This window comes from Chlorocebus sabaeus, chromosome 16 (genome assembly GCF_047675955.1).
Source record: "Chlorocebus sabaeus isolate Y175 chromosome 16, mChlSab1.0.hap1, whole genome shotgun sequence".
Taxonomy (NCBI): Eukaryota; Metazoa; Chordata; class Mammalia; order Primates; family Cercopithecidae; genus Chlorocebus; species Chlorocebus sabaeus.
In genome coordinates, this window is record NC_132919.1 from 27,421,398 (window position 1) to 27,548,890 (window position 127,493).

The following is a 127,493-nucleotide window of genomic DNA, read 5'->3' on the forward strand; positions in this document are numbered from 1 at the left end:
GGAAGTCACAAAATACTGAGTGACTAATTGTTAAGTGAAATTGCCTTGGAGGCTCTGAGGAAAAAAGATCAGAGAAGTGGTCGAGGAACGTTGCACAGAAAAAGGTAGTATCTGAGCAATAATAGTAGAATGTAGGTGATTATCATGGCATCTACTACTCGATGAACATTGTGTGCCTTGCAATTTACTTAGATTATCTTGTTTAATCCTCACAATGACCCTGTGAAGAAAGTATAATTAGTCTCTTTTGACACAGCAGGCGACTGATCGCCAGAGGACCAAGTAGCCTGCGCAAGCTCACACAACCACCGAGTGGCAGGGCAGGATTTGAACTCAGTCCTGAAGCCTCCCAAGTCAGAGGTCCCCGGGAGAGAACACAAGCAAAGGGTGAGAGGTAGGGGAGGGAGCCTGTGAAGGCCCCAGGCACAGCTTCTGGTATGGTTAGAATGGAGGGCTTCTTTGGAAAAAGTAGGTGATCAGGCGAGAAAAGGAGGTCCGGGCTAGCGCATGGAAGATGCTGGTTTCCAGGCACAGGAGCTTTAAGTAATTAATTCAAGGAGATTCCACAGCGAGGCAGGTGTACTTTGGAATGGAGGGAAGGGCAGTGCAGGCAGAGAGGTGCTAGGCAGGTTCAGCAACAGCAGTGCAGGGGGGCGAGAATACAAACTTGAACAAGGAAGATGACTTGGAGACCCAACGGAGGGGACAGGTGTAGGAGAGACTTGCAAGGAAGAATGTGTGTGGACTTGGCTTCCAACAGCCATAAGAGCAACTGAGGGAGGAATGGACGATTGTGGGTGGCCCAGGAAGCTAGGCAAGGCAAAAGCAATGCTGTAGGCAGCTGAGGTTAATACAATGGCTAATGTTTGTTACCAGCTATTATCTGTAAGCACTTCACATGTATAAACTCATTTCACCCTCACAGCATTCCTATGAGGTAGGATCTATTATGATTTCCATTTTTCAGGTAGAGAAGCTGGGGTAGAGAGAAGTTAAGCAACTTGTCCAAGGTTACACAGCTGGTAAATGGCAGAGCTGGGATTTGAATCTGGGTTCCAGAGGCCTCACTCTTCACCACTTCACTAAACTGTGTTTGTTGAGGAATGTCTTTAGGGAGAAGCAGGGTTTCCCTCTCCCACTCCACATTCCCCACCCTCAAAGACCAAGTAGGATGGCAGGATTTTTTTGCTGGGTGGCATTGTTGCAGGGGAGTGTCAGGTCTCTGCTGCTACCCTAAGCCAGCTGCTTCTCACCACCAGGCAGTGAGCCTGGGACGTGCGGTGCTGGGGCCTGCACTGCCCGGGCACTCACCAACAGGAGGGCACCTGGAGCACAATCCTTCCTCATCACAGTGGAGCAGAAGTAGCACTAGCTGGTGCAGGCCACAGAGTGTGCCTGGCAAGGGAAGACCCAGCCCAGGTAGCACAACTCCACCAGGTTTGGGAGGAAGCAGCCCAACCCCACCTGCACAGAAAGTTCAGGAAGATTTTCTTCCTCATGGCCCTGGACACAAAGCAGTCAGGACTGGAGGGACAGGGGAGGAGTAGCAGTGAAGCAACTATGGCACATCATACCCAGAGAGTAGACCCCACCAGGAAGGCCAGCTCCATGCAGGCCCGCAGCATCACGTGGGCAGTGAAGACGGCCAGGACCCTGTATGACTACAGGCTGCGGTACCGGGCGGCAGCCCCAAGGCATTTGGGGAAAAACCTCCTCTCCTACTAAGAGCTGCCCCTCTAGGAAGTAAGAAGTCCCAAGGGGCCCCAACCTGGGTCCAGGGAGAGCCCCTCCAGCTGCCAGCTCTTGCACGGTTTCCAGCAGGTACCCCCTCTCCACACCCACTGTCTCCCCCTCACCATCTAGTGCAGCACACAGACAACCAAGAAGATGGAGGGTACGGCCACCAGCGCAATCTGGAAAGCCCCAGCGGAAGTGGGAGAAGCGGTCATTGGTGCAACCAGGCTGCAGGGTATTGCAGGATGAACTTGCAGTGCTCATCCTACGACAGCATTTGTCGCCAGCAGGACGACAGGCAGGATGTGCAAGACCAGGACAGTGAGCCATACCTTGCCAACCACAGTGGAATCGTTCTGCACTCGGGTCAGGAGCCAGCCCAGGAATGACCAGTCACTCATCTGTGGACACAGAAATCACAAGAAATTGAAGTGAGGGGACAGGGAGGGAAGGGGACGAAAACATAATGCCCCCACAGCCAGATATTTGCAAAGCTATTTCTGGCCCACAGCAAGAGCTCCAGCTCCATCTGTGCCTGACGCCCAGGCTTGCCACTCGCTGCCTGACAAGGATGGGAAGAACAAGCTGGCAGAGAAAAGGACACTGCTGAAGAAAAGATGGAAGCAGTGACTCCCAGAAGGAGCCCAACGCAGCCCAACATTCACCAAGACAGGCTGCATACTTCTATTACAGTTAGGCTTCCATTGAACTCTTCCCAACTCAACAGGCTTTCGGGCCTCCCAACTGTCCTCGCATTTTCTTCAGCTCGACATAGTACCAGGCATATTTCTCCCAAGATGCCACGGTGGAAATTCATGACCTAGATGGTGTTTCTCTCCCAGTCCAGGGTAACATGTTTTTTGACTACTGTGTCAGGGTTTGAAAGAGACAGGCCTTATATCCTCCTGCCTCTGTTCACTGGATTCTCCTTAAGGCCTCATATTGCAACAATCTCATTTTACTTTACATTTCTGCAGCTTCTGACCCTGAGAATTACTGAAAAAATTCCCAAGTGTATAGTTTGTGGGGCATTTACACCTATTATTTCTGTCAACGCTCTCCCTTCTGCCTCTCAGATAAACATGTAGTTAATTTACTTACTGTATTTGTTTAGCAACAAGGTCCTACTCTGTCACCCAGGCTGGATGCAGTAACATGAACATAGTTCATGTAACCTCAAACTCCTGGGCTCAAGTGATCCTCCCGCCTCAGCCTCCTGAGTAGCTAGGAGTATAGGTGTGTCCCACATGCCCAGGTAATTAAAAAAAATTTTTTTTTGCTGGGCACTGTGGCTCATGCCTATAACCCCAGCACTTTGGGAGGCTGAGGCATGCAGATAGCTTGGAATTCGAGACCAGCCTGGCAAACATAGCAAAACCCCAACTCCCGATTCTACTAAAAATACAAAAATTAGCCAGGTGTGGTGGCACGTGCCTGTAATCCCAGCTACTTGGGAGGCTGAGGCAGGAGAATCACTTGAACCCAGTAAGCAGAGGCTGCAGTGAGCCAAGATCATCATGCCACTGTACTCCAGCCTGAGCGACAGAGTGAGACTCCATCTCAAAAAATATGTACGTGTGTGTGTATATACATATATTTTTTGTAGAGGCATGGGGGAGTCTTCTCATCTCACCCAGGCTGGTCTCGAACTCCTGGCCTCAAGCAATCCTCCCACCTCAGCCTCCCAAAGTCCTGGGATTACGGTTGTGAGCCGCTGCACCCAGCTGACACAGTATGTAGCCTGCTTACTACACAGCAGTACGTAGCATGCTTACTATACAACCTTAGGGTAAAGACCAGACCCCAGCTTTCCCTGTAACTGATTGCCTTCCCTAACTCCCTCCTAAACAGAATCCTGCAGATCCTACTGAGACCCCTCCCTCTTCCTCCTTAACTTTCAGGGAGCCAAGTTCTCTTGACTCTTATCTCCCTGGCTGCTCCGTTTGAGTCAATGTGCTGTTCTTCTCTCCACTCTGTAGACATTAATGTTCCTCAAGATACTTCAAGCCTCTTACTGGTCCTGGAGGATGCAGTCTGCTAGGATGGCCACAGGCATCTCCAACTCACATTAAACGTACTCTCCTGGGCCGGGTGCAGTGGCTCACGCCTGTAATTCCAGCACTTTGGGAGGCTGAGGCAGGCAGATCGTCTGAGGTCAGGAGTTTTTGAGACCAGTCTGGCCAACATGGTGAAACCCCAGCTCTACTAAAAATACAAAAACTAGCTGGGTGTGGTGGCAGGTGCCTGTAATCCCAGCCACTCAGGAGGCTGGGGCAGGAGAATCGCTTGAACCCGGGAGGCAGAGGTTGCAGTGAGCCAAGATCGTGCCACTTCACTCCAGCCTGGGCGACAGAGTGAGACTCTGTCTCAAAACAAACAAACAAAGAAAACCTCACTCTCCTGGAAAGGAATGTTATAGTGGCTATGAACTTGGACTTGGACACCCAGAGCTGCGTATCCTTGAGCAAGTTGCTTAACCTGTCTATGCTTCTGTTTCTTCTTCTGTGTAATGGAGATTTTAAGGGGATTTACCTCATAGAGTTGTATGGGTTACTTGAGTTAATATACACGTAAAGGACTTAGAAAAATGCTTGGCCCATGGTAAGATAATACTAAGTATTATTATCTCTCCTCCAAACCTACTCCTCTTGCTGTCTTGGTGAATAGCACCGTCATCCAAGTTGCCCAAATCCCGATCACTATCCGTCATTTCTCCCTTTCGCTTCTCCTCATCTAATTGGTAACCAAGTCCCCACAGTACTACTTCCTTAATATCTCTTGCACCCACTGGCTTCTCATCAGTCCATGGCATAGACTTAGTCCAGACCTTCCCCTTTCTCTTGCTGGCATTATTACGCTGACCTCCTAGTAACTTGCTCTGCCTCCAGTTTTGTCCCTTTGATCTACCCTCAATGGTTGCATTCCTATAGTTTTCTTTCTTTCTATCTTTCTTTTTTTTTTTTTGAGATGGAGTCTTGCTCTGTTGCCCAGGCTGGAGAGCAGTGGCGTGATCTCAGCTCACTGTAACCTCCACCTCCCAGGTTCAAGTGATTCTCCTGCCTCAGCCTCCTGAGTAGCTGGGACTACAGGCATGTGCCACCACACCTAGCTAAATGGCTGCATTCCTAAAATGCGTATCTGGTTATCTGGTCATTTCGTCTCCCTCCTTAAAACTGTCAGCTGTGTGCAGAGGCTCACGCCTGTAATTCCAACTCTTTGGAAGGCCAAGGTGGGTGTATCACTTGATCTCAGAGGTTGAGACCAGTCTGGGCAACACAGTGAAGCCCCGTCTCAACAAAAAATACAAAAAATAGCTGGGTGTGGTGGTGCCTGCCTGTAATCCCAGCTACTTGGAAGGCTGAGGTGGGAGGATCACTTGAGCCTAGGAGGTGGAGGTTGCAGTGAGCCAAGATAGTGCCACTGCACTCCAGCCTTGGTGACAGAATGAGACCCTGTCTCAGAAAAAATAAGTAAATAAATAAATAACTCTGCAATGGCTTCCATTGTCCTCAGGATAAAGCCTAACTCCCCAAGATGGCATGTAAGACCCTCTGTAATCTAGCCTCTGCCTACACCTCCAGCCCCATCTGTGCCCTCCTTACCCTCCAGCTCTCAGAATTCCTGGAAGCCCTACACACCTGCAGGCAACTTTATGCTCCTGAGCAGTCACTCACACTCTTCCTCTGCCTGTCCAGCCCCACTGTCCTTCCAGCCAATTCTTACTTACCTCCCAACATTCAGTTCAAGCAGTACTTTCTCCAAGGAAGATTCCTGATCCTATCCCAGAAAGGACTGACCATTCCTGTGGTGGTCTCCTGCTTAGTGCATTGTCTGCTGAACATAATGTCTGTAATTTCCATTTATACACAAATTTCATTTAAAACATAAGAATTATCTCCATTACTTGACTGTGAATCATTCAATGACAGAAACTGTATCATATTTGTCACTACTGTTATTATTATTATTTTTTTTGAGATAGGTCTCACTCTGTTACTTAGGCTAGAATGCAGTGGCACAATCTGGACTCACCACAACCTCTGCCTCACAGGCTCAAGTGATCCTCCCACCTCAGCCTCCCAAGTAGCTGGAACTACAGGCGTGCATCACAATGCCCGCCTAATTTTTGTATTTTTTGTAGAGATGAGGTTTCATCATGTTGCCCAGACTGGTCTCAAACTCCTGGGCTCAAGCGATCCACCCGCCTCAACCTCCCAAAGTGCAGATTATAGGTGTGAGCCACCGCACCCGGCCATCACCACTCTAAATATGAAATAGGTGTTTAATGTATGTTTATTAAACGAATGAGTGAAAGAATGAATGGGTAGATGATAGAATTCCTCCATCATTGGGGTTCCCAGAGCTCCAGAGAGAGGTGTACTCTTCAAGACTTCTGAATTATTCCCACCTCCAAGAACCCTCTTTGCTTTTTCTTTCATCCCAACCCTACCCACCCCTTGAGACCTACTTCCTGTAGGAATTCTCCTCTGACTATTCCAACCCACACCAAATGCCTGCATCCCTGAATTCCTTATGCTCACTGCTACGCAGGATCCCTGTGCACATTCTGGCTGGCCTCGTTCCCTGTTATCAGGCCTTATCTTGTTGTTGTGCCCTACAGAGCAGCCAGCACAAGGGAGCTGCTCAGATAGACTCACACACTGGTCAACTTGTCCAGGAACAGAAAGGCCTGAGAGGAGGGAGGTTCCGGAGGAAGCTCTGCCAGATTTTACTCAGAGCGCAGAGTTCAAATTTCCCCCACTGCCGGCTCCTCCTTACCATAGCTAGGAAGGATGTTAGATAAAAATGGGGAAACAGAGGCACCAGGCAGGAAAGAAACCCACCTGTTCTCATTCAAAGCTTCAGGCCTGAATTAGGTAAGTCAGAGAGAGAGAGAGAGAGAGGCACACCTGGTCAGTGTTCCTGAGCGAGCTGTCAGCGGAAGGCAAAGAAAGAAAACGCAAGCCTCCTCCATTCCTCACCCGTACCTCGCTTTAGGCAGCTCCTCCATTCTCCCTCCTTGCCCCTTCTTTCTCTGGCCTTTGGAGCCAGACAGACCTGGGTTCAAATCCTGGTTCTGCTACTTGCTAGTTGTGTGACTGTGGGGCCAATTACTCAACTCCTCTGGGCCTGTTTTCCCATCTGTGAAGTAGAGATTTTTAACATAGAATGACAAAGACATATTGACAATGAGAGATAATGTATTACTAAAAACTCTGCCCCAAATTCATAGAGGCAGGAAGTAGAACAGAGGTTCCTAGGGGCTAGGAGAGGGGGAATGGGGAGTTATTATTTAATGGGTGCAGAGTTTGTTTGGGATGATGAGAAAGTGCTGGGTGTGGAGAGTGATAACAGCTGTGCCACACTGTGGAGCTACTTAATGCTGATGAAGTATACAGCAAAAAATGGCTAGAATGGTAAATTTTTATTTTACTTTAACTATTTATTTATTTATTTATTTATTTATTTATTTATTTATTTATCGAGATGGAGTCTCACTTTGTTGCCCAGGCTGGAGTGCAGTGGTGTGATCTCAGCTTACTGCAACCTCTGTCTCCTGAATTCAAGTGATTCTCCTGCCTCAACCTCCTGAGTAGCTGGAATTACAGGCGCGTACCACCATGCCTGGCTAATTTTTGTATTTTTAGTAGAGATGGGGTTTCCCCATGTTGGCCAGGCTGGTCTCAAACTCCTGATCTCAGGTGATCCGCCCATCTTGGCCTCCCAAAGTGTTGGGATTACAGGCATAAGCCACCGCACATGGCCAGAATGGTAAATTTTATATGTATATTTTACTACAAAAAATGTATATAATCGGCCGGGCACAGTGGCTCATGACTGTAATCCCAGCACTTTGGGAGGCCGAGGTGGGCAGATCACTTGAGGTCAGGAGTTCCAGACCAGCCTGGCCAATATGGTGAAATGCTTTCTCTACTAAAAATGCAAAAATTAGCCGGGCATGGTGGCGCACGACTGTAGTCCCAGCTACCCAGGAGGCTGAGGCACAAGAATCGCTTGAATCTGGGAGTTGGAGGTTGCTGTGAGCCAAGATCACGCCATTGAGCTCCAGCCTGGGCGACAGAGCGACTCTCTTGCGAAAAAACCAAAATCGCTTGGCGTGGTGTCTCATGTCTGTAATCCCAGCACTTTGGGAGGCCGAGGTGGGTGGATCACTTGAGGTTAGGAGTTCAAGACCAGCCTGGCCAACATGGTGAACCCTCATCTCTACTAAAAATATAAAAATTAGCTGGGCAGGTGGTGCGTGTCTGTAATCCCAGCTACTTGGGATGCTGAAGCATGAGAATCACTTGAACCCAGGAGGCGGAGCTTGCAGTGAGCCATGATCACACCACTGCACTCCAGCCTGGGCAACAGAGCGAGACTCTGTCTCAAAAAAAAAAACAAAAAAAAACTAAAAAACACACCAAAAAACTTACGTAACCAAATGGTAGGGGGTGGGCAGGACCTTCCTCAGTACGGGACACCTGGTAGGGGTGCTTGGTCATAAATAGAAGCTATTATTATTGCTCTTAGTAGCTCCTCTCCTGCTACCCCAAACCCCTTCTCTTCACTCTTCAGGAAGAAAATACTAGAAACCCCCAGTCTGAGTGTTTAAACTGCTCACCACCACCATTAAGGAAGCAGAAGTTCCTGCAGGACTGGAAGTTTATGTATGCCTCCTTGGTCAGGCAGTAGGCACTTGGGAGATGGAGGTCTCTGGGCATTTTCTTTCCTCCCCCGCCCACTTTTTTTTTTTTTTTTTTTTTTGAGATAGGATCTCACTCTGTTGCCCAGGCTGGAGTGCAGTAGTGCGATCACAGCTCACTGCAGCCTCAACCTCCCTGGACTCAGGTGGTCCACCCACCTCAACCTCCCAAGTAACTGGGACCACAGGTGTGTGCCACCACACCCAGCTAATTTTTGTGTTTTTTGTGTGTGTGTGTGTGTGTGTGTGTGTGTTTTATGAAGAAGGGGTTTCACCAGGTTGCCCAGGCCGGTCTGGAGCTCCTGGGATCAAGCAATCCGTTTGCCACAGCCTCCCAAAGTGCTGGGATTACAGTCATGAACCACCACACCTGGCCTCCTTTTCTGGTCAAGTAAAGACATCCAGGAGTGGGTGGCAAAAGGAAACTACCTGCCTCCCATGGTTCAAATATTTATTAATCATCTGGTGAGCTCCCTGCTCATCCTTGTCAGCTCCTGTCACCCTGGCCTGCCTCTCCACAGAGCAGAGGCTGGGGCTCCTTCTCAAACCCAAAAGCCAGAGCTGAGCCCCTGCTTCTCTTGATTTGAGCCCTGATGGGAGAAGAGTGGAAAAGAAAGAAATCAACAAGGTATAGAATAGCAAGGGGGAAATGCCAGTTAGCCCAAGAAGACAGTGGGGATTGAGGAACTTATTTTCTATTGCCCTTGAAATTAGAAGAGAAAAAAGTTATAAAATAACAATAGGAGTGAATGAGTTAGAAGTTTCTGGTTGCCAGAGCTTTAAGGCAATGGAAGAGAATATAGTCTCCCAGGAGAACTTTGAAAATGGGGTAGGGATCTATCTTTACAGGCCAGGGTTTCCTAACTTCAGCTTTAACCTCAGCATGTTGACATTTTGAACTAGATAATTCTACAGTGTAGGGAACTGCCCTGGGCAGGGTAGGATGGTTAGCAGCATTCCTGGCCTCTACTCAGTAGATGCTATTAGCACCCCTGCTCCCAGCCACAACAACCAAAAATGCCTTTATTGTCAAATGTCTTCTGATGGACAAAATTCACCCCACCCTTACTTGAGTACCACTGATCGATGCTAAGCAAAGTGTTTTTCTGCTTGGAAACCGGGGAGTAAAGAATTGACCTTTATATTCTAGAATATAAAATGTAAAACTCGGCCAGGCACGGTGGCTCATGCCTGTAATCCCAGCACTTTGGGAAGCCAAGGCCGGGGGATCACTTGAGGCCAGGAGTTCGAGACCAACCTGGCCAATATGGTGAAACTCCATCTCTACTAAAAGTACAAAAATTAGCCGGGCGTGGTGGTGCACACCTGTAATCCCAGCTATTTGGGAAGCTGAGGCAGGAGAATCACTTGAACCTGGGAGATGGCAGTTGCAGTGAGCCGAGATGGCGCCATTGCACTACAGCCTGGGTGACAGAGCAAGACTCCATCTCAAAAAAAAAAAAAAAAGGAATGAGTTCATGTCCTTGGCAAGGACAGGGATGAAGCTGGAAGCCATCATTCTCAGCAAACTAACTCAGGAACAGAAAACCAAAGACTGCATGTTTTCACTCATAAGAAGGAGCTGAACAATGAGAACACATGAACACAGGGAGGGGGAACATCACACACCGGGGCCTGTCGCAGGGTGGGGGGCAAGGGGAGGGAGAGCATTAGGACAAATACCTAATGCATGCGGGGCTTAAAACCTAGTTGATGGCCGGACGCGGTGGTTCACGCCTGTAAATCTAGCACTTTGGGAGGCCGAGGCGGGTGGATCATGAGGTCAGGAGATTGAGACGATCCTGGCTTACATAGTGAAACCCCGTCTCTACTAAAAATAAAAAAAAATTGCTGGGCGTGGTGGCGGGCACCTGTATTCCAGCTACTCAGGAGACTGAGGCAGGAGAATGGTGTGAACCTGGGAGGCGGAGCTTGCAGTGAGCCGAGATGGCGCCACTGCACTCCAGCCTGGGTGACAGAGCGAGACTCTCTCTCAAAAAAACAAAAATAAAAAAAAAAACCTAGATGACAGGCTGGTAGGAGCAGTAAACCACCATGGCACGTGTACACCTATGTAACAAACCTGCATGTTCTGCACATGTATTCCAGAACTTAAAGTAAAATTAAAAAAAAAAAAAAGAAAAGAAAAAAGAAAAAGAAAAAAAAATGCAAAGTCAGACTCCACAAGGGGTAAACAAGATGTTGTGACTGGCTGGAAGTCAGGGAGAATAACATAGGCCCCACATCCTAGGAAATTGTGAAGCTCCAGTCAGCTGCGCAAAGTCACACAGCAAGGACCTTGCAGTGTGGACCTGGGGAGTGGTGACTGCATGTTTTCACTCAGCAATGACAAACCCTGTCATGCAAATCAGCTCCACTGTGGATGGATTCCGCTCCTCCTCTAAACTCAGATCTGGGGTTGGGGTGGTTGCTGAGCAAGCATTCTCTGGGCCTTCCTAGGAGCCACATGGAAAACAGAAGCCTTCAAGAAGAGCCAAGGCCTGGAAGGAAGTTTCCCAGCTTCAAATCTTAAATATCCCTGCCCTCCCCAAAGCCCTAGAACACTGGGCCGGAGAATGGCACTGATGGTGCCATTAAGCTCCATTAACAAGTGCACATTAAGCTCCCCAGTCCCAAATCAGTATTATGGATTTTTCCTTTTGCCTCAGGCTCCAGTGTGCCCTGGCATGATACTGCTACCGATTATCTTTATTGAAAATATTGTTTTGTTCAATATGGATTTTTCTGCATTAATTTGATTGCTAAAAAATATGGCATTGGCCAGGCACAGTGGGTGCACCCATAGTGTCAGCTACTCGGGAGGCTGAGGTGGGAGGATTGTATGAGCCTAGAAATTCGAATCCAGCCGGGGCAACACAGCAAGACCCCACCCCTAAAAATTTTTTTAATATGGCATTAAAATGTTATTTATTTTGATTACTGAGTTTTTTGAATCCCATTAAGTACTATGACTGAGGTGAGTGCCTCACTCCCCTCACTCTAGTCCTGGCCCTGCTCACTGGGCCCTAATAGGAGAGCTCATGAGGCATATGTGAAGGCAGAGGGGGACCCACAGGCTACATTCTGCACACAAATAGGTTTTGTTTGGCTTGCACTACCTTTGCAAAAATGTCTTCACTTGTTGCCAATTTTCTTAAATCAAGAGAATCACATAAAAACCCAGATTTCTGGGAAAGAAAATTGGATAATCTGACAACCCTACACATGATGGGCAATAGCTTTTGGGACCAGGTTAGTGGCTTCGCATTTAGGAAAAGGGGGTGCTGCCCAATTTCCCTTAGCCACACCCAGCCAACTTCTCCCATCTACAAGAGCCACTTTATCTCCTGAGCACTGGCGAGCTGCAGCCAGCTTGCGCCATTTCACAAGAGCTGACTGTCAAATTTTCAGAGTCGGTTAAGTACGGTCATTATAAGAAAATAAATTATATAAACTTACAATTAAATACTTTATCTTCAAAAAAAACCTCACAACTTCCTAATTATTTTACTACATTTTCCTGTTATCTATGTTCTTGAGATTATTAATGTCTATTACATCTGTATGGTGGAAGTGCAATACTGTGGTGCGCTGCTGTAAATCTCCTCCCAACTCGTGCTCAGTGATGTCACAGTGGTAGCATGAACTTGGCCATGCTAAGAGGATGGAAATCAGCAAAACTGCAAAACAGGGCTTGATCTATTGTTTCGTTGATTGTTGAGACTTAAAATATTGATGGAGGCCGGGCGCGGTGGCTCACGTCTGTCATCTCAGCACTTTGGGAGGCCGAGGTGGGCAGATCACCTGAGGTTGGGAGCTCAAGATCAGCCTGACCAACACGGAGAAACCCCGTCTCTACTAAAAATACAAAATTAGCTGAACGTGGTGGCGCATGCCTGTAATCCCAGCTACTCGGGAGGCTGTGGAAGGAGAATCGCTTGAACCCAGGAGACAGAGGTTGTGGTGAGCTGAGATGGCACCATCGCACTCCAGCCTGGGCAACAAGAGCGAAACTCCATCTCAAAAAACAAAACAAAACAAAACAAACAGACAAAAAAACTGATCGAGAAATTGTTAATTATGTAGATTAAACTTAATAGTGTGGCTTGTCTGTAGTCATTGCATTATGAATAGCACAAGAATTCAAGGAAATATTCTTCCAGTGTTTGTAAACTACTATCTGATTCACCAAAGAGGTTGTTCCTGTCATTGAATAAGGAATGAAGTTCAGGACAAAAATCTTCATTGTTTCACTTTCATCTTACTCATTAACTTAAATGAGAGTATCAACCAACATTCATGTCAAAACTACAGTTGTTTATCATTCATAACCTTAGGCTGGTTACTGGTACAAGTATTCCTCAAAAATCAATGAAAGCATTTTGAATGAATGGCTATATGGAATTGATAATAAGGATATATATAGTTATTCTCTATATATAATTATATATAGTTTTTCCCATTTACGGAGGAGAAAACTGAATGTCAGAGCTGGATTTCAATCTAGGTCTGCTGTCTCCAGCCTCCTTTGTACTCTGCAGCCTCCAAAGGAGAGATGGTAGGGCATGAAAGGCCTGTATATTTCATGATCCCAGAAGACAAAAAAAAAGAGAAAAAATTGAACCAAACCCATAGACAAAACCTGCTCCAGAGCCTCATTCTCCTGCCCATCAGCAAGATGCTCCTTCAGTCTATCCTAAATCCCTCTGAATATGGTTCTGCCTTCTGGAAACCCCCAGAGCAAGGCCCACCATTCTCTTACCTGAGAGGGAATCGTTGTCTCTGAGAGCTGGAGGTCCAAATAAATCTGCTGCCTGCTTAGGGGTACCAAAGACCAGCGAATGTGCAGAATGTGGGCTGTTTATCCCCAGGCCTTGGGGGCCCTGCAGGAGGAAAACTCAGAAAACGCTGGGACAAAAGCTGGGAGATACAATGGGCATCCCTCGTGCTGAAAATCCTGCCCACTCGGCACAACAGAAGCCACGAGAATCCCCCCACTGCCAGCACTCAGGACCTAGCTGTGCCCATGGCATGCCAGATTTGTTAAATTTGCTCCACAGGTGTGAATGCCCTGAGGGTCCTGTGTGGTCACCCATGTGGAAGAACAGATGAGGCATGGCTTGGAAACCACCTGGCCCCCAAGAGATCTTGGTCTACACTGGCAGGAGTGAATCAGGAGCTGTGGCTTATCCCTCCCCAAAGCAGCTCTTCCTCATGAAGTACTTTTCTCCTATTTTGGTGGAAGGGGCAGGGAAGCTTGGAAGTGACGTTTAGGGGCACCTTCCCAAGAGAGGGTCCCCTTCTCCAGAAAGCCTGCCCAGCTTCTCTGGTCTTCCTGACCTCTCTCAGCATCCAACCCTGAAACCAAGGGCCTAGGGTTCTATGGCTTCCTGTGTGACTTTAGGCAACTTACTCTACATCTCCAGTCTTCATCTGTGTAAGAGAACCAACAAATATTGAGTGGCTTTCCAGTGCTAAACACATAAAAAGTTTACATCCCTTTCCTTATTCGAATCCTACTTCCAACTCTATGAGATTGATATTAGGATCCCCACATTGTAGCAGAGGAAACTGAGGAACAGAGAGGTTAGGTAACTTACCTTGCATCACACAGCTGAAATTCAAACTCAGATCTGGTTGATTCAAACTCCATGGCTTCACATCATAAATTATACAGTACTTGACACAAGTGTAGCAGGAACGACTCCACCCTCAACAGCAGGGTATAGGAAATAGGTATTAACTTTTGTATAACTCAGTTTAATCCCAGTCAGTTTTACTTTCCCCCTCCTTCTGCATCAGAAGCCATAATTTTTCAAAGTGTCCCAAGGCAGGGGTGGAAGCACTCTGCCTTTGTGTCATCTGCCGCTCATTAGTATCATTGTGTCATCCACTGTTCAGCTAGTCATTGGCTCACACATGAGCGTTTTTCTGTTTTTCGTTTTAGAGACAGTGTCTCGCTCTGTCACCCAGGCTGGAGTGCAGTACCATGATTGCAGCTCACTGTAGCCTTGAACTCCTGGGCTAAAGTCATCCTCCCGTCTCAGTCTCCTGAGTAGTTGGGACTACAGATCTGTGCCACCACGCCTGCCTTCTGGTGGCTTTTTTTACTACATTCATGCCAGCCTTGATGTTCCAGGATTCCAGGAGGCCAAGTTCCCATTTGCCCAGCCTCACTATGGGGCCATTCTCTTTCTGCTTGCCTAGGCTGTGGCCCCAAATACACAGTAGTGTTCTTCTTGCTGGAACTCAAGGCCACCTACATAGTCATCCCTTTTCCTCTGCCACCAGCCTGGAGGAAGCTTCTTTAGTTTCTAAAGGGAAGCCCACTCCCCTTAAACCTACCCCACCCAGCTTTCACTTAAGGTATTTCCTTCAAATACGCGGCCTATGTTCAGAAACCTCTCCATTCATTCCCCTAAGGCTAGGAACTAGGCCAGGAAGCAACTTTAGTTCGGCAGCATCATCTTCTGAGGCAATGAGCACAGGACAGTCCAGCTCCTAGAAAAGGGGCCAGTGGTGGCCATGAAGTGTTAAAATGCCAGTAAGGAAAAAATGGGTAAAGTCTGCAAAATATCACATCAAGTTCGGGCACAGCGGCTCACTCCTGTAATCCTAGCATTTTGTGGGGCCAAGGTGGAAGGATCACATGAGCTCAGGAATTCAAGGCCAACAAAATGAGACTTCGTCTCCACAAAAAGTAAAAAAAAAGTAGCTAGACATGGTGATGTGCTCCTGCGGTCCCAGCTACTCGGGAGACTGAGGCGGGAGAATCACTTGAGCCCAGAAGGTTGAGGCTACAGTGAGCCAAGATTACTCTACTGCACTCCAGCCTCACTCCAGAGTGAGACTCTGTCTCTAATAATAATAATAATCATCAAAAACTATATCTGAACTTATTTTTATTATTATTTCTTCCAATTTCCTTTTTCTTAGAGCCAGAGATATTGTAGCCTGGCAGGACTTAATAGCGGTAATAATAATAATAATGGCTAAGCCGGGCACGGTGGCTCAAGCCTGTAATCCCAGCACTTTGGGAGGTCGAGACGGGCGGATCACGAGGTCAGGAGATCGAGACCATCCTGGCTAACACAGTGAAACCCCGTCTCTACTAAAAATACAAAAAACTAGCCGGGCGAGGTGGCGGCGCCTGTAGTCCCAGCTACTCCGGAGGCTGAGGCAGGAGAATGGCGTAAACCCGGGAGGCGGAGCTTGCAGTGAGCTGAGATCGCGCCACTGCACTCCAGCCTGGGGCACAGAGCAAGACTCCATCTCAAAAAAAAAAAAAAAATAATAATAATAATAATGGCTAATATGTGTTAGGTGCTTGTTATGGCCAGGCACTGTGATAAGCGCTTTACCTTATCATTTATTTATTTATTTATTTATTATTTATTTTTATTTTTATTTTTTAGACAGAGTCTTGCTCTGTCTCTCAGGCTGGAGTCCAGTGGCACAATCTCGGCTCACAGGTGATCTGCCCACCTTGGCCTCCTCCCAAAGTGCCAGAATTACAGGCATGAGCCACCACGCCCAGCCAATATTATTTCATTTAATGGTCATGAAAATCCTACAAGGCACTTATGATCCTCATTTTAAGAGGAAGCTGATCCTCAGAGGGCAAAATCATCTTGCATGAGGTCATCCAATCACCAAGCCACACCGTTCAGTTGCACCACAAAGACTCACCAGTGTCCCTCAGGCTGCCCAGTCACCAGCATCGGGAACTGCTGTCCATGAGCAAGTCAGATGGGACAGGTGCCTCCCTGGATGAGGATGTGATGAAATGTTGGCGTGAACTGGTTTCGCCATGCAGAAGCAGGAAGATGACTAGGTAAGACCTAAGTCTTGCCTAGGCTGTGGCCCAAATACACAGTAGTGTTCTTCTTGCTGGAACTCATGGCCACCTACATAGTCATCCCTTAGGTAAGACTGATGTCTTACCTAGCCATCTTCCTTCCAAGGATCAAAAGATCCAACTGTAGGTCCTTCAACCAGGTTGGCCCACTTGTCAATGGCTTCCCAGGCCACACTCAGAAGTGTTGCCCAGGGTTCTAGGCTGGAGCCATCTCCTGCCTGTCTTCCCTCTTTTCTGGAAGATGCCAGGAAAGTACTGCCCTAATCCAGAGTCCCCTCATCCACCCAGAAGTGAGTGTGGGTATAAGGAAGTGGGTGCCAGGTGGAACAGGTGCCAGCAGTATAGTCCTGGGAGGTGACGGGGCAGGCCTGGGACCAGAAGCTGCAAATTCCTAGTCTGTCTACTGCCTGGCTGCTTCTGAGCTGCTATTAGAGGCCCAGGGCACTATCACTTCCTGTGTGACTTTGGGTAGCTCACTCTACCTCTCTGGTCCTCATTTGTGTAACAGAACCAACAAATATTGAATGACTTTCCAGTGCTAAACACATAGAAGTTTTACATTACACACACACACACACACACGCTGTGACAGAACTAACCTTCCTCTAATATGAGATTCCTCTTCTTCTATAGTAATTGGACTTTTATTTATAGCTGAGCAATGTCCACCCAGAATAAAGACTTTATTTTTTCCAGGCTTCTTTTCAGCTAGGTGTGGCCATGTTTATCCTTGTTGACTCCCTGGTCAACAAGGATAAACATTGTGTTGGTAAGTGCATCTTCCAGGCAAGGCTCGGGTGGATAACTTTTTTACTCCTTGTGCCATTGACTGAGGTCACTCGGTGGAGTTCAGCTGGTACACGGGTTGGCTTGGAGGGTCCATGACGGCCTCACTCACGTCTGGCATGCTGTCAGGGGCAGCCGGAAGACTCAGCCAGAACTGCGAATTGGAACATCCACATGTGGCCTCTCCAGCTCGCAGGAGAGTTGGACTTTCTTACATGGCAGCCCAGGCTCCAGGAGCAAGTTTTTCAGTGATCAAAGTAGATGCTCTATGGCCTGTTACAACTGAACCTCAGAAGGTACTTGCCATCACTTCTGCCTACGCTAATAGGCCTACTGTTTGGGTCAAAGCAGTCACAAGTCCACCAACATTCAAGGAGAAGGGACAGAGAACACCTAGAAACTTTACACACACACACACACACACACACGCTGTGACAGAGACTACTAACCTTCCCCTAACTATGAGGTTTTCTTCTATAGTAATTGAACCTTTTATTTATAGCTCAATGAGGCTGAGTCTCTCACTGACCAACTGCTCAATGAGAGAAGTGTCAAAGAATTTGCAACCTGCTGGGTGCAGTGGCTCATGCTTGTAGTCCTAGCACTTTGGGAGGCCGAGGCAGGCAGATCACGAGGTCAGGAGATGGAGACTATCCTGGCTAACACAATGAAACCCCGTCTCTACTAAAAATACAAAAAATTAGCCAGGTGTGGTGGCGGGCGCCTGTAGTCCCAGCTACTTGGGAGGCTGAGGCAGGAGAATGGCGTGAACCCGCGAGGCGGAGCTTGCAGTGAGCCAAGATTGCGCCACTGCACTCCAGCCTGGGTGACAGAGTGAGACTCCATCTCAAAAAAAAAAAAAAGAAAGAAACACACACACACACAAAAAGACACCCCAGAAATCCTGGACCACTTGGGTCAGAGAAAAATAAACTTCCATTTTGTTGAAGGCACCACTCTTGGTTGTCTGTCACTCACAGCCAAATGCAATCCCAATAGAAGCACACACATGCACAGACATGCACATGTATACACACATACTCTCAATGACAGCGCACGCAGCCCACAAGACACAGGGAGAGAAGCAAATGTTAAAATCTCATGGGGTTCAGAGTATTCATCTACTCACATGAACTCATTCCACACACCAGCTTCAGGAGCTGTCCTTCCCCGAGGTTCGCATCTCACTGCGCTCTTCCCCTGCCACAACCCTCACTGTGGTGTATTATAATTAGAATATACTTGTCCATATCACCCTTGCCCTGGTCAAACCTTGGACCCCATCTGTCTTGTTCATCATCATTCATTTAGCACCAAGCACAGGACTTCAATCAACATTTGACCAGGTTTGTATTTTACAAATAGCCTGCAGGTAACACTTTGGGCTGCTGGGGACTGGAGTCTGAGTGTAGTGAGACTGATAAGGAGCCTGCCTGGACGTGACGAAATCCTGAACTGGAGCCTCAGTACTGGAGACGGGGGTGAAATGGAGAGAGCAGGAGGTGGGATTGACAGGCATTGGTAGTGACTGGGGAGCGAGGGAGAAGTAGGAGTCAAGGAGCGCACCCAGATTTCTAATCTGGATGATGCAGTAACAAATGGTGGCACCCTTTGCTGAAAGCAGAAACAAGAGGGAAGCAGAAGACTCAGGAGAAGGTAACACGCTTAGTTTTGCCTATGTGTATTTCAAATACCCTGGTGGCCATCCAGGTGGACTCATGTAGGAGGCAGCTAGACGGTTGGACAGAACCAAAGACTAGTGAAGACATGACCACATCTTCCAAAACATTCCCATGTAAGTCATTCATTATTCAGCCAAAGTATTGGAGGAAGCGGGGTGCAGGGCAGGGCCCTAGGTTGGAAGTTGACAGACCCACATTCCCTTCGCCACTACTACCTGATGCATCATCTTGATGGGCAAGGGACACCGCCTTCTGGCTTGTAGTTTTCTACTTAGTTGTAAAAATGAGAAGCCCGCCTCAAACCTCTGTGTTTCCTTCTAGCTCTCAGATGCTATGACTCTTGGCTAAATATTTGAAATATTTGCAGGCCTACCCTCTGCAGGCTACTGGGCTGGGCCCTGACCCCATTTCTGCTTCTCTCAAAAAAAAAAAAAAAAAAAAAAAACCAAAAAGCAGGTCAACTGCAGGAGGAACCTGGGAGGTGAAACACACTGAAAGCTTCTCTGTTCCAAACTGCTCTTCCATTTCCCCATTCCCTGCACCAAGGTCTCTGTCCACCCAATACTCCAGAATGCCCTCCTTAGGTCTCCAGGCCCATCCAGCTACTCCCAACAACTATTTCCCAAAAGACCAACTAGTAATAAAAACTATCCCCATTCCTTCCCTTTGTGTCACACTTTATATTTCCACTTTCTCCAGTATAAATGATATTCACTGCATAGGAACCATATGGTAGGCACCATGCCAGGCTCTGAGGTGCTGGGATGAAGATGACACAGACCCTCCCCTCAAAAAAGCGGGAAGAGAGTTAGCAATTGTAATTTGAGGTGAATGAACCACACAGGGGCTGTAGGAACATAGATGAAGGGAAGTGGGGTGTGTGTGTGTGTGTGTGTGTGTGTGTGTGTGTGTTCAGGAGGATCCTCAAATCCTGTGAAGTTTGGGGTTTTTGTTTGTTTGCTTGTTCGTTTAAGATAGAGTCTTGCTTTGTTGGCCAGCCTGGAGTGCAGTGGCACGATCTCAGCTCACTGCAACCTCCACCTCCCAGGTTCAAGCAATTCTCATGCCTCAGCCTCCTGAGTAGCCAGGATTACAGGTACACGCTACCACGCCTAGCTAATTTTTGTATTTTTAGTGGAGACAGGGTTTTGCCTTGTTGGCCAGGCTGGTCATGAACTCCTGACCTCAAGTGAGCCACTCGCCTCAGCCTCCCAAAGTGCTGGGATTATAGGCATGAGCCACCACGCTCAGCCATTTGTTTGTTTTTTTTGATACAGGGTCTTGCTCTGTTGCCCAGGTGGGAGTGCAGTGGTGCAATCACGGCTCACTGCAACCTTGACTTCCCGAGTTCAAGTGATCCTCCCACCTTAGCCTCCCTGGTAGCTGGAACCACAGATGTCTGCCACCATGCCCAGCTAATTTTTTAAAATTTTTTGTAAGAACAGGATCTTGCTGTGTTGTCCAGGTTGGTCTCAAACTCCTGAGTTCAAGCAATCCTCCCAATTCTGCCTCCTACAAGTGCTGGGGATTACAGGTGTAAGCCACTGCACTTGGCCCCTGTAAAGCTTTTATTAAACATTAGCACTGGAAAGGATCTCACAGACCAATTAGTCCCACTCCTTCATTTTATATGTGTAGAAACTGAGGCCCAGACTGGCCAGGCATGGTGGCTTACACCTGTAATTCCAACACTTTGGGAGGCTGAGGCAGGAGGATCACTTGAGCCCAGCAGTTCAAGACCAGCCTGGACAGCATAACAAGAACCATCTCTACAAAAGAAATGTAAAATTAGCTGGGTGTGGCAGGGTGTAATGGCTCATGCCTTTGGGAGGCCAAGGTGGGTGGCTTACTTGAGGGAAGGAGTTCAAGACCAGCCTGGCCAACATGGCAACACACCCTCTGTACTAAAAATACAAAAAATTAGCCAGGCGTTGTGGCGGGCACCTGTAATCCCAGCTACTCGGGAGACTGAGGCAGGAGAATCGCTTGAACCCAGGAGGCAGAGGTTGCAGTGAGCCAAGATCACGCCACTGCGCTCCAGCCTGGATGATAGTGCAAGACCTTGTCTCAAAGAAAAATAAAGTAACTTAGCTGGTGTGGTGGCAGGTAGCTGTGGTCCCAGATATTCAGGAGGCTGAGGTGGGAGGATCACTTGAGCCCAGAGGTTCATTCAAGCCTGCAGTGAGCTATAATTGTGCCACTGCACTCCAGCCTGGGCAACAGAGTGTGACCCTGTCCTCCTCCCCAAAAAGGAAAAAAAGAAAGAAACTGAGGCCCAGGGAAGTTAACTGACTTGCCCAAGATCATAGTTGATAAAAGTAGCATAGCCCAGACTGGAACTACATATCTCAGACTTTCAGTTCTCATCCACCAAGCTCTTGTCCCTTAGCAGGCTCCCTCCTCTGCTTATTCAATAATAATCGTATCTTAAGAGGTATAAGAGCTAAGATGCTTCCAGGCATCATTCTAAGCTCTCTAGATGGATTGATTCATTTACTACTCACAACATACCTAAGAGTTAGGTTTTTATGTTCCCCTAATATGACAATATTGAGTCTTAGGTTAATTGACTTGCCTGAGGTCACACAGTTAACACAATATTGAATACAGGTAGTCCAAATAAAGAGCCATGTGCAGGGGGGGAAATTGCCTGGAGGCTTTAAAATGTAATTAATTCCTATGCCCTACCCTCAGAAAGTCTGATTATCTCGGCCTGAAGTAAACAAGCTGGAGTTTGCATTTTAGCCATGCACCCTAGGTGATTATGATTTGATGGCTATCGGACCACTCTCTGAAAAAACCCAATTCGAATGTATCTTTTTTCTCAATTCAGAGTTTTCCGGCAGAATCCCTCCCTTCCTTGGGACTCCCTGTCCTCGAAGGACCCGGCTTTCCGGAGTCTGCTGGGAATAAGGGTACTCTGGGAACGGACGTATGCCCCCTGGTGGTCAGAAATTAGAGACTAGGCGCTGCAGCCAGCAGGGTCCCGTCAACCGCACAAACGTGAACTTTTCTAGAATTTCGTTCAGCCAATATTACTGAGGTGCCACTATGGATCAGCACAGAGCCATTATAATACACAGCACACTGGAGAGAAACACGATTTCTGGTGAATTCTTCAAGGTGACTGCTCACCTATTTTCATCCGTGGATACAAAGGCATCAATTTTAAGCTGCAATTGGACAAATTTCACCTGGTCTAAGTATTCGTATCTGGCAACATATAGCCCTGATTTTAAGTCTTTAGGAGGCTGAAAAAGAGTTTTTTGAAAAAGGCTGAGTCCACACTCGGGAAGGAAACACAGAAGCAAATATATTTGCAGTGCGGTGAGAAGAGCCCAAGGCTTTGGAGTCAGGCTGTTCCAGCTCTGTTACTTCAGGCTCTGGGACCCGGGGGCAGTTATTTCATCTTTCTAAGCTGCAGCTGCTTCACCTGAACCATGTGAATAATAATAACACCTGTCTCAAAGGTTTGTGTGATAAGATGGTCTCTTAGAACAGTGCCTGGCACAAGATAAACATTCAAAAAACTTGTAGGTATTTTGAAATATAATATTTTGTAGTTATATACTATAAAGTATAAACTGTATATACCAGGGTTCTAACATCAGCCTTAATTCATTCATCTTAAAAAGGAACACAATTCTTGAGTGAGCTCAAGAATTCTTTTTTTTTTTTTTTTTTTTTTGAGACGGAGTCTCGCTCTGTCGCCGGGGCTGGAGTGCAGTGGCCGGATCTCAGCTCACTGCAAGCTCCGCCTCCCAGGTTCACGCCATTCTCCTGCCTCAGCCTCCCGAGTAGCTGGGACTACAGGCGCCCACCTCCTCGCCCGGCTATTTTTTTGTATTTTTTAGTAGAGACGGGGTTTCACCGTGTTAGCCAGGATGGACTCGATCTCCTGACCTCGTGATCCGCCCGTCTCAGCCTCCCAAAGTGCTGGGATTACAGGCTTGAGCCACCGCGCCCGGCGAGCTCAAGAATTCTTAAGTAGCTCACTCGTGTAATCCCAGCACTTTGGGAAGCCAACGTGGGAGAATCACTTGAGGCCAGGAGTTGGAGACCAGCCTGGACAACATAGTGAGACCCCTGTCTCTACAAAAAAAAAAAAAATAGCCAGACATGGTGTCATGAACCGGTAGTCCCAGCTATACAGGAAGCTGTGGTAGAAGATCTCTTGAGCCCAGTAGTTGGAGGCAGCAGTGAGCCATGATTGCACCAGAGCACTCCAGCCTGGATGACAGACAAAGACCCCATCTAAAAAAAAGAAAAAATTCTTGATCTAGTGTAGCTGAGACAAGATTTCCTCCAGTTTTGAATCCTCTAATATGTGACGCATAGACATCAAAACTATTCCACACTGTTGGTGGGACTGCAAGTTAGTACAACTTTGAAAAATTGTTTGATAGTATCTGCTAAAACTGAGCATATTTATAGCCCAGCAATTTCATTCTTAGGTATAGTCCCAAAAGGAATGCTTACATATGTTACCCAGAAAACATATACAAGCATGTTTATAGCAATACTATTTATAATAGCCTCCAAGTGGTGAAATACCTAAGTGTTTATCAACACTACAATAGGTCTTTGTGTGTGTTTGTTGGTTTGTTTGTTTGTTTGAGATGAAGTTTCGCTCTTGTTTTCCAGGCTGGAGTACAAAGGCGAAATCTCAGCTCACTGCAACCTCCGCCTCCCAGGTTCAAGCAATTGTCCTGCCTCAGCCTCCTGAGTAGCTGGGATTACAGGTGCCCACCACTACACCTGGCTAATTTTTGTATTTTAGTAGAGACAGGATTTCACCATGTTGGCCAGGCTGGTCTTGAACTCCTGACCTCAAGTAATCCGTCCGCCTCGGCCTCCCAAAGTGCCGCGATTACAGGCATGAGATATGGTGCCTGGCCTAGATGTTTATTTTTTATTTTATTTTATTTGAGACAGAGTTTACTCTTGTCATCCAGGCTGCAGTGCAATGGCACAATCTCGGCTCACTGCAACCTCCACTTCCTGGGTTCATGCAATTCTCCTGACTCAGCCTCCTGAGTAGGTGGGATTACAGGCGCATGCCACCGTGCCCAGCTAAATTTTGTGTTTTAGTAGAAATGGGGTTTCACCATGCTGGCCAAGCTGGTCTTGAACTCCTGAATTCCAGTGATCCGTCTGCCTCGGCCTCTCAAAGTGCTGGGATTACAGGCGTGAGCCACCATGCCTGACCCCAGCTAGATTTTTAAATTGTGGTATTTTCATAGACTAGAACACTACACACAGTATGATGAGTAAATTTCACAAATACAATGACAAGCCAGACACTGAAGAGTACATACCATATGATTTCATTTATATAAAGTACCAAATGGTTCAAATGAACTGCCATTAGAAAATGTAATACTAATTGCCTTTAGGTGCAGAGTGGTGATTAGAAGGGGTCTAAAGGGGTTTCAGGGAGTGGATTGCAAATAATGTTCTATATCATGATCTGTGTGGCAGTTATACAAAGTGTTTGGACTTTATAAAAACTAATCAGACTGATTGCTCATAACTTGTGTACTTTTCTATGGTATGAATTCATAGATTTCAATAAAAAGTTTACCTAAAAAATTCTTTGTGAGTCCCTCATGACCAATCACAGAACACAGATAAGCCCAGAGTCCCCCCAGGGTATCAGAATCAAAAATTTAATGCCCTCTGGGGATTGGAGATGTGGCCTCAGGCCCATGAGCTGCAACCAGGTTTCTTGCTAAAAGTCAAGAACAAAAGGGTTGTCTTGTAGATAAAGCAGGTTCCAGAAAAACTGCACCAGGGTGAAGAGCTAGGTGTCTGCCCGGAGCCTATGGGTGAAAAAAATCACACCTCCAACACTGTGCCAATCAGAAGGGTGGCACCTGAGTACACGCCAGACTTGCTGTTTGAGAACCCCAGGGCAAGAAATTAGTAAAAACCGCCCAGAGGCAGTGAAACTGCATAAAATACTTGCATAGAGAAATAAAATATCCTCACAGGAGTTCGTCCAAAACCTAGAGAAAGACCTGCTCCCTTAGGAAACGAACAAAGAAGCAAATGCCATCATAAACAGGTGACAGATGCAAGGAATCAGAAAATGTATGCACCAGAAATCACAGATAAAAGGACAGTTTGAAACAAATGTTTCAATTCATGAAACACAAATGCTAATTTAAAAGAAATGTGTTTCAGACTGGGTGCAGTGGCTCACACCTGTAATCCCAATATTGTGGAAGGCTGAGGTAGCAGGATCGCGTGAGGACAGGAGTTTGAGACCAGCCTGGGCAACACAGTGAGAGCCTATCTCTATTTTAAAAAGAAAAAAAACCTTTTTTTTTTTTTTTTTTTGAGATGGAATCTTGCTCTGTCGCCAGGCCAGAGTGCAGCGGTGCGATCTCGGCTCGCTACAACCTCCACCTCCCAGGCTCAAGCGATTCTCCTGCCTCAGCCTCCCAAGTAGCTGGGATTACAGGCACCCACCACCAAGCCTGGCTAACTTTTATATTTTTAGTAGATATGGGGTTTCACCATGTTGGCCAGGATGGTCTTGATCTCTTGACCTTGTGATCCACCCACCTCGGCCTCCCAAAGTGCTGGGATTACAGGCATGAGCCACCTCACTGGGCCCTTTTTTTTGATATGGCATCTCACTCTGTCATCCAGGCTGGAGTGCAGTGGCACCATCTTGACTCACTGCAACCTCCACCTCCTGGGTTTGAGCAATTCTCCTGCCTCAGCCTCCCAAGTAGCAGGGATTACAGGCGTGCACCACCACACCTGGCTAATTTTTGTGTTTTTAGTAGATACAGGGTTTCACCGTGTTGGTGAACAGGCCGATCTCGAACTCCTGACCTCAAGTGATCTGCCCACCTTGGCCTCCCAAAGTGCTAGGATTACAGGTGTGAGCCACCACACCAGGCCAAAAAGAAAAAAAAAACAAAAACCTGGGCTGGGCGTGGCGGCTCACGCCTGTAATCCTAGCACTTTGGGAGGCCCAGGTGGGCAGATCACCTGAGGTCAGGAGTTTGAGATCAGCCTGACTAACATGGTAAAACCTTGTCTCTACTAAAAATAGAAAAATTAGCCAAGCGTGGTGGCACATGCCTGTAATCCCAGCTGCCTGAGAGGCTCAGCCAAGATTGCATCACTGCACTCTAGCTTGGGTGACAGAGTGAGACTCTGTCTCAAAAAAACAAAACAAAAGGAAAAAACCTAAATGTCTATACGTTTTTCATTTCTAAAATTTCTTTTTAGTTCGTTTTCTTTTTTTTTGAGACGGAGTCTCGCTGTGTCGCCAAGGTTGGAGTGCAGTGGCCGGATCTCAGCTCACTGCAAGCTCCGCCTCCCGGGTTCACACCATTCTCCTGCCTCAGCCTCCCGAGTAGCTGGGACTACAGGCGCCCGCCACCACGCCCAGCTAATTTTTTGTATTTTTTAGTAGAGACGGGGTTTCACCGGGTTAGCCAGGATGGTCTCGATCTCCTGACCTCGTGATCCGCCCGTCTCGGCCTCCCAAAGTGCTGGGATTACAGGCTTGAGCCACCACGCCCGGCCTTAGTTCTTTTTCAAACCCACCTTTCCTCCCATAATATCTTACTCTCATCGTATTTTCAAACCCACCTTTTCCCCCATAATATCTCACTCTCATCATATACATTCTACTTCTTCCTTTAAATATTTGAACATTTTAAACATCTTTTATATTTTATTTTATTTTAAGAGACGGGGTTGCCAGGCATAGTGGATCACGCCTGTAATCCTGGCACTTTGGGAGACCGAGGGGGTGCAAATTGTTTGAGTCCAGGAGTTCAAGACCAGCTTGGGCAACATGGCGAAACCCCATCTCTGCAAAACACACAAAAAATGAGCTTGGCATGGTGGCGCACACCTGTGGTGCCAGCTACTTGGGAGGCTGAGGTGGGAGGATCTCTTGAGCTTGGGAGGTCGAGGTTGCAGTAAGCAGAAATCGTGCCACTGCACTGTAGTCCCAGTAACAGAGCAAGACCCTGTCTCAAAGAAAAAAAAAAGAAAGAAAAAAGAGAGGGTCTCGCTCTGTTACCCAGGTTGGAGTGCAGTGGTGTGATCATGGCTCACTGCACCCTTGTACTACCAAGCTTAAGTTATCCTCCCACTTCAGCCTCCTAAGTAGCTGAGATTACATGTGTGCATTACTACATCCAGCTAAACAAAACTTAATAAACAGTTAACTAGATCCTGCTATACAGTGAATTAATGAATTAGAATATGAGGAAATACATTTAAAATGAAAGTATAATTTTACAAATACTAGACATAGAATGTATACCTTTCAAATTATTGGAGGGGAAAAAAGAGAATAAAAAGAAACACCAGCAAAAGGCAGGAATAGAGGGCAAGAAGCACAAAAAGTCATGAAAAAGGTCAGGTGCAGCGGCTCACGCCTGTAACCCCAGCACTTTGAGAGGCCAAGCTGGGAGGATTGCTTGAGCCCAGGAGTTTGAGATCAGCCTGAGCAACATAACTATAACCTGTCTCTTAAAAAAGAAGAAAAGAGATTGGGCGCGGTGGCTCATGTCTGTAATCCCACCACTTTGGGAGGCCAAAGTGGAAGGACCACCCTAGGTCAGGAGTTCAGTTCGAGACCAGCCTGGTCAACATGGTGAAACCACATCTCTACTAAAAATACAAAAAAAAAATAGCAGGGCGTGGTGGTGAGTGCCTGGGATTCCAACTACTCAGGAGGCTGAGGCAGGAGAATCCCTTGAACCCGGGAGGCAGTGAGCTGAGATTGCGCCATTGCACTCCAGCCTGGGCAACAGAGCTAGACTCTGTCTCAAAAACAAAAACAAAAACAAAAGAAGAAGAAGAAAATAAAAGAAAAGAAAGAGAGGTTGGGGTGGGGGTGGAGGCGGGGGAGGGAGGGAGAAAAAGAAAGAAAGAAGAAAATAATGAAAAACAGGAGATAGAAAGTAAGATTACAAATTGTAGCATATTCATGCTGTGGAGTACTACACAGCTCATAAAATGAGTCAACATAATCTACACGTATCCACGTGGACAAATTTCAAAAATATAATTTTGAAGGGAGAAAATGATTTGCAGATTTTTTTTTTTTTAAGACAGAGTCTCACTCTGTTGCCCAGGCTGGAGTGCAGTGGCATAATCTCGGCTCACTGCAAGCTCCATCTCCCGGGTTCACGCCATTCTCCTGCCTCAGCCTCCCAAGTACCTGGGACTACAGGCATGCGCCACCACACCCAGTTAATTTTTGTATTTTTTAGTAGAGATGAAGTTTCGCTCTGTTGGCCAGGCTGGTCTTGAACTCCTGACCTCAGGTGATCCACCTGCCTCCACCTCCCAAAGTGCTGGGATTACAGGCGTGAGCCACCGCGCCTGGCCTACATGTACATTTTTTAATGTTTTTTTGTTTGTTTTGCTTTTTTGTTTTTGGTTTTGTTTTGTTTTGTTTTTTTAAACGGAGTCTCACTCTGTCGCCAGGCTAGAGTGCAGTGGCGCGATCTCAGCTCACTGCAACCTCCGCCTCCCGGGTTCAAGCAATTTCTCCTGCCTCAGTCTCCTGAGTACCTGGGATTACAGCCACGTGCCACCACGCCCAGCTAATTTTTGTATTTTTAGTAGAGACGGGGTTTCACCATGTTGGCCAGACTGGTCTCAAACTCCAGAACTGAAGTGATCCACCTGCCTCAGCCTCCCAAAGTGCTGGGATTACAGGCGTGAGCCACCATACCCGGCCCTTCCTTGCTCTTTCAAAACACACGGGAGCTGGGAGCCGTGGCTCAGTCCTATAATTCCAATGCTTTGGGAGGCTGAGGTGGGCGGATCACTTGAGACCAGGAGTTCATGACCAACCTGGGCAACACAGTGAAACCTGGTCTCTACAAAAATATAAAACATTAGCTAGGCATGGCAGCACACTCCTGTGGTCTCAGCTGCTTGGGAAGCTGAGGTAGGAGGATCTGCTTGAGTCCAGGAGGTCGAAGCTACAGTGAGCTGTGATCACACCACTGCACTCCAGCTTGGGTGGCATGGCCAGACCTTGTCCAAGGGAAAAAAAAATAGAAAGCCTCAGGAAACTTCCCCTCTGCTCCCCCACCATGGATGTGAACAATGAAGAATACAGCCCCAATTGCTACTGGAAAACACCCAACAATGATGAAAGCAATCAGCCTTAGGATGAAGTCAACAATGAAGTCAGTAGAACGGAGATGGAAAAAACCCAAGTCATGGAAACAGCACTGGATCAACAAGCCTGAGGCTTACCTTACTGTGTATTTTCTGTTAACTAAATACTTTTCTTTTTTTTTCTTTTTTTTTTTTTTTGAGACGGAGTCTCGCTCTGTCGCCCAGGCTGGAGTGCGGTGGCGCGATCTGGGCTCACTGCAAGCTCTGCCTCCCGGGTTCACGCCATTCTCCTGCCTCAGCCTCCCGAGTAGCTGGGACTACAGGCGCCCGCCACCTCGCCCGGCTGGTTTTTTGTATTTTTTTAGTAGAGACGGGGTTTCACCGTGTTCGCCAGGATGGTCTCGATCTCCTGACGTCGTGATCCGCCCGTCTCGGCCTCCCAAAGTGCTGGGATTATAGGCTTGTGTTTTGTTTTAAGATAAAAGAGATTTAAGCATGTTTACAGGCTGAAGAAAAGGATCAGTAGAGGAAAGTTTTAAATTACAGGAATAGAACGTGGAGACCAAAAAACAGAAATTCAAACTAGTAGATATAACTTCTTAGATCTTTAAGACAAAAAGCAAATGAGAGTCTTTAAAGAGGGGCTGTAACTCACCATTCCCTAAGTGGAGACTGCATGGTGACTTTCTTCCAAAGAAGGCAGTATAAAAAGGAAGAAAATAAAGTAACTTTTTATTTATTTATTTATTTTTGAGACAGAGTCTCACTCTGTGACCCAGGCTGGAGTTCAGTGGTGTGATCTCCGCTCACTGTAAGCTCCGCCTCCCGGGTTCATGCCATTCTCTTGCCTCAGCCTCCCAAGTAGCTGGGACTACAGGTGCCCGCCACCACGCCCAGCTAATTTTTTTTTTTTTGTATTTTTAATAGAAACGGGGTTTCACCATTTTAGCCAGGATGGTCTTGATCTCCTGACCTCATGATCTGCACACCTCTGCCTCCCAAAGTGCTGGGATTACAGGTGTGAGCCACCGTGCCCGGCAATAAAGTAACTTTTTAACTGGAGAAACCTCACAAACTACCTCACACCAGCAAAAGTCAGATAAGTCACCTTTTTTTTTTTTTTTTTTTGAGGCAGAGTCTGGCTCTCTTGCCCAGGCTGGAGTGCAGTGGCTGGATCTCAGCTCACTGCAAGCTCCGCCTCCCGGGTTCACGCCATTCTCCTGTCTCCGCCTCCCGAGTAGCTGGGACTACAGGCGCCCGCCACCACGCCCGGCTAGTGTTTTTTTTTTTTTTGTATTTTTTAGTAGAGACGGGGTTTCACTGTGTTAGCCAGGATGGTCTCGATCTCCTGACCTCGTGATCCGCCCGTCTCGGCCTCCCAAAGTGCTGGGATTACAGGCTTGACCCACCGCGCCCGGCCCAGATAAGTCACTTGATAGTACGTATCCTTGACATGGCGTGATGTGATGAGAATGGCTCTTTCTCTCTACGATCTTCCAAAAACATATTACCCTACTCTAATCATGAGGAAAACAATAGTCAAATCTTAATTGAGAGATATAAATATACCTGACCAGACCAGGTGCGATGGATCCTGTCTGTAATCCCAGCATTTTGGGAGACTGAGGCGGGAGGATCACTTGAGGCCAGGAGTTCAAGACAAGCCTGGGCAACACACTTTTACAACATAAAAACAGGCCGGGCACAGTGGCTCATGCCGGTAATCCCAGCACTTTGGGAGGCCAAGGAGGGCAGATCACTTGAGGTCAAAAGTTCAAGACCAGCCTGGACAACATGGTAAAACCCCAGCTCTACTAAAAATACAAAAGTTAGCCAGGCATGGTGGCGACACCTGAGGTTCCAGCTACTCAGGAGGCTGAGGCACGAGAATCCCTTGAACTTGGGAGGCAGGGGTTGCAGTGAGCCAAGATCACGCCACTGCACTCCAGCCTGGGCGACAGAGTGAGACTCCATCTCAAAAAAGAGAACAACAACAAAAAAATAAAAACAATTAGCCAGCCATTGTGATGTGCTCCTATAGTCCCAGCTACTTGAGAGGCTGAGGCAGGAGGATCACTTGAGCCCAGGAGTTCAAGACCGCAGTGAACCAAGATTGTGCCACTGCACTCCAGCCTGTGTCTCAAAATAAATAAAATAGGTCAGGTGCAGTGGCTCACGCCTGTAATCCCAGCACTTTGGGAGGCCTAGACGGGTGGATCATGAGGTCAGGAGATCGAGACCATCCTGGCTAACAAGGTGAAACCCCATCTCTACTAAAAATACAAAAAAGTAGCCAGGCGTGGTGGCGGGCACCTGCAGTCCCAGCTACTCGGGAGGCTGAGGCAGGAAAATGGCATGAACCCGGGAGGCGGAGCTTGCAGTGAGCCGAGATCGCGCCACTGCACTCCAGTCTGGGTAAATGAGTGAGACTCTGTCTCGGAAAATAAATATATAAATAAATAAATAAATAGACAAATACAATACAATAAAATAACAGATTGGCAAAAGAGTTTGTGGCAGAGAGAATTATGGCCCTTTAGAGATGTTCATATCCTAATCCCTAGAATTTGTAAATATGTGTTCTTATATGGCAAAAAGACTTTCCCGATGTGATTAAGAAACTTGAGATAGCAAGATTGTCCAAAATTATCTGGATATGTAATCACAAAGATCCTTATGAGGGAGGCAGGGAGAAAGGTCAGAGTCAAAGAGATTGAAATTTGAAGATGTTGTGCTGCTGGCTTTGGAGGTGGAGGAAAAGGCCATGAGCCAAGGAATGCAGGCTGCTTCTAAAACCAGATAAAGGCAAAGAAATAGAGTCTCCCCTAGAACCTCCAGGAAAAAATGCAGTCCTACTTCCAGAATTGTAAGATAATAAATTTGTGGGGTTTCTTGTGTTTCTTGGTTTGTTTGAGACAGAGTCTCGCTCTGTTGCCCAGGTTAGAGCACAGTGGCACAATCTTGGCTCACTGCAACCTCCGCCTCCTGGGTTCGCATGATTCTCCTGCCTCAACCTCCCAAGTAGCTGGGACTACAGGCTTCCGCCACCACACCCGGCTAATTTTTATATTTTTAGTAGAGGCAGGATTTCACAATGTTGGCCAGGGTGGTCTTGAACTCCTCACCTCAAATGATCCACCCACCTCGGCCTCCCAAAGTGCTGGGATTACAGGCATGAGCCACTGTGCCTAGCCAATTTGTGTTGTTTTAAGCCAACACAAATTTGTGGTAATTTGCTTTTCAATTGCTTTTGATTTTTTTTGAGACAGGGTCTCACTATGTTGCCCAGGCTGGAGTGCAATGGTGTAATCTCGGCTCACTGCAGCCTCGACCTCCCAGGCTCAAGCAATTCTCCCACCTCAGACTTCTGAATAGCTGGGACCATAGGCACGCACCACCACACTTGGCTAATTTTTTTTTTTTTTTTTTTTTTTTGAGACGGAGTCTCGCTCTGTCCCCCTGGCTGGAGTGCAGTGGCCGGATCTCAGCTCACTGCAAGCTCCGCCTCCCGGATTTACGCCATTCTCCTGCCTCAGCCTCCCCAGTAGCTGGGACTACAGGCGCCCGCCACCTCGCCCGGCTAGCTTTTTGTATTTTTAGTAGAGACGGGGTTTCACCGTGTTAGCCAGGATGGTCTCGACCTCCTGACCTCATGATCCGCCCGTCTCGGCCTCCCAAAGTGCTGGGATTACAGGCTTGAGCCACCGCACCCGGCCGGCTAATTTTTTTTTATGTTTTTGCTTTTTTTTTTTTTGAGTTAAGGCTTGCTCTATCGCCCGGGCTGGAGCGCAATGGCGTAATCTCAGCCTACTGCAATCTTGACGTCCCAGGCTCAAGCAGTCCTCTCATCTCAGTCTCTCAAATAGCTGGGATTACAGGTGCGAGCCACCACAACTGGCTTTTTTTATTTTTATTTTTATTTTTTAAAGTAGAGACAGGTCTTGCTGCGTTACCCAGGATGGTCTCGACCTCCTGAGCTCAAGCAGTCCTCCCACCTCAGCCTCCGAAAGTGTAGCGATTACAGGTGTGAGCCACCATGTCCAGCCATTTTTTTAATTAAAAAAAATGTTTTTAATTTGAATAGCTTTTAAGGTACAAGTGATTTTTGGCTACATGGATTAATTGTAGAGTGGTGAAGTCTAGGATTTGAGTGCACACATCACTCGAGTAGTGTACATTGTACCCAATATGTAGTTTTTTATCACTCGCCTCCCTTCCACTCTCCCCCTCCTGAGTGTCCATAGTCCATGATATCACTCTGCATACCTTTGCATATCCACAGCTTAGCTCCCACTTCTAAGCAAGAATATACAGTATTTGGTTTTCCGTTCCTGAGATACTTGACTTAGAATAATGTCCTCCCGCTCCATCCAAGTTGCTGCAAAATACATTATTTTGTTCTTTTTTATGACTGAGCAGTATTCCATGGCTGGGTGTGGTGGCTCATGCCTGTAATCCCAGCACTTTGGGAGGCTGAGGCAGGAGGACTACTTGAAGTCAGGAGATCGAGACCAGTGTGGCCAACATGGTGAAACCCTGTCTCTACTAAAAATACAAAACAATTAGCTGGGTGAGGTGGCGTGTGCCCGTAATCCCAGCTACTCGGGAGGCTGAGGCAGGAGAATTGCTTGAACCAGGGAGGTGGGGATTGCAGTGAGCCAAGATAGCGCCACTACACTCCAGCGTGGGTGACAGAGTGAGACTCCTGTCTCAAAAAAAAAAGAAAAAGAAAAGAAAAGAAAAAGGAAATCTCCAGCCGGGCGCGGTGGCTCACGCCTGTAATCCCAGCACTTTGGGAGGCCGAGGCGGGTGGATCACGAGGTCAGGAGACCGAGACCATCCTGGCTAACACGGTGAAACCCCATCTCTACTAAAAATACAAAAAATTAGCCGGGCATGGTGGCGGGCGCCTGTAGTCCCAACTACTCGGGAGGCTGAGGCAGGAGAATGGCGTGAACCTGGAAGGTTGGAGTTTGCAGTGAGCTGAGATCCGGCCACTGCACTCCAGCCTGGGCGACAGAACGAGACTCCGTCTCAAAAAAAAGAAAAAGAAAAAAAAAAAAGAAAAAGGAAATCTCCATACTGTTTTCTATAGAGATTATACTAATTTACATTCCACCAACAGTGCATATGTGTTCCCTTTTTATGGGGCAACTTGTTTTAGCCGCAGTAGGAAATTAATAGGAGTTAAAAGTTAAATCAAGGAAATCGCTTAGAAGTCAGGAAAAAAGGCTGAGTGTAGTGGCTCATGCCTGTGATCCCAGCACTTTGGGAGGCCCAGGCAGGAGGATTCCTTGAGCCCAGGAGTTCAAGACCAGTTTGGGCAACATGGCAAGACCCCAATCTCTACCAAAAAAACAAAAATTAGCCAGGCACTGTGGCATGCACCTGTGGGTCCAGCTACTCAGGAAGCTGAGGTAGGAGGATTGCTTGAGCCTGGAAGTCGAGGTGGCAGTGAGCCAGATTGTGCCACTGCACTCCACCCTGGGCAACAGAGCAAGACTCTGTCTAAAAAAAAAAAGTCACAAAAAAGACAAAGAAACATAAAATAGAAGAGACATGTAAGAAAACTAGAATATCAATTCAGGAGGTCCAACATCCAACCAATAGAAGTTGCAGAAAAAACAATAAATACAAGGGAGAAAATGATTTTTAAAAAAATTACAGGAATTTTTCCAAGAATTGAAGAACACAGATTTCCTAAGGTTGGAAAAGTCTACTAAATGCCCGGAAAAATAAAGAAAGTAAGATTTTCACCAAAGCATAGCCTCAGGAAATTCAGATCTTTAGGGATTAGAAAAAAAAAAATCCAAAAGCTTTTAGAAAGAAAAAAGAAAATCTTATACAAAGAATCAGCAATCAAAATGGCATCATATTGGCCTGCACGGTAGCTCATTCCTGTAATCCCAGCTCTTTGGGAGGTTGAGGCAGGGGAATCACCTGAGGTTGGGAGTTCGAGACCAGCTTGACCAAAATGGAGAAACTCCGTCTCTACTAAAAATACGAAATTAGCCGGGTATGGTGGTGCATCCCTGTAATTCCAGCTACTCGGGAGGCTGAGGCAGGAGAATCGCTTGAACTTGGGAGGCAGAGGTTGCAGTGAGCCAAGGTCACGCCATTGCACTCCAGCCTGGGCAACAACAACAACAACAAAATGGCATCATACTTCCCAATAGCAACATTGCACATAGGAGACAAAGGGGAAGTCTTTTCACAATTTGTAGAGTACTGGTACTGTACTCTACCTCCAACCAAACCTTCAATCAAATGCTACTGTACGAAAATATACATTTAGACATTCTGATCTCAAAAAAATTATCTCCATGTACCATGTCTCAGGACACTATTAGAGAATGTGCTTTACCAAAACAAGAGGATAAACTATGAAAGAGGAAGATATAGGGTTCAACCCTGAAGGCAAGCAAAGGGGATGCCCAGGACATCAGTCAAGAGAAGTCTCTGGGTAGTAGCTATGCATAGGGAGTAGCATAGGGAGAAACTTCCCCAGACTGGAATGGAACAGAGGCTTCCAGGCTGGGCGTGGTGGCTTACACCTGTAATCCCAGCACTTTGGGAAGCCAAGGTGAGCGGATCACTTGAGCCCAGGAGTTTGAGGCCAGCCTGAGCAGCATGGCAAATCGCCATCTCCACAAAAAATTCAAAAATTAGCTGGGCATGGTGGCATGCATCTGTAGTCCCAACTACTTGGGAGGCTGAGGTGGGAGGCTTCCAGAAAAGAGGTCTCCAAGAGGGAAAATGGAGCTGAGACATGATCTAACAGGTTCAAATGTAGACTATCCTATTAGAAGTATTTTTTTTACTTTTCTTTTATTATTATACTTTAAGTTCTAGGGTACATGTGCACAACGTGGAGGTTTGTTACATATGTATACATGTTCCATGTTGGTGTGCTGCACCCATTAACTCGTCATTTACATTAGGTGTATCTCCTAATGCTATCCCTCCCCTCTCCCCCCACCCCATGACAGACCCCGGTGTGTGATGTTCCCCACCCTGTGTTAGAAGTATTTAACGAAGATGCTGGGAAACTGAACCTATGAAAAACATTAGGCATTTTCTTAACTCCAGAAAAAGCAAAACATGGTTCAAGAAAGGAAATGTTATCAAATTTTACTTGGTCAGCAGTGAACAATATTTACAAATTCATAGACATGGAAATGCTGAACATGGATTTAAGTAAAATGTATAATACATCCATAGGACGGTGTGGAGGGGGAGAGGGCCATAAGAAGGATAAAATCTTTTTTTTTTTTTTTTTTTTTTTGAGACTGAGTTTCGCTCTTGTTGCCCAGGCTGGAGTGCAATGGCGTGATCTTGGCTCACCGCAACCTCCGCCTCCTGGGTTCAAGTGATTCTCCTGTCTCAGTTTCCCGAGTAGCTGGGATTACAGGCATGTGCCATCACATTCAGCTAATTTTTTTGTATTTTTACTAGAGATGGGGTTTCTCTATGTTGGTCAGGCTGGTTTCGAACTCCCAACCTCAGGTGATCTGCCCACCTTGGCCTCCCAAAGTGCTGGGATTACAGGTGTGAGCCACCGTGCCTGGCCCTTTTTTTTGTTCTTTTTCTTTTTCTTTGTTTTGAAACAGAGTCTCACTCTGTCACCCAGGCTGGAGTGCAGTAGTGCCATCTCAGCTCACTGCAACCTCTGCCTCCTGGGCTCAAGCAATCCTCCTGCCTCAGCCTCCTGAGTAGCTGGAACTATAGGAATGAAACAGCATGCCCAGCTAATTTTTTTTTTATTTGTAGAGATGGGGTCTCACTATGTTGCCCAGGATGGTTTCAAACTCCAGGGCTCAAGCGATTCTCCCACCTTAGCCTCCCAAAGTGCTGGGATTATAAGCATAAGCCACCATGCCTGGCCAGAGGGATAAAATCTTATCTGCCAAAACCTATAATATATGACGTCAAAATCGATGAATACCAGAAAAAAAAACTAAAAGTTGAAAATGGAAACCTCTGGGCAGAGTAGCTGCTGGGTTTTAAAAAAATATGTAGGCCAGGTGCGGTGGCTCACACCTGTAATCCCAACACTTTGGGAGGCTGAGGCTGGTGGAAGATCACTTAAGGTCAGGAGTTTGAGACTAGTCTGGCCAACATGGTGAAACCCTGTCCCTACTAAAAATACAAAAATTAGCTGGGCATGGTGGTGGACGCCTGTAATCCCAGCTACTAGGGAGGCTGAGGCAGGAGAATTGCTTGAACCCAGGAGGCAGAGGTTCCAGTGAACTGAGATCCTGCCATTGCACTCCAGCCTGGGCAAAAAGAGCAAAACTCCTTCTCAGAAATCAAAAAATAAAAAAATAAAAATAAAAAAATAAAACATATATATACACACACACACACACATATATTATATACCTTTGATGCACCAAATATTTATTACGCAAGAAAATATGACCTCTTAGGTTATACATAATTTTCTAACAAACTATAGGAGTTGCTTTTTAAAATACTAGATAAAAGGGGGCTATTGATTAAATGAAGTTCCTGAGATGGTAAGAGGGTATATAATTCAGGACAGGAAGTGCTGATCATCTGGGGCTGGAGTTAAAGAGGTGAGGTGGGTGTGGTAATAGATACTCCTGCAGGTATTGCAGCTTCCAGGGGCAGAAAGTTGAGGAAATCCATGCCTGATAAAATAGGTTATAATGTCACCTGCTGGGAGCAAAGGGAGTCTAGGCGTTAAGCAGCTTGAAGACAGTGTGAAGGAACATACACAAGGAGCAGGATGTTACTGTGGAAATTTCAGGCTGGGCATGGTGGCTCACACCTGTACTTTGGGAAGCCAAGGCTTGAGGATCACTTGAAACCAGGAGTTCAAGACCAGCCTGGGCATCATAGTGAGATCCTGTCTCACAAACATTTTTTTTTAATTACTCAGGCATAGTGGTGCACACCTGTATTCTTAGCTACTTAGGAGATTGAGGTGAGAGGATTGCTTGAGCCCAAGAGTTCAAGGCTGCAATGAGCCATGATCACACCACTGCACTTCAGCCTGGGCGAGATAGCAAGGTCCTGTCTCTAAAAAAAAACAAAAAACAAAAATCGGCTGAGTCGCCAAAGTGGTAGATATTAAAAACCAAAGTAGTGAGTTGTGCAACAGACCATTATGCAGAAATTTCTTTTTTTCTTTTTCTTTTTTTTTTTTTTTTGATACACAGTCCACTCTGTCACCCAGGCTGGAATGCAGTGGCGCGATCTCATCTCACTGAAACCTCCGCTCCCAGATTCAAGTCATTCTCCTGCCTCAGCCTCCCCAGTAGCTAGGATTACAGGTACGTGCCACCACACCCTGGCTAATTTTCGTATTTTTAGTAGAAACAGCGTTTCACCATGTTGGCCAGGCAGGTCTCCAACTCCTGACCTCAAGAGATTGACCCGCCTTGGCCTCCCAAAGTGCTGTGATTACAGGCATGAGCCATAATGCGTAGCCTACCCTTTCTTCTTATACCAAGAATATAAAAGAGCTGGAGAAATTGGAGACAGAGGCAGAAAGAAAATTTTGGGAGGCAGCTGTGTTGTGAATCCCACTGCCCTTCAGGGGAAGGGGTGAAGAAGCTTCACTGCAAGGCAAAGGAGAAGACTACGAGGGGCCCACTCTGAAAGCTTAAGATGTATCGCCTGCAGTTTAGAATCTAAAGGTCAGAAGTTAGGCTGGGCAACTGCTGAGGGATGAGGCCAAGCAAAGGAGGCTGATTGAGTAAGAACAAGCCCACATGCCAGAACTGGCCATGGCAAAGCATGTGTGAGTGCTTCCCATGGATAAGAGGGAGGTCATGCCTGAGAGGGAGCTGGAATGGGGCTGTAGTGACTTAGACCTGGAGGACTGATGTGTCCTTAGCAGAATGACACTGTAGGTGACTACCAGGTGCCTAGGAGCCGTAGAAGGAACAGGTAGCCAGAGTGGAGATGCATAGACCTAGATCAAAGTTATTGCAAGTGGGGGGCTCTCCCAAGAACCCTTAAGTGCCTACAAGACTGACAGCTGTGAAGAGTTGCCAGATACAGAGAGTGTGAAGCCATCTAACCACACGACCAGTCAAGTAAGGGCACGACCAGTCAAGAGGGCATTTTCTGCCCTCTTCCTCTCTTGTTCCTTCTGCTCCTGGAAGGGTCAGAAACCAGTGAAACAGTGGGAGAAAGAAAAAAGGTTCACTTTGCGTGGGTCCAGGGTTTCTGCCTAAAGCATGTCCTGTCTGGGATTACAAACAGACGACTTACTTTTGAATGGAGATTGAAGTTTTGGTTGCTACCATCATACACTGAACATTCGCATTTAACATTAAGATTGTCTTTTTTTGTGATTTAAAGTAATCATCTAGGCCCAGTCGAGGTGGCTCATGCCTATACTCCCAGCACTCTGGGAGGCCCAGGCAGGTGGATCACCTGAGGCCAGGAATTTGAGACCAACCTGGCCAGCATGGCGAAACCCCATCTCTACCAAGAAATACAAAAATTAGCCAGGCATGGTGGTGGGTGCCTGTAATCCCAGCTAATTGGGAGGTTGAGGCACAAGAATCACTTGAACCCGGGAGGTGGAGGTTGCAGTGAGCCAAGATCACAGCACTGCACTCCAGCCTGGGTGATAGAGTGAGGCTCGGTCTCAAAAAAATAAAATAGGCCGGGTGCGGTGGCTCACGCCAGTAATCCCAGCACTCTGGGAGGCCAAGGTGGGTGGATCACCTGAGGTCAGGAGTTTGAAACCAGCCTGGCCAACATGGTGAAACCTATCTCTACTAAAAATACAAAAATTAGCCAGGCATAGTGGTGGATGCCCATAGTCCCAGCTACTTGGGAGACTGAGGCAAGAGAATCGCTTGAACCCAGGAGGAGGAGATTGCAGTGAGCTTAGATCACACCATTGCACTCCAGCCTGGGTGACAGAGCAAGACCGTCTCAAATAATAATAATAATAATAATAAAAAGAAGAAGAAGAAGAAGTAACCATCTAACTTTTTATTACCAATAAGTATCCAGAAAAGCCATGAGTCCATCCAAATATACATCCAAGGCAAAGAAGATAAACGAGCTCCACCAGAAAAATAAATAAATAAAAGGGCTGAGGAGATGAGAATAAAGTTGCTTTTCTGGCTACTCTGTTGTTCACACAAGTCAAGAGGAAGAGGGATGCCTATAAGCAACATGATAAAAAAAAAAAACAGATTTTTGAAACAAAGAGAATTGAGTTTGTAATGTGGCTCTGCCACTTCCTAGCTTTGTGGCCTCAGGTTTATAACATAAGTTCTCTGAGTCTGTTTTCTGCATTGGAAAATGGAGCTAGTTAGGCATATCTCCCAGGGTTATTTGGGAGGACTAAACTAGATAACATTTGGAAAAGGACTTAAAAACATACTGGTTTTCTTCCTTTCTCCTCTTTGTTATAGGATGCTGTGGTTGGCTGGTCAGCCTGGGTAAGCCAGGGAAGATTTCCTGCAGGTGGTGACTCTTTACACTGTCTTCTCCAAAGGACAAAAGAGAAGCAGATTGGCAGAGGGGGATCATGGGGTGCTCCAGACAAAAGCAAGATAAGACTAGGTTTGACGGATAAAAAGCAGGATACCCAATTAAAGTTGAGTTTCAGATAAACAACAAATAATTTTTAGTAGAAAAAATGTTTGCGATCTACTGATACTAAAAAAAAGCTGTTATTTACCTGAAATTCACATTTAACTTAGTATCCTATATTTTTACTTGCTCAATCTAGCAACCCTGAATGAGACAGAGTTGGACTGCTTAGCTACAGTGGAGAGAGTGGGCTGAGTGTCACACAATAGGACAAGTCCCATCCTTGTATCTACTTCTCTAGTTGTTTCTAGGGGTTCTAGTTGAGAGGAAGTGACTAAAGCTGCAGTATTGAGAAGTTAGCTTAGACTGAGTTGAATTGAGATGCTCTGAGTCATTTACACACAGAGCAAGCAGGCTGTGGAGGCTGGGTCCTTAGGACAACAGCTCTCCTAGCAGGTTGGCATCCTTTTATGCCTGGAAGCAGAGGAATGGATGACCTCAGAAAGGGTTCAGAAAGAAATGGAGGCAAGTTCTCCCCCAGTGCCTGCCCTACTGGCTTTTCAGGCCCAGCCAGGCCCTGGCTCCCCTGCCTGTTTAAAGAGGTAGAAAGGCACAGCTCAAAAAAACAAGATCCTGCAGCAGCAGCCCCTCATCGGGGAGGTGGGTGCATGCTGAACGCTGACGGGGCCCTTTGCTTTGTACCCATCCTGCTTATTCCCACACAACAAAAGTGCTGCTGAGCCGCCTGGCCAACTCCATTGTGCACTTACCACAAAGTGCTGAGTCCAAGGGCTTCCCTGGCCCCATGACCTCACTCCCTCTCCCCTGGCCTAGAAGCAAGGCCAGGGAGTCCAAGCCATTCACAAAATTCCATTGAGCATCTACAATGCTTGGCATGTAGCCCTGGTGTCGAGAAGCCCAAGGTTCGAACTGCCCAGGTTGCATTTGGGGAGCTGTCACAGTCCTCTTAATGTCAGATATCACCCCTAAATCTAACAGCGCACCCCTCTGGACAGCCAGTTTTCTCACTCAGTTGTGCAATGAGTGTGTAGGCTGAGAACACAGTGTGCAATCTGTGTCCCCAATAGATCCATGACCTTTAGAAAACTAGACTGACAAAATATGCTGCTAAAATTTAATAAAGAAAAATATCAGAAAACAAGAAAAATGGAGTGAATTTTCCAAATTCAAAGGAAACATTTTTTATCTGTTTTTTTTTTTTTTTTTTTTTTTTTTTCCCCTAAAATCTGTGCTGCTTGCTCCCACTTGTCTCTATGAGAATCTGGCAAAAGATGGTATCTGACTTGGCACAATCAGTAATGCAATTACCATGTGGTGATGAGTTCTGAGTACCTAGCATTGCCCTAAACCCCTTTATTTCCCTTCCTCTGATAGCAGTGGTTAAGGTAGATATTAGCATCCTACTTCGTGCCAGGAAGAAAGAAGATGGGCTTTGCAGTCAGATAGACATGTACTGAAGTCCCTGCTAGGTTCCCTGGCCCAGAACTTCCCTGGCCTCTCAGAACCTCAGTTAGCTCATCTATAAAATGGGTATTATTATTATTATTATTATCTACTTCACGGCATTGTGGTAAGGATTACAAAGGCACTGTCTGGTTTTGCAGTCAATGCTCAGTAAGCTGTAGTTATCATTAATAACGATGAGCAGGAGAGACCCAAACCCAGCCTGGGAGAAGGGATTCCAAGCTGGTTGCTCCCTTCATTCCCACTCCTTGAGTGGCTCTGCTTTAACTTTCCTGGAACGAGTTGGAGCTGGGGGCTGCAGCAAGGGAAGCAGCAGTGCCAGACAATGTCAGAGGGGGAATCCTCTAGAACTCTGTCAAAAACTGTATTGAGTTGATATTTGGAAGGCTTGGTGGTCAGTACTGGACAGCTGAGAATCCTCAATCTTTCGGGACTTAAGGTGATTGAGAAAAGTGGGTTGAAGCCAGACGAGGACTTAGGACTCCAGGAATGTTTGATGGATATTTGTAAATTGTTTGCACAATAACCCTGATTCCCACCTGATCCCCACTATAGTTCTGTGCATGTGCATTTGGGCTTTTCAATCAAAAATAAAAGCCCCGCTTCTCCGCAAAAATTAAAAATTAGCTAAGTTGGTCTCCATGTACTAGCAATTCAGTAGGATGGAAAGCCCCCATATTACAATGCTGAGAGTGTGTGAAGCACAAGCAGGCCAGTTGTGGCTGGGGTGAGAAGGACAAACTCAGCTGGGTGCTCCTAACAATAAGGACTATGCCACCAAAATCACAAAACCCATTCATTCATTCATTCATTCATTCATTCAAAATATACTTATTGAGCTAGAAGTTATGCTTAGAGCCAAAACCGTAACAATGAATCAGGCAGGGTGCAGTGTCTCACACTTATAATCCCAGTACTTTGGGAGGCTGAGGCCAGTGAATCCCTTGAGTCCAGGAGTTTGAGACCTGCCTGGGCAACACGGCAAAACCCTGTCTCTACAAACAAATACAAAAATTAGCTGGGCATGATGGCACACACCTATCATCTCAGCTACCTGGGAGGCTGAGGTGGGAGGATTGCTTGAGCCTGGGAGGTGGAGGTTGCAGTGAGCCATGATTGTGCCACTGCACTCTAGCCTGGGCAACAGAGTGAGACCCTGTCTCAATAACAAAAAAAGAGAAACGAACAAACAAAAAAACCCAGTGAACTAGACAGATGAAGCCCCTGCCCTTTTACAGCATGGAGCCTAGTGGAAGAATTAGATAGGTAAACAATGTTTTATTTTTTTAAATCATTTTGTTTTAATAGAAAATATGTTCTCAATGTTCAAAATTTAAAGATTACAGAAAAATATACTATGAAAAGTCTTGTCCTTTATCTGAGCCCCAAGTACCTCAGTTCCCCCGAACCCTTGGAAACCAGTACTTCTAGTCCCTAAAGCAATTTCTGCAGCATGATCAATGTGACCTTGTGTAATTGGAAAAGCACAGGATGCAATGAGGACACACCGTGAGGGCCTAAGCCAGCCTAAGAGTGGATGATTGAAAAAATGACTAAATGAGTGCTTCCCGAAGACCCTAATTCTGGAGAGGAAACGAAGAAGAGAAGGGAAAGGAAAGAAGAATCACCAACCATAGACAGCTAGTGCTTTAAGCCCTTGCACAGCCACCAGGTGGCCAGAGCATGCTATGATACCAAAAGCAGCTCTGTCCCCTGCCAGACATCCGTCCAGACATCATGAGTTAATCAAGGCATCAGAAACATCCTTGGGGCAATGTGCCATCCTTAGCATCAGACTTACATGTCTAAGAGCAAGTGTGTCCAACTGGCAGCCTGTAGGTAGTATGTGGCCCAGGACACTTTTGAAAGCATCCTAACACAAATTAATAAACTTTCTTAAAACATTATGAGATATTTTTTTTTGCAATTTTTTTTTTTTTTTTTTTTTAGCTCATCAGTTATCATTAGTGTTAGTATATTTTATGTGTGGGCCAAGATAATTCTTCTTCTAATGTGCCCCAGGGAAGCCAAAACATTGGACACACCTGGTCTGGAACGTTCTGCCCAAATCTGCAAATACTTGAATACATACCAGACCTCACCCCCTTATTTTTGGTTCTGAAAAAAAAGGGGGCACTGATGAAACTTGAGTCGGGGGCTGCAGAGGAAATGGGAGAACTTTCTTCTTCTCTCCAAGCTGCTATGAAATTTTCAATAGTATCTGTCATTAGAAAGAGAGTAGGGTAAGGAATCATAAGCCTACAATGTATCAGGCAGATATTCTATTTTTGAAGTTGAGAGAGTCTGAGTGACTTGTTCAAATCTCCCAGCCGAGAAACTGGGATATGAACCCACATCTGCCTGACTCAAAGACCTCCACATCCATTGCAGCCTCTTGCTTCTCACAATATCTGTGATGCTTGAAGAACACATCTGCCTCTTCAGGGCCCCTGGGGAGGCCCACGATTCCCCTACCTAACCTTCATCAAATGTCCTGAAGTTTCTGGGGAGAAGTCACTTTACCCTTTAAGGTACTATATACATAGTAACTTGGGCCTGTGAGATTTCCAAAGACCTAAAACAATACAGTAAAACTTCAAAATTGGCTGGGCATGGTGGCTCATGCCTGTAATCTCAGCACTTTGGGAGGCCGAGGTGGGCAGATCACTTGAGGTCAGGAGTTCATGACCAGCCTGGCCAACATGGTGAAACCCTGTCTCTACTAAAAATACAAAAAAATTAGCTGGGCATGGTGGCAGGTGCCTGTAATCCCAGTTACTCAGGAGACTGAGGCAGGAGAATCACCTGAACCTGGGGGGCAGAGGTTGCTGTGAGCCAAGATCGCACCACTGCACTACAGCCTGGGCAACAGAGCGACACTCTGTCTCAAAAATACAAAAAAAAAATTGGTTTTGAAGGTGTGGATGGCAGAAATTCTCGCCCCTGGCCTGGGTGAGCTAGAGGGGAGAAGCAAGGACATCTAGGTCCCTATCACCACTTGCCTAGACAATGTCACAGGAAGGCCCCTGGGAATCTGAGATGGAGCAGGTGAACCCTTCACATCTAGATGGTGAGTCCAGAGGAGGTATTCAGAGGGTTGCCTTCTTCCCCCTCCTACTGCTGCCCGACAATGGCCTGCAGGCTGAAAGAGCCCTTTCCTCCTGGAACTGACATGGGACCTGGCCTGTTTGGGAGCAGAATGGTGAAAGGAATTAACATTAAAGACAAAGGGACAGGCAGTCAAAGTAATTTGAGGAGGAAAAATTGCTTCATTTCTAGGCTCCTTCCCCTTTTGAAACAGATAAAGTTGCAACCCTTATATGCTCAGTGTTTATATTCAGAATTGCAGTTCTAGCCAGGGAGGTCTCTTTCCTCTCCCGGAATTTTTTGGGCCATTTATGCATTACTCCCGAGGGAGGCCCAGTGCAGGGCAGTGACTTCAGAACTGGGTTTGAGTCTGGGCTCTGCCATTATAAATATTGTGACCTTAGGCAAGTCACTTGATCGTTCTCTGTCTTAGTTTCTTCATCTGGAAAACAGGTGAAAATAGCACTGTTGTGGTGGCTGTGGGAAAGTATTTCTTTCTTTTCTTGTGGAAAAGTATTTAATTCAAACCTTTCAAGGAAAGCATTTAACACATGTCTAATATATAGGAGTTATTCAATAAATGGTTTAATTCTTTTTTAAAAACCCCAAAAGTTATAGCTCCAAAATTTTAAAAGAAAATTACAAAAGTAAAAGGAATATTTAATAAAATAGGTACAGAGAGACTCATGTCTGTTAGTCAACTACAATTGAAGTCAACTCTTACATAGTTATATATAAATACAGCATAAAAAAGATTCCCAAGAATACAATGAACCATTTTTTCTCAATAGAGTTCAGAATTATAATAATTCTTTCACATTTTTAAACAACAAGAAATGCATATCCTGTATGGAAGTGAGGTGCATTTTGATGTGTTTGATATGACATGGGGTCTCCCAGGGTCTTAGGAAGATCCTAAGGTGGTGTGAGGAACCTGGAGAAGGACAAGAGACAAATACTCATGGCAGAAACCTCTGTCCTCACCCCCTAGCTGCTCTAAGATTAAGAAAGACTAGAGCAGCCAAGGCCTGCAGCAGCCAGCCATGCCCACAACAGAGGGGCCTCTCTGGATTTCTGTATCCCTGGTTTAAACAAAGGCCCAAGGGATGCCTGCCCAGCAAGCTGAGCCACCAAAGCTCTGGGGATCAGGGGGAACAAAGGCAGAGGGAGAGCAGAGTGCTGACAGGGCCAGAGGCCAGAGGCCTCAGGGCTATAAAGAGGGGGGCCACAGAGCAAGTGGCACCAGATGGAGACCCAGACTGTGCAGCAGGAGCTGGGTGAGTAAGGCCCTCAGGGTGCCCTTGCCCTTCCTCTCCTTGCCCTGCAGAGACATGACCAGGAGAGGGCCCAGTTCTCCTGCCTAGTGTGTAGAGCCTTCTAGGGTGGCTGGAGAAGACTGGGGAACTCTGGCGGAAGGCAGCCTTCTCTTGTCATCCCAAGAGGAGTCACTTATATAGCAATAACCACTGCCCTAGCAACCAAGGCTGGGGGGTGGGCATGAGCCCCCAAGAAATGAGCAGGGAGAAGGTATGGGGGCAGGACCTGGGAAATGTTGCTTATTCAGAGATTCAGAATGGAAAGATATATTACAGAGTTTACACACATCATTCCTGGGCCCGATACCAGCCAGATGGAGGGCCATGAATATCTGTCCTAAGTCAAGAAACCTAATACACACCTGCCTGTCTTCCTTCTTCCCTTCCTCCCCGCTCTTTTCCTTCCTCTTTCTTGCTCTGTGATTCCTTTTTTCAAATTCATCCTACCATCTTTACTGTCTACCTAACCTCTATGAGCCTCAGTATCCTCATTTGTAAAATGGGGATAATGATGATTCTTAATTCATAGGCTTTGTGTGAAGATTAAATGCGTGAATGCAGGTAAAGCATTTAAAACAGGGCCGGACATGTAGATAGCCATTGTTGAGTGTTAACTACCGTAACTCTTTTCTTCTTCACTTTCCTTCAATAAGTCTTTTTCAATGTCTCCCAATCCCTCATCCCCACATGTGCTCAGCACGATGCTATACCAATCCCCTAGAAGACCCAGGGCTTGCCATTGAGGTGCTCACCAGGACATCCAACAACCAGAATACAGATTGGTACTGTGATGAGTGCCAGAGATCAAGAAAGAAGGCAAGTGGCTGTGGGCTGGAGAAGGCAGGAAAGCATCTGAGGAGGCAAGGTCAAGGTTGGGTAGGACCTAGGAGATAGAAAAGCAGAAAGGAATGGCCAGGCACGGTGGCTCAGGAGTTCCAGACCAGCTTGACCAATATAGTGAAACCCCTGTCTCTACTAAAAATACAAAAATACTCCGAAGAAAGAAAGAAAGAAAGAGAGAGAGAGAGAAAGAAAGGAGCCAGATAAGGATGAGACCGTGAAGGGTTACAAGGGAGTTTGGAGCTTGGGATCCTGGCATGGCTGGCTGTTTGGCCAGTCACATGAGGGGTCTGGCCTAGGCGGTTGCCAAAGAGTTTATATTGCGGACAGAGGCAATGCTGTCACCTGAAAGCAAATGAGAGGACAGGGTTACAACGCTTATCAGTGCTTTACCTGCATTATTGTTTCTGATCCTTTTGTTTTTTTTGAGATGGAGTCTCACTCTGTTGCCCAAGTTGGAGTGCAGTGGCGAGATCTCAGCTCACTGCAACCTTTGCCTCCTAGGTTCAAGTGATTCTCCTGCCTCAGCCTCCCGAGTAGCTGAGACTACAGGTGTGTGCCATCATACCCGGCTAATTTTTGTATTTTTAGTAGAGACAGGGTTTCACCACATCGGCCAGGCTGGTCTCAAACTCCTGACCTCAGGTAATCCACCCGCCTCAGCCTCCCAAAGTGCTGGGATTACAGGCATGAACCACTGTGCCCAGCCTATTGTTTCTGATCCTTACAATAACTCTGCACGTTGAAGCTTTACCAATGGAAAAACTGAGGCTCAGTCTGGGTGTGATGGCTCACGCCTGTAATCCCACCACTTTCGGAGGCCAAGGTGGGTGGATCACTTGAGGTCAGGAGTTCAAGACCAGCCTGGTGAACATGGTGAAACCCCCATCTCTACTAAAAATACAAAAACTAGCCGGGCATGGTGGTGCATGCCTGTAGTCCCAGCTACATGGGAGGCTAAGGCAGGAGGATCGCCTGAGCCTAGGAGGCAGAGGTTGCAGTGAAGTGAGATTGTGCCACTGCACTCTAGCCTGGATGACAGAGCAAGATCCTGTCTCAAAACAGCAACAACAACAACAACAAAATCTCGAGGCACAGCTAGTGAGCGGCAGAGCCAGAATTCCAACCAAAGTCTGTCTTGCAGACTTCAATTCTCCTTTACCTTTCAAGGCATTCCGTCACCTCACCCTCCTCCCCAGAAGCCACCTCATTCATGTGTGCTCTGTCTTCCAGAAACCCTTCCAACCACGAAGATGGCTCAGACCAACCCTACGCAGGGGTCCCTGGGGCCATGGAAGGTAAGCCCACCCCCATCACATCCAACAGGGCAGGGGTGAGATGCTGCACAGAGCAGGCCCCAAGCCTGTGCTCATCCATGAAGCAGTGACTGACCAGAAAAACCCCAGTTTGTAGGGGAAAGGTCCACACAAGCTCCAGTGCTGTCGAAGGAAGGATCTCTCAGGATGTCCTGTTGGACAAAGGAAGGATGACTCTGGATGCCAATGATGGGTGGGAGTTGATACCTAGTTTCCTAACTCCTCTCTCCTTCCCACTAAAGTCATCTTAAAATACAGCACCCCAGCAATGATTATATCCATGGAGAAAATGAGGGCCCATAAAGAGATTTACTACTAGATCCCAAATCAGTTACAGGACTCAGCCTCCCAGCCTGAGGTTGGCTTTAACCATTGGCTGAAGTGGCTGATCCTCAGGCCTCTCACTGGCCTCTCTCCAACACTCCCCATTCTCCTCATTGGGTCAACTCTGAGGCCAACTCACAGCTTTGGGAGTGGTCCTCTGGCCAGGTCCACAAGCCAGGTTTTAGTTCAAAGTGCAAAAAGGTTGACCATAACTTTCCTTTACACCCTAGGTTTCTATGGGGGTGTGGCCGGAGAAGCTAAGAATCTGTAAGGAACTCCTGGGACTCCCAGAATCCTGGCCTCTGGGCCATGCTTATGAAGGAACTGTGGTGGAATGGGAGCCCATAAGTCCTTGGCCTGTCCATTGGTCTAGCTGTTATCCCTTCAGACCATTTCTACAATAAACCAATCCTCCCTCCACGTCATCCCTACTCTGGGCAAATGAACACCAACCAGTGGCGTTAATTCAGACCCCTTCCTGCCCTGTCTACACTGGAAGAGACCTCACCAGACATCCCAGGCTACAGCTGGTAACAGAAAGCACTGAGTCAGACACAAGTTAAGCTGTTGACCTGGGCCTCTGTTTTTCCTGATGTACCAGGTGCTAGCTCTCTTGTGCCATTCAATCTCATTTCAGATAACCATCTATGATCAGGAGAACTTTCAGGGCAAGAGGATGGAGTTCACCAGCTCCTGTCCAAATGTCTCTGAGCGCAGTTTTGATAATGTCCGGTCCCTCAAGGTGGAATGTGGCGCGTGAGTATGGATCTCTGTAGAACCACAGTCCCTTATTTCAAGTCCCTTCAGACATGGGACCATAGAGTGGGGATAGGGGAAGAAGGATGTCCCCCTAGGCTCTAGTCATTTCTCAGAGAGAGACCTCAAAAGAAATCACTACATGCATAATTTAGTAAGCCAAAGCTAAAAGGGACATGAGGTTCTTAGGCCTGGTACTAAATTTCAGGGGCTGAATAAAGAAATACATACAATGGGGTGGGGCAGTGGCAGTAATCAAATTTTTACTTCTGGGGCTCACAGGCCCTCAGAACAGCCACAAGACCCTTGAGTTTTTCTTGCCTGCAGAAAATTGGTAAAGAAGAAAGTGTCAAGTGGCTGCCTCTATGGCTAACTCTCCTCCTGCATGTCCCAGAGCAGACACTGTTAGCTAATTTATGAAAAAAAAAAAAAAAAAAAAAACCTTAACCCCATGACTCCAGAGACATATTAGCTCCTGATTCATCTTTCAGGCAGTTTCTTGTTGATGGTTAATCTTGGTGAGGGAGACCTTCTCATTTTTGTCCTCTGACTCTTGGCAGAGTAGTTGAGGCCTTTATCATTAGCCTGAAAACACCTAAGGAAAAGACTCGCCCTTGACTAGGCAGAACTGGCCTTGCATGTGGATAGACTTCCACAAGTTGCTTGCCACCAAAATTAAGCTCTTCAGTCCTTTGAAAGAAGTAACACTTTAAGGTGTCATCACTGAGACCCAATTGTGAAAAACTGAACTGAGTGTTTCAAGTTTTAAGTATAAGTATGGGGCACTAGGAGAAAGAACTTGCAAGTCACAGGAAAAAAGAGACTAGTAATCCATCAGTTGCTTGTTCATCCCTGTGCTTTCTTAAGAATAAGTCAACAGGTTTGGCTTGAGCCAACAAAGCAATAGTCCAGGGGTGTCTAATCTTTTGGCTTCCCTAGGCCACACTGAAAGAATTGTCTTGGGCCACATATAAAATACAGTAACGAGAGCTGATGAGCTAACAAGAACAAAAACTCAAAATGTTTTGAGAAAGTTTACAAACTTGTGTTGGGCTGTGTTCAAAGCTGTCCTGAGTTGCATGCAGCCCTTGGGCCACAGGTTGGACAAGCTTGCAATAGTCAGTCACCAGATCCTGAACCAGGTATTGAGGAAAAAAAAAATTTTTTTTTTTTTTTTTTTTTTTTTTTTTTTTTAGACAAAGCGTTACTCTGTTGCCCAGGCTGGAGTGCAGTGGCACAATCATGGCTTACTGCAGCCTCCACCTCCAAGGCTCAACCCTCAGCCCCCTGAATAACTGGGACTGCAGTAGTGTGTCACCACGCCTGGCTAATTTTTGAGTTTTGTAGAAGGGGTTTTGCCATGTTTCCCAGGCTGGTCTCCAACTCATGGGCTCAAGCGATCTGCTTGCCTTGGCCTCCTGAAGTGTTGAGACTACAGGCGTGAGCCACCACACCCAGCCAGGAAATACAATTTTAGATTGGCTTTGCTAATACACTTCACTCAGACCAGTGAAGTAGACAGACCTTTTCAGTAATAATCCCAAAACAAATACTACATTCGTAAACCTGCTTAGTATACCTGTCAACTCATTCCTCACCTCTTGTGATAAATTAGTTTGTACAGCTCTACTGGGATTGGCTTGATATTTTACCCCACTATTAACTTATCTAAAATGAAAGATGCCTTCTCCCCAAGGCCATATAGGCTTTGAACACCATGAACAAACACTACATGTCTTTGGCAGCTGGATTGGTTATGAGCATACCAGCTTCTGTGGGCAACAGTTTATCCTGGAGAGAGGAGAATACCCTCGCTGGGATGCCTGGAGTGGGAGTAATGCCTACCACATTGAGCGTCTCATGTCCTTCCGCCCCATCTGTTCAGCTGTGAGTCTCTGAAATTTCCACTTCTGTGCATATGAGGGATGGGACAAGAGGGTGTGGACAGACTGACGTTCATGCTATTTCTCATCAGTTATGCTGAATGTGGCAGGAAAAAAGACAAAAGCAAAAAAAAGAGAAAACATCACTTTCTCCTCTAAGCCTGCTATTTGATTTTTCTCCACCAGGTGGTATTTCCCTTAAGCTAAAACTAAGGGTCTTACAGGTGGCAATAAGTGGATACTCAAGAGCCCAATAAACTTGTGAAACACTAGTAAATGAGTGAAAGTCTTTACCCTGTAGTAAAAAGCAAATCCTTGGCCAGTTAAATTTCAATCTGTGCAACATTTTACTGCAGAAACAGGGAAATGCTGAAGTAACCTTTTGGTAAGTGGGAATGACTAAAAAATAGGCTAGTCTTCCATTATCTATCTACATTGATTGATAATCATCTTCTTGTTCTGAACACTTAAGTATTACTCAATAATGCATCAGGCTGGGATGTTTCTGGTCTTTGGAAAGAGTTCAAGCAGAAAGCAGGATGATCTTCAGGGGTGTGCTGAAAAATGATCCCTGTATTAGGAGTTAGGTTGGGCTAGAACCTTTCCAAATATTCAGTCTATATGTGAGTTTCTCGTGATTTTGGTTAATAATCTCACCTTGGTTCAAAGTCTTGCCAAAATTCAACGGATGGAGAAGTTAAACGAAATAGCTCTAATCCAAACAAATAGTTCCCTATCTGGAAATTATTTCAATCTCACTTTTAAAAAAATATTTCATTTTTCCACCCTAAGGTATAACTGACATACAGTAAAATGCACAGATCCTAAGTGCATATTCTCATGAGTTTTGAAAATATATAGATCCATGTAACCAACACCCTAACCATATAAAGAACATTCCATCATAGTTCCCTGGTGTCCCTTTCCACTCAGTTGCTCCCCTACCACTTTCTATCATCAAACAGTTTTGTCCATTTTTGAAGTTCATACAGGTTGGTCTCTGCCTTTTTAATGCTTGTGTAGTATTCATGTCCCCTACTGGACATACAGGTTATTTCCAACAACACACATACACATGCAAGCGCACACATACATATTTGGGCTTACTTTTTGTATTAATTTGTGAGATCTTTTTTCACATTAGTGAGTATTCATCCCTTGGTTGGCTGCATTTTGTTAGTACTTTTTCCCACTGTCAAATCCTCTTCATTGTTCCAAAATAGTATATCAGTTATTTGTACATTCCAAATGTTATGGTATTTAAATTGGAATAAACAAAATTATGGGTAACTTTTTTCTCACATATCTGTTGCCTTAATCTTTTTAAAATAAATTATCATGTGCTTCCTTGTGTAATCCAAAAAAGTGTTTCAATTTTGAAAAACGTGAATGATAGCCATAGCACTAGTACTGAACATTTTAAAACAATTTCTGAATTGCAGAATCATAAGGAGTCTAAGATGACCATCTTTGAGAAGGAAAACTTTATTGGACGCCAGTGGGAGATCTCTGATGACTACCCCTCCTTGCAAGCCATGGGTTGGCTCAACAACGAAGTCGGCTCCATGAAGATACAAAGTGGGGCGTAAGTACAAAAACAGGGTGGGAATACACTTCAAAGTAACTCCTGAAGTTGCATCAATGGTTGTTTTAATCAGATTTCATATGTATTGGTATAGATGTCACATTCTAGTTATACATAATTTTGAATCACAAGTTCTTTATACCAACTACCACTTAAGGTTGCAGATTTATCTCCCCCAGACATGCCTCTATGGAAGAATTTATGTTCACTTATATCTCTTTTGATGATTAAGGCTAATCAACTAGCTGTAGCTGTATTATGCTTACAAATAGTGCCTGATATATTTAGGATGGCTATATTTTTCTAAGACTAAAAGCATCCCATACCATTAAGTTGAGGAAAGAGGCTCAGATTTTGGGGTGTTAACCAGATTCCTAATTAGTTTTAATAATGAAATGTACTTTGAATTTCCCAGCTGGGTTTGCTACCAATATCCTGGATATCGTGGGTATCAGTATATCTTGGAAAGTGACCATCACGGAGGAGACTATAAACATTGGAGAGAGTGGGGATCTCATGCCCAGACTTCCCAGATCCAATCGATTCGCCGAATCCAACAGTAGCTGATTAAAAGCTCCAAGTACGATAATTCCTCAAGCATGAGACCTTGCTAAAACTCTAGAATGAGTTTTACGTTCTGCTCACAGACATTGCTTTCAAATGTTAGCTGCTGAAATCCACAATAAACGTCATTAAAAAAAAAAAAAAAAAAAACAAAACTTTGTAGACTGAATTAACTACCATGCTTCACATAAATCACACCTATGTGGATGAGAATTTTTTTTTTCTGAGATGGAGTTTCACTCTTGTTGCCCAGGCTGGAGTGCAATGGCGCTATCTCGGCTCACGACAACCTCCGCCTCCCGGATTCCAGATTCTGTCTCAGCCTCCCGAGTAGCTGGGATTACAGGCATGCACCACCACACCCAGCTAATTACTGTATTTTTAGTAGAGCTGGGGTTTCTCTATGTTGGTCAGGCTGGTCTCAAACTCCTGACCTCAGGTGATTCTCCCGCCTCGGCCTCCCAAAGTGCTGAGATTACAGACATGAGCCACCAACGCCTGGCCTGTGGATGAGAATTTTTGTTGTTGAGACAGGGTCTGTCACCCAGGCTGGAGTACAGTGGTGCGATCTGGCTTAACTACAGCGTCGATCTCCTGGGCTCAAGTGATCCTCCTGCCTCAACCTTCTGAGTAGTTGGGACTACAGGCGCCTGCCACTGTGCCTGGCTAATTTTTGTACTTTTTGTAGAAATGAGGTCTCACTATGTTGCCCAGGCTGGTCTTGAACTCTTGGGCTCAAGTGATCCACCTACTGTGGCCTCCCAAAGTGCTGGGATTACAGGTGTTAAGCCACTGCGCCTGCCTGGATGAGAATTTTTAGTTAAGCTTCCATAAAACTCCACATTCTCCTTGTGTCCTTGCAAGTCACTTACCAGGCCAAGGACAATTATTCCTTATCTCAAAGAACAATAAAGCATATGACCTAAATGTTATCAATCTCTATAGTGACTGACACTTTTGGTAAATGTTTTTATGTCCTTTCCTCCCATCTCCTGCTCTTTCTAATAATGCTGAAGTTGGCATTGATTTTCCTTTCACCTTGTGACAAATCAGTACTATAGAAACAGGAAGTTTCTCCAGTGTGTACTGCCACATGTTTCAACATAAAGTTATGAATAAATTCAGAATCTTGGCAGCTTAACATTCTAGTTGCTTAACTGCTTAGCTCAATTTTGATTTATTTCAACTGGAAAAGCGTAAGACTTAATGTCCTGCAAAAAGGCAGGATAGCTCTGGATTTTTCAATAAGCAAGCTAATTCTAAGCACTGTAAAAACCTCTGATTAAAAAAAAAAAAAAATCACAGGACCATAGTACACTTAAGACTTAAATTCTTCACATATTTGACCCTTTGGAAAAAAAATCATTATCAATATCACAAACTTAGTTTTCAGGTTTGTTTTTTTTGTTTTTTTTTTTACTTTTTATCAGTTGAATTTAAGATTCGTCAGTAAAGACTTTTTAAAAAATTAAAGCACACAAAAGATAACAAACACCTCAGAAACTTTAAAATTTTTTATTCAACAATGTACACTTATTGTCTCTCAATTTGATCTACAAATTTCTCAAGTTTTTTTTTTCTGATAAAATAAGTAAATCTGGGTATGGTTGTAGAGTGTTTGTAATTTATATTTTTAAAACACTGAACATGATGAAGTAAGACAACAATAAAGGAAGATCATCACGTAACTGACACTTCCTCAGAATCCATGACATCAGAAACAGCTATAGCAAATACCTAAGCATTTAGCAAAAGGGAAAATTTCTGGTCACTGTTCTTATATCTAGAAAAGACCTATATTTTTGACTGGGCAAAACAAACATTGAAACTTTTTTTGAGAGGGGGAAGGGAAAACATCCATTAACATAACTGTACTCCATTTATCATCCATTCCCCTAGATTAAGATGTAACTCAGCTCCTAAGTGCCTCTGCACAAGACAGAGAAATTACTTTGCTTTTCCAATAGGTTCTAAGACTGAACATAAGTGAACTACTGACAGATGCGGAAGAGGAACCATAGCCATCTAAGATGATGCTTGCTACACTCCTGCATTTCTGCCTTTTAAGGCCATGCAATTAATTATGGGTCACCTTTCGAGTCTTAACTGGATGACTTTGTTTTTAACTGCCACTATCAATGAAGATACATATAGAAGGGTTTTGCTGTGTCCTCAAAGGCAACATACTTGATGAAGAAGTAACCCTCTTCTGTACACTGAAAAAGCTATAAAATGGAAATATTTATTTTATATGTAGGAACACGGGGAAAATACCATCAGTAATATCTTCTACTTAAACATATTAGCCTCTCCTACAAAAGTCCTGAAGCAATTAAAAAAAAAGCTTTAAAAAAGATGATTTGACAAAACCTGGGCAGTACATCTATACATTATAAGTACACATACACACAAAGTAAAGCTATTTAGTACATGCACATTGCAGCACTTGAACCAAATGTACCCAATTTCTAAACTTGTTCTAATTAGCTTGGGCAATTTTTTAAAACATACATGTTATCTTTAAAACCACCTGTGCTTTGATCTTACAAACAACTGAATAATTCTAATCTCAAGCCAGTCAATTCAGTAAACCAAATTTATGCAACAGCAATAAAGGTAAAAGGCTATCCTACCTTTAAACCAGCTTTAAGACATAAAATTGTCACCAAGTTCCATGTGACAAAAAAGGGTCTTTCAGTTTGAATTACTTTCCATTTCTATTTGATCAAATAAACCAAAATATTACTAAGGAAGAGCATCCAATGATTTGTAAAGCTGATAAAACTGCCCTGTTTCAAGAAAAGCCCTTTAATAGATACAAGTCAAGCTCTCGTTTAAATTGAACTTTATTAAAATAGGTGCCAGTTTTCCTCTCTCCTAGTTCCACTGATGAGCTAGCCCAGACCTATATAACTTTGAGCCAAGTTTCCAAAGATGGTAAAGCTGAGAACAGCAAAGTAATAAGGACAAATCGGTCACTTTTGGTAATGACACACAAATTAAACTTTCAAAACATGTGCATAGCTTTATTCATCTACTTAGATCTAACCTTTTCACGGAGCTTCGGCAAAATTCGAGTGTGCAAAATGCATTTCTAAAACGTAATGCAAGCAAAGCTTTCACATTTACACTGGCAGGAAATACAGAGAGAAACTAACAAGTCACATTAGGGAGAATTCAGATCTTTTTTTTTAATGACAAGAATTGCACAGTTTATTATTTTGAGACAATTGTTGCAGACATAAATATTTTAAATTTTCTAAGCAAGGTGCTTTTAACAAAATTTTTAAAGTTGGAAAGAGCTGGTAACTTGGATCATAGCTCACGCAGAATTCCAAATTAAAGTGGACTCCATTATCTCCCTACATTTTGCAAACAATGCTTTGTATAACACTTCTTTAAAACACTAAAAGAGACAGCAAGCTGAAACTTTTTTCAAAGCACACAAGAAATGTTTACTTGAAGAAGGTGCTGAAGGGAGAAGAAAAGGGAGTGAAGAATCCTTTAATTATTTCCCACTACAGGACAGCCACTAATAGATTAAGAACAAAAAAGACACAACAAAAAAAGTAAATCACTTCCCCAGCTTATAAAATAGTTCCAGTTTGACAAGATCTATAACTTTAAACAGAGAGCACCAGTTGGGCAATAGAATGAGCATTTCATACTGCATAAAAATTAGTGAGGTGGTAAGAACCATCAACTATCTCAGGCATTACTACATGGCCTTTCCAATTCTTTTTTTTTAATATACACGCAAGGCACATTGATATAAAAATAGATCTCTGGCCAACAAATATATTAAATAAGCAAATTAAAATTTTGGCTTTGCGATATTGGCAACATCAAAATATAACCAGATAGCTTTGGCCCACACATCTTTCTCATATTCCTCCACCTCATTTGGTGTTTCCCACCCATTATTTTGGGTTCAATCACCACCTTCAAGTTTGGGTATGTGCTTGAGAAATGACTTTTCTTCTTGTCAAGTAGCATTCTTGCTAAAGTTTTCCTTTGCTAAGTAAAAAGACAAGAGAAACAGAATAGTTGGAGTTTTGATTGATTTGATTTAAACTAAATCTGATTGGTTCAGGGCAGCATTATTTCTTCTCTATATACAAACAAAATTAAGTCCCCAGCTTACATAGACAAATGTTTTCTAAAAGATCAGCAACAAATCAATGACACCACATCCTTTAAGCCATTCTTCCCAATTCCTCTTTCTGAGGCAGAGAGAGGGAGTAATAGAAACAAAGCTAAGATTTAAACTATTTTCAGTAGTAGAAGACATTTAAGGCCAAAAAGTGTACTACTATTAACAGAATTCTTATATTCCTAAGTTATTGTCCTTCATAGGCCAATATCAGCTAAGAATTAGTTACTTGTACTGATTCCCTCCCAAAGAGAATTTTATAATTCACTCACTCTTGTTAGTGGCTGTGCTACAGTAAAGGTATCAAAGCAACCTATGGTATATGTATGGTATATAGTAATGTAAAAAGTGCATCACATTCTTGATTTTCAGTTTCTCATAGCAGCAGCAGGATTAATCTAAGACAGAAAACAGTTGTATTTTCATTCTTAAAATGCAACAGTATCTAATGAAATGTATTCAAGATCATGAAAGGATCCTCCTCTATGAAGGATAAATGAAAACAGACTAATAATAATAGACAAACAGGATAAACTAAAGGCATTCATTCATATTTACATATTAAAACCACTTTCGTTAACACCAAATCTTTACATCTAGCAAAAGAAATAAGCATTTTAAGAATAATGCAGACATTACTAAAGCAGTATCCATTTTCAGAGCCTTTGATTAGCACCTGAGGAAAAAAGGGTATACGGAAAGCTATATAATTTGCCCTCAAGTTAGTTTGTTGGTCTGAAGAGTATAACTTTGATATGCACTGAAAGTAAAACTAAATTGGAAAATAAATGTTTGTAGCTAGTTTAGTAAGGCTGTAGAAAAGGGATACTTGGCCGGGCACGGTGGCTCACACCTGTAATCCCAGCACGTTGGGAGGCCGAGGTGGGCAGATTGCCTGAGGTCAGGAGTTCAAGACCAGTCTGGCCAACATGGTGAAACCCCATCTCTACTAAGAATACAAATTAGCCTGGTATGGTGGTGTGCGCCTGTAATCCCAGCTACTCGGGAGGCTGAGGCAGGGGAATTGCTTGAACCAAGGGGGTGGAGGTTGCAGTGAGCCAAGATTGCACCACTGTACTCCAGTATGGGCAACAGAGAGTCCGTCTCAAAAAAAAAAAAAAAGAGGGGGGGAGATACTGCAGTATTATAAAATGGCTTTAGAACTCTGGACATAACAAAATTGTATGGATAAATAGGGAAGTCTGAATCAGCATCCCAGGATGGCTGTTCCATAGTTTCTAGCCCATAACTGATGTACCACTCCCAGTAATGCAAAAGCAATATTCCAATCATGCTGCACTGGGTGTTTTTATCATGCAGACAACCGAAAATTCTATTCGGACTATTGCTGGCATCCTTTAACTACTTTAAGACCTTTCTTGAGCAGCAAAACGGTGTGAAATTTAAAACTCAGTAAAGCAATGCTTTTGAGTAGAGCCAATGATTCATCACTCTCCCAGGTGGTCCCGGTTCTCACACAGGTGATATATATTTTAAAAGAAACATTTTAAAATACCAAAACAGAAGCCCACCTTTTTCACCATGAAAGAATCTTGGTGCTCTGTTGACTAATTACATTAGTAAAAAATAACATCGATATTAAGAACTAATGTTAAGCTATGTGCCTCTGGCAAACTTAGAGCAGCTATTTATGCTTCTAATCTTTTCCTCTGCCTCTCCCTTTTAAACAAATTATCAAAATTTTGTGGGGGTGAAGGGGAGGAGAGCAAATCCTACGTTTTCCTTTCAAATCCAACAGTTAAGTCATGGGTAGGGTTATTAAGATACTGCCCTATCAGACTCTACCTTGACTGGTGTGGCATCAACCAATCTGACCCTAAGGACCATTGTATTTGTCCTATAGCATAACTGTTCTGCACAGTTAACATATTTATACAAGAGGGATCAGCTGTTGTTATTTGAGGATATGGCCCAGTGGCATAACTACACTCATAATACCTGGAAATTGGACTTTTAACCTATTTCTCTGAAGAGACCCTCGCAGGAATGACTCCCTCCTTATTTACAGTGGAATTAAAATTGAGTAAAGTCCCTTTCCAATAGCCATTTGATACCTGACAATTTCACACTAAATGGCTTTATTTTAAAAAGTTTACAGCAATTACAAAAGATAAATCATTAGATGCCTCTGATGTGGGGAAGCAACAAGTCTAACAACCGAGTATGAAATTACCGCTATGTAATGTTTTTTGAAAATTTGTATTGTGGACAACTCCCATAGTTGAGGTTTTCCCTAAAACTGTTATTTGTAAAACAATGCAGCACTTTTCCTTTATGAAGTTTCTGCAGATTGAGTAATGACTAGGTAAGCAGATGACTAAGGAGGACAGCAAAATTCTAAAATGGAGAAACTCTCTGGCCATTTATTTCAAAGAAAAAAAAATCTGTTATTAAATTCCTAGTTATTGGAATTTAATCCCCTCCTAGAAAGTAGAGGAGAAAGGGCTGGCTACCATAGATGCTGTAAATACACTTTATGTGAAGGTTCATTACTAAGGAGGTTAGAAGAAAGGCTATGTAATTAACTTCAGTTCAGCAAAGTGAGGGTGAATAAAGAGAAAGATAATACACCCTGTGTGTTTTGCGGGAAAAAGGGATTATTGAGGACACCTACAAGAGTGGTATGTGACACAGAAGCCTACAATAATCAAAACAGATTTGAAAAGAAATCTTCACCCATAATTAGTATCTTCATAGCTATTAAAAAAATAGGTCATAATTTCATTCTTAGTGCCATTTTTCAATACTACCCTTTTAAGGATTTAAACCACCTGACTTTTTTCTGTGTAATGAAAACAAATGGCACAAAATAAATACAAGTTCATTCTCTGAATACTAATGTCTTATACACATTCATTTACTAATTTTTAATATCTCCATCTTTTCCTCACACACATTCAACACACACATACACATACATACACACACACCCCTTTTTCAGTCTTTATAATGGAGGGATGTTAAAAATCCCCTCTAGACTGTATTTGGTTTATGCTACAGTACTAATACTCTGAGTTGGAGGAAAATTCTTTATACCAAACAATAACACGTTACTTAAATGTGCTAAATTAATCACAGCTGAAGTCTGTTTAGAAGCTTACACAAAATAATCAGAAAACAGATCAACTCTTAAGATTTTTTTTTTTTTTAATAAGTGCTCTGTAAGGAATTGTGTGAGGACCTAAGGAGAAAGATTGCAACAAATAGAGTTAAGTGTTACCAAACAGCACAAAGAGATTTGTCCCAAAGTCCTGCTTGTACCTAGGCAATTAAGTCTATTAACCTAATGCCCCCAAAATACTGCCAGTTAATATGATGGGGCACTAGGGTTCTCAGAAAGTTAACAGACATTCCTAACTACATACCTCTAACCATATAATCAAGGAAATTTCAGTGGAGAAATCAAAGTGAAATGTTGCATTGTTTCATTTAAAAGTGAGACTCTCAAAAACCTTTGGACAGACAGAGAAGTGATACATTCTTTTTGGCTTCTCCAAACACTGAGGCCTGAGGGATATGGAAAGAAATTAGAAAAGCAACAGCTTTCTAAAGATGTTCAATCAAGTGTTGCTTCTAAGTTAAAAAGCCCAATTCAGGTGGGGGCTGGGTTTGTCTTTTTTTTTTCGTTTTCAAATATATATTCATTCAATCTCTGTATGTCACAAACCCAGAAAGTTTCTTGTGAGTTGTGAGACAGAAGAACTTTAAAATTCCAGGCAAGCAAAATGGACATTTAAAAAGGGGGAGTGGTGAGGGGAATCTGGCCCTAAGGCGACAAGTGGTTACACAAGGCAATTGAACACACAGCAGAACTTTAAAACCTGTAAAACAAACTGGAGCCTTTTTTCCCTTTAATCAACCTTATATGTTTTTTTTAAACTTTTTGAAAATTTTTATTAAAAAAAAACACAAAAACACAGACTTTTTTCACTTCAGTTATGTGGTATGTTGCATTTTCCAGTTTGTTCAATGCTTTAAAGCTCAAGGATGCCTCTGCTTTCAATTGTACATGGGCCTGAAGCATCCTAGCTTTTGGCAAGCAGGCAGGAGACTCAACAAAAATCAAAATAGGAACAAGGCAGACTAAATGCAGGGCACATCTGTAAACATATTATACATTTGAAAATTACAATATCAGTAAAAGTGATACAGTTTACAGGTGAAATGAAACTATCTGGAACTGGCCTACCACAAGTTTCTGAACCTGGACTGATACAATAAGTTATTTTATATATATATATATATTATGTATAAAAAAAAGTTTTGTTTACATCAAGTGGAATTGGCAATCCATGCTTATACTTTTAAAATCTAAGCAGGGCAGAAATCCAGACTAAAAAGATAGTTACTCTACTCTATGTTGAGTCCAACAGCTTCTTTCATGAACTACTTGTTTTAAAAGCCTCAAATAATCAACAAAACAAGAAAACCCATCCATACTACAGTCACTCAAAACTGGACATTTCTAGGGGTAGAGCAAAAGTAGTTACTTTCTCCCCAAATACCCCAGGGGATCCAGTCTACTTTTATCAGAAGACTACAACTCTTTATATAAATGCCCTGATATTTTAACCTGTATTTGACATACATGGATATACTAATTTCTGTGTGTGTGATGTGATGCTGTGTCAGGCCAGACAACTTGTTATTATGCTAACATCACCCAATCTCAATTGGACCCTTAATTTCTGCACACACACACAAAAATTTATTTTAGCATGCTATACACAAGCTGCAGTGCAACAGGATGGCAATGTAATGATAAGACAGGGCTAATGCTCTTCTCTGCCCCAAAGAAAATTTCCAGAATTTCACATTATTTTCCTTAAAAACCCATCTTGCTCTAGTAATAAAATATATTTATTAAGATATAATTAGAAGCTAATAAGCTCAGAAGTATAGTTTGCATGAAAACACACCTTCTACAGTCAGGGTTTATTACCTTCTCACTGGCTAAAAACATGAAAAGTTTTAGTTTTCATGGACTTTTTACTTCCCCTTTTAGATTTTTTTGAGAAATTAAAAGAGAATTTACAGAAAGGTCTAAGTTTGTCTTAAATGTTTGATGAAAAACAAGGAAAACAGCACATTTAGTGTTAGTGACAGAGAGCAAGTCTGGAGCACCTACAGTTGAAAAGCAGAATATATTTTTGCTCCCAGTTATACAATTACATTAAAATATGGGCACAGGAATATTTTTCCAGATTGTATATCTAAGCCAATTGCTTGTTCTGCAACTTTTCTTTAAATGACACGCATAGATTCTTCAGTTGTTAAAGTCCAATATGTAACCGAAGCCAAGTTAACTATGTACCATCAACTATTCCAGAATTGTAGAACTTCAATGCCCTCCCCTATCCCCCCACCCCACAAAAAATAAATGGAAAGAAATAAAGTATTCCCCCAACACCCCACAGAGGCCGCTTAACTCCTGGCAAGACATGCAAATCATATTCGCTAAAAAAATACACCCTGCTAACTTCAAGGCATTTATCCAGCATTCTCGCAGGGCTTAATTAAAGTAAAACCAAAAAGATCAAGGGAGGAGTGGGGGAAAATGTTGAATCATTCTGGGTTCCCCGTGATTAGTGTATCACTTCAGTCACAGAACAAGATACAGAGATCTTTTAAGTGGATTTGCCTTTCCAGTGGGTCATTTGTTGCCCAAGTTGATGACAGCAGGAACTTTAGAACCACACTTGTTAAGTCTGTATTCATTAATCACTTGCATTCACACTTAAAAACAAAAACTAACAGAAGAAAAAAAACCTATTCAGTACCGGAGATTAAATAACCATGTGTAGTCTCTTGAAATAAATTTGATTCCTTAAGAAGTCTAATTACTTTCAGTTGCCTTTTTTTAAATAACTATATATATATATATATGTATATATATATATTTGTATATATTATCCTGTGATTCTACTTATGGTTCCTCTGCTGCGTTGAAGATCTAGGAGCATAAAAGCCTTGTGTCCCCCATGAACGATGGCTCTAATGCTGCAGAAAGGTTACGAATAGGCAGTCTGGTCCTTCATTGATCTGGACTATCCATGGCTTCATTGTAAGTGATTATCCTTTTGGGATCTAGAAAGGTTAAAAAATAAAAATAAAAATAAGTTCTAGAACATCAAAATACCCATGTTCCAATAACAAATCCCAAATAACCATCATTTAAATCGCCTCATTGTTTTATGAAAACAAAACTTCAAGCCCATTTCCTCTTTGTACTAACACACATATGATCCAGTTTCTCAACCTGGAAGTAGCTGTTTGGAATTCCAATGAATTCCAAGTACAGGGTCCTCTAGACAGTGAGGGCCTCAATTCCTACAGATCAGAGATGGTTGAGTTCACTTAATAAGGGTTTTATGTACTTCTACTGATTACAAAAGCAGTGTATTTGAAAACAGCAGCCAAAGAAAAAAGCTTGTCACCAATAATCCAATATTAAAAGAAACATGTGGATTTTTCTTTTGTTGTTCTCAGCAAATGAAGTCAAAATTTATTTTAACCAGTGTGGGAACTATCTAAGTAAAACCTGGCACCAAAAACTTGACATTAAATTAATTAGCAAAACTACTAATTCAGTCCTAATCAAGGCTTACTCAATTTCCCACAGTAACACCAGCCTTTATTCTCAGCAGTAACAAAAGCCTATGGATCTTTCAGATTCAAAATATAAAACTGTTAGAATGTGTCTGGGCAAAGACTCCAGGGTTATTCTAAATTCTTACTATTTAGCTGCATGCTCCCCTCTTCTGGAGGGGCACTGTTTTTATTATATATATACTATTATATATATACACACACACACACACATGTAATTTCTACCTAAGAACTTTTTCAAGTATACATGCTTAAAAAAAAAAAAAAAAGGCAAGTCAATACAACTGGTTACCCAATAGAAAAATTTAAAGACCTGAAAATAATATTGGAAAAACTCAAGTCCACTTCAGCCTAACAATCAATCTAGTTTAGTCCAGAGATAATATAATAATATCCTTTCTGGGACTCCTAGGGCCACCCACTGGAAACCCTCCATGAAGAACATGCTCATTCCAAAGAGTTAATGGCCATTTTACAGTAAAGACAGGTAGGTCTACTTTTTCGGGTATATTTTCTTTTCCTTTTTTTTTGGCGAAGTTTCGTTCTTGTTGCCCAGGCTGGAGAGCAATGGCGTGATCTCAGCTCACTGCAACCTCCATCTCTCATGTTCAAGCGATTCTCCTGGTTCCGCCTCTCTAGTAGCTGGGATTTACAGGCATGTGCCACCAAGCTTGGCTAATTTTGTTTTAGTAGAAATGGGGTTTCACCATGCTGGCCAGACTGGTCTTGAACTCCTGAACCTCAGGTGATCCACCTGCCTCTGCCTCCCAAAGTGCTGAGATTACAAGTGTGAGCCACCGTGCCCAGCCTGCAGGGTGTATTTTCCAGTCTATGTTTTTTTCATTTGTTTGGTAAGACACACAGAAAGTAACTCCAGAAGAAAGAGCAAAGTTGGGAAATCAGGGGAACCTACATTCTAGTCCTGCCACTTTCTAGTTTATAGGAACCTCACTGGAACTCATTTTCCTAATACGTAAAATAAGAGAATTTCTTACACATTTCAAGTTCTGAAATTCTAGGAATTTCACATTCATCTGAAATTCACTTGTATTAATGAGCAAAGTAAATGAGGAATAGGATACAATTCAGTTCCACGGTTCAAAAACCCAAATCTATTGTCAGTGACTACTACAAAACTCTCACTTTATTTCATGTATTCCACAATGATCATATTTTAATATATTCAGGAAGAAGGTACACAATAATCAGGATAATCTATTTTAATTTTTAACTATCTTTTCAGAGAATATCCAGCCCAGATAAGGCTCCTATAACATGTTGGTTTCCCACATTAAAAACATTTATGGCTTGTCTTACTTTCATAACCAGGAGGGGAAAAAAAAAATCATTCGCATCTTTACCTAGTAGGTAAAGAATACCTTCCTGTTTTTTTCACTTAAAGTATTGCCCCATCCTCACCAGTCGTGGTATGGTAGTATCGTTTTGTCGCTTTTTCTTTTTTCATATTCACTCTTAATACTATCACTTTTTTTTTTCTTTGAGATGGAGTTTCACTCTTGCTGTCCAGGCTGGAGTGCAATGGTACAATCTCAGCTCACCGCAACCTCCGCCTCCTGGGTTCAAGCGATTCTCCTGCCTCAGCCTCCCGAGTAGCTGTGATTATAGAAACCTGCCACCATGCCCTGCTAATTTTTGTATTTTTAGTAAAGATAGGGTTTAACCATGTTGGCCAGGCTGGTCTTGAACTCCTGACCTCGGGTGATCCACCCGCCTCAGTCTCCCAAAGTGTTGGGATCACAGTTGTGAGCCACCGCGCCTGGCCCTACATTTTTTTTTTTTTTTGAGACAGAGTCTTGCTCTGTTGCCCAGGCTGGAGTGCAGTGGCATGATCTTGGCTCACTGCAAGCTCTGCCTCCCAGGTTCATGCCATTCTCCTACTCAGGAGGTGGGACTATAGGCACCCGCCATCAAGCCTGGCGAATTTTTTTTTGTATTTTTAGTAGAGGCGGGGTTTCACCATGTTAGCCAGGATGGTCTCAATCTCCTGACCTTGTGATCCGCCCGCCCTGGCCTCCCAAAGTGCTGAGTTGCACTCCAGCCTGGGCGACAGAGTGAGACTCTGTCTCAAAAAAAAAAAAAAAGAGATGGGGTCTGGCTATGCTGCTCAGGCTGGTCTTGAACCCCTGGACTTCAGCAATCCTCCCACCTTGGCCTCCCAAAGTGTTGGGATTACAGGCATGAGCCACCCAGTCCAGTTGCTACTGCCTTTTGATTGTAGTTATTAAATAACTCAAAATACAAAGTCTATTTGGTAAATTACCACCCATCTGTTAATCCCACCCAAAAATAATGTCCAGTGATTACTTATCAGTGACATTTTAAGTAATCTAATCATTCTTACCTTGCTTCTGCAAATTCCAAATAGATTCCATTTCTGCAAAGAAAAAAAGAGAAATACATACTAAGTTTTGGTGAACAAGGTTTGAAGCTATGTTTTTCATTTTAAATCTAAAAATCCTAGGCTGATTTACTGCCAGATCGGAGGTAGGGCTGAAAATGGCAAAATTCTATGAAGCTCACACAAAGCATTCACATTTTCCTATAATTTTTTTTTTTTTTAAAGACATGGTCTTGCTCTGTTACTGCAGCCTCCTAGGCTCAAGCTATCCTCCCACCTCAGCCTCTTAACTACAGCAGCATGCCATCACACCCAGCTAATTTTTTTTTTTTTTTTTTTTTTCCTGGTAGAGACAGGGTCTGTTGCCCAGGCTGGTTCTCCCACCTCGGGTGTGAACTTGGCTCCTGTAATTCTTTTTTTCCTTTTGAGACTGAGTTTCGCTCTTTGTTGCCCACGATGGAGTGAAGTGGCCTGATCTCAGCTCACTGCAACCTCTGCCTCCCGGGTTCCAGCAATTCTCCTGTCTCAACCTCCCAAGTAGCTAGGTTTACAGGTGCCCACCACCACACCCAGCTAATTTTTGTATTTTTAGTAAAGACAGGGTTTCACCATGTTGGCCAGGCTAGTCTCGAACTCCTGACCTCAGGTGATCTGCCCACCTCAGTCTCCCAAATGCTGGGATCACAGGTGTGAGCCATTGTGCTTGCCCAGCTGGCTCTTATAATTCTTAAGTGTCATGTAGATTATTATTATCTGAAATCAAACTGCAAGAATAATTTTGTCTTCACAAATTGTAAGGATATGCAAGAAGCATGCTACAGATAAAATAATACTTCTCCTAAGAGCTCATCATTATTTAAAAAACACCAAGTATTTCTTGGTAATCCACTGACTCCTCAATGAGGTGCCCAAATTTTTTGAACAAAGCAGTCATCAAATTTGACTAATTAAAATTGATGCTTAATTAGTTTAACCATTCAGGCAAGTGGTTCTAACCTCTAAACCACACCTTTCTTTTTTTTTTTTTGAGACAGTTTCACTCTTGTTGCCCAGGCTGGAACACAATGGCGCGATCTCGGCTCGCGGCAACCTCTGCCTCCCAGGTTCAAGTGATTCTCCTGTCTCAGTCTCCCAAGTAGTGAGGATTACAGGCATGCGCCACCACACCCAGTTAATTTTTTTTTTTTTTTTAAAGTAGAGACAGGGTTTCTCCTTGTTGGTCAGGCTGGTCTAGAATTCTCGACCTCAAGTGATCTGCCCACCTCAGCCTCCCAAAGCGTGAGCCACCGCGCCCAGCCCTAACCACACCTCTTATTTTAACCTATAAGGTCAAAATGCCAATCCACACCTATTATTAAAGGCACACAATCCCCATTTGTTCCAATTTCATCCAAAATGTCTACAATGTGCTTAGTTTGGCATCTTAAAATAAGAAAATTATGTACACGTCCAAATTATATTGATATACAGAGAATGCAGTTAAAAACTCTACCTGTGATACATGAAAGCTTCAGCTATATATAGTCAACAGTAGTTGAATATTACACAAGAACCAAATAATTGGACCTTGAAAGGAAATATTCTATCTGGAGATTAACACAAACTACTTAGTAATAGAAATGAACTATAACAAACGTTAAGGATAGTCTTTCTGTGGTAATAAAACTATCATTTTGAAACAACAAAAAGATTATTTTAACCCTGCTTAACTGTTATGTGTAACTACATTCCAATTTAACAGCAATCAATTATAATTAAAGAAAAATAAAACCGAAACTCATTAAGATGGGATACATCTAGACTTGGGTTACAGTTAAGCCACAACATAATCCCTCCATAGGACTATAAGATACAGATCTAAAATTATTATTTTCTGATTGTATGTGTATAAATAGGGGCAGGAAATGGTGGAATCATATTCCTATTTCTCTCCCCACTTCCCAAGCAAAAATTAAAACTGTGTCTAAAAACCAATTTTTTTTTTTTTTTTTTGCGCAGGGGGCAGTGAGCAGGGGACACGGTCTTGCTCTGCAGCCCAGGCTGGAGTACAGTGGCATAATCATGGCTCACTGCAGCCTCAAACTCCTGGGCTCAAGCGATCCTCCTGCCTCAGCCTCCCAGGTAGCTGGGACTGCAGACACATACCATTTGTAGAGATGGGGTCTTGCTATGTTGCTCAGGCTGGTCTTTAACTCTTGGGCTCAAGCAATCCTCCCACCTCAGCCTCCCAAAGTGCTGGGATTATAGGCGTGAGTCACCAAGCCTGGCATTTTTTTTTTTTTTTTTTTTTTTTTTTTGAGACAGAGTCTTGCTTTGTCACCTAAGCCAGAGCGCAGTGGCGCGATCTTGGCTCACTGTGAGCTCCACCTCCCGAGTTCATGCCATTCTCCTGCCTCAGCCTCCCGAGTAGCTGGGACTACAGGCACCCGCCACCACGCCCAGCTAATTTTTTGTATTTTTAGTAGAGACAGGGTTTCACCGTATTAGCCAGGGTGGTCTTGAACTCCTGACGTCGTGATCCACCCGGCTCAGCCTCCCAAAGTGCTGGGATTACAGGCGTGAGTCACTGCACCTAGCCAAGCCTGACACTTTTAAAAAGTATTTTTTACAGTACTCTCAGCCTTTTGAAAATTTGTCAGATCCATATATTGGGATCAATTAATAATTCAGGATGAACAAGATAATTATCCAGATAAAATCCCATTCAATATATCATACTGATTCCCTGATTAAACCAAATCTGGGAGTATGCAGAAAAACTGCCAATTGTCCAAGCTTAGTTGTATGGTATGGTATGTCCATCAAATCTCTGCACAGACACTTATACAAAGAAAGGCAGGAAAATTCCCTTTCTCCTGAGAGGTCTAAAAAGGGGAGAACTATCTAATCTGGAGGGAAAAAAAAAAAAAAAAAAAAGATGACGCTCGGGAATTCTACTCATAGAAATCATACTTACCACTTCAATATAATTTCTTATTCCATTAGTTTCAAACAATGAGGAACAGTTAAATGGTCTTTATTATCTTACAAATTTCTGGATTTCAGAATAGCCTATTTTAACAAGTCCAAATATAAGCTTTCTCTTGGTTGACCTACTGCAAAAAAATTGATCCAATACAACCAATATTTTTTATTTTAGTTAAAGCACAGAATTTTCATATTTTTTAGCCAATAAACTCCTGAAGAATTTTGTATATAGTAATAACTTGATACTCATTTTGTCTACTGCAAAAATAAATCTATATTTAGTTGTATGTTGAAAAAAATAGAGATAGTCCGGGTATAGTGGCTCATGCCTGTAATCCCAGTACTTTGGGAGGCCAAGGCAGGAGGATCACTTGAGGGACCAGCCTGGGCAACACAGGGAGACCCTGTCTCCTATTATTAAAAAATAAAAAAAAAAGAAAAAAAAAAAGGAAAGAAAAAAAGTTAACCCAACTTTTCATGTTACTCACCTATAAATAACATTTCCTTTTTTCTTCCCCACTGGAAACTCAACCTGTCCCTGCACTTTCCCCCTTTTTTGAGAATACACTTCAGAGTCACAGTAACAAACACATTGCTTTAAAAACAAAGCAAGCATACACATTTTAGAATAAAGAAGACAAAACAACTATTTGCAAACACCCAGTTTAACAAGTTGAAGACACTTCTTTACCACAGCTTAAGGTTTTACTCAAATACTATACATTTAAAAATGATTTATGATAAAATGTTACTACCCTTAAATGTGAGCTCTGGAGTAGTGAATTTCATCATGACTTCTGAGGGGGAAATATGGATGTATGATGTACCCATAAAACTAGCCATGAAGCAAGCCAACTTCTAGCCAAGAAATAAATCAGCATATTCCTAGTGCGGTGGCTCACACCTTTAATCTCAGCATTTTGGGAGGCCAAGGCAGGCAGATCACAAGGTAAAGAGTTCGAGACCAACCTGGCCAACATGGTGAAACCCCATCTGCTAAAAATACAAAAATTAGTCGGGCATAGTGGCCCATGCTTGTAATCCCAGCTACTGAGGAGGCTGAGGCAGGAGAATCGCTTGAACACAGGAGGCAGAGGTTGCAGTGAGCTGAATTCGCGCCACTGCCCTGCAGCCTGGACAAAAGAGTGAGACTCCATCTCAACAGAAAGAAAGAAAGAAAGAAAGAATGAAAGAAAGAAAGAATGAAAGAATGAAAGAAAGAAAGAAAGAGAAAGAAAGAAAGAAAGAAAGAAAGAAAGAAAGAAAGAAAGAAAGAAAGAAAGAAAGAAAGAAAGATCAGCATTATCAGAAATGCTGACTGAGAACTGAATGCAATTTCCCTTCCTGTTACTTAATATTAATTACTTCTTTCACTACTAGTAACTTCATTTCCTTGATCAAAATTTAAGTTTCCCCAAAACTCAAACAAGGTTAGGATCAGAAAGAGAAAATGAACCAAATAGCATTTACATGATGCTATGCTTAACCTTAACAAAACTAACAAGAAATGACATGGCCGGGCGCGGTGGCTCACGCCTATAATCCCAGCACTTTGTGAGACCAAGGCAAGCGGATCACCTGAGGTCAGGAGTTCGAGACCAGCCTGAGCCAACATGGTAAAACCTCATGTCTACTAAAAACACTTTTAGCCGGGCATGGTGGCGGGCACCTGTAGTCCCAGCTACTTGGGAGGCTGAGACAGGAGAATCACTTGAACGCGGGAGGCGGAGATTGCATTGAGCCCAGATCACGCCACTGCATTCCAGCTTGAGCAACAGAGCAAGACTGTCTCAAAAAAAAAAAAAAGAAAAAAAAAAAAAGAAAGAAATGACATTATCGATAGAACACATAGGAAAGGGCTGACATTACATTCTGTCCTCTTTTAGGTTACCTAAGTCTCAACTCAGAGTTTAAATACGAAATGTGTTCGTTTGTGATTTTTTTTTTTTTTTTTTTTTGAGACAGAGTCTCGCTCTGTCACCCAAGCTAGAGTGCAGTGATGCTATCTTGGCTCACTGCAAGCTCTACCTCCAGGGTTCACGCCATTCTCCTGCCTCAGCCTCCCAAGTAGCTGGGACTACAGGTGCCTGCCACCATGACCAGCTAATTTTTTGTATTTTTAGTAGAGACGGAGTTTCACCGTGTTAGCTAGGATGGTCTCTATCTCCCGATCTTGTGATCCGCCCACCTTGGCCTCCCAAAGTGCTGGGATTACAGGCGTGAGCCACCGCGCCTGGCCCCTCATTTGTGTAATTTAATGTTTTGACTATCCCGAGAAGCAAAGCAAGTGAATAGTATAAAGAAGGCTAAGGAAGGCAATTTGAATTATACAAAATCATCATATACGTACAAGTTCAGTATCCTTATCTGAAATGTTTGGGACCAGAAGTGTTTTAGATTTTGGAATGTTTCCATTATATTATTGGACAAGGAGCATTTCCTTTTTGAACATCATGTCAGTACCGAAAAAATTTTGGATCTCAAAGCATTTTGGATCTTAGATTCTCAGATTTGGGATGCTCCACCTCAGTAACTGAGTCTTTGGGTTTTTTTTTTCTTTTTTTCTTTTTTTTTTTTTTTTTGAGAGAATCTCGCTCTGTCGCCCAGGTTGGAGTGCAATAGTGAGATCTCAGCTCACTGCAATCTCTGCCTCCAGGGTTCAAGTGATTCTTCTGCCTCAGCCTCCCAAGTAGCTGGGACTACAGGCGCACGTCACCATACCCAGCTAATTTTTGTAGTTTTAGTGGAAACGGGGTTTTATCATGTTGGCCAGGCTGGTCTTGGAACTCCTGACCTTGTGATCCGTCCGCCTCAGCCCCACAAAGTGCTGGGATTACAGGCGTGAGCCATCACACCCGGCCAATTTTTGTATTTTTAGTAGAGACAGGTTCCGCCATGTTGGCCAGGCTAGTCTCAAACTCCTGACCTCAGGTGATCCACCCACCTCGGCCTCCCAAAGTGCTGGGACTACAGGCATGAGCCATCACACTCAGCCTTGATCTTTTAACACTGCTCTCTTCTACACACACAGACACATCACAAAATCTAACTTGCCAGTTCTTTCTGAAGAAGCATCTAATTATGCAATATTTATTGAGAAATGCCCACAGGGCCAGACCTAATAGAACCTAAGTAAAAGTTTTTGCTCTTAAGATATACCAAGTATATCTTAAGAGCAAAATCCTGTATTTTAAATCACTACCACCACCCAATCTGAAATTTCTTTATATCAAAACTTATATTTAGCTACGCCACTCAAATGAAAAGTTAATGTTCAATTTCCTAGAGCAGACTTTCTACGTAATACCACCCTATCACAATGCTTCCTATAGCGAAATGTCCACTTATCCACAAGTTCTTAATTCCAAGTTGATTGAAAAAAACTACTACTCACCAGCTCAGGGTATAGATGCAAAACCAGAAAGAAACTGCCCTCTGTGAGCTTATTCTAGTAAGCAACTTCATTGGGAGGTTGGGTTATTGGCAGGAGCATCAGCAATGAACAAAGGTTAGTGGTATGTGTGTGCTTTAACAAGGTGTGTTTGAGCAGGGGTGAACAAACGATTACTATCCACCATCTATTTTTGCAAATTAAATTTTAATGAGGGCCTGTGGTGGTTCAGACCTGTAATTGCAGCACTTTGGGAGGCAGAGGCGGGAGGATCACTTGAGACCAGCCTTAGCATGATGGTGAGACCCTGTGTCTACAAAACATTTAAAAACTAGCTGGGTGTGCTAATAGCACATGCTTGTAGTCTCAGTTACTCAGGAGGCTGAGGCAAGAGGACTGCCTGAGTCTAAGAATTCAAGGAGACAGTGAGCTATGATCATGCCACTGCACTCCAGCCTAGGCAATATAGTGAGACAACCGTGTCTTAAAAACCAAAAAAAGTTTTAATGGAACACAGCCACATACACTGTGTATGTACCATCTATGACTGCTTTTGAGCTACAATGCAGAACCAAGTATTGAGTGGTTGCAACAAAGACGCTATGGTTCACAAAGTCACTAAGAATGAGAGATTTAAAGAACATTATTCAGGGGACAGAGTAAAAAGCTACATATGAAATAAAGTTTATTACTTAATCATATAGGTGAAGGGAAGCCACTGAAGAAATCTAAGGTTATTGTATTAAATAGTGATGATTCTTCCAGGTAATGAACAGAACAGAACAGATGAAGTGATAATATAGAGAGACAGCCCAATAAATGTTAAGAAGAAATGAAGACAGTATCTGAGATAGAAAAGAAAAAAACGGAGCTCTTAGAGAAATGGTCCATATAATCTAATGACAAAAAATTGGGTTAATGCTAATTCACTAAGGGCAAGAAAGAAAAAGCAGGTTTTGGAAGAGAATGAATTCAATTTAATATATATAGAATTGCAGCGATGATATGGAATATATATGGTCTGAACTCAAGTTTTTTTTTTGTTTGTTTTTTTGAGACAGAGTTTCATTCTTGTTACCCAGGCTGGAGTGCAATGGCTCGATCTCGGCTCACTGCAACCTCCACCTCCTGCCTTCAGGTGATTCTCCTGCCCCAGTCTCCCAAGCGGCTGGGATTATAGGCATGTGCCACCATACCTGGCTAACTTTTTGTGTTTTTTTGTACAAACAGGGTTTCACCATGCTGGCCAGGCTGGTCTCGAACTCCCGACCTCAGGTGATCCACCTGCTTTGGCCTCCCAAAGTGCTGGGATTACAGGCGTGAGCCACCACGCCTGGCCTCTGAAGAAGTCTTAAGCCTAGTATATATAGTAACAGAACTGGACAAGATTATCCAGAGAAACTGACGTAACATGAAAAGGGAACTCAAGGAACATTTGAGAAACAGAGAATGACCCCAAGACAGTTATAGTGAAGGTGTAGGATATAAGAGTGGGTAGAGTCAAGGAAATTCAAACTAAGGAATTTACAGAGGCAATGTTCACCTCTGGTAAATCTTAACCAAAGGTAAGATACTTGCAACTTTCTGGTTATCTATCTCTTTTTCTCTAGCCCAATGTCATTGCCCTGGCTCAAGCAGCAGTATCTTTTGAATGTTTATGCAGTTGCCTTTTAACTGGCCTCCTTTGCCATTACTCAGGCCTCACTTTCTGTCTTCCACAATCTGGCTAACCATTCTTTTCCTTTAAAAATATAAATCTGTTAGCCAGGTGCAGTGGCTCATGCCTGTAATCCCAGCACTTTGGGAGGCCGAGGCGGGCAGATCACTTGCGGTCAGGAGTTCAAGGCCAGCCTGACCAACTTGGTGAAACCCTGTCTCTACTAAGAATACAAAAATGAGCCGGGCATGGTGGTGCACACCTGTAATCCCAGCTACTCAGGAGGCTGAGGCAAGAGAATCGCTTGAACCCAGGAGGCAGAGGTTGCAGTGAGCCAAGATCGCGCCATGGCACTCCAGCCTGGGTGACACAGAGAGACTCCGTCTCAAACATATATAGAGAAATCTGAAAGTGACCACACTGCTCAAAACTTTTCAATGGATTCTCACTGCCTACAGCAAAAGCTACTAGCACTGTGAAATTGAATTTGTATCTCCTGGCACCTGACACAATAGCTAGTACATCAACATATTAATTAGATAACTAAGTTATCTAATTATAAAGGACTTTAAACTTGTACTATTCACCTTCCTTTAAACAAACTGAATGGCTGGCAATCTTCAAACGCTATTATTTCTTCCATCTAAAGTAATCTTACTATCTGAGCACAATAAACAGACTAACGCCCACTTCTTTTTGGAATCCTGACTGCCCTTCCCTCACCCTGCCCCCACCTTACCGGTTCCAACTACATTTGGCACAATCCTGGCTCACTGCAACCTCCATCTCTCAGGTTCAAGCGATTCCCCTGCCTTAGTCTCCTGAGTAGCTGGGACTACAGGCACGTGCCACCATGCCCGGCTAATTTTTGTATATTTTTTTAGGAGAGATGGGGGTCTCACCATGTTGGCCAGGGTGGTCTCTAACTCCTGATCTCAAGTGATCCGCCAGCCTTGGCCTCTCAAAGTGCTGGGGTTATAGGTGTGAGCCACTGTGCCCAGCCAACAATAGTAATACATTTCTTTCCATGTGTTTCTCTATTAGACCAAGTTTCTCAATGACACAAACTCTCACCTTTCATCTATTTATCACTACTGCTTCCCACAGGGCTTGGTGCAATAAGTAAATACTGAGTTGAACAAATACTATTCATAAATCAGCCAGGAAGTAATAATATAACTGTAAACAGTATTAGGTAGACCCATTTGGCATTGCTCACACTCAACTTCTGACCTACAAAAACAGCAATTTCATATAATCAAACCAAACAGATCCGGCATTTAATTATTAAATCCCTCATGGAAAACGACTGAAGCTAAAAGGGCTAAAGCTAACTAGAAGCTTATTTTTTGCATTTAAAAATGAATAATACCATTGTCTCAGCTAATAGAACATTTTGTTTGTTTTTTGAGATAGTCTTGCTCTGACACCCAGACTAGAGTGCAGCAGCACAATCTCGGTTCACAGCAACCTCTGCCTCCTAGGTTCAAGAGATTCTCCTGCCTAAGCCTCCAGAGTAGCTGGGACTACTCTACAGGCTCACGCTACTATGCCTGGCTCATTTTTATATTTTTAGTAGAGACCGGGTTTCACCACGCTGGCCTCAAACTCCTGACCTCAGGGGATCCGCCCACCTCAGCCTCCCAAAGTGCTGGGATTTGCATGTGCCACTGCGCCTGAACCTAGAACATCTTTTAAAAATTAACATCTAAAGTAAATGGCTCCACCAGAGACAGAGAATAAATCAAACATAATGCCAAACAAACTGACTCCCACAACTGAGAACCCCCAAATCAATTTATCACTAATCATGCTTTCCAATACCTTATTAAGACATTTTGGATCAAAGCCTGTACAATTCGGCAAGGATGATGACATGATAAATTAAAATTCTGCTTTTTCCCTTTAATTCAGATTTGCCCATTTTTTGGATGATTACAGGTTATCATACCATGTTTTGCTGTTCTGATTTCCTTTTTCTTAACCAGTCTGCCATACTTGCCTATTCTTTTACAAAGAAGCTTGTCAGAAATTTCTACCACCCTTTTTCAGTTTGACAATACCCAGAGAGAAATATACCATGTTTTCAGGCCACGTGCAGTGGCTTACGGCTCTAATCCCAGCACTTTGGGAGGCCAAGGCGGGTGGATCACCTGAGGTCAGGAGTTTTTGAGACCAGCCTGACCAACATGGTGAAACCTCAGTGTCTACTAAAAATACAAAATTAGCCGAGCGTGGTGATGCACGCCTGTAATCCCAGCTACTCAGGAGGCAGAGGTTGCAGTGAGCCGAGATCACGCCATTGGACTCCAGCCTGGGCAACAAGAGTGAAATTCTGTCGAAAAGGGAAAGGGAAAAGGAAAGGGAAAGGAAGCGAAAGAAAGCAAAAGAAAAGAGAGAAGAGAAGAGAACAGCATGTTTTCAAGTAATTCTGAATTAAGATAGTTAGAAGTCACCACCTTTTCAGTAGACCCCTTAACGAACTCTTCTCTGAAGCTACAACAAACCAGGATAAGAATTACCCAGACTACCCCTAAATAGAAACTCAGAACTCAAGTTGTTTTTGTCATTTTTCTCTTTTCTACTGCTCTACTTTTTCTAATCCCATGTACTTTATAAGGGTAAAAGTTGCTTGGAATGGAACTGCTACTACTATAATAAACAATTTCTGGTTTTGCTACTACCATTACAGTAATAGTGTCTGCTCTTCTTACAGCATAGATGGTTATTTCCCTCACACTCAGGACTTAAGCTAGTGAAATCTGGAAGTTAAATTTTAACTTCCATAAATTCCTTACAAGTGATCTTTCACCAGTATCAAGGTGAATTTATTATTACTGTATTCATAAAGCAGACATCATGACATATCAAGAAGCCAGTATGGGTGCTAAACAGCCAGTATGAGTTCTCTCACTGGGAGAATGGAGATCTTATACCAAATCAGGAATTCTTTGTTATATTCATTCCTATATGTCCCACATTATTATATCCTCATAAACAGGGATCCTTTTCAAATCTAGGGAATCCAACCAGGGCTAAAACCAAAGCAAACCTTAAAACTGTCAAATTCGCAGGTGCACATTAATAAGATTATTAGGAAGACAGCTGTGATGCCATAGGCATTCAGGTAGCAATTTCAATAAAATGCAGCAAACGTGAAAATACTTATTCACATTGTGTTTAGAAGAGAAAATTTAATATTCAGATCCTTCTGTAAACAAATGTCAACTATGCCTAGTCCCTGTCAATTTTATGGATTAATCATAATTTGTCTCTTCATATCCTGTTTCCTAAATCTTGTTGATGTAATCTTATCCATTCCCTTATGCCCTTTCCCAATCTAAAAGCTTTTTAAAAAAATGATTTTTAAAACTTCAGATCATTTACATGGTTGAAAATACAAAGCAGAAAACCTTTATTATACCTCTGCCTGCACTATTCCAAGAAACTGATCTTCTAGTCAACAGAAAAATGGCTTCCAGTCTACCCAAATTGGTGCCATATTAATCTACGTGAACACAGATCTGTAAGCAATTGCTTAATACCAACTGTTTTGTTTTTGAGACAGGGTCTCACTCTGTTGCATAACCTTGAGTGCAACAGCATGATTATGGCTCACTGTATCCTTGACCTCTTGGGCTTGGTGATATCCTCTATCTCAGCCTCCACATGCCACCATGCCCAGCTAATGCTTAAAATTTTTTTGTAGCAATCAGGACTCGCTATGTTGCCCAGGCTGATCTCAAACTCCTTGGCTCAAGCGATCTTTCTGCCTCAGCCTTCAAAAATGCTAGGATTATAGGCGAGAGCCACAGTATGCAGACTATTTTTATTTTCATTTTTTGAGATGAAGTCTCGCTGTCTCCTAGGCTGGATAGAGTGCAGTGGTGAGATCTCGGCCTCACTGCAACTTCCACCTCCCAGATTCAAGCGATTCTCCCACCTCAGCCTTCTCCCACCTCAGAGACTACAGGCCTGCACCACTATGCCTGGCTAATTTTTGTATTTTCAGTAGAGATGGGGTTTCGCCATGTTGGCCAGGCTGGTCTCAAACTCCTAACCTCAGGTGATCCACCCGCCTCGGCCTCCCAATGTGCTGGGATTACAGGTGTGAGCCATGTCCGGCCCCAGCCTACTTTAAAATGAATAGATCAAAATGTCAGCATTTCAAATGCTTCATATCCTTCAGTGCCGTAACAGCCATGTAAGACAGATCAACCCAGTTCAAATTGGCACTCTGACCACACAACTCATATCAATTATTATTTCAAAAGACTTGGCTTCAAATGACTGAGATAACAACTTTTAAGAGGGCAGTTATATGTCTCAGGTACATACACTAACAGCCATCACAAACTAGACATGGTAGCTCATGCCTGTAATCCCAATACTTAAGGAGGCTGAAGCAGAAGGATCACTTGAGGGCAGGAATTTCAGACCAGCCCAGACAACATGGGTGGTGGCATGAACCTATGGTCCCAGCTACACACATAGGAGGCTGAGGAGGGAGGATCCCTTAAGCCCGGGAGTTCAAAGGTGCAGTGAGCTAGGATCGTACCACTGCATTCCAGCCTGAGTCATGGGGTGAGACGCTGTCTCTTAAAAAAGCCATTGGAGCCAGGTGTGGTGGCTTATGCCTATAATCCCAGCACTTTGGGAGGCCGAGGCAGGCAGATTACTTGAGGTCAGGTGTTTGTGACAAGTCTGGCCAACATGGTGAAACCCCATTTCTACTAAAAATACAAAAATTAGGCCGGACACAGTGGCTCATGCCTGTAATCCCAGCACTTTCAGAGGTGAAGGTAGACGGATCATCTGAAGTCAAGAGTTCAAGACCAGTCTGGCCAACATGGCGAAACCCCATCTCTACTAAAAATACAAAAAATTAGCCAGGCATGGTGGTACACGCCTGTAATCCGCATTACTTGGGAGGCTGAGGCAGGATCACTTGAACCCAGGAGGCAGAGGTTGCAGCAAGCCAAAATCGCACCATTGCACTCCATCCTGGGTGACAGAGTGAGGCTCCGTCTAAAAAAAAAAAAAAGTTAGGACAGGCATGGTGGCCTACACCTATAATTCTAGCACTTTGGGAGGCTGAGGCAGGAGGATCCCTTGTGGCCAAGAGTTCAAGACCAGCCTAGATAAAATACAGAGACACCATCACTATATACATATATACACACACAAAACTTAGCTGGGCGGCCGGGCACAGTGGTTCATGCCTGTAATTTCAGCTACTAGGGAGGCTGAGGCAGGAGAAATCTCTTGAACCTGTGAGGCAGAGGTTGCAGTGAGCTGAGATCACGCCACTGCACTCCAGCCAGGGCAACAGTGCGAGACTTCATCTCAAAAAATAAAAATAAAAAAATTAGCGAGGCATTGCGGTGCACACCTGCTGTCCCAGCTATTCAGGAGGCTGAGGCAGGAGGATCACCTGAGCCCAGGAGTTCAAGGCTACAGTGAGCTATGATAGTGCCATTGCACTCCAGCCTGGGTGACAATGAGATCCTGTCTCTTTAATTAAAAAAAAAAAAAAAAAAAGCTAAAAGGAAAATCCCAAGAATCAGAATCCACACAAATCCCTTTTATGCTCTATTGTATCTTTACTTCATACCCTCAACTGTACTTAACACTCACATTTTAAAAAATCCATACTACACTTATACTTAATCTAAAAAGTTCCTGTATAAAAAAAAAAAAAAAGCCCTAGCCGGGCGCGGTGGCTCACACCTGTAATCCCAGCACTTTGGGAGGCCGAGGCGGGTGGATCACAAGGTCAGGAGATCGAGACCACGGTGAAACCCCGTCTCTAATAAAAATACAAAAAATTAGCTGGGCACGGTGGCGGGCGCCTGTAGTCCCAGCTACTCGGGAGGCTGAGGCAGGAGAATGGCGAGAACCCGGGAGGCGTAGCTTGCAGTGAGCCGAGAGTGGGCCACTGTACTCCAGCCTGGGCGACAGAGCAAGACTCCGTCTCAAAAAAAAAAAAAAAAAAAAAGGTCCTTGCCAGAAGCCGCCACCATGCACTTGGACTTCCCAGCTGCCAAAACCTTGAGTCAAATAAACACCTTTCTTTGTTGGGTGCAGTGGCTCACACCTGTAATCCCAGCACTTTGGGAGGCCAAGGCAGGTGGATCCACGAGGTCAGGAGACCAGCCTGACCAACATGGTAAAACCCCATCTCTACTAAAAATACAAAATTAGCCAGGCATGGTGGTGTGCACCTGTAATCCTAGCTACTCAGGAGGCTGAGGCAGGAGAATCACTTGAACCTAGGCAGCAGAGGTTGCAGTGAGCCAAGATTGCAACACTGCACTCCAGACTGGGCAACAGACTAAGACCCCGTCTCAAAACAAACAAACAACAACAACAAAAAAATAAAATAAAATAAAAATACCTTCCTTTATATAAATAAATAGCACACCATTCCCAAAGAAGTGACATAATGTACTCTCTTACCCACTATTTCCAATTAAGTTGCTGAACAGCTTATTTTTGAAGTTAGGAGAAATGCAGAAAACTTTCAATTCTAAGCCCAACTTCAACTCACTTAGAGATTACTACTGAACATTTGAAGACTACACTAAAGCACAAAGAAAATAATACAGATGTTCTTAAAGGATATTCCAGTAGCCCAACTGATTATGACTTCTTCTAGAGTTTAACTTAAAAAAAAAAAAAAAAAAGCCTTCACTTATAAAAGATCTCCAAATCTAATTCAAGTAAAGAAAAATGAGTGGGCCAATGGACCACTCATGGACTAATCAACATTTGGCAGGAATTCAAAGAACTTGCTACTCTGGAACCTAATTGAACTGAATATTATTTATTGTTCTAGAGGGGTAAAAATTTTGATGTCAATCTGATTAATTTCCAATCATGTCCAAATACAAAACTCAAGATGACACACTTTATTAAAGCAAATTTTTTCATTAACACCAGAAAAACTAAATATAACTGCACCCATATAGGGGTATTCAGCTTATCTAAATACCACTGATTTCATACTCAGCCCATGGATAGGGAAAATGTATAAAGAATGATGCAAGTTAACATTCCCATTTAAAAATGGCCTGCAATTCCACATAATAGAAATTGTACATAAAACTATTAACCAGTCACCTAAGGGAGCATATCCCACGTTTTGTTGTTTTGTTTTGAAAGACAGGGTCTCACTCTGCTGCCCAGGCTCGAGTGCAGTGGTGCAATCATAGCTCACTGCAGACCTGGATCTCCCAGGCACAAGTGATCCTCCCTCCTAAGCCTCCCAAGTAGCTGGGACTACACATTGTTGCCCAGGCTGGCCTCAAACTCCTGAGCTCAAGTGATCCTCCCACTTCAGCCTCCCAAAGTGCCGGGATTACAGGCATGATCCAGCACACTGGGCCTTCTACAATTTTTTTGGAGATGGTAAGAGAACATAACACAACCAGATATCCTCTCAGGCTCACACAATGATCACCAGTGCAAAATACTTGGGTAAACATTTTCTAGTGACAGTCTCTAGAGGGCAGACGGCACAGAAAGCAATACCAAAAAACCCAACTCTCCTGGCAGAGGCTAACTAATGTACAATACATGTCTTAAAAAATGAAGCATTTCTTTTTGTCCTAATATTCCTAAAAACAACTAACTCCTATATTTACCTCCAAAGAGCAGAGCTGGAGAACAAATGAAATCAGGTAAATGTTATCTTTGAGAATTCCTACTCTTAAACTTCCATTAAGCAATTCTACTACTACCATTTTTAAGGAAGTAAAATAATATTAAAAGGACATCTATTTATTATACTGAAGTCTTCCAGCTTGCAGATAAGGAAAGGTATGCAGACTAGGAAATATGCTTAAAAGTCACATAAATTGCTTTGTTATTCATCTCTCAGGCAATATTTCTTCCAGAGAGAATATGGTAATGACCTAATTCCCACAATCTGGTATGGTCCCCCTTCCCTGCAAGTCACTGCCTAAATGAACCACTATTAAAATGGAAATATACACTATGTACTAAGTGTGTACATGCATGCATGGAGTATGCATTTCTGTTAGAGAAGGGAGGAAGACATAGCAAACTACAGGAATACTGAAACCCACTGTTCTCAAAAGCAAAAGGATATAAACATCATTCGTTAAACCTCATTATTTGCTCTAAAGATTTAGATTACAGTTATGCCATACAGCAAAATTTTCTTTAAGACACAAACATATCACATTCTAAGAAAGTTATTAACATGAGGCCCAGCACAGTGGCTCACACCTGTAACCCCAGCACTTTGGGAGACCCAGGTGGGTGGATCACCTGAGGTCAGGAGTTTGAGACCAGCCTGGCCACCATGGTGAAACCAGTCTCTCCTAAAAATACAAAAATAAGCTGCGCAGAGTGGCACATGGCTGTAATCCCAGCTACTCGGGAGGCTGAGGCAGGAAAATCACTTGAACCCAGGAGGCAGAGGTTGCGGTGAGCCAAGATCCCACCACTGCACTCCAGCCTGGGCAAGAGAGACTCCGTCTCAAAAACAAACAAGAAGCTGGGCGCAGTGGCTCACACCTGTAATCCCAGCACTTTGGGAGGCCAAGGCAGGTGGATCACAAGGTCAAGAGATCGAGACCATCCTGCCAACACGGTGAAACCCCATCTCTACTAAAAATACAAAAACTAGCCAGGCGTGGTGGCACGTCCCTGTAATCTCAGCGACTCAGGAGGCTGAGGCAGGAGAATCGCTTGAACCTGGGAGGTGGAGGTTGCAGTGAGCCGGGATTACACCACTGCACTCCAGCCTGGCAACAGAGTGAGACTCCCTCTCAAAGAAAAAACAAACAAAAAGCAAAGGAGAAACAAAAAAGCAAAGGAAGGAGAACATATGTTCAATAAAATTTTTTTTTAAGCACTCGGTCAAGAGAAAATATAACATCAACACCTTTAAGCAAGTTCTCCTCACTTCTTTGAACCAGGTAGGTCAATTATGTTTGTATTTTTAAAAACCATTTTAAGTTGGAAAAGTGAACATTTCTTCTAAATTTTAATCATACTAGTTCCAAAGACCCTGAATCAGTTTGATATTAGTTGCTTATCCACATTGTCATTCTCTTAAAATACTCTTAATATGAACAACTAATTCTCTTAAAATTCTCTTAATATATACTAAATTGGCCAATAAAAATCTTTGCATAGGAAACAAATGAGTTACCTTTAGTGTGATATACAATAGCAGCCCTCAGGTCAAATGAACCCCAGCTATCATTCCTTTCTAGGCCTCTCTGGTATCTCTGTTCTTTGGCAGAGCCTAACAAAGTGTTCGTAGGAGAGGCCAGAGGATTTTGATTTTCTATCTCGTAGTCCTTTGAGAGAAACACTAAAGCACCTTGACTACTGGTGTCTGCTTTCTGCAGGTCACCTATATGACTGGGTTCCAAGGATAAGGCTCCACTCTCACTAGTAGTCCCAGATTTTAGAATGCTACCCAGAACTTGAGGACTAGTCCGTTTCTCCAGCTCATAAGCCTTAGGAAACACAGGATGCTCAGTTCCTGAGGGAATTATTTCAGCACCCTGTGAAACCAAAGTGGCAGGATATTCTCCTTGAAATGTCACCTCCATCACTTTATGCTCTGATGACTTCCCAATAACAGTCTCAGGGCCAGCACTGGGCTCATTTATAAATGATAAACCCCACTGATTCTGGAAGATATCCCCCAGGTTTTGCTGATCTGTCTGAGAGGGCAGATCCACTTGTGCTGTGCTCAACAGCATAGTTTGCATATTTGAAGGATAGATAAAAAGGCTAGTCTTAATTTGTTCAACAGCTGCTGAAGTTAGACTCATGTCCTGGAGAACTGAATCTGTCCCAGAAGAGACGGGTGTTAGAGTGTTAGCAGCAGTAGTTAGCAGTGGCTGACCCCCTGGAGGATAAACATTTGCATCAGTTCCTGCTAAAACAGGCCCATTAGAAAAGTTGGCAGAAGTAACAGATTTCAGCGCTGACATAGGGACCTGGGACAAGCGACTTGATGATTGGGTCTGAGTTTCCCCAGTAGATGATGATGATGATGAAGATGAAGTTGGTGACACAGAAGAGTTCTGTATAGTTTTGTTGAGGTTTTCCTTAACTTTGCTTGCATAACTTATTTTAGGAACTATTTTAGCACTGCTATTGTCCACTGGAAAAACTGGGGGTGGTTTAAATAGGGTCCATGAGTCCTCTTTGGAGGCAACAGCTGAAGCATGCTTTCCTTTGGGCCGATCATCAAACTTTTTGCTGCTCACACCAGGTTTACTATCTGAGCTTTTCCGAAGCATATCACCCACAGCAGGTTTTCCTCGACTTGTTCCTCCAGGCCCAGTTTCATACTTCCAAATGGGCTTCGAACCATCTACTCGATTTCCCTTTTGTTCACTATAGTCAGGCTTGAAAGTTTCAAGTCCCTGTTTTAAGGTTGGGACAGTGGTCTCTTGTTGCATTATTTTGTCCTGTACTATATTAAGGTTTTCACAACCCTTAGCACTATTGCGCCTAGCTTTCCTTTTTTTAGGAGTTGTATATCCACTCTCAGATCCACTACCATCATTATCTGCTCCTTTACCCATATAACCATTAGTAATATAGCCAGAATTATTTGTTACCACACCATTTGGAATTGGTATAGTATCAGACTTATCTACAGACTGGTTCTCTCCAGATTTATTTTCATAAGACTTCCCATTCTTTTTGTCCATACTGTTTTTCTGAATGAAATTCTTGGTTTTAATTCCTGCTTTCCCAAAGGTGTTGGCCTTTACAGTCTGCTTCAGGCTAGTGTCTACAACTTGCTGGTTGCCATTGAGGACCCTGGAAATAGGGTTGGTGGCTTCATCAGAACTCAGGTTCTTTAAAGAGATTTCTCTTTCTCCAGCATTACCGTTTAGTTCACCATAGCCTAGGGGAGGGGAAAAAACGGTTTATTAAAAAAAAAAAATCACAACATGTAAATTACACATATCTAACATTTAAGAAATGTTTATTTACTGTATGCTAGACACTATGCTATGAACTGTAGCTTTATATTATTTCACATCTCTATGAGAAGACACTTGTCAGCCCCATTTCACAGACTAGGAAATGCAATCTACTGCTAAGCAAAGCAAGAGGTAGAACTGAGCCAAAATTCAAAGGAAAGTCTGAGGCCAGAAAAAAAAAGACCTCTTAAGCAGTATGCCAAATACCTCTCATCTAACAGAATCAATCTACCCATCACTCTCACAAGGCTGTTATAAAATTTTCTTTTTTTTGAGACGGAGTCTCGGTCTGTCGCCCAGGCTGGAGTGCAGTGGCGTGATCTCAGTTCACTGCAACCTCCGCCTTCTGGGTTCATGTCATTCTCCTGCCTCAGCCTCCAGAGTAGCTGGGACTACAGGCGCCCGCCACCACGCCGGGCTAATGTTTTTTGGATTTTTAGTAGAGATGGGGTTTCACCGTGTTAGCCAGGATGGTCTTGATCTCCTGACCTCGTAATTCGCCAGCCTCAGCCTCCCAAAGTGCTAGGATTACAGGCATGAGTCATGCACCCGGCCTAAAATTTTCTTGACAATTCAGAGCAGAGATACCCTCTGGGCAAAAATCAAGTTTTATTGAAACAGTAATTATTACAAGGAAATTAAAGACTTCATTTCTACAAAACCATAAATAGCTAGTAGTCACTATCAGCAGTTTCCAATGCATCTATCAGACAACTATCTAAAACGTATGAACTTTTTCTAAAGTATTCTTAAATTTCATTTTGACATTTCCCAGATATTGGATCACACTGTTAACACGTGAAATTAAAATATCTATGCACCAATGTTTCTAACCTTTATAAAACATATTTTCTTCATTTTACATTTAGATAAACAGACTTTGAGAGATGAAGTAAATTGTCAATCCTGACAATTGACAGAATTCCAGTTCTGTCACTGGAAATCTGACCTCCAGTCTATCTGCAATCCATGGTTTCCTACCACTATGCAATACTGCCTTGACTCAAAAGATGCGATGAGAAAATATTTAACATAACTACAATAAAAAGGATCTAATTTTTTAGTGTTATGGTATTCAGGTTTAATTAAAAACCGTCAACTGCCAGTGGCTCATGTCTGTAATCCTAGCACTTTGGGAGGCCAAGGCAGGCAGACTGCTTGAGTTCAGGAGTTCAAGACCAGCCTGGGCAACATGGAGAAACCCTATCTCTACTAAAAACACAAAAATTAGCTGGGCGTGGGGCATGTGCCTATACTCCCAGCTGGGGCTGCTAAGGGAGGAGGATAGCTTGAACCTCGGAGGTCGAGGCTGCAGTGAGCATGTACTGAGATGGCACCACTGCCTTCTAGCCTGGGTGACAAAGTGAGACCCTCTCTCAAGAAAAAAAAACCTTCAACCACCATAAAAAGTCAATTCTATTACAGCTAATGCAAATAGTTTTTCACTGTAACAAAATGGTGCTATTAGTTATCTACCTTTTTATGAAATGTTCACAAAAGCATCCTGAGGTCAACTCATTAGAAACAGATATACAGGCTAGGTGCAGTGGCTAATGCCTATAATCCCAGCACTTTGGGAGGCCAAAGTGGGTGCATCATTTGAGGTCAGGAGTTCGAGACCAGCCTGACCAACATGGTGAAACCCTGTCTCTACTAAAAATACAAAATTAGCCAGGCATGGTGGTGTACGCCTGTAATCCCAGCTACTTGGGAGGCTGAGGCAGGAGAATAGCTTGAATTCGGGAGGCGGAGGTTGCAGTGAGCCCAGATTGGGCCATTGCACTCCAGCCTGGGCAACAAGAGCAAAACTCTGTTTCAAAAACAAAAAACAAAAAACAAAAAAACACAATAGGACACTCTACATATTTAAGGCAGCAGAAATGAGGACTCTAATAGGAATACTATTTTTATAAGTCTGAGAATCATTGTTCCAAAATAACTTAATGTATAAGTCTATTAGATTCACAACAAGACTTACTCATTCTACATTAGAAAAAAAGGTACAATGGCCGGGTGCAGTGGCTCAGCCTCCTTTGGGAGCCTGAGGCGGGAGGATCATGAGGTCAGGAGATCGAGACCATCCTGGCTAACATGGTAAAACCCCGTCTCTACTAAAAATGCAAAAAAAATTAGCCAGGCGTGGTGGCAGGCGCCTGTAGTCCCAGCTACTCGGGAGGTTGAGGCAGGAGAATGGCGTGAACCTGGGAGGCGGAGCTTGCAATGAGCCAAGATCGCGCCACTGCACTCCAGCCTGAGCGACAGAGTGAGACTCCGTCTCAAAAAAAGAAAAAAAAAAAAAAAGAAAAAAAGGTACAAATACTAAAACTGAACAAATAAAGGCATTTTCTTCTACTGTATTAAAGTAACCCAAGAAAATATACTCAAGGCATAATCATTCCTAAAACAGACTGGCACAAAACTTGTACCACGAGATAATACATCTTATAAGAGTTATTTTTTTCCTTTTTTCTTTTGAGACAGAGTCTCACTCTGTGGCCCAGGCTGGAGTGCAATGGTGTGATCCCGGCTCACTACAACCTCCACCTCCCAGGTTCAAGAGATTCTCCTGACTCAGCCTCCCAAGTAGATGGGATTACAGGCATGCACCACAATGCCCGGTTTCGCCACGTTGGCCTGGCTGGTTTCAAACCCTTGACCTCAAGTGATCCACCCACCTTGGCCTCCCAATGTGCTGGGATTACAGGTGAGAGCCACACCAACCTCTTAAGATTTCTTAGAACTCTTAAAGAGTTCTTAGATTCCACAGGGTTACATTTTTTAACATTTTTTGGCTGCTGGAAAAGCTATGATAGCCAATCAAATCAAATTTTTGGTGGCACAATTTTAACTATGAAACAGGAAAGAAGAGATTATTGCTTAGGATGTTTTCTAAAAGTTTATTTTTTCCTCAGAAAAACACCAGGAGCAGTGGCTCACATCAATAATCCCAGCACTTTGGGATCCCAGGCAGGTGAATCACTTGAGGTCAGGAATTTGAGAACAGTCTGGCCAATATGGTCAAGTCCCATCTCTACTAAAAATCAAAAAAAAAAAAAAAATTAGCTGGGCATGGTAGCATACTCCTGTAATCTCGGCTACTCAGGGGGCTGAGGCAGGAGAGTCGCTTGAATCAGGGAGGCAGAGGTTGCAGTGAGCTGAGATCATGCCACAGCACTCCGGCCTAGGCCACAGAGTGAGACTCCGCCTCGGAAAAAAAAAAAAAAAAAAAAAGAAAGGAAACAAAAGCAGAAAGTCCCCTAAATAAAGGCTGTCATCATTTTTAATAGATAGATATAACTTGGAAACAGTTAGAAATCAGCTGTTATGTTTTAAATAAGCTTTTGCATTGACATTCATTAATTTCATAGCATAACTTTTTGCTTTTAAGCTTCTTGTTCCTTTAATGTTGTCCTGTTGCAGGAATTCAAGCCACATTAAAAAAATTCAAAAATGTAACATACATTACCTAACTCTGGAGGGAATACAGGACTACCTATATCATTTAACATACCAACAGGTTAAACAAAGGTTTGTATCCTTGGGCCCATTAGTCACAACTTTTCAGATTTCAATTAAAGGTGAGCAACTTGAAATAGCAAAAAATCCAATCTCCAAACTGAGCTGAACCAAAACTAACTAGAATAATTCTTCCTAAGATTCTAGTTTGTAGTGACTCAGCTATTAGAATTCACCAAACAATGAAAAAACGGCTTAGAAGCCACTGTGCTCCCACCTGTAAGTTTTAATAACAAAAAAAAGAAAACCTCGTTTAACTACATAAAACTTTCCTCATGACAACCTTGTTGAGATGTATAAAGTATGCCAGAAATTTTTTTTATATCTTATTTAAGAAAAATGTAAACATTATAGAATAAATTTAAGAAATTAAAGGACTCCTAGCGCTTTTATTATTTAGGGCTGCTTATACATACTAATCCTACTTCCAAAAGACTCAGCAAAACTTGAGTCCTGATAAATCTAGCTTTTCAATTAGAAACAAATTACTCAACACATTTGGCCTTCTCTTGCGCCCTCTTCTGGATAAACAAAAAAAACTGTTCCTCTTTAGGTTTGTGAGTAAGGGGTTACAAAAGCCTACCTCAACATGTCACAGATAAATTAAAAAATATTGTAATGTTTCCTTAGTTATTAGCATAATGCATGTCAAAGCAACAGTACTGTGACCAAACCATACACTCGCCCCAAATTGTTTATACTCTGTCAAAACTCCTAATTCCAGTTTCCTCCTCTTTATCCACGTCTTCCGAGATAAGAAATATTTGGAGGAATACCACCTTGAATGGTTTAGGGGCTGCTTCTACATGTAGAGAGAAGTCTTGCAAGAGTATATTTACCTGACCGATGAAATACAATTTTTCAGTCTCAACAGTAATATTGCCTTATGCAGCCATAATACGGTAGTATTTTCTCATCTTTTGAACAAGATCTAATGCTAAAAAAATGTAGTTATGTAGTCCCTAACAGTTTTTAAACTGCTCCAAATCTTTAGGATTAAACACCTAACTCGTGTGTTACGTGTTCACTTCCGTTGCATACCATCGGGTCCCTAACGAAAAATGGAGAATCTGACATTCTAATTTCAGTCTTCAAGTTACAATCTGCAATTAAAAAAGCACTTAGTTTTTCTCCAGCTCTCAACAATTCCTTCTATCAAATTTGATACGCTGGGTTTAACACGCTTTATGCTTCCTTTCCCTTCGATTTATATAGAGCCCTTATTTTTCAAAATCTGCGAGGGTTATAAACTTTTAAACTTACTTCTCGTGAAATACTTTCTTACATGACTTTTACCCTCAATTTCTCGTTTGTTAATATTAGTTTGGGGATCAATACCGACTTTAAAATACGAAAAAACACCTTTCTTTTTAACATGGAAAGAAGCCTCATCCGAGGCAAGATGGTAGTAATCTAACCTCATGGATGAGCCACTTGGGTTCACCCTTAAGGACAAGAAAGGGGGTCAAAAAGCTCGCCCTCTTCCTCATCCTAACATTTTAAAAAATCCCTCACCTCAAAGACACTACCCAAGCTCAGAAGGTAAGTGCCGGGTGGGGAGGGGAATGGAACAAGGTTTTTGTTAATTTTTTTTTTTTTTTTTTGGTAGAAAATGAGCTGCTAGAAGGAAAAGGCCCAAGTGAAAGCCTCAGAGGCGGAGTCGTGAGCGAACCTGGCAGGAGACGAGGTTCCTGTGGCAGAGAAACTCGTGACCGGGGAGCTGGGTTCCCGCTGGGTACCCCACCCGGCCTCAGGCACCGCCTCTACCCAAAATGAATCCCCCCGCCGCCCCCCCAGGCCTCCTGCCCCTAGAAGCGCCGCGGCCGCCGCCGCCGCCCGCGGCCTCCTTCCCCCTCAGCTCCGCTTCGAGGCCGGCTCCCCGCCCCGACTGCCCGCGCCTCCCGCCGCACCCGGGAGCGGGAAACGCGGCCGCTGGCGCGCGGGGCCCTGCGCAGGCCGCTCCCCTCGTGGCCGCTTCCCTCCCCCACCCCAACCGCCCCCGCCCCTCACCCCAGGGACCCGCCCGGGGCCTCGCGCCGCCACCGGGTTACACAACCCCGGCCGGTGACGGGGGAGGGGCGGCCGCGGAGCGGGGGGCGGCGGCGCCCCCGCAGTGCAGGGGGCGAGGCGGCGGCCGGTGGTGATCCCAGGTCACTCAGCTCCGACGCGCCGTGTGGCCCTCGACACCCTTCCCCCCCGCTCCTCAGTGGGCCGGAGTCGGTGACAGGAATCGGCTTCCAACATGGCGGACAGGAAGCGGCCCCGCGAGGAGGAGAGAACATTCCAGCCGCGCCGGCTCTGGGGGGAGCGGGCCCGGGGCACCAGCCTCGGGAGGAGCCGCGGGGCAAGACTGCGGGGTCCGGCGCCCAAAAAGGGCGTTTAGTGGTGGAAACGACCCGTGAGATGAGGGGTCCCAACAGCCCCCCCCAACAAGATGGGGAGCCCCAAGGCCACAGGTGGGCTTGGGGTGGCGGGTGAGGGACACTTCCTCAACTCGGCCTACCTACCCACCCCTGGCCGCCTGCAAAAGGGTCTCGCGACACCATCCGAGGCGGGATTCGCTAGGCCTTCCTGAGTTACACCTCGAGGGATTTTTTTGGGGGTAGGTTTACCCCATTTCAGGGCCCCCATATTGAGGTAACTCCAGGGACGCAGAGAGGTGAACGGGAAAAGAATAATGAGGTTGGACTTGCAAGGCCGACCCAGTGGGTCTCCCTTCAGCCGGGGCGGGGGCCGGGAAGGTCACGCTGGCCTGGCTGGGCCTCTCCCATGCTGGAGGGAAGGAGGGCGCTGCAAACCCCATTGCTCAGCCCGAGCCCTAGAATGAAAGGGGCATCCCCAGAGCCGGAGGGCACACACACACACACATCCCGACCCCGTCCGCGCTTTTCGGATCCAGCCCCACCCCCATCTCCCCTGTCCTCCACCCCCAACCCCCTTCCCCCACCCGTCCTCCCTCCCAGACCTGTTTTCTTCTTCGGCGTTTCCTGGTGCTGCTGGAGGGTGTGTTTCTGCTCATGTTTCAGCGGCTTTGGCTGGGCCTTGGGGCTGCCCTCGGCTCCATGCTGCAGGTATTGGTGAGGCTGCTGGTGATGATGGTGGTGGTGGTGGTTGTGGCTGTGGTTGTAGAAATAATAATGGTGGTGGTGGTGCGGCTGCTGCTGCTGCTGCTGAGGGTGATGGTGCGGATGGTGGTGGCTGTGATGGTGCTGAGGCTGTGGCTGGCCGGGCTTCTCCTCCATTGAAAGCGGCTGGGACTCCCTGGCTGAGGCTGCGGGCTGCTGCACCGTCAGGATCTGAGACTGCTTCTCAGGGCTCACTCAGTATATCTGAGCGCGTCTCGCCAGCGCACTGGTTAACCGAGCGATTCTGCGAGATTGGCAGCCGCGCTCCAACAATCAGGAGCCACGCTGTACCGCAAGCCCCGCCCCCAGCTCAAATCCTCTTTCCTTCCCCTTCGCCGCTGCCGCCTGGCCAACGCCACTTACCCTGTGCAACCTCACAGGGCCGGGCCTTCAACGTCAGCACTATGGCTCTCTCTTCTGTCGCTTTCTCTCCTTCACCACGCAGTCTGCGAACAGCACTTTCTACACTCCTCGCCGGCAAGCAAGCTCATGTCGAGGGTAGCAGATTCCACTGGCGATTCCACTGGCGCTGGGAGCCATCTGTTGGTTCTGCACCTATTAGAATCTGGTGGTTTTTTTGTTTTTTTTGTTTTTTGTTTTTAATCCTTTTCCGGGTAACCAGAAAGGGAAGCTCAATTCCCTTAACCCTAAGACCACTAAAGGGGCAATACAAAAAGAGGAAATAAATACATTTTTAAGAATACAAGAGCTTCACAATCCAGTAGATCATTTTGTATTCTGGATTCATTTTGCTTTGTATTCATATGCTAATCTCTTCCTTTCCACGAAGGGATTATAGGGTTCCACAATGGGGTATCTGTGTAATTTTCTAAAAGGGCACAAAGGGTTTAAATCATTGTTTCTTTGTAGTTGGAGGCAAGGGAGAGCGGGAGGAATGAAAATCTACACTGAAGGTTGTGGTTTTTTTTTTTTTTTTTTTTTAATTAAACTGCAGGTGAGGTCAACTATGGCACCAAAATAGGTTTTAGAATATGAAGTTTCAAGAGCAAAGGAAGGGGAGAAAGAGCATTTAAAAGTTATTAAGTGGGATTTTTTTTGCACTTATGGAAAAAATGAAATTTAAAGAAATATTCTGTAGCGTGTTGTAGTGTAGATTTAACTTATCCTGCATTACCACATCACAGTACGATTTTCAAAAGCAAATGTTAGAGCCATGATAGTGCTTACTCAGGAAAAGAGGGTTGTGATGGGGAGGGACACAGGTTACAGATAATATTTCATTTTGGGAGCTAGGTGGTGATTATACATATATTTGGTGGTGATTATTTGTTAAACAATATACAGGTAAAATGTACTTTTCCCAATGTATGTTATAGATTGGGGGATTTTTTTAATTGTAAAATGTTCATAATATAAAACTTACCATCTTAATATTAAGTGTACAGTTCAAGAGCATTAGGTACATTAATATTGTTGTAGAACCATGACCATCATCCATCTCCAGAACTTTTTCATCATTCCAAACTGAAACTTCATACCCAATAAAAATAACTGTCCTTTCCCTCCTCCTTCTATCCCTTGATAACCACTGTTCTGTTTTCTGTCTCTACTAACTTGACTATTCTAGGTACCTCATTTAAGTGGGATTGTACCGTATTTGTCTTTTTGTGACTAGCGTTTTTGCGTAATGTCTTGAGAGTAGCATATATCAGAATTTCCCTCTTTTTTAAGGCTAATATTCCATTATATGTATATACCACATTTTGTTTATTCACTCAGCAGCGGACATATGGACTGTTTCCTCAATGTATGTTAAATTTTTGAATTTTTTAAATGTGGCTTGAATTCCTACAACAGGACAACATTAAAGGAACAAGAAGCTTAAAAGCAAAAAGTTTATGCTATGAAATTAATGAATGTCAATGCAAAGGCTTATTTAAAACATAACAGCTGGTTTCCAACAACAAATGTCATTGAGTCCTGAAAACCATGACCAAATTTTGGCATGTTCTGTATAGTGAAGATTTGTATTGCCTTGCTAAAATTGTATTTTATTTTATTTCATTTTGAGACGGAGTTTTGCCCTTGTTGCCCAGGCTGGAGTGTAATGACGTGATCTCGGCTCATCGCAACCTCCGCCTCCCGAGTTCAAGTGATTCTCCTGCCTCAGCCTCCCGAGTACCTGGGATCACAGGCACGCGCCACCGTGCCAGGCTAATTTTGTATTTTTAGTAGAGATGGGGTTTCTCCATGTTGGGGCCAGGCTGGTCTCAAACCCCTGACGTCAGGTGATCTGCCCATCTCAGCCTCCCAAAGTGCTGGGATTACAGACATGAGCCACTGGGCCCAGCCAGCCTTGCTAAATTTTAAAGAAAAACCTCTTTGGGGGTACATTTACCCAATTTTGAGAATGAAAACTCTAATAATAATATCATGTCACAATAAATAAGTCTTTGCCATTGAATAATATTCTATCACATTCCCAATTATTAAAGAAAAAACAGGCCGGGCGCGGTGGCTCAAGCCTGTAATCCCAGCACTTTGGGAGGCCGAGGCGGGCGGATCACAAGGTCAGGAGATCGAGACCATCCTGGCTAACACCGTGAAACCCCGTCTCTACTAAAAAAATACGAAAAACCAGCCGGGCGAGGTGGCGGCGCCTGTAGTCCCGGCTACTCGGGAGGCTGAGGCAGGAGAATAGCGTGAACCCGGGGGGCGGAGCTTGCAGTGAGCCGAGATAGCGCCACTGCACTCCAGCCAGGGGCACAGAGCAAGACTCCGTCTCAAAAAAAAAAAAAAAAAAAAAAAAGAAAAAACAGGTCAGGTGTGGTGGCTCACACCTGTAATCCCAACGCTTTGGGAGACCAAGGCAGATCAGTTGACCCCAGCAGTTCAAGACCAGCCTGGGCAACATACAGAGACTCTCTACAAAAATTTTTAAAAATTAGCCTGGCATGGTGATGTGTGCCTATAGTTGGGAGGCTGAGATGGGAGGATCACTTGAGCCCTCAAGGTGGAGGCTGCAGTGAGCTGTGATTGTGCCACTGTACTCCAGCCTGGGCAACAGAGCGAGACCCTTTCTCAAAAAAAAAAAAAAAAAAAGGAAAAGAAAAGAAGAAAGAAAAGTATATATAAAATGTAGGATTATGTTGGAATTTTTTGTTGACTTAGACATTTAGTTGGAAGACTTGAATTTCTGAGTTCCGATTTCCCTGTCTAGGTTTTCTACATTATACTCGCAGGCAAACCAAAAGCACTCATTCTGTATCTCTGATTTATCACACTTTTGCCTGCCTTAGCTTTTCACTTACAGTTGTACTGACTGAGTTTAAGAAACTAAATCTTATTCTCAGATACTCTAGTTACTATGAATGTTGCCTTAGTAGTATGCAGTAGTATGGAGAAAGGTTTATGATATAATGTAAGAAAAAATGCAGAATATTACATTCTTGTATACATTAGAATCATAATCTTGAAGAACATGAATTTTAAAAATAAGGATGGAAATACAACAGTAAAACATAGACCTTTTTTCTTCTTGATTTTTCTGAAGTTGTTGTATACAAAATATGTTTGGGATTTGCCATGAATGTTAAATATTCCATTATAATAATGCCCTAGGCTGGATGTGGTGGCGCACTCCTGTAATCCCAGCACTTTGGGAGGCCGAGGTGGGCGGATCATGAGGTCAGGAGATCGAGACCATCCTGGCCAACATGGTGAAACCCCGTCTCTACCACAAATACAAAAATTAGCTGGGCACGGTAGCACATGCCTGTAATCCCAGCTACTCGGGGGGCTGAGGCAGGAGAATCGCTTGAACCAGGGAGTCATCAGAGGTTGCAGTGAGCCGAGATTGTGCCACTGCACTCCAGCCTGGAGCCAGAGCAAGACTCCATCTCAAAATAATAATAATAATAGTAATAATGCCCTAATACTAAACTTTTGCGAAAAGAAAATAACTGGTTCTACTTATTTCAAGCATGTTTTTATAAAATGGAATCTGCATTGACGAAAAAAACACAAGAAGGGAATATAGCATAAGTCTGATGAAATTATAGGGGCTTTTTTTAAAAAAAATTTTCTCTGTTTTCCAAATGTTCTTTAGTAGTTGTTACTTTTCATATACTTTCTTTTTCTTTTTTGAGATGGGTCTCACTGTGTTGTCCAAGCTGGAGTACAGTGATGCCATCACGGCTCGCTGCAGCCTTGAACTTCCTAGCTCAGGTGATCCTCTCACTTCAGCCTCCCAAGCTGGGACTACAGGCACATGCCACCATACCTGGATGATTTTGGGGTTTTTTTGTTTTGTTTTGTTTTTTGGTTTTTTATTTTGTTTTGGTTTTGAGACACAGTCGCGTTCTCTCGCTCAGCCTGGAGTCCAGTGTTGCAATCTCGGCTCATTGCAATCTCTGTCTCTGAGGTTCCAGTGATTTTCTGCCTCAGCCTCCCAAGTAGCTGGGATTATAGTCATGAGCCACTGCACCTGGCCTTGTGAAAATTTTAAAAGTAATCTATTTTTGTATTTTTTTCTTATTTTTCCCCAAAGATCTCACAAGTCAATTTTTTTTCTTCAATTTCTGTTGACCAGAATCCAGAAGTCATTAGAAATTTTTGCATTTTTCTTTTTTCTTTTTCTTGTTTTTGTTTTTTTTTTTGAGACGGAGTCTCACTCTATCGCCAGGCTGGAGTGCAGTGGCACGATCTCAGCTCACTACAACCTTTGCCTCCTGGGTTCAAGTGATTCTCCTGCCTCAGGCTTCCAAGTAGCTGGGACTACAGGTGCCTGCCACCACACCCAGCTAATTTTTGTATTTTTAGTAGAGACGAGATTTCACCATGTTGGCCAGGATAGTCTCCATCTCTTGACCTCGTGATCCGCCCACTCGGCCTCCCAAAGTGCTGGGATTACAGGCGTGAGCCAGCATGCCCAGCTACATTTTTTTTTCTTAATGAGAGTTCCCCAAAACCTAGATTCGCCTCTACTTATGGTCATTTTGGAATTCGACTTAGAAGTATTGTAATTGCAGTGAGTACTTTAAAGGATTATATTTCATAACAATATGGAAAAACATGGACACCAATAACTCAAGTACAAAAAGCAAAGCAAATTGTATATATATAGTATGACTGCATACAAAATACAAATTCAGGCCGGGTGCATTGGCTCAGGGCTATAATTCCAGGAATTTGGGAGACCGAGACGGGCAGATCACTTGAGGTCAGGTGCTCGAGACCAGCCTGGCCAACATGGTAAAACCCCGTCTCTACTAAAAATACAAAAATTAGCCAGGCACAGTGGCGGGTGCCTGTAATCCCAGCTACTCAGGAGGCTGAAGCAGCAGATTGCTTGAACCCAGAAGGCGGAGGTTGCAGTGAGCCGAGATCATGCAATTGCACTCCAGCCTGGGTAACAAAAGCGAAACTCCATATAATAATTATATATATATATATATATATAATTTCAGCCAGGCACAGTGGGTTGTACCTGTAATCCCAGCATTTTGGGAGGCCAAGGTGGGTGGATCACTTGAGCCCAGGAGTTGGTGGATCAGCCTGGGCAACATGGCAAAAACCCATCTCTAATAAATGCAAAAAATTAACTGGGTGTGGTGGTATGTGCCTGTGGTCCCAGCCACTTGAGAGACTATGGTGGGAAGATCACCTGAGCCTAGAAGGTCAAGGCTGCGGTGACCCACGATTGCACCACTACACTGCACTCCAGCCTGGGTGTCTCAAAATACATACATATACATTTTTTATTTTTTTTAAAGTAAAGAATATATATATATGTGTGTGTGTGTGTGTGTGTGTGTGTATATATATATAAAAATTTAAGGACCATGAGAGAATTTGAAAAATGAAAGCAATTTTTTTTTTTTTTTTTGAGAGGGAGTCTCACTCTGTCGCCCAGGCTGGAGTGAAATGGTGCAATCTTGGCTCAACAACCACCACCTCCTGGGATCAAGCAGTTCTCCTGCCTCAGCCTTTCGAGTAGCTGGTACTACAGGGACTACAGGCATGTGCCACCATGCCTGGCTGATTTCTTTGTATTTTTTAGTAGAGACACGGTTTCACCATGTTGGCCAGGTTGGTCTCGAACTCCTGACCTCAGGTGATCCACCCCTCTCAGCCTCCCAAAGTGCTGGTATTACAGGCGTAAGCCACCGTGCCCAGCTGCAATAAATTGTTTTATTCATTTGTTCACTCACAAATATATATTATGCAACTTTTATATACCAGGTATTAAATTTTTTTTTTTTCATTTATTTTTAGAGCTTTAGAAATTGGTTAAGTGGGCCGGGCGCGGTGGCTCAAGCCTGTAATCCCAGCACTTTGGGAGGCCGAGACGGGCGGATCACGAGGTCAGGAGATCGAGACCATCCTGGCTAACATGGTGAAACCCTGTCTCTACTAAAAAAAAATACAAAAAACTAGCTGGGCGAGGTGGCGGCGCCTGTAGTCCCAGCTACTCGGGAGGCTGAGGCAGGAGAATGGCGTCAACCCGGGAGGCGGAGCTTGCAGTGAGCTGAGATCCGGCCACTGCACTCCAGCCTGGGCGACAGAGCGAGACTCCGTCTCAAAAAAAAAAAAAGAAATTGGTTAAGTGTATTTGCAAGACTGTCTCGATAATCAAATGAAAATTTTCACAGGCCATTAATCTTATACTTTGTGTACTATGACAACCTAAAAGAGACAGAAATGTTTAACTCTCTGCGCTTCAGTGTTCTCACCTCTAAAATATGGAGGATGAGATAGGTGGTCTCTAAATTTGTTTCTACTGTAGCATTCCATGGTCATATTCTCTGCTCTTTCTTCCCAAACCATGCATTTCTTTCATTGTAATAAAACCATACAACCACAGGAAATTTTGCTGAAAAAAATCTAGTTTTCAACTATAACAATTGGCTGTAACTTTACAAATTATAATCAGAAACAGTATTATGTTGTTTTATATAAATGGAAATTGGCTCTCTGATGATAGTTCCAGTTTCAAAATGAGGCAAATCACTGGTAACATTCACTGTTTTATTTCAGCAGGAAAAGAATTTTGTTAATGTATATTTCTTTTAGATCTTAAAATTTTTGCCTAGAGACACTAACTTCAAAAACTTTCAAAGGAATGGTACAGAGGTGTGGATAAATTAGGTTGGTCTTTTAATAACTGGAATATGATGATTTTTCTGACTATGAAAGTTTTTTTAAATGACATTATAAAAAGTATAATGGGAAAAAGTTTGAGGGAGAAACTACAGAGAGGTGTGAGCATAAGTTTTATAGTCAAATAGAACTGAGATGGAATCCCTTTCATGAAACTCCTTATCTTTATCATCTTGTTTGGGCAGATTACTTAACCTCTCTAAACCTTAGTTTACTCATTTGAAAACTGAGGGTAATCTTATTGCCCAACACAGAAGGTTCAGTGAGGTTTAAATAAAATAATGGGAAAAAAGTTGTCTAGTATAGCACTTATAACATCGGTAAGTGGTACTTTTTTTTTTTTTTTTTTTTTTTTTTGAGACAGGCTCTGGTTCTGTTGCCCAGGCTGGAGTACAGTGGTGCAATCCGGCCTCACTGCAACCTCCACCTCCTGGGCTCATTCGATCCTCTGACCTCAGCCTCCCTAATAGCTGAAACTACAGGCGCACGCCACCATGCCCTGCTAATTTTTATATTTTATTTTATTTTATCTATTTATGTTTTTAGATGGAGTCTCACTCTGTTGCCCAGGCTGGAGTACAGTGGCGCGATCTTGGCTCACTGCAACCTCTGCCTCCTGAGTTCAAGCGATTCTCCCGCCTCAGCCTCCTGAGTGGCTGGGATTACAGATGCCTGCCACCACACCTGGCTAATTTTTTTTTTTTTTTTTTTGATGGATTCTAACTCTGTTGCCCAGGCTGGAGTGCAGTGGCATGGTCTCAGTTCACTATAACCTCCACCTCCCAGGTCCTGCCTCAGCCTCGCAAGTAACTGGGATTACAGGTGCCCGCCATCATGCCTGGCTAATTTTTTGTATTTTTAGTAGAGACAGGGTTTCACCATGTTGGCCACGCTGACCTCAAACTCCTGACCTCGTGATCTGCCCACCTCAACCTCCCAAAGTGCTGGGATTACAGGCGTGAGCCATTGTGCCCGGCTCACCTGGCTAATGTTTGTATTTTTTAGTAGAGACAGGGTTTCACTATGTTGGCCAGGCTGGTCTCAAACTCCTGACCTCAGGTAATCCATCTGCCTCCACCTCCCAAAGTGCTGGGATTATAGGCGTGAGCCACTGCGCCCAGCCTGAGTTTTGTATTTTTTTTTAAGAGACAGGGTTTTGCCATGTTGCCGAGGCTAATACTAAATATTAAATGTTTGTGATACTGAGTTATTAAATATTAGGTATATAAAGCTAACCTTTCAGATATTTCATTAAGGAAACTGAGTTTTAAAGAAATCAATTATCTATTTAACCAAGGATAGAGTGTTTTCCCAAATTTTGAAAGGACAGGCAGATGCTGTCAACTGAAATTCAAGAGCACATTCAGGCCGGGCACGGTGGCTCCTGCCTGTAATCCCTCCCTTTGGGAGGCCGAGACAGGCAGATCACGTGAGGTCATGAGTTCAAGATCAGCCTGGCCAACATGGTGAAATCCCATCTCTACTAAAAATACAAAAAATTAGCTGGGCATGGTGGTGGCGCCTATAATCCCTCCCACTTGAGAGGCTGAAGCAGGAGAATCACTTGAGCCCAAGAAGTGGAGGCTGCAGTGAGCTAAGAGCATGCCACTGCACTCCAGCCTGGGTGACAGTGAGACTCCATCTCAAAAAAAAAAAAAACAAACAAAAAAAACAAAAAAGTACATTCAATCTCAATAGCAGTCCTCTCTAAGTGTCAGATTCCAAAGTGACTTTTGGCCAGGCACAGTGGCTCACACCTGTAATCCCAGCACTTTGGGAGGCCAAGGTGGGTGGATCACCTGAGGTCAGGAGTTTGAGACCATCCTGGCCAACATGGTGAAACCCTGTCTCCACTAAAAATACAAAAAATTAGCCGGGCATGGTGGTGGGCCCCTGTAATTCCAGCTACCCGGGAGGCTGAAGCAGGAGAATCACTTGAACCCAGGAGGTGGGGGTTGTGGTGATCTGCGATCATACCATTGCACTCCAGCCTGGGCAGCAAGAGTGAAACCCCATCCCCCCCCCAAAAAAAAAGTGACTTTCGCTTTCTTCTTTCTGTTTATTTCTCTAAATGTTGAACATTAAATATGTACTTCTTTCCTGTAAAAAGAAAAAATCGTTGTTTTTAAAGAATGAATTCAGCATTCAACTGTCTTACAAACATTAATCTAAAATAAAGACCAGGGGGCTGGGCGTGGTAGCTCACACCTGTAATCCCAGCATTTGGTGAAGCTGAGGTGAGAGGATCACATGAGACGAAGAGTTCAAGACTAGCCTGGGCAACAGAGTGAGACTCTTCTCTACAAAAAACTTTTTTAAGATTAGCCAGATGTGGTGGCCTGTACCTGTAGTTCTAGCTACTTGGGAGACTGAGGTGGGAGGATCACTTGAGCCCGTGAGTTCAAGGCTGCAGCAAGCTATGATCGTGCCAGCCTGGTGCACTCCAGCCTGGGTGACGAGCAAAAACCTGCAAACAAAATAAAGACCAAGGGAATTAGTATGCCATTTTAAATCTCTAGAAGACATGATGAATTTATGTATGAATGAATTAATAAATATTTAGTTGTCAGTAGGTATATGCAGTATGTTATAATCAATAGTTGGATGCATCCACAAGTTTGTCTAAAGGTGATCCCTGAAAGTAAAACTAGTAAAACTCAACATAAACTGGATTAAATTAGCCACTAATAAGAATGTAGTCAGTATGATTTGATGTCTAAGAAGCTATAAAAAATTACAACCTATTGGCCGGGCATGGCGGCTCACACTTGTAATCCCACACTTTGGGAGACGGAGGTGGGTGGATTGCTTGAGCCTAACTCTTCAAGACCAGCATGGACAACATGGTGAAAACTTATCTCTTAAAAAAAAAAAAAAAAAAACGAAAATTAGCTGGGCATAGTGGTGTGTGCTTGTAGTCCCAGCTACTTCAGAGGCTGAGGTAGGAGGATCACTTGAGCCCAGGAGATGGAGGCTGCAGTGACCCATGATCACACCACTGTACTCTAGCCTGGGTGACAGAATGAGACCATGTCTCAAAAAAAAAACAAAAAAAAACAAACCCACAAAACTACAACCTATTGATTTTATTTTCTTCCTCTATTCTATTTTAATGCTTCAAATTAGTATTTCACATCGTATGATTGGTATTGTTAGTTATTGCTACTAACAATTTACCCCAAAACTTAGTGCCTTAAAACAACAAACATTGATTGTCTCACAGTTTCTGTAAGTCAGGAATCTGGGTGCTGATTAGCTGGGTGCCTCTAGCTCAGGGTCACTCATGAAATCAGTGGGAAGATCTACTTCCAAGCTTACCCATGGTTGTTGGAAGGACTTAGTTGAGGCGTCGGACTGAATAACTCAGTTCCTCACGACTTTTCACTGAAAGTTTCTCCATAGGGCAGCTCACAACATACCAATTGCCTTTCCTCAGAGCAAAGAACAAGAGAAGAAGCTACTGTCTTTTTGTAACCTAATCTCTGAAGTGGCATACAGTAATTAATACTTCTACATCCATTTGTTAGAAGTGAGTTATTTAGGCTGGGCACGGTGGCTCATGCCTGTAATCCCAGCACTTTGGGAGGCCAAGGCGGGTGGATTGCTTGAGGCCAGGAGTTCGAGACCAGCCTGACCAACATGGTGAAACCCTGTCTCTACTAAAATAGAAAAATCAGCTGGGCGTGGTGGCGCATGTCTGTAATCTCAGCTACTCGGGAGGCTAAGGCTGGGGAATTGTTGGAACCTGGGAGGCAGAGGTTTCAGTGAGCTGAGATCTCACCACTGTACTCCAACCTGGGCGACAGAGCAAGACTCCCTCTGGGGAAAAAAAAAAAAGTGAGTTACTCAATCCAACCTATATACAAGGGGAAGGGATCACACAAGCTGTAAACAGTAGGAGGCAGGGATCATTGAGGGTCATGTCACAGGGGTCATACCCTACTACAGGTATAAAAACATTCATCAAACTTTACTCTGCTTGCTCTGATGTCATCACTATATTCTGAATGCAATTTTATTTCATATATGAGTTGTCTACAAGGAGAGAAAGTATACTAACTAGCACACAGGTATTCCTCATCATTTATTACATTAATATTTTTACATGCTTGAATTTTGTCATTTGTTAGACTTGTGATTTGGGTTACTGTGATTTCATGTCCCTAATGCTAGTCAGTATCTGAACCTGAACTTATGACCAGACCCAGGAGTATAGTTCTGCCTTGAGATGGCCTACCTGAGCAGTTAGGAGGCTGCTCTGGGCAGCAGAAGTGACAATATAGAATGCATACTTGAAAAAAAATGCATACATGGGCCAGGCACATAACTTGGGCTACATTACTTGTGTATAAGCAAATTTTGGTGTAAGAAACATTTCTCCCAACACAACATCAAATTCTATAGTTCTATTAAAATACACACCTGTGTACCTTAAGAACTAGATGACTTAATTTCTCAGTGCAGTATCTACAAAAAGATAATGCACACACAGACACAGACACACACAAATAAGTGCATGTGTAACAGGTAAAATCTGAATAAGCTCTATGGATTATACCAGCCTCAACTGCCTGATTTTAATATTGTGTTATAGTTGTGTAAAATGTCAACATTTGGCTGGGCACGGTGGCTCACGCCTGTAATCCCATCACTTTGGGTGGCCATGGTGGGCCGATCACTTGAGGTCAGGAGTTCGAGACCAGCCTGGCCAACATGATGAGACCCCTCATCTCTATTAAAAATAAAATAAAATTAAAAAATAAAAAAAGCCGGGCATGGTGGCATGCACCTGTAAACCCAGTTACTCGGGAGGCGGAGGTAGGAGAATTACTTGAACCCGGGAGACAGAGGTTGCAGTGAGCCAAGGTAGTGCCACTGCACTCCAGCCTGGGCAATAGAGGGAGACCACGTCTCAAAAAAAAAAAAAAAAAAAAAAAAAAAAGTCAACATTTGCAGAGGCTGGAGGAAGGGTACATAGGAATTCCCTACATGTTTCTTTGCAACCTCCTGTGAACATGTAACTTTTTTTTTTCCCCAAGATGTAGTCTCGCTCTGTCACCCAGGCTGGAGTGCAGTGGCTGGATCTTGGCTCACTGTAACCTCCATCTCCCAGGTTCAAGCAATTCTGCTTCAGCCTCCTGAGTAGGGATTACAGGCACAAGCCACCACGCCTGGCTATTTTTTGTATTTTTAGTGCAGACAGGGTTTCACCATGTTGGCCAGCCTGGTCTTGATCTCCTGACCTCGTGATCCAATTGCCTCAGCCTCCCAAAATGAAAAGTTTTTTTTGACAAATAATCTGTTCCCAAAGTAAATTTAGCCCTCTTCTGTAATTTATTTATTTATCTTTCAATGTAATTATATTGTAAAGCCTTACTTGCTGCTGGATGCAGTGGCTCACGCCTGTAATCCCAGCACTTTGGGAGGCCAAGGCGGGTGGACCATGAGGTCAGGAGTTCGAGACCAGCCTGGCCAACATGGTGAAACCCCGTCTCTACTAAAAATACAAAAGTTACCCTGGCGTGGTGGCAGGCGCCTGTAATCCCATCTACTTGGGAGGCTGAGGCAGAGAATTGCTTGAACCTGGGAGGTGGAGTTTGCAGTTAGCCAAGAACGCTCCAGTGCACTCCAGCCTGGGTGACAGAGCAAGACTCCATCTCAAAAAAAAAAAAAAAAAAAAAAAAAAAAATTCTTACTTGCATAATTAATATTGACTTAAAACTAAAAAGTATTAATAAGAAAAGAGGCCAGGCACAGTGGCTCACGCCGGAAATCCCAACACTTTGGGAGGCTGAGGTGGGCAGATCACGAGGTCAGGAGAGCGTGACCATCCTGGCCAACATGGTGAAACCCCGTCTCTACTAAAAATACAAAAATTAACTGGGCGTGGTGGCACACACCTGTAGTCCCAGCTACTCAGGAGGTTGAGGCAGGAGAATCACTTGAACCGGGGAGGCAGAGGTTGCAGTGAGCCGAGATCACGACGCTGCACTCCAGCATGGCAACAGAGGGAGACTCTATCTCAATAAATAAATAAGAGGCCAGACACAGTGGCACATGCCTGTAATCACAACTCTTTTGGAGGCTGAGGCAGGAGGATTGCTTAAGCTCAGAAGTTCGAGACCCAGCCTAAATAACATAGTGAGACCCTGTCTCTGCAAAGAAAAATCTTTTTTAATTAGCCAGGCATGGTGTTGCATGCCTGTGGTCCCAACTACTCAGGAGGCTGAGGTGGGAGGATTGCTTAAGTCCAGGGATCACTTGTGCCTGGGAGATCAAGGCTGCAGTGAGCTATGATCGCACCACGGCACTACAGCCTGGGCAACAGAGCAAGACCCTGTCTCAAAAATTAATTAATTAATTAATATTTAAAAAATAAAATATCCGGCCGAGCGCGGTGGCTCACCCCTCTAATCCCAGCACTTCGGGAGGCCGAGGGGGTTAGATCACCAGGTCAAGAGATCCAGGCCGGGCGCAGTGGCTCATGCCTGTAATCCCAGCACTTTGGGAGGCTGAGGCGGGCAGATCATGAGGTCAGGAGATCAAGACCATCCTGGCTAACGTTGAAACTCTGTCTCTACTAAAAATACAAAAAAATTAGCTGGGCGTGGTGGCTGGTGCCTACAGTACCAGCTATTCAGGAGGCTGAGGCAGGAGAATGGCGTGAAACCGGGAGGCAGAGCTTGCAGTGAGCTGAGATCGCGCCACTGCGCTCCAGCCTGGGCGACAGTGTGAGACTCTGTCTCAAAAAAAAAAAAAAGAGATCGAGACCGTCCTGGCCAACATAGTGAAACCCTGTCTCTACTAAAAATACAAAAAATTAGCTGGGCGTGGTGGCATGCGCCTGTAGTCCCAGCTACTCGGGAGGCTGAGGCAGGAGAATCGCTTGAACCCGGGAGGCAGAGGTTGACGTGATCCGAGGTCGCGCCACTGCACTCCAGTGTGGCGAAAGAGTAAGACTCCGTCTCAAAAATAAAATTAGGCCGGGCGCGGTGGCTCACGCCTGTAATCCCAGCACTTTGGGAGGCCGAGGTGGGCGGATCATGAGGTCAGGAGATCGAGACCATCCTGGCTAACACAGTGAAACCCTGTCTCTACTAAAAATACAAAAAATTAGCTGGCGCGGTGGCGGGCACCTGTAGTCCCAGCTACTCGGGAGGCTGAGGCAGGAGAATGGCGTGAACCCGGGAGGCGGAGCTTGCCGTGAGCTGAGATCCGGCCACTGCACTCCAGCCTGGGTGACAGAGCGAGACTCCGTCTCAAAAAATAAATAAATAAAATAAAATAAAATAAAATAAAATATCCCACTCCTTAAAAAGTTTATTTTAAGACAAAGTAAAGAGATATGAATACTTATGGAGCATTTTGTCAAGCATGAAAGTTATGTCTAAAAGGTAAAATGAAACTGTTTAGATCAAAGTCACTGTTATGTATCAAAAGGAAAATCATGGTTAACTTAGCAGTACAGCATGGAAATTTCCACAGCCGTTTGGTAAAAGCAGATTTACCATTTGTCAGTTATTTAGTAAATGTTCCTCCCTCTATATATCCATCTATCCTTCAATCCATCCATTCATCCAACCATGTCCTCTATCTTGAATTTGCAGACCATTGTCACTTCTTCTGTCCATCAAATCTCCCTCTGACTCACTCTTACAGACACTTGTCATTGAATTTAAGGACCACCCAGATAATCCAGGACAAGCTCCTATTCTAAAAGTCCCTCATCACATCTTTTCACATAAGGTGGTATTAACTCTTTTGCCATATGACGTGATATCCATAGGTTTGCGGGATGAGGACATGGACATATCTTTCTAGGTACCAACATTCAGCCCACTATAAAGTTATTATCTATAGAGAATTTTAGAATAATAGCAAAACTGACTAAAAGTCCTCCTATTTTATTATCACCATGTGCAGCCAATTTTATTTATATTATATTTATTTATTTATTTAGAGACAGAGTTTCACTCTTGTTGCCCAGGCTGGAGTGCAATGGCATGATCTCGGCTTACTGCAACCTCCACCTCCTGGGTTCAAGTGATTCTCCTGCCTCAGCCTCCCAGGTAGCTAATTTTTGTATTTTTAGTAGAGACGGGGTGTCTCCATGTTGGTCAGGCTGGTCTCAAACTCCCGATCTCAGATGATCTGCCTGCCTCACCTCCCAAAGTGCTGGGATTACAGGCATGAGCCACCACACCTGGACTATTTTCTTTATTTTTATTATTCATTTATTTATTTGGAGACAAGATGTTACTCTGTCACCCAGGCTGGAGTGCAGTGGTGCAGTCTTGGCACACTGCAGCCTCAATCTTACAGGCTTAAGTGATCCTCCCATCTCAGCCTCCCAAAGAGCTGGAACTACAGGCATGGGGCACCATGCCTGGCTAATTTCCGGTTTTTTTGTTTGTTTGTTTGCTTTTGGATAGACAATGTCTCACTATGTTGCCCTGTCTGGTCTTAAACTCCTGAGCTCAAGCAATCTTCCTGCCTCGGCCTCCCAAAGTGCTGAGATTACAGGTGTGTGCCACCTGCCCAGCTGGCAATTTTATTTATTTATTTATTTATTTATTTATTTATTTATTTATATTATTATTATTTGAAACAGAGTCAGCGAGACAGAGTTTTTCTCTGTCACCTAGGCTGGAGGGCAGCGGCAGGGTCTCAATCTCTGCTCACAGCAACCTCTGCCTCCCAGGTTCAAGTGATTCTCCTGCCTCAGCCTCCCTAGTAGCTGGGATTACAGGCATGCTCCACAATATCTGGTTAATTTTTGTATTTTTAGTTGAGACGGGGTTTCGCCATGTTGGCCAGGTTGGTCTCAAACTCTTGACCTCAAGTGATCCTCCAGCCTTGGCCTCCCAATGTGCTGGGATTATAGGCCTGGGCCACCATGCCCAGCCTCCAGCTGGTAATTTTAATTATCAGTGATGATAAAATACTCCCATGGGAGCAGGCCACTCCCAGCCACCCCCCTTCTTGGTGTGCCACTACTGAATATTCCAATGCAAGCTATTTGGCCTGCCTTAACTTTTCAGGGCCAAATACTGCAAAAGACAATTTGCTCATCACCCCCTAATCTTGGTATGACTGACTCCCCATCCTTCAGGAATCAGTAAATGTCACCTCCTCAAGGAAAGTTGCCCTAAATATCCTATCCAGCAAGGCTGGTTCAACATACGCAAATCAATAAACGTAATCCAGCATATAAACAGAACCAAAGACAAAAATCGCATGATTATCTCAATAGATGCAGAAAAGGCCTTTAACAAAATTCAACAGCCTTCATGCTAAAAACTCTCAATAAATTGAGTATTGATGGGACGTATCTCAAAATAATAAGAGCTATTTATGACAAACCCACAGCCAATATCATACTGAATGGGCAAAAACTGGAAGCATTCCCTTTGAAAATTGGCACAAGACAGGGATGCCCTCTCTCACCACTCCTATTTAACATAGTGTTGGAAGTTTTGGCCAGAGCAATCAGGCAGTAGAAAGAAATAAAGGGTATTCAATTAGGAAAAGAGGAAGTCAAATTGTCCCTGTTTGCAGGTGACATGATTGTATATTTAGAAAACCCCATCATCTCAGCCCAAAATCTCCTTAAACTGATAAGCAACTTCAGCAAAGTCTCAGGATACAAAATCAATGTGCAAAAATCACAAGCATTCTTATACACTAATAACAGACAAACAGAGAGCCAAATCATGAGTGAACTCCCATTCACAATAGCTTCAAAGAGAATAAAATACCTAGGAATCCAACTTACAAGGGATGAGAAGGACCTCTTCAAGGAGAACTACAAACCGCTGCTCAACGAAATAAAAGAGGACACAAACAAATGGAAGAACATTACATGCTCATGGATAAGAAGAATCAATATCGTGAAAATGGCCATGCGGCCCAAGGTAACTTATAGATTTAATGCCATCCCCATCAGGCTACCAATGAATTTCTTCACAGAATTGGAAAAAACTACTTTAAAGTTCATATGGAACCAAAAAAGAGCCCTCATTGCCAAGACAATCCTAAGCCAAAAGAACAAAGCTGGAGGCATCACGCTACCTGACTTCAAACTATACTATAAGGCTATAGTAACCAAAACAGCATGGTACTGGTACCAAAATAGAGATATAGACCAATGGAACAGAACAGAGCCCTCAGAAATGATACCACACATCTACAACCATCTGATCTTTGACAAACCTGACAAAAACAAGAAATGGGGAAAGGAGTCCCTATTTAATAAATGGTGCTGAGAAAACTGGCTAGCCATATGTAGAAAGCTGAAACTGGATCCCTTCCTTACACCTTATACAAAAATTAATTCAAGATGGATTAAAGATGTAAATGTTAGTCCTAAAACCATAAAAACCCTAGAAGAAAACCTAGGTAATACCATTCAGGACATAGGCATGGGCAAGAACTTCATGCCTAAAATACCAAAAGCAATGGCAACAAAAGCCAAAATTGACAAATGGGATCTAATTAAACTAAAGTGCTTCTGCACAGCAAATGAAACTACCATCAGAGTGAACAGGCAACTTACAGAATGGGAGAAAATTTTTGCAATCTACTCATCTGACAAAAGGCTAATATCCAGAATCTACAAAGAACTCAAACAAATTTACAAGAAAAAAACAACCCCATCAAAAAGTGGACAAAGGATATGAACAGACACTTCTCAAAATAAGACATTTATGCAGCCAACAGACACATGAAAAAATGCTCATCGGCCGGGCGCGGTGGCTCAAGCCTGTAATCCCAGCACTTTGGGAGGCCGAGACGGGCGGATCACAAGGTCAGGAGATCAAGACCATCCTGGCTAACCCGGTGAAACCCCGTCTCTACTAAAAAATACAAAAATCTAGCCGGGCGAGGTGGCGGACGCCTGTAGTCCCAGCTACTCGGGAGTCTCGAGGCAGGAGAATGGCGTGAACCCGGGAGGCGGAGCTTGCAGTGAGCTGAGATCCGGCCACTGCACTCCAGCCTGGGCGAGAGAGCGAAACTCCGCCTCAAAAAAAAAAAAAAAAAAAAAGAAAAAAAGAAAAAATGCTCATCATCACTGGCCATCAGAGAAATGCAAATCAAAACCGCAATGAGATATCATCTCACACCAGTTAGAATGGCGATCATTAAAAAATCAGGAAAGATCAGGTGCTGGAGAGGATGTGGAGAAACAGGACCACTTTTACACTGTTGATGGGACTGTAAACTATTTCAACCATTGTGGAAGACAGTGTGGCGATTCCTCAAGGATCTAGAACTAGAAATAACATCTGACCCAGTCATCCCATTACTGGGTATATACCCAAAGGATTATAAATCATGCTGCTATAAAGACACGTGCACACATATGTTTATTGTGGCACTGTTCACAATAGCAAAGACTTGGAACCAACCCAAATGACCATCAATGATAGACTGGATTAAGAAAATATGGCACATATACACCATGGAATGCTATGCAGCCATAAAAAAGGATGAGTTCATGTCCTTTGTAAGGACATGGATGCAGCTGGAAACTATTCTCAGCAAACTATCGCAAGGACCAAATACCAAACACCTCATGTTCTCACTCATAGGTGGGAATTGAATAATGAGAACACTTGGACACAGGGTGGGGAGCATCACACACCGGGGCCTGTCGTGGGGTGTGGGGAGTGGGGAGGGATAGCAATAGGAGATATGCCTAATGTAAATGATGAGTTAATGGGTGCAGCACACCAGCATGGCCCATGTATACATATGTAACAAACCTGCACATTGTGCACATGTACCCTAGAACTTAAAGTATAATTAAAAAGAAAAAAGAAAAAAAAAAACCTATCCAAACCCTAAGTACCATCCCCCGCTTATTTCCTGTATTTCTTTCACTCCACTCACTGAAATTTGTAGTTATTTTATTTATAAGTTAACTTTTTCATCTCCCTTACTAGTCTGTAAGCTCCTATACTTGTCTGTCATGTTCTAAGTTATCCCCAGAGCCTAGCACAGTGCCTGGCACATGGTAGATGCTCAATATATGTCTATTACCACTGTGTTCTCCTCAGTTTCTGCGCTGCCAGCAAAGTGCATTTGCTCAACATTGGACAAATCCTTCATTCTTCATCTCATGTCCATTACTAAAATAAAATAGCTGCTTGTTGTCTAAGATTGGTGAAATAGCCATTAAGCAGCGTAATTCAGAAACAGCTGCAGCGTCATGGATCTTAGTAAAGTTGTTTTCTCTCATTCCAAACTCCAACTCAGGCGTGATTAGGAATGTTTTATTCTGAAAATTCATGGAGATACAATAAGATTGAATCATAAAATAAACTATAAATGTAGCATGAACATTTGAAAAGGGACCTATATATTTTGCTCAGGCACCGTATTAGGAACAATGGGAACCCAGTTAGGACCCCAAACTTGTCAAGTTCCAAACATAAATCATCAACTTCCTCTCTAAACCACATGCTCCTCTTAATTTCTTTCAGCATTTCTTTTCAGTAACATAACTGCTCACCTGGTTAGTTCTCCAGGCTCAATTCTGGGATTTCTTTTCTTTCCTTTTTTCCCCTACCCTCTCATTGGTGCTGGTATGCGCTCTCTTTTCTACTCTCTACATTGTCTTCCTAGGAGATCTTACCCATTTCCAGGGCTAAAGTATTATCCCAGTAGTATTCACTCCTAGTATATGTCCCCAGTCCTCTCCTCTGAGCTCCAGACATGCACCTGTCCAGCTGTGATATCTTTTTAGATACATCACAAGCATTTCAAATTTATCATGTCCAAAACCAAACTCTGGCCAGCTGCCGTGGCTCATGCCTATGATCCCAGCACTTTGGGAGGCTGAGGTGGGCAGACCACTTGAGGTCAGGAGTTTGAGACCAGCCTGGCCAACATGGTGAAACCCTGTCTCTACTAAAAATACAAAAATTAGCCCAGCTTGGTGTCATGCGCTGGTAATTCCAGCTACTCAGGAGGCTGAGGCAGGAGAATCACTTGAACTGGGGAGACAGAGGTTGCAGTGAACCAGGATCATGCTACTGTACTCCACCCTAGGTGACAAAAGCAAAACTCCATCTCAAAACAAAACAAAACCAACAAACAAAAAAAAAAACTCTTAGTTTTTCTTCTCCAAATCCCTTTCTCTCTGATCTTCACCATCTGTAATGATACGACCATTCCCCAGTGACTTGCTCCAGAAAGTTGGGAGTCATACTTGTTTCTTCTTTTTCTTCCACCCCTTCAACTAGTTCATTGATAAGATCTATCAGCTCTACTTACAAATATATACTAATTGGATTTTCTTTCTTCTATCTCCTCTACTCCTAGTCTAAGCTACAATAGTCTCCCAATAGGTCTCTCTGCTTTCATTCTTTTGTTCCCCCCTCAATCTTAGTGTCATCCTATCTACCTTCATTCTCCAACTCCTACCCATTCCCCCACAAAACACATGGAGTAATCTTAAAACATGAATCTAATCACTCCATTCCACTCTAACCTCATTTTATCTCACTCTCTGCTCAACCACTGTGTCACCACCATTCATCATGACTTTTACGTCTTTGCACAAGTCAGAGCCTTAGCACATTCTGTTTATTCTGCTCTTCCCATAGTACACTCCTGCTCTTCTTAAGGCTTGATTTAAGTGCCACTTCAAATAATCTTTTCCTTCCTGTCTTGTCAAAGTATTTCTTGCCTCTCCTACTCTTATTTGCATTTATTGTATCCTATACATTTTCTTCATAACACCTTATATAATTAATATATTTGATTAATTTTCCTCCCTGGAAACTATGTGTTGTCTGTTTATGTATATCTAGCTCCTAGTGCAGTGTCTAGCATACAACAGGTATTTAATCGCTTGTTGAACAATTAAGTTGCCCTATTCTGTTTTGGCCTATAGGTTACAAGTGTGATACATTTGCACAACGTTGCGCAGAGGAAGAAAAAAGATTTTTTTGAGACAGGATCTCACTCTGTTGCCCAGGCTGGAGTGCAGTGGGGCAGTCACAGCTCACTGCAACCTCCACCTCCCCAGGCTCAGGTGATCCTCACACCTCAGCCTCCTGAGTAGTGGGGACTAGAGGCACACGCCACCATGCCTGGCTGATTTTTTCTATCCACACACCACCATGCCTGGCTGTTTTTTCTATTTTTGTAGAGATGAGATCTCTCTACATTGCCCAGGCTGGTTGCAAACTCCTGGAGTCAAATGATCCACCGGCCTCGGCCTCCCAGAGTGCTGTGATTACAGGCGTGAGCCACTGAGCCCAGCCATAAGGAAGACATTCTTATTCCTTCATTTCATGTCCGTCGCTTCTAAAAAGTCACATGTCTAAGACTAATGACAGAGAGAGCCACTTATCTCCGTAGTGCAGAAATAGCTGCAGTGTCATGGATCTTAGTGAAGATAATATCTTTCCCCACGATTAGGAAAATTCCATACTGAATCTTATACAAATTTCATTTAACAACTGAATCATAATATACAGGAAGGATTAATAGCATAAGGGGGGTAGAACAGAAAAGTTTTACCTGGCACAATAAGATATTTTCTTTAAACTAACTTCCGAGATAACTATACAGATATTTCTTTTTGCACACTTTCAAATCATCTCACAAAAATAGACAACATCTCTGGCCTGTGCTGGTCAGAAGTACGAAAGTTGTTTACAGAGGCATAATTAACCCACCAAGAGACCTTCATTTCCATAAAGAGGGGAGGCAAACTAATTTCAGATAAATCTGGTGTAGTAATTTCACCTAACAAAAAAGTGAGACTACATTTACCACTCTCTTGAATCTTACACAAGATGACAGTATCCAAAGCAGTGTCTCTACCCCAACTATATTTCAGAGCTGTTTTGCATACCAGGGCTTCCCAGCAAGCAGGCCTCATCTGCTATCCCTCAAGCACACACTCTTTGGGCTATCAAAGCTATAATAGCATTCGAACAATAACAAAAAGTCCTCAGATTTCCTTATTGTCTATCTTTGAACAGTTCAAAGAGCTTCCACATTTATTTTTTTCGTAATGCTTTCTCTGTCACACTGTGACGTAAGAAAATCTAAGATTAGAGAATCTGAAGTTCAAATGGTTTGTTCAAAGCTGCAGTGAAATTACATACCACAATCAGAATCCATTCTCTCAGTTCCCACTAGACCATGTAGCTTCCCAAGGGATTTGAAACCTTTTATGAAAAAATGTTAAAACTACATATAATTATGAGTCTTGAGCATTTTTTTCTAACTTTCTTCACACAGGAAAAAAAATGTTATTTTGCGGTTTTTAAATAAAATGGCTTTGTGAGGACAAACTTCTAAATTGCTTCATTCTAAATTCACATTGAAATGATCAAAGGAATAAAAATAGAGGGAAAATTTTCCATATGCCAGAAACTTTGAGGAATTTCTGCTAGTTAGAATGTGGAAGGTCCCAATTAGAAGGAGAGGTCAGCTCAAGATTATATTTCTGTAAAATATCTTATCACCCCATTAGAGTTCTATGAACACCCCATTACTCAGGGTTGTAGACTAGGTGAGGGCAGTGGAAAGGGAAGATAGGGGATATACTAAGACCCATTCCAGTTCTTTTTTTTAGACAGTCTTGCTCTGTTGCTCAAGCTGGAGTGCAGTGGCACAGTCTCAGCTCACTGCAACCTCCACCTCCCAGGTTCCAGCAATTCTCCTGCCTCAGCCTCCTGAGTAGCTGGGATTAACAGGCATGCGACACCATGCCTGGCTGTTTTTGTATTTTTAGTAGAGACTAGGTTTCACCATGCTGGTCAGACTGGTCTCGAACTCCTGACCTCAAAAGATCAGCCCCCCAAAGTGCTGGGATTACAGGCGTGCACCACCGCGCCTAGTACATTCCAGTTTCTAACAGAACTCTCCGCAATCCTCATTTAAGTGTTATTGAAAGGTGGACAAGCATAGACCTCTTTATGTTAAGATGAGCAAGTGGGCCGGGCGCGGTGGCTCAAGCCTGTAATCCCAGCACTTTGGGAGGCCGAGACGGGCGGATCACGAGGTCAGGAGATCGAGACCATCCTGGCTAACACGGTGAAACCCTGTCTCTACTAAAAATACAAAAAAAAAACTAGCCGGGCGAGGTGGCAGGCGCCTGTAGTCCCAGCTACTCGGGAGGCTGAGGCAGGAGAATGGCGTGAACCCGGGAGGCGGAGCTTGCAGTGAGCTGAGATCCGGCCACTGCACTCCAGCCTGGGTGACAGAGCAAGACTCCGTCTCAAAAAAAAAAAAAAAAAAAAAAAAAAGATGAGCAAGTGGTAGTCAGGCTCAGTGCTTCATGTCTGTAATCCCAGCATTTTGGGAGGCTAAGGCAGGAGGATCACTTGAGGCCAGGAGTTCTAGACCAGCCTGGGCAAGATAACGACACTCTGTCTCTATGTCCCAGCTACTTAGAAGGCTGAGGTGGGAGGATCACTTGAGCCAGGAAGGTAGAGGCCACAACGAATCATGATTGTTTCACCGCACTACAGCCTGGGTGACAAAGTGAGACTGTCTAAAAAAAAAAAAAAAAAAAAAAGAGCAAATGGAGAAAAATCATAGGACTATGAAAAGATGCTATAGACCAGGCACAGTGGCTCACACCTGTAATCCCAGCACTTGGGAGGCCGAGGTGGGCAGATCACTTGAGGCCAGGAGTTTGAGACCAACCGGCCAATATGGTGAAACCCATCACTATTAAAAATACAAAAATTAGCCCAGCATAGTGGTGCGCACCTGTAGTCTCAGCTACTCAGGTGACTAAGGCATGAGAATCGCTAAACCCAGGAGGCGGAGTGCAGTGAGACAAGATCGTGCCAGGTGACAGAGCAAGACTGTCTCAAAAAAAAAAAAAAAAAATTATCTCTAAGGAACAAAAGTCAAGCTGGCCTCAGAATTCTGCAACTCTGTTTTTTTATTTTATTTATTTTTTTGAGACGGAGTCTTGCTCTGTCGCTCAGGCTGGATTGCAGTGGTGTGATCTCGGTTCAATGCAACCTCCACTTCCTGGGTTCAAGTGATTCTCCTACCTCAGCCTCCTGAGTAGCTGGGACTACAGGCGCCCACCACCACGCCCAGCTAATTTTTGTATTTTTAGTAGAAAGGGGGTTTCACCATGTTGACCAGGCCGGACTTGAACTCCTGACATCAGATTATCCGCCCATCTCAGCCTCCCAAAGTGCTGAGATTACAGGTGTGAGCTACCAGTCCAGGCAGAATTCTGCAACTCTGTAAGCCACAAGTCAATAAAGCATATCGTACAGAATTCTGAGGGTAAATGTTTATAATTTAAGAATTCTACATTCAGCTAAGTTGTCATGCAATTGTGAAGACCTCAGAAATGAGTACTCAGATATAAAAGACTCAAAAATGATACCACCCAGGTTATCTGTTCTGAAAGAAAACTACTCAAAGACATACTTCTGTTGAATGAGAAATTAAGAATAAAAAAGAACTATAAAAGGACTTATACATAATAGAACTTTATTTAAATGTCCAAAATAACTTTTGTAAGAAAAAATCGTAATGTAAAAAAAGAAATGTCTTTTTCCAAGAGGGATAATAAAGGTTTAAAAGGACAAATAACATTAATAAAACCAAGCTGGGAGGTTTGGGAGTGGGAAGTAAAAACGAGGGAAAATAAAAGTGTGCTAAATACTCTAATCATACACAGGATAAATCAAGAGGTGCTATTTCATTTTAATATTGAAAATAGGTGGGGTTTTTTAAAATTTAAAGGTAAGCACTTTTAGAATAAAACCAAGATGATTATCTTTTGAAGCAGTAGACAGCATTTTAAAAACAAAGAAAACGGTTCATATAGAAAGAGGCAAAAGGCGGGATGCAGTGGCTCACGAGGCCCAGGCAGGTGGATCACGAGGTCAGGAGATCGAGACCATCCTGGCTAACACAGTGAAACCTGTCTCTTCCAAAAATACAAAAAATTAGCTGGGCGTGGTGGCGGGCACCAGTAGTCCCAGCTACTTAGGGGGGCTGAGGCAGGAGAGTTGCTTGAACCCGGGAGGCGTAGGTTGCAGTGAGCCAAGATCGCACCACTGCACTCCAGCCTGGGTGACAGAGCGAGACTCTGTCTCAAAAAAAAAAAAACAAAAAATAAAAAACAAAAGAGAGAGACAAGAAAAAGAAAGTCACACAGAATATAAAAAAAATTAAGATGATTAAAATAGTCTCAAACATCAGAACATCTATTCAATCTAAACTTTACCAGTGTGTGTGCGTGATAAACAATATCTTATTCATTCATTTATTATTTTCTTAATCTTATAGATAATAAAATCGTGAAAATTAAGTTAGTAAAACATGTGAAATGCTGTAAGAGCCGAGCGCGGTGGCTCACACCTGTAATTTCAGCACTTTGGGAGGCTGAGACAAGCGGATTGCTTGAGCCCAGGAGTTCCAGACCAGCCTGGGCAACATGGTAAAACCTCATCTCTAGAAAAAAATACAAAAAATTAGCCAGGCATGGTGGTGTGTGCCTATAGTCCCAGCTACTCAGGAGACTGTATTTGTTTTGTTTTGTTTTGTTTGTTTGTTTTGGAGAGGGAGTCTTGCTCTGTTGCCCAGGCTGGAGTGCAATGGTGTGATCTCTGCTCACTGCAACCTCCGCCTCCCAGATTCAAGCAATTCTGCCTCAGCCTCACAGGTAGCTGGGATTATAGGCGCCCACCATTACACTCGGCTAATTTTTGTATTTTTAGTAGAGACAGGGTTTCACCATGTTTGTCAGGCTCATCTCTAATTCTGCAGCTCAGGTGATCTGCCCACCTTGGCCTCCCAAAGTATTGGGATTACAAGCATGAGCCACCACGCCCGGCCTACTTGGGATATTGAGGTGGGAGGATTGCTTGAGCCCAGGAGGTTGAGGCTGCAGTGACCTGTGATTGCACCACTTCACTCTAGCCTAGGCAACAGAGCAAGGCCCCATCTAAAAACAAAACAAAACAAAACTATTTCCATGGTAATTCCAGTTTGATTTAAAACATAGAAATGTACACGCAGCTATATAGCATAATGATTGAGATTATAGACTTTTAGATATAGATTTGCATCTCAGATCTACCATTTACTAATGACATGATCTTAAGCAAATAAATGGATACTTTCAGCCTCCGTTTACTCATTTGTAAAGTAAGAATAAAAACATCTTCCCATATAACTATTGAGAGGATTACAAGAGGTAATATGTTTAAAAAGGAAATGAAGTTTCCTGGCATATTCAGTAAATAACTAGTATATCCTTATGTATATGATTATTATTATTATCATTATTATTATTTTTCAGACAGAGCCTCACTCTGTCACCCAGGCTGGGAGTGCAATGGTGTGATCTCGGCGCACTGCAACCTCCACCTCCCTGGTTCACGAGATTCTCGTGCCTCAGCTCCCTGAGTAGCTGGAATTACAGGCATGTGTCACCATGCCTGGCTAATTCTTTGTATTTTTAGAAGAGATGGGGTTTCACCATGTTGGCGAGGCTGGTCTCCAACTTCTAGCCTCAAACAATCCACCCACTTTGGCCTCCCAAAGATTACAGGTGATAACTATTATAAATATATGTGTGCACCTACCCAAACATACACATAGAAATAAGGCTGAGCTGGCCAGGCACAGTGGCTCACACCAGCACTTTAAGAGGCTGATGCGGGCAAATTGCTTGAGCACAGGAGTTTGAGACCAGTCTGGGCAACATGGTGAAACTGTGTCTCTACAAACAATGTAAAAAATTAGCCAGGCAGCTGGGCGCGGTGACTCATGCTTGTAATCCCAGCATTTTGGGAGGCCAAGGTAGGTAGATCACTTGAGGTCAGGAGTTCGAGACCAGGCTGGCCAACATGCTGAAACCCCATCTTTACTAAAAATGCAAAAATCAGCCAGGCGTGGTGGCATGCGCCTGGAATTCCAGCTACTCAGGTGGCTGAGGCATGAGAATCACTTGAACCCTGGAGATGGAAGTTGCAGTGAGCTGAGATGGTGCCACTGCACTCTAGCCTGGGAGATAGAGTGAGACTCTGTCTCAAAAAAAAAAAAAAAAAAAAAAAAAAGATTAGCCAGGCATGGTGGCATGTGCCTGCATTCCCAGTTACTCAGGAGGCTGAGTGGAGAGGAATGCTTGTGCCTAGGAGGTTGAGGCTGCAGTGAGCCATGATTGCACCACTGCACTCTAGCCCGGGTGACAAAGCAAGACCCTGTCTCAAAAAAAAAAAAAAGACAGAGAGACAGAAAAGAAAAGAAGGCCGGGCGCGGTGGCTCAAGCCTGTAATCCCAGCACTTCGGGAGGCCAAGACGGGCAGATCACGAGGTCAGGAGATCGAGACCATCCTGGCTAACCCGGTGAAACCCCGTCTCTACTAAAAAAAAATACAAAAACCTAGCCGGGCGAGGTGGCGGGCACCTGTAGTCCCAGCTACTCCGGAGGCTGAGGCAGGAGAATGGCATAAACCCGGGAGGCAGAGGTTGCAGTGAGCTGAGATCCGGACACTGCACTCCAGCTTGGGCGACAGAGCGAGACTCCATCTCAAAAAAAAAAAAAAAAAAAAAAAAGAAAAGGAAAGAAATAAGGCTGAGAGAAACTATACCAAAATGTTAGCAAGGATAATCTCTAATGATGAGATTCTGAGTGATATTTTTTGTTTCTTTCTACTTTTTGCTTCTCCTTTATGCTTTTCTTCATCTTCTAAAATTTCTACAAAGAACATACTTGTTTTTACAATTAGAAAAAATACATTATTAGTTAAACTATATAATACAAAGTTGGTAGGATATCTGTACAAATAGAAATAATATATTATTTAGGCCAGGTGCGGTGGCTCACGCCTGTAATCCCAGCACTTTGGGAGCCTGAGGCGGGTGGATCATGAGGTCAGGAGTTCAAGACCAGCCTGGCCAACATGGTGAAACCCTGTCTCCACTAAAAATACAAAAATTAGCCGGGCATGGTGGCGCATGCCTGTAGTCCCAGCTACTCCGGAGGCTGAGGCAGGAGAATCGCTTGAACCCGGGAGTTGGAGGTTGCAGTGAACCGAGATCATGCCACTGCATTCCAGCTTGGGCAACAGAGTGACACTTCATCTCAAAAAATTAATAAATAAAATAAAATAAAATAAAAATTATGTCCATCCAAAAATAATGCCCACTCTTGGATACCTAAAATGCACAAAATTATCTATAAAGGCAGCTGTGTCTTTCATATAGTTTAAGTTCAGTTTTAGCAAAACAAAACAAATGTATTTTCCTTTGCATGGTGAATGCCTTAGAGTTACGCCAGAACAACACTGAATTATTCACATTGAATGGTGAATGCCTGGAGTCAATCCAGAATAATATGAAATCAAACTTTATTTCAGTAAGAACCTCTAAGCCTAAAATCCTGTAAACTGAATCAGTCTTGGTACATGTATCTATTCCAAAAACTAGTCTCTAAATATATGGAGATTAGGGCTTGGCACTAGGAGATTAGATGTGGTAGACAAATGCTACTTAATGGTGAGGGTAGAGATGGGGTGACAGTAGAGGATGCTTAAACCCAACATCAATCATTTAAATATTGTTAGTAACATTTATTTCCACCCCAAGCTATCCTTTACCAGAGTAGCATGTGATAAACAACATTTCATTCATTCATTCATTCATTCATTTATCCTCTCAATTAATATGTATTTAAAAGCCTGGTATACATGCAGCATGTAGCACTGTGTTAGGCACTGGGTTAACATGAAGAACAAAGCAGATAGGGGGCCGGGCGCAGTGGCTCACACCTGTAATCCCAGCACTTTGGGAGACCGAGGCAGGTGGATCACTTGAGCTCATCAGTTTGAGACTAGCCTGGGCAACAAGGTGAGATCCTACTAAAAATACAAAAAAATAGCCCGGGTGCAGTGTCTCACATCTGTAATCCCAGCACTTTGGGAGGCTGAGGCAGTGGATCACCTGAGGTCATGAATTCGAGATCAGCCTGGCCAACATGGTAAAATCCCATCTCTGTTAAAAATACAAAAAATTAGCTGGGCATGGTGGCGGGTGCCTGTAATCCCACCTACTTGGGAGACTGAAGCAGGAGAATCACTTGAGCCCGAGAGGCGGAGGCTGCAATGAGCTAGGATCACGCCCCTGCACTCCAGCCTGGGTGACAGAATGAGACTCCATCTCAAAACAAAAACAAAAACAAAAAAATCGCCAGATGTGGTGGTGTGGTGGTGCACACCTGTGGTCCCAGATACTCAGGAGGCTAAGGTGAGGTGGTAGGATCACTGGAGCTCATGGAGTGTGGGTGTGGAGGTTGTAGTGAGCTAAGATCACGCCACTGCACTCCAGCCTGGGTAAGAGAGCAAGACCCTGTCTCAAAACAAACAAACAAACAACAACAACAGAAAAAAACAGACCAAAAAAAAAAAAAAATACACACACGCACAGATGGAATCCCTGCCTGCATAGGGCTAAAAGCCTGGTAGAGAAGACAAATACACACACAAGTAGACATATAATTGCAAATTGTGATGAGTACTCTGGAGGAAAGTATAAAATACTGTGAAAGAGAATGAGGGAGGTGGAGCAGGAGAGGGATACCAAAACAGTCTCTCTGAGTAAGTGACATCTCAACCAGGACCCAAAAGATAAGAGTTAGGGGAGGGACCAGGCACGGTAGCTCACGCCTGTAATCCCAGCACTTTGGGAGGCCAAGGCAGGTGGATCATGAGGTCAGGAATTCAAGAACAGCCTGGCCAAGATGATGAAACCCTGTGTGTACTAAAAATACAAAAATTAGCCAGGCGTGGTGGTGGGCACCTGTAATCCCAGCTACTCAGGAGGCTGAGGCAGAGAACTGGTTGAACCCAGGAGGCAAAGGTTGCAGCGAGCCAAGATCACACTACTGCACTCCAGCCTGGGTGACAGAGCGAGACTCCGTCTAAAAAAAAAAAAAAAAAGAAGAAGAGTTAGGGGAAGGACGGAGAAGAGGATTCCAGGAAGAGAAATGGCATATACAAAGGCCATTAAGATAGAAAAAAGCTTGGAGCCTTGGGGTAACTGAAAGAAGACCAGTGCAACCTCTTATGGAAAGGCATGTCTAGGCGTCCCAATAAGAACAGAGCACAGTGCAATGATACAAAGCACAGATGGCAGCAGCACAGGTCTTTCTCAGGTCTGACACTTAACTGTTTAACTTTATTGCTGGGCCTTGTTTGAGCATCGTCAAAATGAGAATAATGGATTTCCTTCCTGAACCCCTTGTGAAAATTCATTCTATTTCATCTGTACAATACTTGCCCTTTGGATATTACTTAAACATATATATCATGTAATAATCAACAAAATGTGGCATTTTTACTATTAAAATGCGCATTCTGAGGAAGAAGAGTAGAAACTCCCCACCAGTATAGGAAAGTGAAAGGAGAGAATTATATTCGCGCATTAGCAATTGTCATTCACTTCCAGAGGGCTAATTATGATCATGAGCTAGGTCACCTATTTTTGTGAAAGTAAACTGTTATTTGCAAGGAAATGGTCTACTTGAAGCTTTCTCAATGGAAATCCACTGGCTTAGCCTGAGAGTTTTCTTGTAAGAGTTTCTAGATCTTCATGGCTTTCACTTAAACTCTTGCTTTGAGCCATGTGGTACCTGGATAAGTGTCAGAATCAAACTGACAAGAATATATCCAGAGCGAGTCTCACCCCAACCTCTACCACAATTCTGCATTGGTCCTTAACTCCCATTTGCCAGGCACAGTGCTGAACACTTGCATACAATAGTTTAGTTAAGCCCTGCAACAACACTGTGTATGAGATAGTGAATGATTGTTAATTTTTAGTAGTTGTATTTTTTGTTTGTTTGTTTGTTTTGAGACAGAGTCTCATTCTATTGTCCAGGCTAGAGTGCAATGGCGCGATCTCGGCTCACTGCAACCTCTGCCTCCTGGGTTCAAGCAATTCTCCTGCCTCCGCCTCGCAAGTAGCTGGGATTACAGGCGCCTGCCACCATGCCCGGCTCATTTTTTGTATTTTTAGTAGAGACCAGGTTTCGTCATGTTGGCCAGGCTGGTCTCGACTCCTGACCTCAGGTGATCCACCTGCCTCAGCCTCCCAAAAGTGCTGGGATTACAGGCGTGAGACACTGCGCCCGGCCTATTTTTAGTAGTTGTATTTTATTTTATTTTATTTTGAGACGGAGTCTCACTCTGTTGCCCAGGCTGGAGTGCAGTGGCGCGATCTCAGCTCACTGCAAGCTCCGCCTCCCGGGTTCATGCCATTCTCCTGCCTCAGCCTCCGGTGTAGCTGGGACTGCAGGCACCCGCCACCACGCCTGGCTAACTTTTTGTATTTTTAGTAGAGACGGAGTTTCACCGTGTTAGCCAGGATGGTCTCAATCTCCTGACCTCGTGATCCGCCCGCCTCAGCCTCCCAAAGTGCTGGGATTACAGGCCTGAGCCACGGCTCCTGGCAGTAGTTGTATTTTATAAAGTATCCATGAACACTGAATTAGTGAATAGCAAGCCATTGCTCCTAAGGGATACACAGGGTTAGGTTCCTTGGAGCCTCTGATCACAATATTTTCATCAACCAATGAAAGACATTATGTTCAATAGATACTGTTGATTCCTTAACATTAAACCCATAGCTGGGTGTGGTGGCTCATGCCTGTAATCCCAGCACTTTGGGAGGCTGAGGCGGGAGGATCCCTTAAGCTCAGGAGTTTGAGACCCGCCTAGGCAATATAGTGATACCTCATCTCTAAAAAAATTAAAATTAAAATTAAAATTAAAAAATAAAAACATTGAACTCATGGCCAGCAGCATTATAACTCATGGGTGAATGAAGCTTATCTAACACGCATATTTTTTCCATCTTTTCTCCATTACAATTTTCTTGCACTTAAGAACTGTAGACAGAACTTCAGCAATACACTTGGGGGCCATTTTAAACAGTGAAATCGGCCGGGCGCGGTGGCTCAAGCCTGTAATCCCAGCACTTTGGGAGGCCGAGACGGGCGGATCACGAGGTCAGGAGATCAAGACCATCCTGGCTAACACGGCAAAACCCCGTCTCTACTAAAAAATACAAAAAACTAGCCGGGCGAGGTGGCGGGCACCTGTAGTCCCAGCTACTCCGGAGGCTGAGGCAGGAGAATGGCGTAAACCCGGGAGGCGGAGCTTGCAGTGAGCTGAGATCCGGACACTGCACTCCAGCCTGGGCGACAGAGCCAGACTCCGTCTCAAAAAAAAAATAAAAAAAAAAAATAAAAAAAATAAACAGTGAAATCACCAATAAAAAGCACAGATATATAAAAAGCATGGCACTAAATAGACCACAAAGAGTACACTCGTTACAGTATGAGAGCTAAAACAAGAAGGCAAAGCATTGCCTTGTTCCACCTTGGCTAGGGACATGCATTATGGGTAGCTCAAATGCTTTCCTCTTCTGTAGTGTCAAGCAATGAGTGCAAAAAAGTATTGATTTTGGGATTACAAATAAATTTTGGCATGTAAACAAATTCACAAATACAGAATCTGCAAATTATGAGAATAAATTATAGGTTAATGATTTTCATAATCCAGATGAAAAAATTGAAGATGAGAGAGGTTAAGGTCACTTACCCAAAGTTACTCTGATAATAAATGATAGACATGGGATTTAAACACAGATCTGCCCAACACCAAAGCCAAATACACTTGACCACTATTATCTTCTGAAGTCCTGAGAGTTTTCGTGTAAGTTCCTTTCTAAAAGTTCCCTTTAGTAAGGAACTAGTTAAACAAATTATGGTAGTAAAATTCTACGGAAAGCTACATAAGGTGATAAGTGGGTGATACTTTAGTATTACATTTCTACTATTTAATAAGAGCTACCAGAAGAGATCTTAGATGCTATACAAGGAATTTTCTATTTATTTCTTACTTGATTCTCACAGTTACCCTATGAAGTAGGTGCCATCAGAATTACCAGTTAATGGATTAGAAAATTGAGGCTCAGGCTGGGTGCAGTGGCTCACAGCTGTAATCTCAACACTTTGGGAGGCTGAGGAGGGCGTATCACTTGATGTTAGGAGTTCGAGGCCAGCCTGGCCAACATGGTGAAACCTTGTCTCTACTAAAAATACGAAAAGCCTGTCATGGTGATGCATGCCTGTACTCCCAGCTACTTGGGACACTGAGACAGGAGAATCACTTGAACCCGGGAGGCGGAGGTTGCAGTGAGCCAAGATTGCACCATTGTACTCCAGCCTAGGCAACAAGAGCGAAACTCTGTCCCCCCCCCAAAAAAAAAAGAAAAAGAAAAAGAAAAACAAATAGAAGAAGAATCATTTCTTTCTATAGGTGTCTTATTACTAGCATGAAAAATCTTTCCCCAAAGACATTCTCACTCCCCACAGCAGACCTGTTTTTATATATCATTAGTCATAATATATATGTAATTATATATACATATATATAATATATAATTATATCACATGCTCATGCCTAAACCTTGACTGGCTTAGCCCAATGAAAATTCACCTCCTGGAGATAGGGAGGACCCAGATAGCTATATCTTAATAAAACTGGGATTCTGTTAGAAAGAAAAAAATGGGAGGAGGGAGCTGGGTGCTGTGGCTCACACCTGTAATCCCAGCACTTTGGGAGGCCAAGGTGGGCAGATCATGAAATCAGGAGATCGAGACCATCCTGGCTAACATGGTGAAACCCCGTCTCTACTAAAAATACAAAAAATTAGCCAGGCATGGTGGCACACGCCTGTAGTCTCAGCTACTGGGGAGGCTGAGGCAGGAGAGTCGCTTGAACCTGGGAGGCGGAGGTTGCAATGAACCGAGATCGCGCCACTGCACTCCAGCCTAGGCAACAGAGCAAGACTCTGTCTCAAAAAAAAAAAAAAAAAAGTATATGTTGAAATGCTACCCCTAAGGTCATGGTATTAAGAGGTGGAGCTGGGTGTGGTAACTCATGCCTATAATCCCAGCGACTCAGGAGGCTGAGGTGGGAAGATGGCTTGAGGCTGGAAGTTCAAGATGAGCTGGGCAACATAGCAAGACCCTGCATCTAAAACACAAAAAAATTAGGCCCAACACAGTGGCTCATTCCTGTAGTTCTAGCACTTTGTGGGGCTCAGGCAGGTGAATTACTTGAGCCCAGAGTTCGAGACCAGCCTGGGCAACATGGCAAAACTCTGTCTCTACAAAAAAATACAAAAATTAGCCAGGCATGGTGGTGTGCACATATAGTTTCAGCTACTCAGAAGGTTGAGGCAGGAGAATTGTCAACTCGAGAAGTTGAGGCTACAGTGAGCCATGATCATGCCCCTGCACTCTAGCCTGGGCAATGAAGCAAGACTCTATTGGGAAAAAATAAATAAATAAATGAATACAAATTTTTAAAAATTAACCAGGCAAGGTGGCTCATACTTGTAGTCCCAGGTACTTAGGAGGCTGAGGTGGGAGGATCACTGGAGCCCAGGAGTTTGAGGCTGCAATGAGCTATAATTGCACCACTGCACTCCAGCCTTGGCAACAGAGTGAGATCCTGTCTCTAAAAAATAAAAATAAATGAAAGAATTTAAAAAAAGGCAAAGCCCTTGAGAATGGAATTAGTACCCTTATAAAGGAGGCCTGAGGGAGTTTTTTGCCCTTCTGCCATGTGGGGACATATAGAAGGTGCCATTTCTGAGGAACAGTTCCCCTTGCTAGATGTCAAATCTGCTGGCATCTTGATCTTGGGCTGGGAAGCCTCTAGAACTGTGAGTAATAAATTTCTGGTTTTTATAAATTACCCAGTATCAGGTGTTTTGCTATAGCTTCCCAAACAAACTATGACAGTGTCTATTATACATTCAAATTTAAATAAATCACAACACTTAAGCTACAGTCTTGCTACTTCACAGACCGTATTATCAGTATCATCTGGGATCCTGTCAGAAATACATGACCGGGTGCAGTGGCTTACGCCTGTAATCCCAGCACTTTGGGAAACTGAGGCGAGCAGATCACATGAGGTCAGGAGTTCGAGACCAG

General features: G+C 43.7%; 2 protein-coding genes across 2 annotated transcripts; one reads left to right on the forward strand and one right to left on the reverse strand.

The window, feature by feature from the left end:
• Positions 1 to 45,026: 45,026 nt before the first annotated feature.
• On the forward strand, positions 45,027 to 53,851 carry CRYBA1 (crystallin beta A1). Its single transcript, XM_008010879.3, has 7 exons — positions 45,027 to 45,141; positions 46,997 to 47,170; positions 48,373 to 48,437; positions 49,417 to 49,535; positions 51,281 to 51,422; positions 52,861 to 53,003; positions 53,419 to 53,851. Exons 1-7 carry the CDS (start codon positions 45,027 to 45,029, stop codon positions 53,564 to 53,566), a joined length of 906 nt encoding a protein of 301 aa, XP_008009070.3. The 3' UTR covers positions 53,567 to 53,851.
• Positions 53,852 to 55,067: 1,216 nt separating this feature from the next.
• On the reverse strand, positions 55,068 to 92,563 carry NUFIP2 (nuclear FMR1 interacting protein 2). Its single transcript, XM_008010880.3, has 4 exons — positions 92,194 to 92,563; positions 83,909 to 85,633; positions 66,713 to 66,745; positions 55,068 to 63,828 (listed from the first exon to the last, which is right to left on the reverse strand). The coding sequence occupies exons 1-4, from the start codon at positions 92,468 to 92,470 to the stop codon at positions 63,776 to 63,778; spliced, it is 2,088 nt and encodes a 695-aa protein (XP_008009071.2). The 5' UTR covers positions 92,471 to 92,563; the 3' UTR covers positions 55,068 to 63,775.
• Between the last annotated feature and the right edge of the window lie 34,930 nt (positions 92,564 to 127,493).

Excerpts from the sequence above, each read along its gene's own strand:
- NUFIP2 (XM_008010880.3), bottom strand. The coding sequence starts at position 92,470 with ATGGAGGAGAAGCCCGGCCAGCCACAGCCTCAGCACCATCACAGCCAC. Across the intron at positions 85,634-92,193 it reads AACGCCGAAGAAGAAAACAG|GCTATGGTGAACTAAACGGT; the intron begins GTCTGGGAGGGA and ends CCCCTCCCCTAG. Across the intron at positions 63,829-66,712 it reads TTGGAATTTGCAGAAGCAAG|ATCCCAAAAGGATAATCACT; the intron begins GTAAGAATGATT and ends TAACCTTTCTAG.
- CRYBA1 (XM_008010879.3), top strand. The coding sequence starts at position 45,027 with ATGGCCTGCAGGCTGAAAGAGCCCTTTCCTCCTGGAACTGACATGGGA. Across the intron at positions 48,438-49,416 it reads GGTCCCTGGGGCCATGGAAG|ATAACCATCTATGATCAGGA; the intron begins GTAAGCCCACCC and ends ATCTCATTTCAG. Across the intron at positions 53,004-53,418 it reads ATGAAGATACAAAGTGGGGC|CTGGGTTTGCTACCAATATC; the intron begins GTAAGTACAAAA and ends TGAATTTCCCAG.